We start from the raw sequence: 144,179 nt of genomic DNA, 5'->3' as shown, positions 1-144,179 counted from the left end.
TATAAACCTCTTAGAAGCAACCATAGGCAAAACATGTGACATACATCTCAGCAATGTTTTCCTAGAGCAGTCTACTCAAGCAATAGAAAAACAACCAAAAATATACAAGAGGGATCTAATTAAACTTACAAGCTTTTGCACAGCTATGGAAACAGTAAGCAAAACAAAAAGACAACCAACCTATGGAATGGGAGAAAATATTTACAATAAATGAAACTGCTAGGGGCTTAATTCCCAGAATATGTAAACAGTTTTTACACTTAATAAGAAAGAAAAACAAACAATTCAATTCAAAAATTGGCAGAAGTCCTAAAGAAACATTTCTCCAATGAAGACGTACAAATGGCCAGTAGCCACATGAAAAAATATTCAATATCATTATCAGAGAAATGCAAATCAAAACTGCAATCAAGTATCACCTCTCACCAGTCAGAATAGCCATCATTCAGAAGTTCACTGACAATAAATACTGGAAAGTCTGCGGAGAATTGGGAACACACCTACACTGTGGTGGGGATACAGTTTGGTGGAGCCATTGTGGAAAAGTGTATACATGTTCCTCTAAAGACATAAAATTGACCTCCCATATGAACCATCAATTCCACTCCTGGGCATATATCCAGAAGGAACCCTAATTGAAAAAGACACCTACACCCCAATGTACACAGCAGCACTATTTACAATATCAAGACATGGAAGCAACCGAAATGTCCACTGAGAGATGACTGGATAAAGAGGTTGTAGCATATTTGTCCAATAGACTACTATTCAGCCATAAAATAATAATAAAATAGTGACATTGGCAGCAACATCAATGGACCTGGAGAATGTCATTCTAAGTGAAGTAAGCCAGAAAGAGAAAGGAAAATACCATATGAGATTGCTCACATGTGGACTCTAAAAAAAATAATAGAAAGAAACAAAAAAATAAACTTATCTACACAACAGAAACAGACACAGACACATAGAAACCAAACTATGGTTACCAGTGGGGAGAAGGTGTGGGAAGGAATAAACTGGGAGTTCAAGATTTGCAGATACTGAGTATGTAAAGAATAAACAGCAAGTTTATACTGTATAGCACAGGAGAATATATTTAATATCTTATAGTAACTTATGTTTAAAAAGAGGATGAAAATGAATACAGGTAGGTTCCTATTTAGCTGAAGTGTTGTGCTGTACACAAGAAACTAACACAAAATTATAAACTAACAAGACTTCAATGAAAATATTTTTAAATAGACCAAAAACGAAAAAAAAAGGAAAAGGATATTATCAAGCAAAAAGAATAAAGTACTGATTCAGGCTACAATTATGGATGAACCTTGAAACTTTATGCTAAAATAAGCCAGACACAGAAAGCCAAATAGTGCCCTTTAAGGTGAACTGTATCTAAGCGTTTATTGTACTACTCCTGTAAATTTTCCGGAGGTTTGAAATCTATCAATATCAAAATAATATGTATTATGCATTAAAAACTTAAAACGCTTCCTCACAGGAGGGCTTTAATTATTAAATGCAGAAACGCATATAAAGCTCTTGGAAAAACAATTTGCACGTCCACACACAGTCACTGCTGTCACTGCCACTCAGAGGGTGGTGACAGCGCTGATGAGAGCTGCCTCCACTCGCTCCCCTGCAGAAAGGAGTGAAGGCCTGAGCTCTGCCATGCAGGGTGAGCGTGAACCTGAGTCATACACAGCCACGTTCCAGACTCTGCGTTACCCAACTTTCTTATACAAACTGCAACATGTAATGTAAACACGCTAGAGAGATGTATCTTAAACACAGGGAATACAGACAATGTTTTACAGTAACTATAAATGGAGCATCTATTGTACACCTGAAACTAATATCATATTTTAAATCAGCTATATTTTTATGAAAAATTAAAAAATATTTTTAAAGTGTTATCACTTTAATATTCAATTCGGTTTTTAAGTTACTACTAAACAGCTCAGAATGTATAAAAGCATTTAATTGTGCTGTTTGCTTACATATTTATTTACATTCAGCCTCTTGCTAAAAGAGAATTTAAACAATTCTGTTAAACACAGCTTAACAACCATAACAACAAAAATGCAAAACGGAGAGTGAAGAGAAAATGGAGATTCAATACTTAAATGAAACCAGGGGGAAGTAAACTCATAAAAATGGATTCCATGAAGTCAGGGCAAGTGTTAAGGCTGACTAGAAATTCAGCTGTAGGATTCTTGGCAGCGAAACCAAAAAGAAAAGATGATGGGGCGGGTGGTAGGGCGTGTGCTTAGCGTGCACGGGGTCCTGGGTTGAAGCCCCAGGGCTTCCACTAACAGGTAAATACATCTAATTAACTGCCCCCCTATAAGATCACCAAAGAAAAGAAAAAGAGAAATTTCTTTCCCAAAGAACCCTGATATTAAATTTGGATTAAATATTAAAAAAAAGAAAAAAAGAAAAATTCAAAAGATAAGTGACACTGAAGGAAAACCACAGCTGGCCTAACAAGCTAAGTCACAAATCAAAGTGTGATAAGTGTCGGTTTCCTGATCTAAGTTTTGCTGGGCTACCTGGTAAATCTGAAGTTTAGTGTCAGTTTACTGGGCTAATAAGCTAACCCGAAAATCCAAGGTCAACAGTTGTCAGTAACGTGATCTGTTCCAAATTGATAAGCTTCAGTGTACTGATTCCTTGCTTTTTGTTGTTTGAGCCTTATTGGGTATTAGCCCCATACTTGTAATTAACCCTATAAAACCTCATGTGCACGTCTTGGAGGTGCTCAGAGCTTTGGAAAAGAAACCCCTCTGAGCCCGCCAGCGTAATAAATCTCAGTACTCCAACCCTCTGTGTGATTCTTATTTCTTGGCTGGCCTTTTGTTTCCATAACAACACAAGCGATAATGCCCGTGAGATAAATCTGGGGAGGCTGCTGGTAAGTCGCCATGTCTCACGTGGGAAAATCTGAAACATCCTTCTCACCACTCAGAGTCATCATAAGCCCACACCACACCTCCTGCCATTAAATGCAGGAGCACGGTTAGGGCCCGGCCTTTGCTGTCTTTGTGTCATCACAGTGATACAGGATGGAAGGGGGAAGAGCACAGCCATTCAAGGAAGGCCGCAGCAATTGACATCAAAATGGTGAAGGATTCAACCCCCAATAGGCCTTGAGGCTCAGGATGAAGAGATTTAACTTCTAGCAGATCTTGAGATTCAGTAAACATCCATTGTAATAGTAACCTGGTGAATAACATGCCCCAGGCACCATGGCAGTCCCAATGATAGCCACAAAAGGTCAAAGGGTGGGAAATGGCCAACTCCCTGGGAATCCTAGCCCCTTGCCCTAAGGCTGGTCCTTCTACTTCTTAGCATATGAAACCACCAAGCCCAAGAAAACAAGCAACACAGCGCCACCTCGCGGTCACCACTCTCTGTCCCTCTTTGGAGAAGACAGACCTTCTGTCTGTGGGGTGTGTACCTACTTCTAATCTGTGCATGAAACCCCCACACCTCGTGACGTTTCTCTTGCATTTCAATGTATCTGTCTGAATATATATACCTTTACTCAACACTGGCTTGCTCTTGAATTCTTTACTGCATGAAGTCAAAGAACAAAATCTGGTGGGGCACATCCCAGGGGCTCAACGAAATCCTGGGACACAGCCCTTCTCATGCCCAACGTTTTTTATTCTTGTATCAACAGGACTGGGCTGTGAAGTGACGTCTGAGGCCCCAGCTAAGGGACAGAACCAGCTTCCAGGGTTCCAATTTGCGGGCAGCCTCTCCCCCAGCTTGGGCCTTGGGGTCTGCCCGGTTCTCTGTGTTTCTCTGTTGTGCTGACTCCCCAGCCATACAGCGTACTCCTAGGCCTGTCCCCACAAAACCCTTCTCTCCAAAATACAAGCACGTCATGTCACAATCCTCTTGTTCAACCAGGAAATGTTCAGCCCACTTTTTTCCTCCCCAATAAATTACCCAACTGTCCTCCCTCCCATCACATCACTTCTTTCTTTGTGAGAACTCTGCACTCGCCACACCCCATCATGAACACAGGTGTCTTGCTGGCTGTGACCGAGATGTTTCTTTCTCACACAGCAAGCGTCCTTTCACTTTCCCCTTGTTACCTTAAAAAAGCCTTTCCTGAGTCACCCACCCCTCTGATTATGAACTCACAATGTGCTGAAGTTGCAGTCACTATGTGCATACATCCCAGTTTTGGCTAGGTTTCCATCACAAGATCTTCATTAAGGAGCTGCATCAAGAAGTTATACAGGGTATTCTTACATCAGAGTGGAGGAACCTGCAAAAAATTTAAACGGCTTTGAAGAGAGTGTTAACCAGGGACAGAGATGTCGCGGGTTCTAGTCAAAAGTGTCATGAGGAAAAATGTTCTCCCAAGGCTCAGAGTGGCTTCTGAACACAGGATCCTCAGGGAGGAGGTGACAGGCAGTGATTAGGGTGGGTGATACAGGTGACGCTCCCCCAGCTGGGGAAGAATAGGTTTTTTTCTTGTTTTCCAAACAATTTCTTACTACCTTTTTCTCTTATTGCCACATACCATTTCCTACGAATTAAGCATATCAATGGCAGTCATTTGGGCCACTTGGGAGAAGCTACACGATGCCATTCACAGGGATGGGGCATGACAGCCACACCAGTCTAGGTTGAAAGACCAGTGGGGGTATTTACAAGGTAATCACGGGCATGCAGCAAACTCCCCAGCTTCAATGACCTCATCTCAAAGCTGGGGTCAATAAAACTACCAAGCAAATTGCGTGAAGATTATGGCCAATGTTTACTAGGTAAGTACCCGTGAAAGCTGCCGCTTAATGGGGAATGAGTACGATCAATGAGGCCCTGTCTACCTGCCCACACGCGCCCTGCCTTCCTGCCTTGCTGCAACAGCAGAACTTGTTTAGCTGAGATGAACACCCCCAGAGCAGCCCAGACGGGAAAGCTCCCAGCTCTGCACGGCGAGACGTGTTCCTTTCCTTCTCAGAGCTGATCACAGTTTGCTGTCGTATGTTTTTATGTTTATCCCTTTTGTAACTGTCTCTCCTTCGGAGTTTTTGCTCAAGCAGCACAGGGCCAGGTGTGTCTTGGGTCCTGCCGGATATTCTGGGCAGGGAAACAGCCAACTCCATATCTGGCTCTGGTGCTGAACGGAGAGAGCAGAAGGCCCAGGGGCCCATGCTGAACTGAGGCCCCTGCACTCAAAATTATGGTCTGACCTTGGGCAAATTACACAGTCTTCTTTACCCTGAGATACCTCTTCTGTCCATGAAAATAACTGCCCATGTCACACAGAGTTACAAGTACTAAAGGAAATCAACAAATTCACAACTTGGCCAAGGGGCTACAAGTGCATCCTCAACAGACAAATGCTGCCTTTACGGCTCTGACGCACGCTAAGCGGGGCGGCCCCACACAGTGAACACTGCTACGTGCCAGGGTGTTAAATGCTTCATGTGTGCTATAATACTCTTTAGATCTTACAACAATCCCAGGAAGAAATGAATATTATCATGCCCATTTCACAGATTCACCAACAGGTTGAGAGTATGCATTCTATTCCAAGGCCCTATGGTGAAGAAATGGCAATTTAAACCGGAATCTGTGCCCAGGCCTTGGCTCCATCTCTCTCCCATCCACCTGACCACTTGCCTATGAATTCCACCTGTCCAATATAAAAGTTTGCAGCCGGCCATCTCTTAAAAGCAATGTGTGCCACCGTTTGTCAATGTTGTTTAATTACCATAAACTGTTCTCAGAAACCACTACAGTAAAGAAAGGTGGACTTAAGGAATTCTGCATTGCGTTCTCCTGCAATGTGCAGGATCCCTTTCCTACACCTCCAAATCCAAGTGTATGCTTCCTCCATGTTTATGTTTGGACACGGCTTATTAAAGCAGAAGGTATCTGCAGTAATTCCATCTCGGTTGCTTTCCAAGTTTGCAGATTATCCATATTCGGTCTGTGAACGAAAATACTACAATGTGAATGAGAATACTGCAACCATATCAGTAAACAAAGAATACTGATACCAATTCATTAAAGGCTTCCGCCACTCCCCGGCGAGGACAGGCCTGCAGCCCAGCCACTGCAGCAACTCACAATGGTGCCCTCTGAGCAGACTCAGAATAAGAAAGGACGGGCTACTGGCCCGAGATAGCTAGGTGCTTGTCTAAAAAATGAATTCAGTGAGTCCTAATATTTGTTTCCTCCCATTCATACAAAATCACTAAATTCTTGAACTTGAGATACCTGGCTTTCTTTAGATAACAAGTAATCTTTTATTGTTCCAACAACCTGGTCTTTGTTGTAAATCTCCTATATATCCTAGCTCTTCCTCAACCTCTTGGGAGCAGTCCCTCAGAGAGTTCTGAGAGACGGTCATCCTGGCTCGAGTCCTCCCGCCAAATAAAACATAACTCTTAACTTTTAGGCTGCACGTTTATTTCAGTCAACAGTTTTGGACACCATGAAGCACCACAGCAGATTTCTCTCCACCTGAACTCTCCAAGTAACCAGAGCCTTGGTACCAGCAGTGGCCCTTTGTGCTCATCCGCCTCCTCGGGGGGTCCAGATGAATTTGGCTGAGTCTCTCCTGGTTCTCAGATCTCACATATTGGTTGATGATCCTAAGTTTTATCTGGCGGTGTATCCAGGTACGTGGCCCTCCAGTTGAAAGAAACTGAGGTGAATTACCCACCCAGTGGAGACATCCCGAGTGGGTCCAAGTTGAAAGACACTGGGTTCAGGACTGAGTGGTTAGGTAAGAGGCTGTTCTAATGTTTTCCTCAATTTGGTTACCTCCATTGAATTTTTCAGGATAAAAGTAAAACTCTTATGAGGAAACTTTCAACTCCAAATTTTGGACCATCCTCCTGGCTGGTAACAGCATTCTCGGGTGACAGGGAATCTTCCAGGAGTGGTAGACACAAAGACTTCATGCCACAGAGTTGTCCCTGTGGGAAATCTTACTAGCAAATTTATTCTGAGAACCCGACCTTACAATGGGGAATAGAACTTTCAAAAAAAAAAAAAATAAAGAACAGAAAAGAAAAGAAAAAGAAATGACAGATTGCCAGTCTCCAAGTAAAACCCCAGCCAGAATTATGTACATACAAAACTTACAACATTAATCGGGAATAAGAAAAAAAAAACAAACTCACTCTGGAAATAACCAGGCCTGATAAAAACATTTTTTGGCATTCTGAACTTATAAAAACAAAATCCCCTTTAGTGGGAACTTGGATTTCTCTTCCTGTGTCCTTGAAATGTAAACGTTTTATCTTTCTCTGGATGTTTTAAGTGTGTGCATGTAAGTATATATATGTTTAGTTTAGTTTTTAAAGGAAACCTTGGACTCTGCCATACAAAAGTTCAAGTATTGTGTACATACGGTGGCCACGCAAATAAATTGGGATTCTAAGCAATTCTTTGATTGTACCAATTTTCAGATATTTTGCCATCTTAAACTTTGTTGCATCAGCCTGGACCACGAAGGCTTTAAGCTTTTGGAGAGTAAACCTTTGAATTTTATTTAGGCAACACCCCGACTCTCATGTGGAAGGGCCTCTTCATCTTATTGGTTTAAAATCACTATATATATATATATATATTTATATATATATAAATTGATGGCCATATGATGGATTTTTTAATTTGGAAAAACTTTTTAATTGGTGAAAGTTTAAAGAGATCTCATTATAAACGGCTGTTTTATTGGTACCTATTAAAATAAAGTTTAAATGCAGAAAAATATATCTAATGTTTAACCTAAGAACTCAGATATAAAAATATAACTGGTTTGAAAAGCTACATTTTTGTTTTTCCTTTCTGATAAATGTTTCTAGAGATGCTAATAAAAACTTAGTATAATTAATGTTAATTAGGTTGAATAACTGGAAAAAGGATTGTAAAAATGTCAAAAAAACAGATAAGTGGCTTATCCCAAAAGGATAAATATTTTTATATGGTTATTTTGAATGAGATCAATAAAATGGACATTTTTGGAATTACATACAGGGTTTTGATACTACACTACGTAAAGTTAAAAAAAAAGGGCCAAAGAGTTCACCTACTCCCCCCCAACATTAAAGTTCAAACAAGTCCGTTTTATTTACCACAGTTTAAAATATATTTATATGTTGACTGAAATACTTGATCAAGGATTGGGACAACAGACCAATTAATGAAATTAAAAATCGAGAAGGGCCTAAGCTCTTTGGCTGAAACTTGGGCATCCTAGAGACTTCTATAAAATTATATACAATGTACACCCACAAAAAAAAGGTTTCTGTCACTCCTTCTAGAAATAAGAATTATTGATTAAACTTAATAAATATAAAAATTAAAGGTATAAGATTTAATAAAATTGAGATAAAAGTTTGTGAAATTGGTATATTTAGATGGTCTTTATATAAACCTTTTGCTTATGTTGTGGGATAGATATGTTTCAGTGGAAAAACGCTTCCCCTTCTTGGTATTATAAGGCTGGGCACATGTCTGTCCCTCTGAAAATATTAATTGAACAAATTAAAGGAAACCAATATAGTTACTTGAGACGTCCAATATAACGTAAATCTAAAAAGTAATTTGAGTAGCTAAAAAAAAAATACAGGTTTACCCTGGGTTTAACTTATAACTCAAGGAAAAGAGACCTTAATAAATGTCTTATGCAAGCTTTGGAAGACAAAATAAAGAAAACCTTAGTTTTAAAACATGGAATTCTTTGTTTACAGCTCTTCTCACTGATACAAAAATGCCAATTAAGGAGATAAAATTGGGTCTGGGTGACAGAGCAGTTATCTGGGGACCTGGAAGAGAGTGTCTTTGTCTTGCAGATCAGAAATATAAATACAACAAACAGTGACCTAGGACTGAGCCTAATTAGCTCAACGAAATAAAACTTGAGGCCATGAAATTTTTGGCATTTTAGAACTCAGAACTCTGACGGGTCCTTCAGACTTTGTGAGGAAATCTTAATTATCTGTTTCATAAATAGTAAGCCTTAGTGATTTGAGCAAGCAAATTCAGCTTACTCCAACTATTATTATAAATATAAGTAAGTTTTAAAGTGAAGCTATGAGATCTCTAGCTTTTGTCTGTTTATAAGCCTGCATACAGATTATAGAAGTGAGATATTTCTACTGCTAAAAAAAAAAAATTTCGAAGTCAAAGAGCTCTGCTTAATTGATGTAAAAATATAAGAGCTTAAAAATTAAGTATTTTTAAAATAAAAACTTAACAAATTGACTTTCAGTGTCATGTGAATTGGAAAATATTCAGTATTAAGGTAATATTTGATATTGTTTAGTTTAAGTATGTTCTAATATAGACATCTTTAAAATCATCCATCTTAACTATAATACCTTTACTGTACCTAGGTTTAATGAAAGTCAAATAAGATCCTGTTATATCTGTTGCAGATTTGTCAAAAAAAAAATAACAGTAATGTGCTGTGGTAAAATTTTAAGTAAATTAAATGCAAATGAGATGAGAGCTTTGGGTAAATATTTAAAATATATTTTTAAAATGTATGCTTAAAATAATCTCTAAATGTTTGATATCTTTAAATTCTAGAGTTGTGCTAAATTAAGTTAAATGACAAGATTTTATTAAATATCTATGCCATTTTCAGATAAAATAAGATTGAAATATGAATTACTTAACATTTAACTTCCTCTTACAGTGAAACTAAAGGTGTTTAGAAATATTAATAAATGGTTGGTATCACACAGAAATAGTCTCTATTAGTAAGGGAATGATCTCAGTATCCTAGGAAAGTAATATAAATGCGTAAAGGAAGATGTAAGAATGGAATAATACTTTGTTAATGAAAAATAGTGACTTTCTCCTGAAGCTGGTTACCTCTGAATGGAAGACAAAATAAGGGACACACTAATATAAGTATAGAAAGCTGTGGAAGGCTTGTGGAAAAGGAACCCTGAGGAAAGTTTTGTACGTGGTCAGAATTGGCTAAGTTTAGAAACAAATTGGGCAACGTAAATGAATCTTAGAAGTTAGCTGGAACAAGATTAGATTTGGTTTTCTCTCTGTTAAGAGGAAAAAATTTTCTTAAAATATTAATCCACCTTCAGTAACAGATTGTAAAACTTCTTATACCACTTAGCTGATCTGTTCTGCCTTTACATTTGACATATTTTCTTGTTAATGAATTAGTACTACATTACAGTGATCTATATGTTTATCTGATCAAGTGTTCTGAAATCTTTCAAAAAGCTCCCCAAATATAAAATTCTAATTAATTAAATAAAAATTAATTTAATTAATTAAAATTCTTTTAATCTCCAGTTAAGTTTGGGATGCTACAGAAGGCCCCTGAAACATCCCAAAGAGAGATTTTTAACTATAAAGTTTCATTTGGCATTTTAAATAACATGGAATTGTCAAATGAATCATAAAACTTCTAAGGTTATATTGAATGAGAAATATTATTAATATAGGTATTGTAGAAATTATATGGACTCCCTAAAATTCTGGTTTATCTGAAATGTTACCAGTGATAATTATGGGTATAGTGAACAGATTTCTTTATTGATTATAGTGTAATGGTGTTTAACCATGCTTTTAAATCTTTTGTCATTTATAGACAGTTAATTGTTTTCTTCTGATGGTTTTGCAAAATGCTTTCTCTTCAAGGAGATTTACTGATTTCTAATAAATTTCAAACTACAGCACTGAACTAAACTGGGTAAGACATTTTAAAGTTCTAATGAAAACTCTCATTAAAAGAATTAGTTACATGGGACTGATTAACCAGCTGAATATGGTTATAATTTTTGATATTGTTTGAAATACTACTGCCTTTTAACCTGTTTCCCAGACATAAAGAATCTCTTCTCCTTAAGCTAGTTATGGTTCACAGCAATTTGATAAATTATAACTATGTATACAGACTTGGAACAGTTATCTTTTCTCTCTACCTGATCCCTCAAAAGACTAAAAATACTTAGGTCCCCAGTGGCTCTATCAGACAAATTATGGAGAGCATCTCCTAAGAGATATAGGAGTATAAAGGTATTTTAAGGATTTTAAAGAGAAAAGAATTTACCTAATTCTGTAAGGCAAAAATCCATGAAAAGCCTTGACGTGGCTTTCTTGGCCTTAGAAAAGCTTATTAACATTCTACCCTGAGACTCCGTATTAAAACTTCCAACACAGTCAATTTAAAAAGCCTATATGATCAAATAATCAGATTTAATTTGTAAAGAAATTAATCTTGATTTGGCTATATTTGAGAAAACTGAGGGTAACTTTAGAGAGAAAAAAATTATATTTTAGTCGATATTAAATTCTAGTTTTGTTAATTGAGGTCCATATTTACTAAGACACTTCCCAGATCATTCCTTGCTGTTATGTCACACTGCTGTACAGTTTAATTGAATTATGAAAAGAATACTCTAGGTTTGATTCTGAAGCTCAGTAATCTATCCTTGGGTAAAATTCCAATGCCCCATGACCTGCAGCCAGGGGATTATACATACTGCAACAGGCATGACTTAAAGAACTGTCTCCAACCTGAATGGAAAGACCCTTTTTCAGATACTCTTAACTAGACCATACACACCAAAGCTGAAGGAAACGGAGTCTCGGATTCATTTCCTATCTGAAACAGCCCCTGCAGTGCACTGGCCTATAGAGCGCTGCTCACCTTAAAACAATGCCCAAATGGAGAAAAAGCTTCCATACCAGGATGAGAAGAAGACGACATCTGAGCTAGTCTGCTGACCCAAGACACCGGACCAGGACTGTATACCAATTACTTTGATAATTTCTCCAACCTTTGATTATGAACTACTCCAATTGTTAAGTTTATGATAAATTACCTATGTCTAGTACTTCTGTGTTACCTTGGTGGGTTTCCCTACTCCAAGGCTCTAACTAGATAGCCCTCAGAAACGTTATTCTACAAAGAATTTATAGTTCTGTTTAGGCCACTGTTGATCTTACAAGGTGGGAGATTTCAACTGGCCAATTAATACCTGCTCTGACCCTGACCATAAATATGAACTTTCTCATAGGATCAAACTCAGAAACACAAGCAAAATTTTAACCCAAAAATACAACTTCTCGACTATTAAATTCTTACTCGTGACTTTATTAACGTTACTAGCTGTATTACTTATATCCTGTCTATTTTATAAAATTGTTGTCTGTTACATTTCCCAATGTGTAACTAGGCCCACAAGATTGATGATGGCTAAACAACTTGAAGAAACAGATAAAATTTATAACCCTGAATAAAATAAATATAATAGTGTGATTCTAGGTATGGGAATGAGCAAAGAAGGTTAAACACTTCCTGGATCATAATAGAGTAGTAAGACAGGTGATCCAGAGAACTTTTAGTATCAACAGGTCCTGATAAAAAAAACTAACACCTTGAATGGCAACTCAGAAGATTCTTCACCTGAACTAGGAATGAGCCATCCTAGCAATGTGGGACAAAATTGGTCATGAAATTTCTCTCAAAATATTGGTCGAATTTAGGACCAAGGGGGAACACTGTGAATGAAAATACTACAATGTGCATGAAAATACTGCAACCATGACAGTAAACAAAGAATGCTGAATCCGAGTCATCAGCGGCTGCTGCCAAACCCCAGCGAGTACATGCCTACAGCCCGGCCTCTCAGCCACTCACAGTGGTGCCCTCTGAGCAGACTCAGAGTAAGAAAGGACAGGATACTGGCCCTAGATAGCCAGGGGCTTGCCAAAGGAATGAATTCAATGACCCAAATGTTTGCTTCCCACCATACATAGAAAAGCAGTAAATACTTGAACTTGAGATATCTGGTTTTCTTTAGATAACAAGCAATATTTTATTGTTCCAATTACCTGATCTTTGTTGTAAAGATTCTATTTATCCTAGCTCCTCCCCTACCTCTTGGGAGCAGTCCCTCAGAGTGATCTGAGAGGCTGTCATCCCGGCTCGAGTCCTCCAGCCAAATAAACCAAATCCCTTAACATTTAGGGTGAACGTTTATTTCAATGAAGTCCCAGAATAGACACAACTCATCAATTCTGTAATGGAACACACTGAATCAGGAACCAAAAGCGTGTTTTAGTCCAGAAAATCTCCAGGTTCCTATTTCTTCCTGTCATTATACAATCCCTCCAGAACTCATTACTTTGCTGTCTGCTCCTCTGGCAACCAAACTCAGAGAAGAGTCAACTCAGCAGAGCACCATGCTGGGGAGAACCCCCCGCAGAAGCACTGCAGGCTGCCTTCCCTCCCGCACGCTCTGCTGACCCTTGGTGTCCTCCGTGGAGACCAGGCCAACACAGCTCTTCCCAACAGCTGCAAAGTCGCTCACGTTAAATAAATCATTTTATTTTATATGATATTTTACGTATATACCCATCTCTGAAAACAGCTTTGCCAGAAGCCCAAATCTTCAACATTAATCTGCAAAGGCAAATCAGGTCCCCAAGGGAAAACAAGTCTTAAGACGACGCTAAGGCCTCCAAAGTCCTCTCCACGACCATGAACCAAACTGCCTGCAGGTCTGCAGCTGCAGGAGGCTACATGTCTGCTTTTAAAGCAACCCCTTTCTGCCCTCGGGTGCTACAATGCCCTTTTATGCCCTCCCATCACAGGGCAAGAGCAGCCGCTGCAGAACCTTGCAGGGCAGCACTGACAGGACTGGACAAAGGGGATCAGAGCTAAACAAAGCATTCTGATGACACGAGCTTGTCACTGTGTCTCTTTACAGATGTAGATATATATAGAGAGAAGTGGGGTGATATTGCTCAAAGTCACACAGCTAATAAGTGGCAAAGTATATAACTCTGCTCCTCCCTCCTGTGTGACGCCCAAGTGGGACAACCACAGGGTTCTCTCGTGGCTGCCTGAACAGTCTTTTCCTATCACTCATGACACACAATAGTGTCTGAACTTAGCCTGCATTTGCAGCATCTTTTCCCTCCAGTTTCTCAGGAACAAGGCTGTTCGGGCCTGTATGAATTCCGGCTTCCTGAAATCTCCGTGCTCAGGCTGGTCTTGCCTGTGCATCCGGCCCGCTGCTCAGAGGCTCTTCCTCCCCTGCAGGAGGGCGTTTCTAATCTTCACAGGGACACAACCTCAGGGGAGCTCTCCTCTCGCCCTCAGCATGGCAGGTGTCCCAGGCCTCATCCCGAGCAGCCCCGTTAGAACGGTGTCTGCCCAGCTCTGCTAGTCAGATCAGCAGCCTCAATGCCAGGGATTATACCCAGGTCACACTGCAAACCTACTGCCCGCCTCACAGCCCCCAGCCAGCAGGTCACCTGGAAGTCACAGCAAGTGCCCCACCCAATCCAGAAGTCTCTTCTTTTGCCAGCACCACTGATGAATGGTTTCCAACCTTCGGTCAGTTTCGCACAAAACAGCACCTTCAACTGTGAAACGGGTGGTTTTTCTTCTGCACCTCATCCTTACTGGAAACGTAAAGGGAAACCAAAAGGCCTTTTCTCAACCCTTTTCTGATGAAACCCTCCCACCCACAATACTCATATGCTCAAGAGCTTTGGATCCACATGATTTTCTTTCTCTTAGGCTAAGTGGCTCAAAAAACTAAGGGATTCTTTCTCCTTTGAGGGTATTAGCACTCAGTTTCTCGGCTTTAATCTGTTTTTGTCTCTCTCTTCAGTGACCCTAGCAGTTGCCACCTCTTACTCCCTTCAGCAGCCTCCCTCCCAACTTCAAGTCTAGGAAATCAGCTGTGATGAGGGGCACGGGGGCAGTCACAGAAGATGCAACTAAGGCACAGAGAGGCTACATAATTTGCCCAAGAAATCACCTTGAACCACCAACAGAGTTTGTCACGTCCCTCTGTTTAACTCTAATGCTAAGCAAGTTAACTTTTTGTAGATTATGTTTATAAACAGATGAGGTATGAAAATACATACAAGGACACACATCAACTCTAAGATATTCATTAACTCCACTATTTTGTTTCTATTTATTTTATTTCTATTAAAAAATTAAGAACCCCTGCAGTCAATATAGCAAAATGTTACTGGGTTTTAAATCCAGAATATACAGGGGTTGTGTCATTACTCATTCTTGTATGTATTTTCACAAGACAAAATGATTTGAAAGTCTCTCTCCCCGCCCCCTACTCACTACTGGCTCTCACCAGAGCTCCCAGACCACACATCTAACAGCCTTTCACTTTACCCACAGCTGAACTCATCAGTTTTCCCCCAGAACTCCCTCTGCTGCTTTCCCTCCTCAGAACACAGCAGGACCATTATTTAACTCATTAATCCACCCAGAAACCTGGGCCTTACTCCATCCTACCTTCACAGAAATCATTGATCCTTTCCTCTTTACCATCTAAACATGCCTTCAATCTGTTCGCTTTTACCCACTGACCGTCCCACCGCTCAAGTGGAAGCCAACAACACTGCCCACCTGGACTCATGAGTCTCCCAAGTGGCCCCACAGCCACTCTCCCCTACTTGAGACAAATGTGATTGTGTCTCTCCCACGCTTTTGGACTCATTTCAGACCCACTGTTCCTAGAAGAAACTTCAATTTCTTCACCTGGTGAAGGTCTTTGCCATGAAACTGTCAGCTCAGGAAGGGCAGGACACACCCTCGTCCCTCGGCTCCACCATCTGGCAGAGCATCAGCTTGGGAGGATTGAGTTCTTAGCAAACTACTTCACTTATCCATACAAATCCATGGTAGATTAGAAAGATTTTAGATGTTGAGCTTGACTATTAATTTGGGGATTTTGCACTGGCAACCTGCAAGTATATATTCTAATTATTGTGTCTTCTTAAAACCATACCCAGATTAAAGGAGTATTTGTGGAATGTCTTCGGAGTAAAAGGGACTGTACTTTTACAGATTTTATGTTTTAAAATATGAACAACCCGGACAGGGTCAAAAATAGAACCGCCTCACAAGTGACAGAAGACAGGTGAGACGCATATAGCAACAGGTCACAAAGATGGTAAGAGCAAAGTTGTTTCTCCAACCCCCGAAAAAATTCCTCCAAGAACTGAAAACTCAGAAATTTGAAAGTAAAATACTATCATATAAAGAAAGAAAATAAATAATCCTCTTCATCAGGGTTTCTAGATCTGACTGCAGAGTTATTAGCAGGCCATACTGAATCCTAGCACAGAAAAATCAGATGGACTAGTGGTGAGTAAGTTCCAGGAAAACGGCAGTAACTCCTCCACTTGAAAGAGGACACACACTCACTTGTTCAAGGTGATTGTAAACCACATTCTGCAGAAATTCAGAAGATTCAGGCACCGCTTCTAGATGGTGATGACACGGAAGGACGGCTTGGATGCATGCTTCTAACTGAGTCACCGGCATTCTTACACTGCAGGGGGAAATGGAGGCCCTCAGCCAAGAGCACAGTTGTTCCTGTCATGTATCCCAGGCCGTGCCTCGGGGACTCAGTGTACTGTAGCAGTCTGGCCCCAGGTGAGGACCCGCAGCGTAGCCCAAGCAAGCAGGAGGGGCACTGTGCTTGAGAAATCCCAACACCCATGGGGGCAAGAGGGGCTGGTGGGGTTGTGTGAACCTATAAATGCTCATAGAAATACACCTGCATACATTGAAGTGATAAAATTAAAAGTAGCAGGCTATTTAACAAAATTTCAATTGTCAGTGTTAATTTTACCATTCCATTCCGCTTGTCCCCTGCACTCTGAGACAGGCTTAGGCTCTCTCACACATGCAGCTCTGATGCAATAGTTGTGAAGTTATTTTACTTTGCTGCAAGTGTCTTCGCTCCCAGTGTCACTGTGACTGTCGTCTCTTGACACAGTCAGATATCTTCCTGGATCTCTCCCTGAGTTCCTTGCTCCTGCTTCTCAGATCCTGAGATAAAGAACAGGTGAAGGCACTTGACTGGAAAAGTCAATGTGGACTTGACCAAAGTCCTCAGTGACCCCCTAGGTGAGTGCTGCCCACCCCTTACCTTCGATTCTCAAGGTTCTGCCCAGGGTGACATCCAGCCAGGAGAGAGTCCTGGGCCCTATTAAAAGCTGTGTGGCTTGGGTGCAGGGAAAGCTGCAGGAGCTGGTTCCGTAGCCGGTCCCATCCACACCTCTGCTCCTCTCTCTCCCGAGGCAGCGCTGCCAAGCCCCCAGGCTCCCTGAGCTTCTGTCTTTCTCTTCTACTCTACTTCAAGCCCTTTTCCTCTTCCTTTATTCCCTGATTATCCCTAGCTGGAGTGATTTTTCTATCATAGAATCTGAAAAAATTTCCTGCAGCTGAAAAAGAGGTGCCAGAGGTCAACGCGCATATGGTGGTTCCTGAATAGAGCCCCTGGTTAGGGGGACCCTCACCAACACTCACGGGGCATCAGGCATGTTGCACCACCAACAAGAGTTTGTTGTGACACCAAGGCACGCACAGCATCCCTGCTCACTAAATTGTAGTTGTAGTCCTTTATTAAGAAGCAAAAATAAAAAAATTGCTCATGTTTCTTACTAAAATTTTTTATGAGGGAGAAAAAGAAATTGTAATAGAAAGAACAAATTTCACTCCATGTTAGATGTGTTCATTTGGCTTTAATCCTGTACCTTGTTTTCTAGGCTCAGACTTGCTATCTCTGCACCTTTTGTAAAAGAAAGTTGCCTTTAGCCTGAAATATCCAGGAGGGCCTATTCTCCGGGCTCTGATCTTTAAGGATATTTGCTCTTCTACACTTATGTATAGATGGCAAGTTGTAAAATAGTGAATAACCTTTCTTTTTTTTTGGAGGTTTTACAGGGGCACCATAATTTGACCCACATGGACAGCTGCAGGAACAAAGGATTTCAAGGACAAACAATTCATACAGCAAGAAGTTTGCAACAACCAGCCACATCCCCGCCGCTTTTTAGTATAAAAGGAGACTGAATTCTGCCCTGGGGAAGAGAGTTCTACTGGATAACAATATGCCATTTTCTGGGTCTGCCAGCTTTACAAATAAAGTCTCTTTTCCTTACTCCAACATCTCATCTCCCGATTAATCGGCCTGTCATGCAGCAAGCAGAACGAGTTTGGACTTGGTAACAAATTGACTGCCTTAGAGGTAGTATGTCTCCACTGTTTCCTCATTTCCAGTATTTCACCACCTATCAATTTTATATGCTTTTTAACAACATGAACAAAAAACCTATTACAAGGAATTGATTCCACAGAAATAAAATTATTTCTACTCCTTCAAAACTTTTTTCTTTTCTATTTTATTTTGTTTTGCTTATTGAAAAGAAAATAAATTCAAATCTTTTTATTTCACGTATTTTTATAACTAGATATTGTAAATACTACAAAGATATTTAAATTGCAATAAAAATTGTTCATATATTAGTATAAAGATATATACACAATCAATGCAGATTAGGAAAGGAGTAGATATTTACTAAAAATCCACTGCACATCCAGTCTTTTACAAGCATATCCTGGAATATAAGCTCTATTATCCAGGGTCCCCCACCCCGAATCTCACTGCGGAGTCCCTTAGTAATCAACTACCAAGGCACCAGCATAGAACCATGAGATCACTATTTTAGGTATAAATGAGAGTATTAGCTCATTCAATTCTAAAACAGAAACCTTAAAATAAATACTGAACTTACTTACAGATAAACAAATTTGGACACAAAAAAGTACAGTTTCTCCCCAAATTCACAAAGATAATAACTGGTAAAGGCAAGATTTGAACTCATCTGCCTTGAATATAAAGCTAAGTTGGAAATCCCCTTCAACTGTGGAGGACCAGCAGCACAGCCTGTCACCCTATCTTTGTTCAGATCTGGCTTTAGACAGCCTGAGACAGCACCCCTTCCTATGGAACTCGAGGGCAAACAATAACAATAAGGATTTTATACTCAGTAGTTTCCTAGGTCTCAATTATATAAAGTGTCAGCAGGTCAGCAGAAAACTCTGGGAAATATGAGTGGGTCCAGAGCTTTTTGCTGATAAGAAACTCAATCTATCAGGACAGAGTGACCTTCCCATGAGAGGCCTCATGGACATAAACTAAAGGCAACTGAGCAATGAAAACTAGCAAGAACATGGAACTCAAGCAAGAAGGATCCCTACCATCCCCTGCCCAGTTGCCTCTTCACCTTTGTGGACAAGACGGCAGAAGGTCCATGTTCTTGTCCAAGTTACAACATCATGGATTCTCACCCATATAATATTATGACTCTATGCTGTCTTAAGTCCTTTCCAACTAAAATATGATGACACCAATATCTCAGCAGAATGTCTATGTCTCCACTTTCTCTCTTCTATTAGGAGACTATATCTATGGCCACAAAGCCGAAATTCAATTAAAAACACCATGCACGAAGCCTGGTGAAAGTCTGTGTAAGAGACATTGTTCTCAAGCTCAGTGAGTGAAAACTCAGAAAAAGTGGTCCTTATCCCTCTGCAAGTGGAAGGTAGCCTGATTGTGTGTGTGTATGTGTGCACACGTGTGTGTGTAAATCAAATACAATGTATTGTGGGATGTGCACAGATTTTTTTTATGTTACTATCATTTCATGAGGATGAGCCAACCTTTAAAGTAATTTGAATCTACTATTCTGAGAGAGTCTCAGGATCTTTTGGTGGAGGATGGGAAAGGGGAAAGGAAAGGAGGAAAGAAGTAAATGAAGCAAAGCTGTAAGTATACTGCTAGGGAAAGGCAAGACATTAATTTTGTTCCTACTTGCATCACACACAAATTAGGGACTGGCTTTCCCACATGTCTTGTCAAGCACTGAGTTGCAGAAGAACAGGTGACAGCCCATTTCTCACTGAGCTTGTGACTGTACGTGGCATCTTATAGACACTAATTATTTAACCTGATCAAACAATCTAGCAGCAGGCTGTAATTCTCCTATTTTGAGAGATAAGAAAACAGATGTGAAAGAGGGTATACAGCTTGACCAAAGTCAGAGGACAAGTAAACTAAAGAAGATGAATTCAAACTCAGATCTGAATGCAGAGTCTGATCTTCCCACTCCGAGGGCTGGAAATTCCTTAACACACAGGGTCCCCAGCTCCTCTGCTTTGTTCCTGGCACCAAGCATTTCCCATGGCGATATTCTCCAGTTCTCAGACACAGCGCTCTGTGCAGCCAATAACCTCCATTCGACCTTGATCATCTACCTGTCACGCCCACCAGGCTTCACCAGGCAAGAAAGCTGGCTTTCAACTGCATACAAAGCCACCCGTTTTATCCTGGACTCTTCAGCGGCTTTTCCAGCGTAAACGCAGCCATGAAAGTGCTCACAGTTTGTACATGAGCCACACTACCTCTCTCCATCTCTGTCCCCACCTATACTACTTTGCTATGACCATTTTGAGAATCTTGGAAACAAATTTTTAAAAACAGAAAAGAAAGGATTCTGTAACAAGTGCTTAATACTTACAATTTTAAATGAGAAGTTACAAAGTGAGTATTTACAAACCGAATCTGCCTTCCTAGGTGTCAGTTTTAACAGTTAAAATATACAATAGCAAAAAATTCTGACTTAAATAATTAACAAAAACATCAACAATAATCTGGAATAAACTCAAAAGTAATGCCCATGTTGTACATGGTGGAAGTACAGGACTGTACTGTGGGGTAAAGTAAGAGGTGTGAAAGTAGAGACATCAACATTTTGTATGGAGGAAAGCAGTTTTGTAAAAATGTACGTTCTCCTAAAGATAATTCAAAAGTACTAAAAAATCCCACGACAGCACTTCTTTTTTTTTTTTAACTTGAAAAATTATATTAGAATTCTTCAGGAATAATAAAGTCATAATACTAACCAAGAAAATTTGGGATCGAAAAGAGAATCAAAAAATCGCACTGTCAGATATTAAATAAATGTTTACAATATGTAAGATATAGTGCTAGTGTAAGAAAGTAAGATTGATAAAAATAAACCATGAGCTCAAAAAGAGACTCTAGTGTACATAAGTATTCTTTACAGGTGGGATTTCAAGTTAAAAAGCAAAGTAGGAATTCAATAATTGTCTTGGGACAATCAGAGAATCCCCTGGAAAAAACAAATTCTATTCCAGTCATAATGACCACAAGAAAAATTACAGAATGTGATGTGAATATTAGAAAGTACTAATAACAGCGAATATAATTCTTTGCTCATATTAATTCAACTTCTCTTCACTATAACAAGTACCATCATCATCTCCATCTTAGAGATTAAAAAAACCTACAGAAGAAATTTATACCATTATAAGAAAGTATTTCTAAGAATAATATCAGGAATAAAACCCAAAAAGAAGACATTTACAATCTTAAGATTATTTTGGGCCACAACAAAAATGAACCTACTGAACAAAATGAAAGGCAAAAAATGACAAGGAAAAGCTCTCTGATACATGTTGATGAAGACAAGGGGTTAATGTTCATAATATACATAGAGCTGTCACAAAGCAACAAGAAGCTGCCTCACTTAAATGTGTGCAAAGGACAAAAGAGATCATTCACTTTTTAAAAGTCAGATGGCTAATGAGTGAAAAATGCTCAATACCTCACTGGTCATCAAGTGCAAATTAAAACAATGAAAAAGTACTTTTGCTCATCATATTGGCACATATTTTTAAAAGATATTCTAGCTAGTGTCCATCTTTGAGAGAACAAACTGTGAGCGATCTTTTGGAGGATGACATGTCAATGGATATGTAAACTCTGAAAAACGTGTGTACACACAGGCTGAACTCCACATTTTGGAATCGTTTCATTTAGAAAAATTCAGTTCAAAAAGATGTACTTATCAGAGCATTTACACAGCACTGTTTACAATGGTGAGAAGAAAAGCTGAAGTGAAATCATATCCAGCGATAGAGAATTGGTTACATAAGTTATTCTACATCTTTTCATGCCCCACAGGAGAAGGAATTTCTTGATTCACTTGAAAGGAGCCTGTGATTTATGTAGTTGTCACATCCAAGGACTAAATTTCCAGAAAACTTAACGAAAATAATACTCATACAAGATCACAGGAATGTTTGTATAAGAAGTATGCCAGTCAAACACCCTTTCTGACAGTGGAAAATGGAGAAAACTTAAGTGTCCACCATCAAGACAATGATGTGGTAAATCACGGTGAGCTGTGGGCACTAAAGTTCCGGTGTTTCGGCGTGGTCCAAGGCCTTGTCCACAGTACGCTCCCACGAAAGGTGTCCTTACACAAGAGACCAAACCTGCATATCAGGAAAACCCTCTACTCTATCTGAAAGGACCGGGTGAGTCTGGAGAGAGAGGACGTCTGTGATATATACCTGAGTGAATAAACCGAGCTGCAGAAAACATATAGTATGGCCTTATTTTTCAATAAAGCATATATACACACACATAGACATAGATTTCTCATATACGTGTATGTATGTGTTTATTTATATGACATAGGCATAAAGGTCATGAAATATATACTCCACATTGTCAGCAGTTTTTACTCTCAGGAAAAAAGGGGAAGGGATGTAGGGGACTTTCGGTACCACAACAGATCTCTTTTCAGAATTTCAGTTAAGTATACTTGGAATTTAAAAGTTTATTTAAGTCCAAAGTAAAATGGACGAGGACTCCACAAGACAGAATGCTATACTAGTCATTAAAAATCATGCCAGGGGAGATAGAATATTGTAGAAAAATGTGTAATAAGCCGAATGGAAAATGGAGGTCTCCACACAGTATACAGGCACACATTGCTCGCTGGTTTTTATGACAGAGGTAATACACACTGATGAAAAGAACAGAAAATAGATGTTAATGTGTTAATTATTATCTCTGAGTACTGGCACCAGGATAGATCCATTTGACCCTTTTTTCATACATTTATATTAAATACACACTATTTTTCATCTGAAAAATGCATTTTTAGATGTCTAGTACCACACATTGGAAAATTACACGAGTACTTACAGAAACAAATAACTAGGAGACACCGCAGCAGCGTCACAAAGTGTAGAAAGGGCGATCCTGAATAACACCGCGCAGTTACATAAGGACCCACAAAGTGAGAGCACCTGCTGTAACAGGGCGCGGCCCCCTTCCATTTGTCAGATGTGTCTTCAGGGCTGAGGCAGTTCTGAGCACGGCCAGTGTCAGTGCTGGTGTCTGGATGGATGCCACTGGAGGTGAGGGCACCTGCAAGCCGAGAGGAAGAACAGAAATCATCCTCTGCTTTTTCTGTCTTGTTTCTTTGTTACTTTTAAAGAGAGGCGGAAATAAGATAAACTGGATCTTTCCTACTGAAATTTCAGTAATGAAACCATTTTTAAAGTGATCACAACTTATATTCTGCCTATGACTGTCTTTTCAACAAAGCATCATATTTATAAAATGTTAATTAACTCAGTTAATTAACTCCCTGTTGAAACATTCTAGTAAAGAGCATGAACTGCAGTATGTAAAAGAACCACACCTGCAGTGACTAGCTCAGCTGTCTTGACGGCAGTGCAGTCAGCCCCCACCATCCCGTGGCCCTGAGCTCCTGATGCTGGTAAGAGAGCGCGCTGCTGCCTCAGATGGAAAGAAAAGGTGAAAGCATTTTCTGAAATCTACAGCACTGACAAAACATAACTGATAAATCCCAGGCTCCTTTGAGGCTGTCATTTTCCGTTTCTGGCCAACACCCGTCAATGAGCAGAACCACCCCATTCCCGAGTCATGGGACTCACGTGGGCAGAAGTTTTGGAGAAATTTCCAGGTATAGAATGTAAATCAACTATACATAAAACTCTGAAAAAGAAAAGATGCAATAATCTGATTTTGGAAGACACTAAAATATTCTCCTAAGCCTTAGTACTTGGAAAGGCTGGGCTTCTACTAAGCCACTTATTTATTTCACAGCCAATGAGCATCTCCCACAAACCCTGTTTCCCTGTGTCTGCTGGGAGCTTCAGGCACATTGATGTTGTCTATCTTATAAGTCACAAGGCAGAGGCGTGTGTCTCACGCTGGCAACTCTCACACAGGCTCAACTCCTAGCCTCACTGTATGAACTTGGCCCCATTTTCTCACCTGTTTATTTGGTACCTGTTCTTCTGTAAGCTGCCTGAAATGCTTATTGAAACAAGTCAGAAGAATGAGTGGGTAGAGAAATGGACAGATGGACAGGTGAGAGATGGGCAGAAAAACAGAGAGTCTCCAAGAGAAGGGGAGCAATCAAAATTACCTATGCAAAACCCTCTTCTAGTCAGGGAAGGAAACCACCACGGAGAAGTGTGAAGAGGCAGGTTGCTTAGGACTGTTTCCTGGATTCCATGAAAAGTCACACCAAGAGATGAGAGGGTAGAACTATAAATAATAAAAGAAAAAATCATGCATGTTTGAAAAATATATCTACATTATGTACTTTCTAAAGAATAGAGTCAAATTAGCAAGGCCCAATAACACAATCCTTGGGTATATACAGAAGTGAGAATCCCATCTCCAATCTGCAAGGCATCCCTTTGGAGCACTGAGAGTCTACACGGTGCAGTCATAAAGCCATCACCGCAAAAGCGATGCTATCCTGCACTTACGAGGAAAGAGCAGCTGTGCTCGGTCTGCCTACACGTGTCTTTTACACCCCTCAGCACCTCTACGGGGGAGGGACGCCTAGCGAGCCCCATCTCTGCAGGACAGAAAACAAGTCCAAGAGAGGCTAAGCCGACCTACCAATTCTCCATCTCACAGGACTTGTCACTCCAGACCAGGACTTGAACTCGGACCCACGTTTGTAACCACAGTACTACCGTATTTTATGTGCTTTTTGTGTGTATAATACATTTGTTTCTGGCATGAAAGGGTATTTAATAAATGATCGGTTGTCTTGTCTATCTCATTAGTTCACAATCTTTATATTTTTGAATTGTACTCTTCCCCTGGAGAAAGGAACGGAAAGAGCGGGGGTCAGAATGAGGTGGGGCTCCATTCTTTATCTGTTGCCTCATCTCATCCAAGTCCCCAAACAGGGAGAAAGAGCAAATGTTCTCTTCATCATTTAAAGAGAGGGCTCCAGTGACGGTGACTTACTCAACCCCAAAACCAAGTCTGGGGGAAGGGCACATGCAGCAACGAGAGCAGTATCACCTGTAGGAAGGCAAAAAGAGCTCAGGGGATGGCTCAATGGGTCAGCCTGATTTCATTTCAATCGATAATACAATAGCACACTCTAAAAAAACTAGAATGCAATGGATTTCCTCTTTCTTGACATCTAGCAAGTTTCCACATCTCACATGTAGCATTATCACGAACTAGTGAAAGGAAGAGTCCACAGACAAGGAAAATCAATGCCACAGGCAGGCTGAAACACAGGCTGGAGGAAAGGAAGGGAAAGGGCATAGTAAAGAAGAGGGGAAATTCTGGGAAAAAGACATCATCACAAGGACTCTCAAGCATCATCCAGCAATCATATAATCATTCTTTCAAGAGAGAGTTACTTAGGTCCTATTTTGTGCAACATTGTACAGTGGGCGAAGCAAGAGCACAGCGTCCATGGTGGCAGCAAGCTGCGGAGCTCCAATACACTTCTGATCCCGGTACCTTGCACACTTGTCCTCAGTATAAAGGCAAAATATATAGTAAAATAATCCAATGTAAACTCTATGCAATGCTGAAAAAAATTAAAGAATACCTAAATACCTGGACAGACACACCACGCACATTCCTGAATCAAATGACAGCATTCTTGGGATGGCAGTGCTCCCCAGAGCGATCCATATATTCAACGTGGACTCGATCACAATCCCAGTGGGTTCCTCTGCAGAAACTGACTATCTGCTGCTACAATTCATATGGGAATTCGAGGATCTCAGTAACCAAACCGTACTTGAAATAGAAGAACAGTTTGAGAGGACTTGTAATTCTCAATTTCAAACCTTACAACTGTATCTCCAGGTGAGATTAGAGGCCATTTTTAAGTTATAATTGTGTTTATCCTTATTTTCTAAATTCTGTACAACGAATATACCTGTTAGAATAAGAAATTTAAAAAGTAAGGTATCTTTTAAAACATGCAAACCTATTCATTCATTGGGAAAAAAATATTTTGACTATAAAGAAGTAAACAAATATCTAGTGAAAAAGGACTATTTAAAAACAAGAGTGCATTTACATTTTTTGTAAATTGGAAACTGAAAAGCACAAACACATCAAGTTTCTAGGGAGAGTGTTGCAACAAATTAATTGTTATTTCCAAAATTCTAATTGAACAATGAAAACTCAAGAAAGAGAAAATCTTGATTGACAGCCAACTGCAAACACATGGAGAGCAAAGGCCTAGAAATCACAGTTCCTTTAACTCTGCTACTAACCCAATAGGAGAGGAAATTCCTCAGTGAGGGGACAGTGGAATCCCATGCATAAGACAGGATACACAGTACAAACTGCACTAGAATTGGGGGTGATTTCCATAGAAGAATTCTAAAGTTACAACATTGATGAAAAACTATAAAAACACTGACAGACAGATTAAAACACACAGTCATATATATTATATAAAAACATATGAAGTCTGCCCCCATGTTGCATAGAAATACAAACATATTTGTTCATTTATGGGCACTGATTACTTTATCCCAGGTAGAATATTTCAACTAAAATAGATAATCAATAATACACTCCTCTTGTCAAAACTAGTTGATAAGTTACTCTGCTATGTATGCATAATGTGTCTAAGATAGATTTAAAATTAGTGAAAAAGATTTTTGTATGGTTTCTTGAACCCTTCTCAAAACACCAAGCTTAATTTTAAAATAAATCTGAGCAGTATTTCTATATGATCTTTTCCCTTGTGAAATGAACAACACAGTCTGTTGTCAAAATTCTTTCCTTACAATGATTCACGAGCACCGTATACTCACAGAACTGCTGGACAGCAAGGCACTATCCAGACACTGTGACAAATCAAATGAAACACAAGGAAGACAGTGACCCTATTCTGCAGGACTTATAATCTGTTCCAACACCGGGTTTTTATTTGATTTGTTTGATTGGTTAGAAAAATAAAATCACTCAAGTACGTTCTTCTTTGAGCATTATGTAAATCATGACTCTCTTTTTAGTGTCATGAGCAGGAAAGACTTGAGTATGAATTGATTAGATCAACTAGGCACAATCATCGCTGGAGCCTGTGTAATAAATAAGTACATGAGATCTAAAATAAACCTACACAGATCTCTGCAAGGAAAATGAAGAGGTGAGTTCCCCAATGAGAAAACAAACAATCAAGAAATCAAAAAAGGAAAACTTTTTCATTAATGATTCCAGGCAGTAGTGGAGCATGGTGGTGAAGATCACAAATGCTGGGGACAAACATGAGGGTCTGAAATCCCACAGCACTGGGTAGCTGTGACACTGATATTTCAGTGAAATTTTCTGCACCTCAGTCTCCTATCCATAGACTGGGGACAGCCACAGCACCCATCTCCTAGAACAGTCTTAAGAATTAAGTTATTTTTTATATAAAAGTTTAAATAAAATACCTCAGATTTTAAATATTACCCCAAAAGCTCAAGGAACAAAGAAAACAGTGATAAATTGGAGTTCATCAAATGTTAAAAATTTGCTTCAAAGGACACCATCCAGAAGGTGAAAAAACATCAGAGAGGAGAAAATTTTTTCAAATTATTTATCTGATTAAGTATTTGTATCTTCAAATAAAAGAAAAAACTCCTACAACTCAACAAGAAAAAGAGAACTCAATTAAAATGTGTATAAAGTATCTGAAAATGTATTTTTCAAAGAAAATATACAAATGGCCAATAAGCACAATCAAACGATGTTCAATATCATTAGCTGTAAAAGAAATCAAGTCAAAACCACTAGGAGAAACCGCTTCACACTTACTACAATAGGTTATAATAAAAAAAATGTGTAACAAGCACTAATGAAGACACAGAGGAAGCGGAGCGCGCAGCCCTTGCTTTTGAGGATGTAACACAGGGTGGCCACTTTAGAAAACAGCCTGGCAGGTCCTCAGAGAGTTGAACATTTGGTTTATGAATGACCCAGCATTTCTGCTCTCTGGTCACACAAGTAAGAGAACTGAAAACAAATGTCCACATAAAAATTCCTACAGGAGTATTCACGGCGCCATTACTCTTCACAAACAAAAAGCAGACACAACACAAACGACTATCACCTGATGAATGGGTAAACAGTAGGGCCCAGATATACAGTAGAATATAATTCAGCAATAGCAAAGCATAGAGTACTGACCCAGGCCACAACCTGGAAATACATTGAAAAAGTTACTCAGTGTGAAAGAAGTCAGTCACAATAGACAGTTCCATTTACATGAAATAACTTGTTTTACATGAAATGTCCAGCACAGGCACATCCATAGAGAGAGAACAATGGCTGCCTGGGGCTGGGGGAGGATGAGGAAGATGGGAATGACTGCTTGTGCATACAGGGCTTCCTGTTGGGGGATGAAAATATTCTAAGATTGACTGCGATGCACAATTCTGGGCTTTGAGTAAAAACCGCTGCACATTTTAATGGGTGAATTGTATTAAAACTGTTAAGGACAAAAGCACCTAGGGCCAGAACCTTCAAATAGTAAATGCAAATTGCTAACTTTTATTACAGGAAGAAGAAACTGCCCTCAGCATGAAAGCAGGAGATCGGCAAATATGGGTTAACAGAATTGGACAAGAGCATTTCACTTGAAAGAGTTGCTGAGTGTACACGAAATATTCAGAAATAGGAAAATCAGCTTGACATCACGAAGAAGCATTCTGCTTCAAATGCAGATCAAGGATTCGGCAAGCCCAGCTGCTACAAATAACCAGAGAAGAAACCTGGTTCTTACAACAAGCACCAGAGCCAACAAGGAAATGGTGGTGAGGAAAGCAGGCAGCCAAAAATCTGGAACAGTTTGCTACAAATAATTTCTCCACTGAAAATTCAAAAATAAAATGAAAGTGATGCAATGCTGAGCTGGCCTCACGTTAAAGGGCTTCCTCTGCTGCTCGACAGTTCTGTAACCCCGAATGAGAGACTCAGGAGAATCAGCATGGCTCCTGGCAGTCCCCAAGTGACTGCCCTCCAGCACGTTTACCACCATCACATCTGCCAGGGTTGTATTGCAGAGAAGAGACCAACTTCTAAAAGGCACAGGAAATGTTTACCAGGGAAGAAAAGGCTGCTGTCAGTCCTGGGACAGAGGCAGTGTGAGCAGAGGCCAGAAGGCTGCAGGTGAACTGGAGCAGACCTGGGGCAGGAAGGGACCACGGAAGAGCAGATCTCAATTTTCTACTCTCTCTCCCTCGGGTAGGAGAGATAAAGCCTGCATCCTTCTCACCTGGAACTGTGGGTTCTGGCTGGCAGAAGTCTTACGTACAGGGAATGAATACTCAAGACTCTGTGGAAAAAGTCACGAAAGAGAGAGGGCGTAGGGACCCAACTCCACGAGCCTCTCAAATGATCCCATATTTATTGTGTATAATCAAAGGAAAACGTCATTAACAGTTGTGTGATAGTAAGCAGGAACTTGGGGAAAGAAGGATGAGACAGAGATTGTAGAATCCACCATGAGTACAAAGGCTTAGTGTATCTTTAGGTAAGTCATGGGGTGAGGGGAATAAGATACATTCTTTAGACATGTGAATTACAAAGCAGACCACCAGACCAGCTAGGTCCTTGCTTGGGGGATAATAGAGTATCTAACTGCACACAAGCCCAGCCTTTATAGCTGTGGGCCTGGGTCATTGCTTTGCGATGAGCAGAGTGCTATCTAAAACATCATCTACGCAAGCAAAGCATTATCTCTGCTTTTTAAGGCAAGGAGACAGGAGTGAGGATGCACAGGCACTTGCTTGCAAAGCAGTTACTAAGCATACGTTTTCTTCTTAAATTTGACAGGCGGCTGGGGTCTGTTACAATTTGTTAACCCAATCATGGGCTCCCACATGGAACCATTATGGAGGACACCCTAAGGTGACAAATCCTGGCTCTGGGTCTTTTCCTGCCAGCTTCAGCCACTCTAGCAGAGTCTAGGCACATTCCTGAATAATGATCATACAGAACCACCCACACTGTTAACTCCTGGTGCTTGAAACTTAATTTTAGCTCTACACAACTTAACGTAGAAAAGTTTCAGAAATAAAAGATATTATATTTACTTTATATCTCATCATAGGACTGATTTTTCTGATTGCTCTAAGCTGCTTCTTCTTGGTAAAGCACCTAATTCTGCAGGTGAATTCAGTACTTTCTTTGGGCATAACTAGCCAGTTTGGGCTCGCTAACTTCTATTGGTCAAATACCGATACACTTAATTGATTTCATTGTTCATCAATTTCAGCTGGGAGCAGAGGGAGTGTCACTCTGTTCCTCAGCCCACCCTCAACCCTTATCATCAGCAACTCAGGCCTCCGGAAACCAAAAAAAGCTTTTGTTTCCCTTCTACAGTTTCAACAAACCCAACAGGATACATAAGCCTGGAGAAAGAATTCAACACAAATGTTAAAACAAAAATCAATAAACCTGAAGCAACTCCATCTCCGAATCATGATACACAATGACATGAGATTAAGTGTGTCAGGCCCAAAGCATGGGTGAGCCTGACCACCTGATTTCTATTCTTCAAAGGAAGGAAAGTTTTCCTATTTTTTATTATCACTCTGTCATTCTTTCTGATTAAGCCAAAAACTAGTTTATGAAATAATTAAGCATTGAAATAACAGATTTTTGTTGTATCCATTACAGAAGGCATTCAGAGGTGTTAGGAAAAACCACCTCTGTAAAAAATGCAAAATTTCTTCCACTGTGAAGAACACGTATACAAAATGCAACAGAGAATTCAAGCTCTTGTGGAGAGGAGCAAAAGCCACAGAATCAAAGCAAAGTCATTACTATGAGTCAACTCAAAATTCACTGGACAATCATGTTCAATGCATTCAATGAAATTTAAAGGCATACTGCAAACCATACACTTAATGATCTGCAGGCTAGAGGAAGAATTTCTCTCTTTAACAGACAAGAGTAATCAATAGGGTGCCCCACCAAACAAGGACCAAAGAACAATCAGGTTTTTAACAGTTCTGATATATCAGCATTTTCTAAAGATCAAAATCCAGAAATTTTAAACATTGATTCACACCACAATGAAACAAGCACTTAAAAAAAAAGAAAAGAAAATAAGCACATAGAACATGTACATAGATCAATGAGAATTTCTTGAGACGCTGGAAGAAACAGGCTATAGTCTTTTACTTGAGAAATAAAACTACTTTTAAAGATAAATGCTAAAACACATTTCATCATTCATGTTGCCTTGAAAAATCTGAGGCACTTGTATCTGATTAGAAAAGCAATTCTGAGTAATAGTGTGTTACAATTCAGAGCCAGTTTGCTTTAGAAGAAAAGAGAAAAGAAAAGCTACCGTTTCTCATATACTGCACAAAGTGTGAAGTGTCTCCCTGCCTCTTTCTCCTCCCGTTTTCTAAGCTCATGCTTCCCAACCCTTCTGAAACAAGTATGAGAACCTCTTATTCCCGCCAATATGCCAAATGACAAAAGAAAATCAATTTATTTGTGTAAGTATATGCTTAAACCTTGAACTGGAAGAGAAAGATATCAGAAGTCTATATGGAACTTATTTCTACATTCCTGAAATCACACACACAAACGTTCACACAGACACAGACACAGACACATACCCCCTGGATTACTGGGAAATTCACAAGCTTAGGATTTCCATCTTCTAGAAGATAACTTTGTAGTTAGTTTAAAATACAAAACTGTCAGCTTTGGAAAGCCTTGATCACCTGCTAAACCATCCAAATATCAAAGAGACCCAATTAGCCTTCTCGGTAGAATGTAATTTCCCATGATGGCAAAACATACCCTAAAAAGTCCTGGATCTAAGTCTCGTGTTTATCACTAGCTATGATCGTTTTTAAGCACATTAACAGATTCAGAAACGTATGTCTCAACAGCATTTATTCTTATCGAAATAGTATACGTGTTCATTTGCCTATACAGAGACCAGGTCCCATGATGGAGTTTAAGAGCTATTTTGTGTATTGCAATATTTATTTTTAAGTGCAGAAAAGGAGGGTGGGTATTACTCAGTTGTAGAGCACCTGCATAGCATGCACAATGTCCTGGCTTCAGTCCCCAGTACCTCAAAAAAAAAATAAATAAAATAAGGGCATATTTAAAAATGAGTAAAGTTATAAAAAAATGCAGACTAAAAACCACTGCAATCTAGGAGACACAATTACAATAAAAAAAAACAAGAGTTTCTATCAATTATTGGCTATTTGCCAATCGCAGAGACAACCAGAAATCACACCTGATAACCATCACGTGTGATTCTCAGCAACCCTACTAAGTAGACACGGATGGGAAACCAGGCTCTGCAGATGAGGAGACGGAGCTCAGAGGAGCCGGGGACGCTGACCGTCCTGCTTCCCGTGACACCACATCAGCCCAGGGCAAGCGCTGACGGAGCTGCAATGAGGGGACACCCAGCTGCATGGAACCTTGGGGCACTGGGGAGTCCCAGAAAACACTAAAAACTGTTCAGTGAAAAACCAGCTCAAATATAATACACTGTGCCACATTCTTTAAACAGGGAACATGAGTGAGACCTTTTTGATGCCTCCGTGTCCTTTCTGCCATCGTCAGCTACTTGCCCTCACAGCGTGACCAGTGATGAACTGGACCCCATATGAAGCGCACTCAGATGGCAGAGCATTTGAAGCTGTTTTATGAAGTTTGTAAGACTCTGTCTGTGCCTCACACAGGCGGTCATCCATCACTTCTCACCGGTGTGGATGTACCACCTGAAATCACTCCTTTCTGCTTTTTAAAATCCCTTCATCTACTCCAGACTTTTCAATAGCAAAGAAGCAGCTAAACCACAGACAGTGGACAGCTTTTCACCAAATTTCTTGAACAGCCCATCGGACTACCTGGAAGCCCTTTACTTTTATTAAACCCACTTCCAGGTACTTCATCATTTTCGGATTGGTGGACTTGGCCTCTGACTGAGCTACTCAGAGAGCTCCCAGCCTCACATCCGTGAGAGGACCCTGCTGTTGGGAGAAATCAGTGAGAAAGGCGTACATCCCCCAGTCATGTCTGCATGGCTAGAAGTGCCACAACGTGCTAAAAATTTATACCATCATAACCCCTGGGCTCCCATGGACTGGTTTCACATTAACCAAACTCATGAGACACTGATGCAAGAAAACCAGAAATTTAACTTATTAATGTAACAGAAGATGTGAAACTATGAACCAGACTGCAATATCAGAGTTCAACCATGAGTATATGTTCTCCTCCACGGCCCAAACACGGGCAGGCAGTCACATGGCAAGTGTGGACAGAAGCAGAGCAGGAAGGATTTCTAGATGAATTCAATGGACTAAATTTCTGTTATACCAACAGATCTGCTGCCTGGAAAACAATTAATTCTAATCACGGTGCACTCTTCGTGGACAGTTGCCGAGACACGACTGTGAGCACCTGTGTAACTCTCCTTTCCCTGTCCTTTCTGGGCTAATTGATGCACAGACGTACAGAAATCGAGGGATGCAGATACATCTAAACACCCAAAGCCCATTCTGGGAGCCACAATACCATACAGCCAGGGTTAAAATACTTGCTCTGCCACTTACTAGTTCTGTGACCTTGGTCAACTTACCCTCTGTGTGCCTCAATTTCCACACTGTGAAACTGGGATAACAATCAAACCTTCCTTACTCGCTTGTTGAGAAGATTGAAGGATTCATTTCTGTAAAACGCTCAGAAAAGAATGTAGCACATTTTGGGTGCTCAACAAATGTCAAATTAATATTACAGTGGTTTACAAGTCTCCTTCCTAATCATCTTCTGTGTTTCCTGGCTAGACTAATACCCAAAGGAAATTCTTATTTCTCCTTTTATAAACTCATGGGATGAACCCTTCTGTTCCATCCCACCACCTGTTTAAACTGATGGAAGGGATACCTCCTCCCCACTCCTCTGGGCCATGCAGAGTGCTACTCCCTTCACAGCCCTGACCCCTGGCCCACAGCTAGCCCTCCTCACATTAACAGATTGAGTTGTGATTCCGGGGAGACAAGCAGGGCATGTGAAACCCTTCCTTTCCCTCCAGTGTTGACTACCCTAGGGAAGCACCCTGGATGCTCAGCTCCATTGCAGAACAGCCCTGTGCATGATGGGGCTCATTCTCTCAAGGGAAGGCTTGCTGTGGCCCAGAGATACCTGGGACAGGGTGAGTCTCTACTTCTGGGACACAGTATCATGACACTCATTTATCCACAGCCCTGAAGTTCATGGAGAACGTGGCTTCATCAGTAACAAAGAAGACATTTATCGCCTGCCTACTCTTTTGTGTCATCTCTCAGTTGGCTGCTGGAGACAACATGTGTATAAGTATTGGTTCCCCTTAGGCCCCAACATATATGAAGTAACAAAAATTTCTGTGGCTTAACGTTGGTCCAGGGCGACTGTGTAACAGTTCTGACTCTGCTGATGCTAAATTATGGGTGTAGGAATTATGGAACGTCCTCAAATATCTTTCATCATAAAATCAGCTTTTCTTATTTTCTTGTTTCTTTGTAATTACCAAAGACTATAAAATGATGGCTGCACACAAAACAGCAGCTAAAGTTTATGAGCTCTCTTGACATACCCACTGTGGTAAACATGTTACATAATTACTAATTCTCACAATTCTACAAAGCAGATATGAGTGTCCCCTTCTCACAGACGAGGGGAAAACTCAGAACGAGCTGACTCAGGATCACATGGTTCAGTGTCAGCACGTGCAGGCAAACCCAAGTCAAGAAACTACACCCCATCATATATGTACCAAATCAACTCCCACCAATTAACACACAGCGGCGGGGTCAATACTCAGGGAACTCAACACACCTTTCAGCTTTATGGTGCTCCAGAGGCAGCTTCTAGCTGTTTTATAATATCCCGGCTCACTGGTTTCTAACACTAGAAGAAAAGCCCGATTTTGCCATTGTTTGCACAGCAAGTCTGAAATGTTCACAGCGAGATAAAAGAATAAAACTATGATATAAGCAGAAAAAATTTTCCAGGTAGAAAGACATAATGGACGTTGTGCTATTCTGAAGCATTAAGCAAAGGAATCAAAATAAAATCACATTGTTTAAGCCTTATTTTACAAACAGAAAAATTAAGACTGTAAAAAGTTGCAACAGCGCCACCTATGGCTAAAAAGACCTTCCAGGTTGCCGGGAAACATGCAACACAAAAATTGACTGTAAGATGAGAAACGAGAATCAGATAACTAGAAGCTTATGTAGCATATACTGCACTTTGCTTCGGGGGGATGGAGGGGTATTCAGTATTTAATCTGATATTGCTAATACTCCTAAATATAAACAAAAGACATAGGCTCATGGAAGCTCATCTTAGAAGAGGAAAGAATCCAGTCCAGCCACTTCATTTTACACGAGGGGAGACTGAGACCTGAGATCTGTCCTCCTGGCAATCAGCAGCAAAGCTCTCCTAGGTCTCATGTCTTGCACTGTAGTAAAAACCAACAGAACTGTACTACGCCTATATTCATAAAAGTCACGTCTGTATTTTTCCAACAGTAGGTAATCTAAGTATCTTGCAAAATACTTCTCAAAGAGCCAGGAAATCATAGAAGGGTATTGAAATACAAAAACATTTATTTACATATTAAAACAGCATGAGCTTTATTCTCTCTATTAAAAAAGTGACATGTCAAATCAAAATTTTGAAATTTTAAAACCTGAAAAGAGTGCAGAAAAAAATCAAAATTTTCTTTAGTCACAAAAGAGAGAAGCTTATTCCCTGATAATAATCAATGTGGATTTTTCTAAACTTAATGGTTCTGGTCAGAATCCCGAGAAATTAAATGTCTGATGGATGGTTACACGGCAACATGAATTCTGAGCTTACATTCTGTGTAAATAATCTTCAAGGTCGTCTGCTTAAGGCAATTTAAGTAGTCCCTGTCTCACTAGAATGACACAGATTTCATTAAAGCTTCATACTGCACTTAAAAAAAACAATCCTAGTTACTTTAAGCCATATTAATGTATATCATATATACACATATTGAATATGCATCAGAAATAAGCTACCCTTTTTAGTATTCAGAGTTGATACTTCTAAACTATCAGTCACTGTGAAAGCACATTTTTATTAAGCACCTCTACGGTGCTTTGTATACAAGGCGTCCAGCTCTCACAGTCAGACAAGGTAAACCATATTACTCAAATTTCACAAATGACGAAATATACTTAAGCCATGTAAACAACTAAGATATTCATCATCAGGAAAGAAAAGAGTAAGGATTTTACTTACAATACTCACTGACAAAGTTTTCTTTCATACTAAGACTACATAAAACAAATTCAGTGTTTGGAAATTTTTCAGTAAATAAGCACCACTAGAAAAAACAAGTAACATCATTAGCAACAGTTGGACTTTCAAAGACCACTTCTCTCTTGCACAATAGTTATTTTAAATGTTTTGTTTTTAGTTCTCACAAAGCACTAAATTAAAAAACTATTTCCTTTACAGTCATTACCTGAGAATAAAACATTTGTGAAAATGTACAATTTTAATTTATGCCACTCTGCCTCTCATTCTCACTGGTGTCTCTCCTTTGAAGACCTCATCAGGCTGAGATAGCTAAAATTGGTCATTTATGGGCTCACAGGAGTTCGGGAAAACACTCAACGGGAAGCTGATTAGAGGAGCAATTGAGAATTCATCCTGTGCAGCCTGGATTCCAGCATCGAGCTAGCCACCGCCAGCTGCGTGTCATTTGGGGCAAGCTGACCCATCTCTCAATCCCTCAGCTACAAAAAAGGAGACACTGATACCTACAATCAAACACTTGCTATGAAGTAAAATATGAGCAAAGCATTTTAGCCTCAGTTAGGCGTCCACTCACAGCGAGTTTGGTCATTATGATGATGAGGATGGCTGTTAACAAATTAAGCTCGACCAAACAGGAGAAATCACCTTAAAGGAGAAACATTTTAAGTCCATGAGTATTTCCTTTTGGGTGGACTGTAGAATATTCTATAGATTTTTTTTTAATAAACCAAATTTTGTCCATTAATTGTAGATTTACAGGTTCATGGACAAGTCTCCAGAAAAATAATTAGAGGCCTCTAACCTCTGAAAATTAAGATGTAAATTTAAAAAAAAAATCAGGGAAGAGATTATACCTCATTTGGGAGAGTATGTGCTTAGCATGCATGAGGCCCTCAATTCAGTCCCCAGTAACTCCATCTAAAAACTTTGTTTTTTAAGAAATAGAGAATTAAAGCAAAAGGATGGAGGAATACGGAAATTTTTAGAGACTCATCTCAGATTTAAGATAGGGAAGAAACCATCCAATTCTCAGAAGAAATCTTGAGGACTATGTAAACTGGATCTGAGATGTCTAGTCTTTTAACATTATTCATGAAATCATATTACCAAGTCTTAAAACTACCTGATAACCCACAGTGGTGATACTGATCATAAAACCTGCCAATGCGGATCGAACTCCGGCTAGGACTGCTCTGTTCTGACATCTCTGCCCCTGAGGCCTCACCAGGCTGAGAGCACTAAATTCGGTCATTTATGAGCATCTCGTGTAAGTCCTCCATTTGTGCTTCTCACTCTCCCCTCACCAGCTCCTCTGAGGGAAGCACTGTTATCATCTTCCCCACCCGCAGATAAGGCCACTGAGGCACAGACACTAAACCCGTTCCAGGCCACATTGGAATTAAAGGACGTCTGTATTTCTGCTGTTTTGCTTTTGACAAAGGAATCTGAGATATCAATTCAAAGCAGACTGTTAAATAATCAAGTCTGTCAGGTCTTCACCTCAAAGAGCAGATACTATAAATTCCTGATGTAGGATGAGGCTGCCGTCACAAACTGACTCAGCTTGAAATTAATATCCAAGATGAAGCAGCGGATACACGTAAATATTCACGATTGTCAAGTCTGCCCACGGGTCTGGGCCCTTCACTGCCTGAAAGGGGGTGAAATCCCCACCCGTGTCTGGGAGGGAAGCGCGGCTCTTCCCGGGCTCACCCAGGCTTCATAGGCTATTTACCCCCACAGACTAGCCTCAACGGTTAAAAGCTCTCAAGATTTTTACACCAGGCAAAACTGAAAGACATTTCTGTAGATGGAGCACTTTCTCAGGCTTAAAGTTTTTTGCCTACACTCAGCCAGAGGGAGAAAAGAAACAGGGCTCTACAAAGTCCTGACCCTCACCACTCACAGGAGTAGAATGACCACAGCAGAAGATGGCCCTTCACATTGCAGGATGTGAACAAAATAAAGATGCCCCAACAACAGGCACTCCCAGACACAGCGCTCAGCAGTCTTCTGCACAATCACAGTTGTGCAGCCCTCAACACCTTCTATTTCCAGAACACTTCATCAGCCCAAAAGAATCCCCCTATCACTAGCATTCACTCCGTAATTCCCCTCCACCCAGCCCCTTCCAACCATCACCTGCTCTCTGCCTCTGCATGTGCCTTTTCTGGGCTTTTCAGATCACTGAAATCAACAATATCTGGCCGTTTGTGTCTGCTTCCTTTCAATTAACATGCTGTTAGCAAGGCTTGTATATTTTGAAGTGGCATCAGCATCTCTTTATTTTTTATTTTTTTTGGAAACGTTAAAGATTATTAGAAGGTGGTAAGTACTATCAAAAAGAGTAGAGTGGAGCATAAGTGATTGTGTTTCAAAGGGAAAAGTGTGGGTTGAACAGTCAGGGTGGACTTCCCAAAACAGGTGGCATTTTTCATTTTCCTCTTTTTTTTTTCTTTTTTATTCACTCTTACGTGTGAATAATGTTCCACTACATGGAGATACTACATTCTGTTCATCCATTCAGCAGCTATGTATGGACGAGGTCCAGAAGAATGAGTGTAAGGGGTGACTAGCATGGATGGCATTTAAGCAAAGGGCAAAATGTGTTTTCAAAAAAAAGCCAACAAACAGAGGCGCAAGGAAATTCAGTGCGTTTCTGAGCAAAGTGCTTGCTTGCTTCGGCAGGACTACCGTGCAGGGCTGGGGCGGATATTGGCAGGAATCACGGTGAGGGAGTCACCTGAGAAGACATCCCACTGCAAGCAGCTCAGCCAATCCTCCTCCCTCATCCTGTATTGTTAGAGCAATGTTTCTAGGTTACTCTTATTTCAATTAATAGCATTTAACTGCACGTCTGATCATCACCATCAGACCACATTACCTCCAAGTCACAGAAAATCATTCACTGACCGGAGCAGCACCAGGACATAATGGTGATGGATTAGGGAGTCCTGCAGCATTCCAGCCTGCAGGCACAAACCCCACATGTGCCCTGGTGATGTCCAGAAAATAAAATGCATGGAAATATCTCACTGCTGGAACACGACATCTGCCCTCAAATTGCCAGATGCTGGCAAAGCACTACTCAACCTTCGCAGTACAAAAAAAAAAAAAGCTAAGAAGGCAAATTTAGGCTCTTCCATTGAAAACCAGCAGCCACCACTGCCAGTATTTGAGCTGGAATGCTCCTGACTTTGAAAACCACTGCGCAGTTACATTTCAAACGTGAAACTCATATATATATACCACGTAGATGATATTGCAGTAGGATTTTTCTTTTCAAAATTTCCAGTTGCAAAATTAGCACAAGAAAGTTTATGTTTAGGCTTTAAAAAACATCAATTATCCTCCATTTTCTTAATTTTGAACTTATTATTATTTTATAAATGGAGCTATGGTGCGTAATTAAAACCTTTTGATTTCTGAAAACAAGACGTTTATGACCTCACTATTTCAGAGCAAACTTTAACGATTCTTTGAGAGGTGGGGCCTGGGGTGCTCACTAACAGCTCTTTAAATACTGACAAGGATGTGCTATTAAGTAATACAAAGGCTCTAAGTCCACATTAGCTCAGAAAGCAAAGAAACCACACCAAAGACTTCCTTAAATATTTTATATATTCCTATTCTTTTGAATATTAAAGCTCTTAAAACATATGATTTTTTTTGAAAAAGACAACAGCTGTAATAATTTTCCTCTCACCAAGAAAGCAATCTTTATCAGGAATAAAAACCCCTATGGAAATCGAAATGACAGGACGTTTCTAGCTAAGTGAACATCCAGATCTGAACACAAACCTAAATCCTATCAGATCTCACTCGAAGGAGCTCTACAAAGGCCTGGGCAACCCTGGAGATTAGCTCTTTTGTTCCAAATGTTGGCTGAGCTAAGATAATCACACTAGGCATGGAAAGAGAGAAGAGGAATGTCCACCTGGCAGCCTCCATCAGTTTTCTTCCAGCCACAAGGTGCCTCTAGGGCAGCCCCGCTAACAAGTCCCCCATAAGAAAAGCCGGCATCCACACTGCCCCTGCCGTCCCCAAGTAGCCCCGAAGCCCATATCCCAGCCTGTGAATGGTCTTCAAATGATCCCCCAGTTGGTGGCACCCTCCACCTCTTCCCCGCTACACACACACACAAAGCCACGACAGCCTTCCCAAAGCACAAATTTGATTACATCAACCCCACTTCAAACAGTTCAGAGGCTCCCTGGTAGAGTTCTAGCCCCACCCCAGACCCTGCTCGCCCAGCCTCATCTCAGTACATAGGTCCCCAGTGACCTCAGGAGCCCCCTGACCTGCTCCTACTTCCCACTTGCCTCCAGGTTCATTTTGACTGTTTCCCAAGGAAGCCTTCCCTCCCTCCAACCTCCACAATTTGTTCCTCTCTTCCTAGAACATTCTAGGCTAACTGACAACGCTAAGCTCTCAAGAAGCAAATACATTTTGCTTATTTATGTGGCTACACTCTCTCTCCCCTAGACTCACTGAAGTGCACGTGTTATGAATAAATGAATGACGGGTTGGATCTCAAAGGGACAGACATACCTGCTCTCGCCCGTCCCGACCCTTTTGTCTGTAGTATATCAGAAGCAAAACCAGAAGTACCTTTCCTGAGGGTCACTTCTGTTGACACCCTTCACTGCCTACTGTGTCAGTTCTAGTAAAACTCAACTTCTTCCAAAGCCCTACACCCCGGACTCTCTCCAGTGTCCTCCCCAGCAGGGGCTCCCTCCACCCTGGACCGCACAGGGCACTCTCCCCGGGTCCCCACGCCAAAAGCCTCCAGGCCTCTGCCCGGGCTGCCCCTGCGATCTGAGACACATTCTTGACTCCTTCTCCTGGCTGACTCTTACTCTGTCCTCACAACTGAATGTACAGCCCATTTCTTCCAGGAAGTCCTCTCTGATAATGTCCTTTAGGTCTTGTCTGGGCTCTATCTATAGCAGCAGTACATGGTGACCAACTGTGTGTTTGCCCGCTCCTTTGAGACCACGAACACTTGGGAACCACGTGGGAAGGAGTGAGAGATTACAAGACAGGTGGGGGAAGCAAAAAGCAGAAATCACAGCCCAAGTCCCAAATTCAAGGATACTTTCTCAGAAAAAGGTATAAACTATTTCACACGTGTGCAATTTGGCTACTATTTTTGTGGCTTGTGGACAGCAAGAACTTGGTGTTCTAGCCCAAAACCCAGGTTACATGCAAAGAAATGTATATATTCTTATCCAAAGGAAACCAGAGCTGCTCAACAACAGTTTTCAGTTAGAACTGAAAGGAAATTTGATAAAGGCAATCTCTCTCTCTCTCTTCTTTCTTTTCTGGAATCATATAATTTTAGAAGTATTTGCGTGACTAACAGACGTCTACAGCCCGTGATTCTGCACTGAAGTGTTTGGGGCTGAGGAAGCCCAGATTACATTCACTCTGTAAATGCAATCACACCAACACACTGATAGGTGCCGTGAGTGGTGGAGCTGATGTTCCAAAGCAGGCAACATTATTCTGTAAGAGAACTCTAAATACAAAGTAAGAAATGCAATGTCCTGTACTCAATTTCATTTGCTATATGGGCCATTAACTGATAGTATATTTTGACTAATGAAACCCAAAAATAAATTGTCAACGTCGATTTTCTTCATCTGACCGTTTTATGCTAACATCGGATATTAAACTCTCACTCCATATGGAAAGCTCAGGCCTATGCTGCAGCACAGATACATCCCGAGGAAGAAAGCCGACCAAGGGAGAACTGGAGAGTTTCCCTTCAGAAGCTGCAAAGTCTGGTTTTGCACCTGTACACCATTTGCAACCACGTCATCATCAAAGGAGTTAGACGTTACCTCTCTGGGGCGAAAATCACTGCGTGCTTCAGAACCATCAAAGAATGCTGAGCTTTGTGAAACAGTCCAGAGGCGCTTAAATCATACTTTTTCTGAAAGGCTCCAAAACTGACCCACTTCACCATTCCAGGTATAACAGGGTAGTACTGGAAACAGTAGAGAGAACATGCCCTTGAATTCTGACAAGGCCCTGCTTGAATCCTGCTACAGCATTTACTAGTCACTAAATGGACCAATTCTTTAACCCCTCTGAGAAGGCTTCCCAATCCCCAAAAGGGGGCTGTCAGCGCCCACCTGGGAGGCATGGATGTGAATGCAACACGCAAGTAGGGCGGCCGACTGGTACCTGACACGGGGCCTGGCTAGTTTCCCTCCGCTGCCCTTTTCCCCCTTTAAACTTGCACTGTTCCCCCGGTAACGATCAAGCCCCCGGAACAGACTGCCCGTATCTTCTGTGTATCCCTGGATACATGCCTTACCCTTAGGAGGCCAGAAAAACAACTGCCTCCTCCCAAGTCACTAACAATGTTCTTAAGAGTCTGGGTATTTTTAACTCTATTTTTCAGGGAGACTATTCCAGAATTTTGCAAGCACCATTCTCCAGGTTGGCTCCCCTCCCAGTGCCCATCCCTTCTCACCTCAGATCCTCTGTCTGACTGCCTTCTGTTCATGGGAAAGCGAGTCCGGTAAGGTGGGGCTCCCTAGACCTCCCTCTCTCCCTCACAGGTGATTGTGACTAACTTCTCCCCACTCCTCACTGCAACTCTAGCATCTGAGGAGTCTACCCTCCCGTACCCTGCAGACTCTACACCTTCCCAAGACGCACACGTGGCCACGACCCTCCCTTCAGATTTCTTCCTGGCTGGCCCTGCCCAGCCCCTGGCCCCTTAAGGATAACTGGCATTGCTTTGAAAATGGCAAACGCCACTGACTGACACACCAAAGCTGTATGGTCTGGGCTTTCCTCCAACCAAGACACAGCCCTGCCCCCCCTCAGCCTCAGTCTGCAGCTCTCGAGATGATCTAATTCACATGCAAGGCTGTGAACACCAGCTAAGAATGACGACTCCCAACGTGTATCTCTAGTCCGGCTCCTTCACCTGAGCCCCAGGCTCATCGACCCGAGTGCCTCTTTGAAGTCCTAATTTGGATGACAAATGGCATCTTAAAAATGCCTCATGTCCACCATTTACTCTAGAATTCCATTCCTGGCAGGTATCTCCCAGACTCCCCATTTTAGTAACAGCCCCAGCACCCACCGAGGTGTCTGAGGTCACATTCAATTTCCACTGTTCCCTCCCCCAGGCCCTGCCCTGGAATCAGTCCTTTTATTTCCATCAATAAGCCCATCTCAACTGTAGTTCTGTAGGGACCATGGCCGGAAACACACAAGCTCACAGCATGGTGCACTAACAGTCCTCCGTAGGGTGCTCCCTGGAGGGGGAGGCATCTCCTGCTGCTGTTCACCTCAGAAGGCAGTGGATTCTCACACAGGATGTCCAGGAGAAGGGACTCAAGGTTCTCCCATGGTCTGAGCTTTGAAGGGCCCGAGGTCTGGGGGAGCTCCTAATTAGCAGACACACTTGCCAATGAGCAGATGAGGATGGGGGAATCCATGCAAGGCTGTTATCACTTCAACTCATGGGCTCTCAGGAGCCACGGGAAAGGCCTGTGTCCAGTGTACAGCCCAGCCATCACAGATCCCAGCCTGCATTTGCCAACCCGGACAGCCTAGACTCCATCTACTTGCGACACTTACTTCTGTTCTGTTCCCCACCCAGAATGTGATGGACTCATTCAGATATTCTGGCCTGTCTCAAGAGAGACAAATTCAGTGAAAAATGAAGTGTCCACATTTGGACCAGAGCATGAAAGGAGAAACAAGGCCTCATGGTCAGCATGATGGTGGTGGCCAAACCCTTCCACCGGGTGAGATGAACCATGGTGAGGGTGAGAATCCAGGGTCCTAGGTCGGCCAAATCATCTTCCTTCACGGTTGTCTGGGGTGTTGGAGACTGACTACCACAAACTAACGACACGGCTGTCAGTGGTGGATGTCAGCTGCAACAGAAACGGATTCAACTCTTTACTGCCAACATGGGTTAAAAGTAAAGGCCGGGGCAGGGAGGTCTGCACGGCTGCTGAGGCAAACCACAGACCCAGCTCTGAATGCCCACTGGCTGGAGTAGAGAGGAAGCTACGGCCCTTTTAGCTGTCCCTGTGTCCAACAGATCCAGGTGAGCCAGCTACTTAGGAGAAGGTAATGTTGTCCTGATACCCAGAAAAACCAGCCTCGTAAAGGGAACAAATAGTGTCATGGATTTTAGACCCAATTCTGCCCCTTTATGAAGGCAAAGTAAAGTAAATGGCACGGGGAAGTTGAATGCAAAAAAAAAAAATTAAAGAACCAAACGGTGACCGCTTCCTCCAACAGCGTCCCCTGCAGCTGTCACCTCCGTGGCGGCCACTTCATCATGACGGCCAGGAAGCGCCGTCATGCACGTCACACAGCGACAGCCAGGAACCGCGTGCTGAGCACGTTTGTGTAAAAGCAGGAATCGAGCAAAATGCTGCAGAGTTTGACCTTACAAGTTTAAATACTCCATGAAAAGAATCCCTGAGCACCCGACAAAATCAATTCGCATCTTACTTCTTCAAAACAATCAAACAAATTTAATAAGGGCGCATTTGTCACCAAATAAAAGGAGGACCAAACATGTTCCTCAAAAGCAAGGATTTCAACAGGTATCAAACACCAGTGGGTGATGAGCTAACAAAGCAAATATTCCAAAAAATTAGAAAATAAAAAATGACTAAGATAATAGATGGATCAAAACAGCTGTTAAGTTGTTGCTTTTTAAAGTGATGGAGACTGTACGGAGGGCAATCTGGCTATTTCCAATGCAGGGTGTGCACAGCCCACATTTTCAGAAGCAACAACATGCTCACTGGGCAGTACAAGTGAAAAAGGAGTAAAGAAAAAGGAAAAGAGGAACAAGAGAAAATTAGAATCACACAAGAACAAAAATGATTTTGACTGCATGTACAAGAATTTATGTGAGTGTGTGAGGCCAGGGACACGGGGATGGTGAGGCCCAACCTCACCTCCTGCTCAAGGGAAAGCAGGGGCCTGAGGGGAGCGGCGCTGCCGGGGGACCACAACGTGTTCAGCTCCCCTAACCAAAATTCGACCTACAAGCGTCTAGGCAGCTTTTGAGCTACAAATTGTTGTCGCATTTCAGTCTGGACCGTTTTACTCACTTCCACCAAGAGTAGCAGGAGAGAATGAGGCTCTGCTCCTGCACCAAAGCATTGTTTAAAAAATTAATGACTGTGGAATAGTAAAAGAAACAATGGAGTAAAAGTGACTGGAGGAGAATGTGCTTGACCCGAGCTCACTGGCCGCGTTATCTCAATGACGTTCAGATGCTGGCTGAGCCCTTATGGTACCACAATAGACAGACCCACAAGGAGGCAGGTTTAATGCGCTGAACCACTGTGGGCTAAGTACACATCCGGCTACTCCGCCAAGTCCCAAGGGCAGAGTTCAAAGGCAAAAACAAGCTGGCATTCTCTGGTGGGTCTGCAGACTCAGAGACAAGCATTTGTTGAGCAAAAATGTCACCAGTGCCTCCTATGACAAAAGAAGTGGCACTGGCGTGGGGGCTGGGGCAGGGCTCCAGGCTTCCACTGCTCACTCACCACTCTGCCCAGGGGGAGAAGGTGGTCCCTGCTTAGGTTTCGCTGATGCACCTACCTTGACTAATGTCTGGGGCCTCAGCAGGAGTTGACAGGTGAGGTGAACAGAGCCAGACTCTGTGTAGCACGGTGCTGGGAGCTATGCCCTCAGCAGTGCCCAGGCTCCTAAACATGTCAACTCATCTCCAAGAAGCAGATGGGGAGTGCGAGCATATAGATCACAGGGCCCTGTGAGGACAAGTACAGATCATGGCCACGACATGCCTCTCCTCTTCCTTAAGCCATAGAGGTATTTCTGGGGAGGAACAGAAAATTCATCCAGAGCCTGCTAGGTGGGCTCTCGCAGGTGGGACTAGTGTCCCCTGTGCTTCTCACTCACAGGGCTGGTCTAGACATTCTTTTTATCAATTCTCTAGCATCTTCTCCTCCAACTTACCAGCAACCAGAAAGTAGGATCTGATCTTAGGTAAGTTCAAGAATCACAGAGCACCACCTCCAAAGCGGGCCCGGTAGCACATGCCAGGTCTTCTGACCGCCACCTGTGGGACCACCATGAGCCCTCTCCAGACTCAAGGACCGAGGCCGTAGGCCGGGGGGACACAGCTTCCCTCACTCACCCCAGCAAAGGGGGACCACGTCTCGGCAAAGGCATCTCACCCTCTTCAGCCCGAGGGACAACACGATAGATATATGGGGAAACAGAGCAGAAGGTGGGGGGTAGGCAGCCCAGAAGAGCTCATCTGTACTTCCGAGGCAAAGTGGGGCCATTGACTTAATCACAGGGACAAAGTGGGAATGAACATTTCCCTGCTCTGTCCCATACACCGTGATACGCCTTTCCCTGCATAAGGAGTTCATTAGGAAGTCCCTGGCGGTGTTTCTGATGTCCTAACTTGGCATGGTGGCTGTCGGGCAGGAAGAGACGGCCTGAGCTGAAAAGGTGCTGGGCCTGGGAGGCAGGTGACAGCGGCTCCAGCCGCAGCTCAACCAGCGCCTCGTTCTGCCTCTCGGGGCTCAGCATCTCATCTATAAGCAAAGGGATGAGCATGTACCAGGACAGGCTGCCCAACAGAAATGAAATGAGAGCCATGTAAAGAAAGTTTCCCAGTTGCCACGTTTAAAATTTGAAACAAAGAAACAAACCAACAAACAAAAAACAAATACTAGAATGTGATTTTAAGAACAGATCTTACTTAATCTACTGTATGTAAAATACTATTATTTTGACATGTAATCAATATAGGAAGTAAAGAGATAGTTTATGTACTTTTACTAGACAAGCCTCAGCGTCTGATGTGCATTTGACCTACAGCACATCTCAGCTGAGTCCAGCCTCCTCCCCAGTGCTCCTAGCATCAGTGGCTTTGGCTACTTTATTGGACAGCAACTCCAGGGGTCCCACCATGTTCCTGGCTGTAAAGCGGGAGTAAGTGTCCACACTAACCCTAAAAGGATCTCTCTGAAATAAAGGCGGATTCACTTTGAAATGTCTGGAAACCGGCGGGCTGCACCTCCCTCCCCCCTTCGCTACAAGATTGACTTCTTCCTTGCTGATCCCTTTCTGGATGTAGGGAAGCAATCCAGCACACAGCCAAGGTGGACTGGCTTCCAGGTAAACTTACCTGCTGTCTGTGTCCAGTCCCATGAAGTCCTCCTTCTCAAACGGGATGTAGGGGAGGGGGATCTTGTCCCCAGAATTCTTGGGGCCACCATCCAGCCACTTGGACTTGAGCAAGATGAAGAGTGACTCAGTGAAGTCCTCGATCCTCTTCTCCACCACCCTGCAGTACTCTTAGATTGAAGGCAACGTCGGTGCGCGTCTGCTCGGCTACCTCCCCATGCTGCACAAAGACAAAAAGCTGAGAGTCATTAAGCGATGTGCCATACAGCTCCTCTGCATGTGGAGCTTCTCGAAGGCCTTGGCAGAGAGACATTCGGTAATGGTGACAAGGCCCACGACCTTGGGGTGTTTCTGGAAGATGCTCCACCGATTCTCGGGCACATAGCGGTGCCTGTAGTGGATACAGAGTGTCCACTGGGAGCCACAAGGGCTGATATGGCTAACCGAGGTGAGTAGCTGATAGATGCAAAAGAAATTCTCCTCTGAGATGATCTCTATGGATTGGACCACAACGGGACGAGTCTGGTGGTCCTCAGCACACTGCACGTAGTCAGGGATGCTCATGTTGCAGGCCCTGCCGAGAGGGGGAGGAGATCGAGGTACATTCTCTGCTGTGTGCTACGGGCCCATCTGGGTTGCGGTGACCTGGTGTGTACCAGCCAGAAGACAAGGGATGCCAAAGCAAATCCAAGGGTACAGTTTGTCCTCAGAGTCTGCATATGGCTACTGTAGCTCGGATCACATTACCCAGCTTTTGGTCTAGGCTTCCTGCCTCTGCAGAGAAAGGTCATTTCTTATTTTCTATTTCCAAGCACCTAGCAAGGCCCTGATGCAAAGTCACTGCTCAAAAATGCTGAATAAAGAAATGAACAAAGGAAATGCTTCCCCAACCCCCTTCAGCAGAATATAAAGAAAAGGACCACAGTAGGATCAAAAGATCTGGATTCCTATTCAATTTATTTGAACTCCTAAGCTTCATAATAATGGATAAGAAAACTTGCCTTGGGGTAGAGGGTATTGTTCATTGTACATGCTTAGCATGTACGAGGTCCTGGGTTCAAACCCCAGTACCTCATTTTAAAAATGAAACAAGTAAATACACCTAATTACCCAGCTGAAAAAGTATTTTTTAATTCAAAAGTCAAAAAACACCTTGCAATTGACACAACATTGTAAACTTGACTATACTTCAATTAAAAAAAAAAGCCTTGCCTTACAAGAATATATCTGGATTACGGATGTTTGAAAATGTAAAATGCATAGGGTACCACCTGCATAAAAGGAGGTGACTGTACACATGTTCTATCCCTCCTTTATGAGTTATACTTCCTTTGGGGGGGTTATAACCTCTCAGAGCTAATTTTCTCAGATTAAAAAATATAAACATTACCTGATTCTCAGTACTGCTGAAGAATCAGATAACTCTATGAAAGCATCTGACCCACAGAGTTTACTCAATAAATGTTTGTTGAATGAATGAATAAACAAGCAAAGTGAATGCTGCTCCCTGCCACAAACCATCATAATGGTACTGCCTGGAAATCCCAAGCCCACGTTCACCCGACTCTGCATTAACAATGTGGGTGACCTGGACAGGCCTGCATGCTTCTCGAAGCCCCAGTTTAATCGTGAATAGAAATAAGGGCAATAACACAAACCTCAAATTGTTAGTGAGTCAGTAATGAATTGTACCCCAACACTGCAAGATGGAACCATTAAGAAAACTGGGCAAAGGGTCCATAGGCCCTCTCCATATAATCTCTTACTACCACATGGGAATCTACATTACATCTCAAAATTAAAAGTCTAATATTTTAAAGAGGTTATCGAGGTTAGGTGAGCTCACTGTCTCAAATAAGGGACACACAGTACAAATAGGACAATGCCCAGCCCATGAGATACACTCAGTTAACATTCCCACTGAGCCCAATAGTCCCTCCAACTTCAGAGCAAGAGGATGGGTCCTCGTGGCAACAGGCCACAGCACCTGAAGCTAACAAAGCTAATGGTGTCCACTTAAAAGAGCCCCTGTCACCACCCTTGTTCTAATTTTCTATTTGTAATTTTTTTCTTTTCATTAAATTGGAACTCCAAATTGCATAGAATTCTTACCAGATATCATGATGGCAGCCCTTCAAAACCTGACCACAGAGATCATGATGGCAGCCCTTCTTGGTGAAACAATAAAATGAAAAGCCATTTCCACAAGACCTCTGTGTAAATCTACTAGGGAACTTCATCCTGGACTGAGGAAGAGGACTGGGGAGAAGGGGGTAAACTGGGACACGGAGAAATATGGGCCACCTGTCCCACAATGGACTTTAGACTCACCCTCACCCTCCAGGAACGTCTAAATACACACAGACAGAGTGCTATGGACAAGAATTTTTTTTTAAACAAATCCCTGAATCCCTAGCAGATCTTGTTTCTACCGAGACACAAATGTCTTATTTGTATAATGTTTCACAGAAGCCTTAAAATATTATCACCCCAACTTGACACATCAAGAAACTGAGGTAGAGAAGTTTATCACATTCTACAAGATTAGAGAGAGGCCACGTCAGACACCGTATTTAAATCCAAGTCCCTGCTCCGTTGCTCACACTAGAAAGTGTCACATACTGCCTCTTTCCTGCCCTCTCCCTGCAATAAACCTCTGAAGAGTCTTTTCTGTGTCACCTGCAATCAAAATCACATCAATTTTTCACAAAGAGCTATGTCACTCCTTGGAGGACATACCAAAATCTAAAGGGTTGGGTTGAGAGGAGATATTTGCATTTTCTGTTTCTCAAAGGAAACATGGCTTTAAAAGAATCTGAAAAGTATTTATCTAGTCTAAGCGCTCATTGTGCACAGAAAGAAACGGAGGCTCAGAGGAGAAGAGGAAAGGGCGTTATTAACAAATATTGCCTCAGCGCAGCACTAAGCCAGCCCTGGGCACTTCTGGGGGAGGATCTGGAAGGCCCAGGAAAATGAGTGTTAGAAAATAGAAAGAGAAGAAGAATATAAGGTCCCGTCTCTACACCACCATACCATGAATTTCCACCAAATTACCCAGTATGGGTGCAGCCAATAGTAAGGTTGTCTAAACAGGTTATTGAAACCTGGAATTCTCAACCATAGTGGAAATTCCAGCATTTACTGTGCTTTTTTCCCAGTTCAATCATCAATTCAGTGGGCATTCTGTACCAGGGACTACACGAGACCTGGAGTTCTCCCAAATAAAGATCTCTATTACCACGTGTGCAAACCACATAAAGGCAACCAGAAGAAAAGCGCCCACAGATAAGATGGAATTACTGAAACTGAAAGCAGCCAAAGAGCATATATTACTAGGAAAAATGGTGCTCCTATAAATGGACTCATGGACATAGAAAGCAAACTGTATTTAGCAGGCAGGAAAGGAGGGATTAACAGATACAAATTAGTAAATATAAAATAAATGACAAGGACCTGCTATATAACACAGGGAACTATATTCAATTTCTTGTAATGAGTTATACTAAAAACAATCTAAAACATATATATATACATATGCATATGTTTATAACTGAATCTCTGCTGTACACCTGAAACTAACATTGTAAATTGACTACACTTAAATAAAAAATAATTTAAAAAATAAGTAAAAATAAAAGCAATGCCATTAAGAAAAAATAAAAGAACACTCTAATCCCCTTAGCTGTAGGTGGTGGAGAATTCTGGTTGCAAACACCAAGTCCACTGGATCACTCCAGCAATGGCTGTCACTCTTTCTGACCATCAGAGAGTCACTTGTTTCACTGAGGTTTCTTTTCTCTTCTGTGAAAGGCTACAGCTGCAACTAACGATGTATAGAATCTCATCATTCACAAGCCCAACAAGTAGTGAGGACTTCCCATGGGCCAGGCTCTGGACAGAGGAAAATATAGGGTCCGAAATATATTCATGGGTAGAAGAAGTTTGTGCCATAAAGACGTTAATTCTTCCTGTTTTGATAGACAGATTCATTGCAATTCTGATTAGAATTCCTACCAGATTTTTCTTGGAATGTAACAAGTGAATTTATGGTCAAGATTAGCCAAGAAATTTCTTTAGAACCACCACTGGGGAGGGGTGGATAGGTCATTAATTTCCACTGCTCTTTCTGAAGTGATAAAAACGTTCTGGAATAATAATGGTTGCACAACTGTGAATATGCTAAAAGCTGCTGAATTTTACCATTTAAATGGATGGAATTCATGGTGTGTGAACTATATCACAATAACGCTGTTATATGGAAAAATATTTCTTGACAAATATTTTTCTTTTTATACCACTAGTCTGTCCCACAATTTAAGAAAAACAAAAAACCAATACAAACAAAACTGTGCCAGGAGTTCTTTAGGACTGCAATATCCCTGGGTCTCCAAGGCCTCTGGTGATGCTGTTCCTGTTAACACACACTAGCTGGGCTGGGCTAGTTAGGGACTGTAACTGTCTTTTTAAAATCGACGGTCACACGTTTCACCCTTGGAGAGGGAAGGAAGGAGGATATCACAGCTTCATGCCTTCAGCTCATTTTTAACAGAACCAAGCCCTGCTTTCACCACTGTTAATCCCTCTCACTATAAAAACACGTGACATCAACAAGCACCGCCATCATAACACCTGAAAGTGTTCAAGGTACTTACCTGCGGCAGAAACACTGAGGGAGGAGACAGAAGCTTGCTCAGCACTGATGCTCCCTTTTCCCGACTCCACCAGGTGAAGCTGGGCGCTACAGCCAGAGGCCCTCAGCCCCGGGAGCAGCACACACGCCACTGAGCTGGTCCTGAGGGAGGGTGAAAGGGAAAGGAGGGCAGCCCTAGGGGGGAGGGAAAGGGGGGGTGCGGGCTGCAGCCCCGCTCGGAGGCCAGCCCCAGCACCAGCATAAGCCGCCCGCTCCCGTCCGGGTCCGCAGACCACGCCCGCCCGGGAAACAGCCCGCCCATTGGTGGGGACGGGCAGGCGGCCGAGGAGAGGAAGCCCGGGAGGAGAGGACTCGCGGGCGGGAGAGGGGAAGGGGACGCCAGCCGTGGACTGAGGGGATCCCGGCTGCGTGAGAGGTGGCAGGCGCACACCTGGACCTGGACAGCTGTGGCCGGGGCGCCGGGGCAGGTGGTGCTGTCAGAAGGGTCTGGCCAGAGAAATTCAGCTGAACACGGGCTGACTGGCGCCCTTGGGGGCTGTGAAAGGCGGATCACCCTCCCGAAGCCGCCTGAACCCTTTCCCGGGAGCCCCCCACCTTGCACTTCCACAGCCAGAAGCCCCGGCCCCAGGCAGGAACCAAAGGCCTAACGGGCGACAGAGTTGAGAAGCATTTGGGGCCAATCCCCGGCTTGGACATGGAGCTTCGAACCAGGGGACCACCAGGCACCGACAGCGCATGCGCAGGAGGGACATGGCTCCTCTGGATTCTGCGAGAGAAGGTGGGACAGCGAGGGAGGGAGAAGATGGGAGCGGGTGGAGAAGAGGGGAAAAGTGGAGGGATACAGATGGACAGGAAGAGCAGAGAAGGGATGGGTCTGGATAGGGGAGTGTCGTAGCGGAGTTGGAGAGAAAAAGCTTTACCTCTAGGGCACCCTGAGATGGCAGACCTACCTCTGTACCCTTCTGTAACCGTTCAAGTCTCGCAGCTCATGTTTTACCTCCCTGATCCAGCCCTCCATCAGATGCTTCTGCAGAAACACTACGGGGATCACACCCGTTGCCCCCATGCGGAGCTGGGTTTTCTGTTGCTCTGAGAACCAAGCACCCGCAGGTGTTGTCGCTCAGAACTTCCTTGGGAAGAGCACATATTCCCCTTTTACACGCTGGGAAACAGGCAGGAAGGATCACTGCCTTAGCTCCACTGTCCCAGGTGTTGGGCTGGGGGGAGTGGTGTGGTACAAGATCAGAGCCCCAGACAGAGCAGACTGCCTGAGTGTTGGTGCATAGTCCCCATCCCTCCTGGGTAAACCATACCCCACCCTAGTGGAAACATCAAGGGCTCACAGTGGTTTCCTGGGGGTGGGAGAGCTGTCCTCATGTGAAGGAAAAGTCCAGCTGGGCTAACAAGCTAAGTCACAAATCTAAGTGTGATAAGTGTCGGTTTACTGATCTAAGTTCTGCTGGGCTATCTCGTAAATCTGAAGTTTAGTGTCAGTTTATTGGCCTAACAACCTAACTCGTAATTCCAAGCTCAACAAGTGTCAGTAACGTGATCTTTTACAAATTGATAAGCTCCAGTGTACTGATTCCTTGCTTTTTGTTCTTTAAGTCTTATTGGCTAATATCCCCTTACTTGTATTGAAGTATTTAAAACCTCATGTGCACGTCTTGGAGGTGCTCAGAACTTCGGAGCAGAAGCCCCTCTGAGCCCGCCGGCATAATAATTCTGAGTACTCCAGCACTCCGATTGGTGCTTGTTTCTTGGCTGGCCTGTTTCCATAACACTCAGCTCCAGTGCCCAGCTTTCTAGGTAGATAGGAGTGTTACCAAGTCCAAATTCATTCTCCTCAGTGCAGGACACGCCAATAAGTTTGGAAACCAGATGTTGGGGCTTGGAATAGCAAGTTTCTGTAGACCTAGTTGGCAAACTAATGTTCTGGAAAACCATCTCCCCAAGTCACAATTCAGGCTCCTTTCCTACGCACTTGGTTGTTGCAAACTTCTTAGTGTAGGAATTCCTTCTTGTTAGAATCATTTGTTCTTACAGCTATCTGCATGGGTCAGATCCCTGTAAATCTCCAACAAAACAAACGTTATTTTCTATTCTGCAATTTGCTATCTTTTAATGAATGAAAAAGTGTTAAATATCCTTAAAGGTCAGAGCTTCAGAATAAGCTCTCCTGTGTATTTCAGGCTCTAGGCAACAATTTTTTACAAGCAAGATGAAGCCTAGGAGACAGAGCATAGGGTTAAATTCAAAGGAACAGATCTAATATGGAGTCAGATTTGTTCTGTTCTATTACCCGGGCAGAAGCCACTTGAGGATTTAAATCTCTTTAAGTTAAAAATAACTAAAATTTTAAAGGAATTTACATACATAGGTGGGAATGTGCAAAGCATATCTGGAAAAGCACCCAAAAGATAGTAAACAGTGGCATCTCCAGACAGGGCTGAAAGAACAGAGGATGAGGGAAAACTTTCACTTGTGTATTTTTGTGCTCTGTCTGAGTTTTTTTTTTTAACCTTTTGCTTGCATTTCTTTTTCAGTTAAAATAATGTGTAATGGAGCAAAGGAGTAACTAGCTTAGCAAATACAGCAGCCATGGAATCACTAAGTCATCACTTTTGATTTAAGCCAGAAAGCATTTATTGACTCTCTCCAGTGTGCTCAGTCCTGTTTTAAGACTTCTTTTATATTATTATTATTATTATAATACTATTATTATTTCTAGTACTATTACTATTACTATTATTACTATTATTTTATGAAATAATAACATGGTATACCTCACCCCTGCCCATGGCTGGTGGAAAACCAACTGAGTTTTTCTTGAGCTGTTTTCCAAGGAGTAGAGATGAGTTTATAAACAGAACACATCTTCAGGGCAAAACAGGCAGTGTGCATTACCAGCAGGCCAGACAGCAATGAAGGGTTTTCAATAGAGGCGCCCAGAAGCTGAGAGAGAAAGCCTCCAGGACATACAAAAAGCTGCCCAAACTGCCATCTCCATGGTACTACTGAAATAGGAAAGAACAAATCTGACTCCATATTTGATCTGTTTCTTTGACTTTAACAAAGTCAAGTTAATATGCTCCGGTCTTTTCATGGGTTATGATGTCACAGAGGAAACGGACAGGTCAACAAGGAACCACTCTGCCGTGATCACGGAGCCGGGGAAAGGGACGGGCTGCAAGATGTATGAAGCAGCCGCAACTGTGCCCGTGCTTCTAGGCAGGTATCCAAAATCGCCTCGACAAGGTGTCAAACATTTGTGCCCATGTCCTCATCAACAGACATGTATTAAAGACAAATGGAAACATATAAAAGGCCAATACCCTTGCTGGGTACACCGTCCAAAGAACAAAGTCTCAGTTTGACAACTGGCCATCTCGGTTCCATGGGATTCATTCTTGGAGAACCTTAAAAACCACTCTTCTGTCCTCAAGAATTGCTGCATATTTGTCCTATCTTTGGCTCAGGGATGCAGCACGTTCAAGTGAACTTTAATGTCTGCACAGATTTGACTGTCTTTCTCCAGGTTCATTTGTCCATTCCAATGAGGCCTGAGCTAAGTCCATCCTCTGTAAGATCTAGTCCCTCCAGTGACAGCTCATTGAGCCTGCAATTAAAAGCCAAGTGAACAAGACTGTCCTCAGCTAAAAATTTCACCCACCCTTCACTGTTTTCTTAATCTCCTCTCCTGGCTAAGTGCAACAGACTAACACCTCCCTCCACCAAGATTACCAACTATGTCATTTTGTCTCCCCAAAGAGAAAGTAAGGTCCATAATAGAGGAGACAACTACATAGTCACCTCTGAATTCGTAGCATATAGAAATGTTAATAAATAGAACTATGATCATGGCTTCTTTCCTTTAAAACCTTTCTGGTTATTTGAATGAGACCTTGGAAGGGAGGTGTTTGCTGTCCAGTATCTTGATCCACAAGACTCTGGAGGCCTTTTTCAGAATGGCTGTTCACTGATTCATTCAAAACACAACTTATCAATCAAGGAGTAGCTGTGCTTTTCTGCCAGGTGTTTGTGGTCACTCTCATGCCAGAACAACTTTAAACTATATCCTTACTTTGGATTTGTTATTTTTCCCCTCTTCCAACAAAATTGACTTTCCTTATTTTCTTGCCTTGAGGAATTTTTTTTTTCCTATTTCACCCTTTAGTAAACCAAGATCCTCAGGATGGGCTTGGCCCATAATATGATCCCCCATCCAACTCCTAGTGTCAGAGGCCTGGGGCTCACATCCTGCCCTCCTGTCAAGGCAACTGAAAATCAGTTCAGGATCGAACCAGCACCCCAGGGATTCTAAGGCTCACATATCTCCCAGAAACCCTGCTTTCTCATTTGTCTTGGCTTCTGAGAATTTCCCCTCACTTTCTTGACAATTTGTTGTGCAGCTTGAAAGATGAGGAAGGAAGGTTTTATTTCTTAATCAGCATTTTAAGGAACTTGTGTAATGAAAGTTTTCACGAGTTTCTAGAACCCTCCATTGCCGAGATAGAAAACACACTAGACATTTTCTAAATTTAGCTCCCATGTGCATTTTTCTTTATTTTTGTTTTCTTAACTGTTAACAGACATTTTTTAATTAAAAAAAAATAAGGCCCCAAAAAGGATAGAACACTGAAGGGGCAATCAAAATTAAAGGGCAAAGACAGAAAAATGATAACTACTCTACAAAGTTAATATAATACATACACTATGTATCAGATCAGCAATTCTCAGTAACAGCTAATTGAAAAATGACCATGAGGTAAAATTTCTCTCCTGTCAGGACATGGCCAACAGAAAATACAATTAAACCAACAAACTAATATCCTAAGTCTGGCGAGGTACAGAAGGCTACAAGCTAAATGTGTCTTCTTCTGGAAAAGAGGAAGACACACCAGCTCTTTTCTGTGGAGCCTGAGCCCACGGGAGGACGGTGAAGTGAGCTCTGTAAGTACCCAATTAGCAAACTGAGTGATGAATAAATAGACGTGAGCTTTGATGACAGAGGTGATACTACTATTCATTTGTCCTATAAAGTATGACTTCCGTTCAGTGATCAATACTTCGGTGTCCTCAGGAGTTGACATTATTCGAAAATGCACAGCCTTGGCCCAGACCTCCTCTTTCAGTTCGTGACACTGCACTTAGATGTCACAAGGGCACCTCCAACTCCACCTGCAAAGAGCTGACTTCACGGTGCTCCTCCAATAGCCGTCCTGCCCAGGGCCTCTGGTCCGGGGCTAAGTTCTCCGTGCCTCTCCCAACTCAGACCCATCACTCACAGATGTGAATGGACCCCTCCTTCAGGGCCCAGATATCCTCAGACACCGAGTCCCACCACCCACACCTGACCTACCAGATACTCACTGTCACTCACTCAGCACTGACTCTGTGCTGGGACCATGCTGCACACTGCAAACGTTATCTCACTGGATCTCCACAACAGTCCTGGGAATTGGGTACATCACTGCTTCAATTGATTAGATAAATTGTTTCACTTCCTTGAGTGCGTCATTCAAACTGACACGTCTACTGAGCCACAAGCCTGGGCCTGAAAACAACTTGAAAATTGAACACTGCTACACCTCGCAGCCACCCTACTCTGACTCATCACATCACCTCCTGCCAAGCCTTCTAAATGTTTCCAAGCATTCTACAAGACAAAAGTGAACTACGAGAGCACCCCACTCTCCAACATAAAATCTGTCAATGATGGTCCACTGCCCTTAGGAGAAAGCCCCACCGGGCCTGAGCACAGCCCAACGGCCCAGCATCCGCGTTCCCTGCGCGGCCGCGCCGCCTCACCCAGTACGCAGCTCTACACGTGCCTTCTCTAGGACAGGGATGCTGACTCCGCACAACCCAGGGCTTGTCTCACTTGAACAATGATCACCTTCTTCAGTGTTCATCTTCTTCTTTGCTGACCCTCAGAAAAATGTTTTCTCATGATGAATCAATATCTTTTTCCTTATAACTTCCCATCATTGATAATGAGCTCCCCCAAAAGAGAGAAGACCTAATTGTCTGTCTCCTTATCTGTAAAGTGAGATTAACAAGGAAATATGTGAGGTTTTATGAGAAATAATATTCATGTGAGGCTGAGGGACAATTCCATCATACAATAAGCACTCAATATGTGCTTAATTAATATTAATAAGATTATATTGCATTCCAGCAACCTTCAATCAATTTTTAATGACTTTGTCCAACAGACTACTGACAAACTGTTGGACGAACCACTTTGAGCAGATCAACACAAGCGTACTGGGATAGGTAAGCGCTGACTCCAGTTGCAGCTGCAGGCACCCAGCACTATGGGGTAGGGGCAGTTTGCTCAAGCTCTTACATGTTGCTTGAGCATTTAGTTGTCGTTATTGATTAAAGACAGGTGTTCTTTAGTCAAAGCCCCTGAAACATAAATCTTCAAAGATTGATGCAAATTAGGTTTCAAGAACAACACTCTCATTAGAAATTATTTGAAAATCATAGTCTTAGCTACTCCGCACATCAAAAGGGCATGTTGTTAATGTATCTGACTAAATACACCGAAAGGGTTGTTTAAAAGAAATTACGATGAAGCCATCCTGAATAAGATCCAGTATCATCTGCACAAAGCCCCACCCAAGGGTCTCATTTCACATTTCCACATAGGTGTTCAGGTAGCTTAACTTGGGTCTTGGTTTCTTATAACACGGGGTGGGAAATTGTTGTGGATAGATTTAAGTAGCAAATATATAACTAGGGTAATTGCTGTTAAGGAATTCTAGAAATAAGAAGATTGATATATAGTCCCACCCATAAGAAACTCAGCATTTCCAATTACAGCAGCATTAAAAATAAAATGAGAGATACATTTAACAAAAATTTACAAGATTTGTACATTGAACTTTTTGAAGTATCACCAAAATAAATTTTAAAAGATCTACATATATGGAAGACATCCCATTTCCATGGAATGATAGACAGTATTATTAAAAATATTAAGAATCCTCAAAATGATCTACATATACAGTGGAATCCCTATCAAAATTCCAGCTGACTTCTTTGCAAAAATTGAAAAACTGATCCCAAAATTAATATGGACGTGCAAGGGGCCCAGGATAGCCAAAACAACCTTGCAAAAGAAGAGTAAAGTTGGAGGACTCACTTTAAAAGGTACTAAAATGCTATAGTAATAAGTCAGTATGTTGCTGGCATAAGTTTGGATAAATAAATCTATGAGACACAATAAAAACCCACGGGGAAAAACTTACATTTACAGACAGTTTTCCACTAGGGGGCCAAAAACACCCCATTGAAAGAATAGTCTATTCAACAAATTGTGCAGGGACAGCTGGGTGTCTGCAGGCAAAAGAATCAATCTGGAATCTGAACACCCATATTTTATATAACAAATAAAAATTAAAACAAAGTAGATCACAGACAGAAATGTAAAAATTAAACCTATAAACTTTCTAAAAGAAGACACAGTATAAATCTTTGTGGTCCTAGGATAGGCTTTGGTTTCCTGGATACAATACAAAGAGCACAAGTGATAGAAGAAAAAAGCAGATAAACTGGACTTCATCAAAATTAAAACCCTTTTCTTACAAAGGACATCATCAAGAAAGTGAAATGACAGGGGAAATGGGTATCTCAAGTCAGAGAGTGCTTGCTTAGCAAGAAAAATAAAATAAATCAGTACATCTAACTACCTCCCTTGTAAAGAAATTGTTTTAATGTTTAAAAAATTATAGTGAAAGACAATGTGCAGAATAGAAGAACAATTTTGCAAAACATGTATCTAATAAGAGAGTAGCATCCAGGATATATAACGAATTCTTACAACTGAACAATACAATAAAACAGACCCAATTTTTAAATTTACCACGAATTTAGATACATATACAAATGGCCAATAAGCATATGAAAAGATGCTCAACATCACTAGACAAATCAAAATCAAAATGAGATCTCATATTACACCCACTAGGATGGTTATTACCAAATCACGGACAATAACAAATGTCGTTCAGGAGGCAGAGAAACCTCATATGCGGCCAGGGGAAAGGGACAATTGTGCAACTTCTTTGGAGAAGCCTGGTATTTCCTCAAAAGCTTAGAGTTATATGGCTCAGCAATTCCACTCCTATATGTAGAGTCATCCCTCAATACCCTTGGGGGGTTGGTTTCAGGAACCCCACACCCTGGATACCATAATCCAAGGATGTTCGAGTCCCTTTACAATCAGCCATCTGGATCCATGTAGTGGAAACTACAGATATGGAGGGCCAACTGTACAGCCAACAGAATGAAAACATATTCTCATAAAAATTTCACATCAATATTCATAGCAGTATCATTCAGAGTAGCCAAAAGTTACTAACAATATCCATCCATCAATGAACGGATAAACACATTTACCAAGAATAGGCCCACAAACTTTTGGTCATTGAAACTTTGACAAAGGAGGTGAGAACATACAATGGAGTAAAGACAGCCTCTTCAGCAAATGGTGCAGGGAAAACTGCACAGCTGCATGTAAATCAATGAAGTTAGACTACTCCCTCACAGCATACACAAAAATGAATTCAAAATGTGTTAAAGAATTAAACATATAGACAAGACACTATAAACCTCTTAGAAGCAACCATAGGCAAAACATGTGACATACATCTCAGCAATGTTTTCCTAGAGCAGTCTACTCAAGCAATAGAAAAACAACCAAAAATATACAAGAGGGATCTAATTAAACTTACAAACTTTTGCACAGCTAAGGAAACAGTAAGCAAAACAAAAAGACAACCAACCTATGGAATGGGAGAAAATATTTGCAATAAATGAAACTGCTAGGGGCTTAATTCCCAGAATATGTAAACAGCTTTTACACTTAATAAGAAAGAAAAACAAACAATTCAATTCAAAAAATGGCAGAAGTCCTAAAGAAACATTTCTCCAATGAAGACGCATAAATGGCCAGTAGGCACATGAAAAAATGTTCAATATCATTATCAGAGAAATGCAAATCAAAACTGCAATCAAATATCACCTCTCACCAGTCAGAATAGCCATCATTCAGAAGTTCACAGACAATAAATACTGGAGAGGCTGCGGAGAATTGGGAACCCTCCTACACTGTGGTGGGAATGCAGTTTGGTGGAGCCATTGTGGAAAAATGTATAGAGGTTCATCAAAAGACAAAACCTTGACCTCCCAGATGACCCAGCAATCCCACTCCTGGGCATATATCCAGAAGGAACCCTAATTAAAAAAGACACCTACACCCCAATGTTCACAGCAGCACTATTTACAATAGCAAGACATGGAAACAACCGAAATGTCCACTGACAGATGGCTGGATAAAGAGGTTGTAGCATATTTGTCCAATAGACTACTATTCAGCCATAAAATAATAATAAAATAATGCCATTTGCAGCAACATCAATGGACATGGAGAATGTCATTCTAAGTGAAGTAAGCCAGAAAGAGAAAGGAAAATACCACATGAGATTGCTGACATGTGGAATCTAAAAAAAAAAAAAGAAAGGAACAAAAAAATAAACTTATCTACAGAACAGAAACAGACACAGAGTCACAGAAAACAAACTGTGGTTACCAGAGGGGGGAGGGTGGGGGAAGGAATAAATTGGGAGTTCAAGATTTGCAGTTACTGAGTATGTAAAGAATAAACAGGAAGTTTATACTGTATAGCACAGGAGAATATATTTAATATCTTATAGTAACTTATGTTTAAAAACAGTATGAAAATGAATGCAGGTATGTTCCTTTTTAACTGAAGTCTTGTGCTGTAGACAAGAAACTGACACAACATTATAAACTGACTAGACTTCAATGAAAATATTTTTAAATAAACTAAAACCAAAAAAAATGGAAAAGGATATTATCAAACAAAAAGAATAAAGTACTGATTCAGGCTACAATATGGAAGAACCTTGAAATTTTATGCTAAAATAAGCCAGACACAGAAAGCCAAATAGTGCCCTATAAGGTGAACTGTATCTAAGCGTTTATTGTACTACTGTAAATTTTCCAGAGGTTTGAAATCTATCAATATCAAAATAAAATGTATTATGCATTAAAAACGCTTCCTCACAGGAGGGCTTTAATTATTAAATGCAGAAACGCATATAAAGCTCTTGGAAAAACAATTTGCACGTCCACACACAGTCACTGCTGTCACTGCCACTCAGAGGGTGGTGCCAGCGCTGATGAGAGCTGCCTCCACTCGCTCCCCTGCAGAAAGGAGTGAAGGCCTGAGCTCTGACAGGCAGGGTGAGCGTGAACCTGAGTCATACACAGCCACGTTCCAGACTCTGCGTTACCCAACTTTCTTATACAAACTGCAACATGTAATGTAAACACGCTAGAGGGATGTATCTTACAACACAGGGAATACAGACAATGTTTTACAGTAACTATAAATGGAGCATCTATTGTACACCTGAAACTAATATCATATTTTAAATCAGCTATATTTTTATGAAAAATTAAAACATATTTTTAAAATGCTATCACTTTAATATTCAATTCGGTTTTTAAGTTACTACTAAACAGCTCAGAATGTATAAAAGCATTTAATTGTGCTGTTTGCTTACATATTTATTTACATTCAGCCTCTTGCTAAAAGAGAATTTAAACAATTCTGTTAAACACAGCTTAACAACCATAACAACAAAAATGCAAAACGGAGAGTGAAGAGAAAATGGAGATTCAATACTTAAATGAAACCAGGGGGAGATAAACTCATAAAAATGGATTCCATGAAGTCAGGGCAAGTGTTAAAGGCCGACTACAAATTCAGCTGTAAGATTCTTGGCAGCTAAAGCAAAAAGAAAATGATGAAGGGGCGGGTGGTAGAGCATGTGCTTAGCGTGCACGGGGTCCTGGGTTCAAGCCCCAGGGCCTCCACTAACAGATAAATACATCTAATTACCTCCCCCCCAAAAGAACCCCAAAGAAAAGATAAAGAGAAATTTCTTTCCCAAAGAACCCTGATATTAAATTTGGGTTAAATACTTAAAAAAAGATAAAAAGAAAAATAAAAAATATAAGTGACACTGTGAAGGAACACCCCAGCTGGGCTAACAAGCTAAGTCACAAATCTAAGTGTGATAAGTGTCGGTTTACTGATCTAAGTTTTGCTGAGCTACCTGGTAAACCTGAAGTTTAGTGTCAGTTTAATGGGCTAATAAGCTAACACGTAAATCCAAGGACAACAATTGTCAGTAACGGGATCTGTTCCAAATTGATAAGCTTCAGTGTACTGATTCCTTGCTTTTTGTTGTTTGAGCCTTTTTGGCTAATAGCCCCATACTTGTAATTAACCCTATAAAACCTCATGTGCACGTCTTGGAGGTGCTCAGAGCTTTGGAAATGAAGCCCCTCTGAGCGTGCCAGCATAATAAATCTCAGTACTACAACCTTGTGAGTTATACTTGTTTCTTGGCTTGCCTGTTGTTTCTATAACAACACAAGCGATAATGCCCGTGAGATAAATCTGCGGAGGTTGCTGTCAGGTACCCATGTCTCACGTAGGAAAATCTGAAACATTTTTCTTACCATTCAGGGTCATCATAAGCCCACCTCACACCTCCCACCTTTAAATGCAGGAGCACAGGTAGGGCCCGACCTTTGCTGTCTCTGTGTCATCACAGTGAGACAGGATGGAAGGGGGAAGAGCACAGCCATTCAAGGAAGGCCACAGCAATTAACATCAAAATGTTAAAGGATTCAAACCCCAATAGGCCTTGAGGCTCAGGATGAAGAGATTTAACTTCTAGCAGATCTTGAGCTTCAGTAAACATCCATTGTAATAGTAACCTGGTGAATAACATGCCCCAGGCAACATGGCAGTCCCAATGCTAGCCACAAAAGGTCAAAGGGTGGGAAATGGCCAACTCCCTGGGAATCCTAGCCCCTTGCCCTAAGGCTGGTCCTTCTACTTATTAGCATATGAAACCACCAAGCCCAAGAAAACAAGCAACACAGCGCCACCTCGCGGTCACCACTCTCTCTCCCTCTTTGGGGAAGGCCCACAATGTGTGGAGTGTGTACCTACTTCTAATATGAGCATCAAACCCCCACACCTCGTGAAGTTTCTCTTGCCTATCAATGTATCTCTCTGAATAAATCTACCTTTACTCAACACTGGCTTGCTCTTGAATTCTTTACTGCATGAAGTTAAGGAACAAAATCTGGTGGGGCACATCCCAGGGTCTCAATGAAAGCCTGGGACACAGCCCTTCTCATGCCCAACGTTTTTTATTGTTGTATCAACAGGACTGGGCTGTGAAGGGAGGTCTGAGGCCACAGCTAAGGGACAGAAGCAGCCTCCAGGGCTCCAATTGGTGGGCAGTCTCTCCCCCAGCATGGGTCTTGGGGTCTGCCCGGTTCTCTGTGTTTCTCTGTTGTGCTGACTCCCCAGACATACAGCGTACTCCTAGGCTTGTCCCCACAAAACCCTTCTCTCCAAAATACAAGCACATCATGTCACAATCCTCTTGTTCAACAAGGAAATGTTCAGCCCACTTTTTTTCCTCCCCAATAAAGTACCCAACTGTCCTCGCTCCCATCACACCACTATTTTCTTTGTGAGAACTCTGCACTCGCCACACCCCATCATGAACACAGGTGTCTTGCTGGCTGTGACCGAGATGTTTCTTTCTCACACAGCAAGCGTCCTTTCACTTTCCCCTTGTTACCTTAAAAAAGCATTTCCTGAGTCACTCACCCCTCTGATTCTGAACTAACAAAGTGCTGAGTTTGCAGTCACTATATGCATACATCCCAGTTTTGGCTAGGTTTCCATCACAAGATCTTCATTAAGGAGCTGCATCAAGAAGTTTAAAGAGGCTATTCTTACATCTGAGTGGAGGAGCCTGCAAAAAAGTTGAATGGCTTTGAAGAGAGAGTTAACCAGGGACAAAGAAGTTGCAGGTCCTAGTCAAAAGTGTCATGAGGCAAAATGTTCTCCCAAGACTCAGTGTGGCTTATGAACACGGAGTCGGCGGGGAGGAGGTGACAGGCAGTGAGTAGGATGAGTGATACAGGTTACGCTCCCCCAGCTGGGGAAGAAAAGGTTTTTTCCAGTTTTCCAAACAATTTCTTACTACCTTTTTCTATTATTGTCACATACTATTTCCAACGAATTAAGCATATCAATGTCAGTCATTTGGGCCACTTGGGAGAAGCTACACGATGCCATTCACAGGGCTGGGACATGACAGCCACACCAGTCTAGATTGAAAGAACAGTTGGGGTATTTGCAATGTAATCACGGGCATGCAGCAAACTCCCCAGCTTCAATGACCTCATCTCAATGCTGGGGCCAATAAAACTACCAAGCAAAGTGCGTGATGATTATGGCCAACATCTGTTTATTAGTTAAGTGCCCGAGACAACTGTCGCTTAATGGGGAATGAGTAAGATCAACGAGGCCCTGTCTACCTGGCCACACGCGCCCTGCCTTCCTGCCTTGGTGCAGCAGCAGAACTTGTTTAGCTGAGATGAACACCCCCAGAGCAGCCCAGACGGGAAAGCTCCCAGCTCTGCACGGCGAGACATGTTCCTTTCCTTCTCAGAGCTGATCACAATTTGCTGTCGTCTGTTTTTATGTTTATCCCTTTTGTAACTGTCTCTCCTTCGGAGTTTTTGCTCAAGCAGCACAGGGCCAGATGTGTCTTGCGGCCTGCTGGATATTCTGGGCAGGGAAACAGCCGAGTCCATATCTGGCTCTGGTGCTGAACAGAGAGGGCAGAAGGCCCAGGGGCCCATGCTGAACCGAGGCCTCTGCACCCAAAATTATGGTCTGATTTTGGGCAAATTATACAGTCTTTTTACCATGAGATTCCTCATCTGTCCATGAAAATAACTGTCCATGGCACATAGAATTACAAGGATTATAGGAAATCACCAAATTCATAACCTAGCCAAGGGGCTGCAAGTGCATCCTCAACAGACAAATGCTTCCTTTACGGCTCTGACACATGCTAAGCGGGGCGGCCCCACACAGTGAACACTGCTAAGTGCCAGTGGGTTAAGTGCTTCATGTGTGCTATAATACTCTTTAGATCTTACAACAATCCCAGGGTGAAACGAATATTATGCTCATTTCACAGATTCACCAACAGGTTAAGAGATTTTGAATTCTATTCCAAGGCCCTATGGTGAAGAAATGGCAATTTAAACCGGAATCTGGGCCCAGGCCTTGGCTCCATCTCTCTCCAATCCACCTGACCACTTGCCTTTGAATTCCACCTCTCCAATACACAAGTTTCAGCCGGCCAGCTCTTAAATGCAATTTGTGCAGTTTGTCAATGTTGGTTAATTACCATAAACTGTTCTCAGAAACCACTACAGTAAAGAAAGGTGGACTTAAGGAATTCTGCATTGCGTTCTCCTGCAATGTGCAGGATCCCTTTCCTACACCTCCAAATCCAAGTGTATGCTTCCTCCCTGTTTATGTTTGCACACGGCTTATTAAAGCAGAAGGTATCTGCAGTAATTCCATCTCGGTTGCTTTCCAAGGTTGCAGATTATCCATAATCAGTCTGTGAACGAAAATACTACAATGTGAATGAGAATACTGCAACCATGACAGTAAACAAAGAATACTGAAACCAAGTCATTAAAGGCTGCCGCCACCCCCCAGCTAGGACAGGCCTGCAGCTCAGCTGCTACAGCAACTCACAATGGTGTCATCTGAGCAGACTCAGAATAAGAAAGGACAGGCTACTGGCCCGAGATAGCTAGGTGCTTGTCTAAAAAATGAATTCAGTGAGTCCAAATATTTGCTTCCTCTCACACATACAAAAGTACTAAATTCTTGAACTTGAGATACCTGGCTTTCTTTAGATAACAAGCAATCTTTTATTGTTCCAACAACCTGGTCTTTGTTGTAAATCTCCTATATATCCTAGCTCTGCCTCAACCTCTTGGGAGCAGTCCCTCAGAGAGTTCTGACAGGCTGTCATCCCGGCTCGAGTCCTCCCGCCAAATGAAACATAACTCTTAACTTTTAGGCTGCACATGTATTTCAGTCAACAGTTTTGGACACCATGAAGCACCACAGCAGATTTCTCTCCACCTGAACTCTCCAAGTAACCGGAGCCTTGGTACCAGCAGTGGCCCTTTGTGCCCATCCACCTCCTCGGGGAGTCCAGATGAATTTGGGTGAGTCTCTCTAGGTTCTCGGATCTCACATATTGGTTGATGATCCTAAGTTTTATCTGGCGGTGTATCCAGGTACGTGGCCCTCCAGTTGAAAGAAACTGAGGTCAATTACCCACCCAGTGGAGACATATTGAGTGGGGCCTGGTTGAAAGATAACAGGAAATATCCACCTTGAGGATATGTCCAAAGTGGGGCTGGTGGAAACATATGAGGAAAATACTCACCCAGTGGAGACATCCTGAGTGAGTCCAAGTTGAAAGACACTGGGTTCAGGACTGAGTGGTTAGGTAAGAGTCTGGTCTAATATTTTCCTCAATTTGGTTACCTCCATTGAATTTTTCAGGATAAAAGTAAAACTCTTATGAGGAAACTTTCAACTCCAAAATTCGGACCATCCTCCTGGCTGGTAACAGCTTTCTCGGGTGACAGAGAATCTTCCAGGAGTGGTAGACACAAAGACTTCATGACACAGAGTTGTCCCTGTGGGAAATCTTACTAGCAAATTTATTCTGAGAACCCAACCTTACAATGGGGAATAGAACTTTCAAAAAAAAAAATAAAGAACAGAACAGAAAAGAAAAAGAAATGACAGATTGCCAGTCTCCAACTATTACCCCAGCCAGGTTTATGTACATACAAAATTTACAACATTAATTGGGAATAAGAAAAAAAAAAACTCACTCTGAAAATAACTAACCAGGCCTGATAAAAACATTTTTTGGAATTCTGAACTTATAAAAACAAAATCCCCTTTAGGGGTAACTTGGATTTCTCTTCCTGTGTCCTTGAAATGTAAATGTTTTATCTTTCTCTGGGTGTTTTAAGTGTGTGTATGTATGTATATGTATGTTTAGTTTATTTTTTAAAGGAAACCTTGGACTCCACCATACAAAAGTTTCAAGTATTGTGTACATATGGTGGCCACGCAAATAAATTGGGATTCTAAGCAATTCTTTGATTGTACCAATTTTCAGATATTTTGCCATCTTAAACTTTGCTGCATCAGCCTGGACCACAAAGGCTTTTAGCTTTTGGAGAGTAAACCTTTGAATTTTATTTAGGCAACACCCCGACTCTCATGTGGAAGGGCCTCTTCATCTTATTGGTTTAAAATCACTATATATATATTATATTTGTATATAAATTGACGGCCATATGATGGATTTTTTAATTTGGAAAAACTTTTTAATTGGTGAAAGTTTAAAGAGATCTCATTATAAACAGTTGTTTTATGGTTTCTATTAAAATCAAGTTTAAATGTAGAAAAATATATCTAATGGTTAACCTAAGAACTTAGTTAAAAATATAAAACTGGTTTGAAAAGCTACGTTTGTGTTTTCCTTTCTGATAAATGTTTCTAGATATGCTAATAAAAACTTAGAATAATTAATGTTAATTAGGTTGAATAACTGGAAAAATGATTGTAAAAATGTCGAAAAAAAAAATAAGTGGCTTATCCCAAAAGGATAAATATTTTTATATGGTTATTTTGAATCAAATAAATAAAATGGACATTTTTGGATTTACATACAGGGTTTTGATACTACACAACGTAAAGTTAAAAAAAAAAGGGCCAAAGAGTTCACCTACTCCCCCCCAAGATTAAAGTTCAAACAAGCCCATTTTACTTACCACAGTTTGAAATATATGTATATATAGACTGAAATACTTGATCAATAATTGGGATAACAGACCAATTAATGAAATTAAAAACTGAGAAGTGCCTAAGCTCTTTGGCTGAATCTTGGGCATCCTAGAGACTTCTATAAAATTATATACAATGCACACACACACAAAAAAAGGTTTCTGGCACTCCTTCTAGAAATAAGAATTATTGATTAAACTTAATAAATATAAAAATTAAAGGTATAAGATTTAATAAAATTGAGATAAAAGTTTGTGAAATTGGTATATTTAAGTGGTCTTTATACAAAACTTTTGCTTGTGTTGTGGGATACATATGTTTAAGAGGAAAAACACTTCCCCTTCTTGGTATTATAAGGCTAGGCACATATCTGTCCCTCTGAAAATATTAATTGAACAAATTAAAATAAACCAATATAGTTACATAAGCCGTCCAATATAATGTAAAACTAAAAACTAATTTGAGTGGCTAATAAAAAAAATACAGGTTTACCCTGGGTTTAACTTATAACACAAGGAAAAGAGATCTTACTAAATGCCTTATGCAAGTTTTGGAAGACATATTTAAGTAAGCCTTAAAGTTTTAAAACATGGAATTCTTTGTTTACAGCTCTTCTCACTGATACAAAAATGCCATTTAAGGAGATAAAATACGGCCTGGGTGAGAGAGCAGTTCTCTGGGGACCTGGAAGACAGTGTCTTTGTCTTGCACATCAGAAATATAAATACAACAAACAGTGACCTAGGACTGAGTCTAATTAGCTCAACGAAATAAACCTTAAGGCCAAGAAATTTTTGGCATATTAGAACTCAGAACTCTGAAGGGTCCTTCAGACATTGTGAAGAAATTTTAACTGTCTGTTTCATAAATAGTAAGCCTTAATGATTTGAGCAAGCAAATTCAGCTTACTCCAACTATTATTATACCTATCTTATAAGTAAGTTTTAAAGTGAAGCTATGAGATCTCTAGCTTTTTTCTGATTATAAGCCTGTGTACACATTATAGAAGTGAGATATTTCTACTGCTAAAGAAAAAAAATTCAAAGTCATAGAGCTCTGCTTAATTGACGTAAAAATATAAGAGCTTAAACATTAAGTATTTTTAAAATAACAACTGAACAAATTGACTTTCAGCGTCATGTGAAATGGAAAATATTCAATATTAAGATAATATTTGATATTGTTTAGTTTAAGTATGTTCTAATTAATATAGACATCTTTAAAGTCATCAATATTATGTATAATACCTTTACTGTACCTAGGTTTAATGAAAGTCAAATAAGATCCTGTTATATCTGTTGCAGATTTGTCAAAAAAAAAATAAAAGTAATGTGCTGTGGTAAAATTTTAATTAAATTAAATGCAAATGAGATGAGAGCTTTGGGTAAATATTTAAAATATATTTTTAAAATGTATGTTTAAGATAATCTCTAAGTGTTTGGTATCTTTAAATTCTAGTGTTGTGCTAAATTAAGTTAAATGACAAGATTTTATTAAATAGCTATGCCATTTTCAGATAAAATAACATTGAAATACGAATTACTTAACATTTAACTTCCTCTTACAGTGAAACTAAAGGTATATAGAAATATTAATAAATGGTTGGTGCCACACTGAAATAGTCTCTATTAGTAAGGGAATGATCTCAGTATCCTAGGAAAGTAATATAAATGCGTAAAGGAAGATATAAGAATGGAATTATATTTTGTTAATGAAAAATAGTGACTTTCTCCTGAACCTGGTTACTTCTGAATAGAAGAAAAATAAGGGACACACTAATATAAGTATAGAAAGCTGTGGAAGGCTTGTGGAAAAGGAACCCTGAGGGAAGAGTTTTGTACATGGTCAGAATTGGCTAAGTTTAGAAACAAATTGGGCAACGTAAATGAATCTTAGAAGTAAGCTGGTACAAGATTAGAATTGTTTTTCTCTCTGTTAAGAGGAAAAAATTTTCTTAAAATGTTAATCCTCCTTCAGTAACAGATTGTAAAACTTCTTATACCACTTAGCTGATCTGTTCTGCCTTTACTTTTGACGTATTTTCTTGTTAATGAATTAGTACTACTTTACAGTGATCTATATGTTTATCTGATCAAGTGTTCTGAAATCTTTCAAAAAGCTCCCCAAATATAAAATTCTAATTAATTAAATAAAAATTAATTTAATTAATTAAAATTCTTTTAATCTCCAGTTAAGTTTGGGATGCTACAGAAGGCCCCTGAAACATCCCAAAGAGAGATTTTTAACTATAAAGTTTCATTTGGTATTTTAAATAACATGGAATTGTCAAATGAATCATAAATCTTCTAAGGTTATATTGAATGAGACAATATTATTAATATAGATATTGTAGAAATTATATGGACTCCCTAAAATTCTGGTATATCTGAAATGTTACCAGTGATAATTATGGGTATAGTGAACAGATTTCTTTATTGATTATAGTGTAACGGTGTTTAACCATGCTTTTAAATTTTTGTCATTTATAGACAGTTAATTGTTTTCTTCTGATGGTTTTGCAAAATGCTTTCTCTTCAAGGAGATTTACTGATTCCTAATAAATTTCACACTATAGCACTGAACTAAACTGGGTAAGACATTTTAAAGTTCTAATGAAAACTCTCATTAAAAGAATTAGTTACAAGGGACTGATTAACCTGCTGAATATGGTTATAATTTTTGATATTGTTTGAAATACTACTGGCTTTTAACCTGTTTCCCAGACGTAAAGAATCTCTTCTCCTTAAGCTAGTTATGGTTCACAGCAATTTGATAAATTATACCTATGTAATCACACTTGGAACACTTATCTTTTCTCTCTATCTGATCCCTTAAGAGACTAAAAACACTTAGGTTCCCAGTGGCTCTATCAAACAAATTAGGGAGATCATCTCCTAACAGATATAGGAGTATAAAGATATTTTAAGGATTTTAAAGAGAAAAGAATTTACCTAAATCTGTAAGGCAGAAACCCATGAAAAGCCTTGATGTGTCTTTCTTGGCCTTAGCAAACCTTAACATTCTACCCTGAGACTCCGTATTAAAACTTCCAACACAGCCAATTTAAAAAAGCCTATATGATCAAATAATCAGACTTAACTTGTAAAAAATTAATCTTGATTTGGCTATATTTGAGAAAACTGAGGGTAACTTAAGAGAGAAAATAAATTATATTTTAGTGGATATTAAATTCTAGTTTTGTTAATTGAGGTCCATATTTACTAAGACACTTCCCAGATTATTCCTTGCTGTTATGTCACATTACTGTACGGTTTAATTGAATTATGAAAAGGATACTCTAGGTTTGTTTCTGAAGCTCAGAAATCTATCCTTGGGTAAAGTTCCAATGCCCCATGACCTGCAGCCAGGGGATTATACATACTGCAACAGGCATGACTTAAAGAACTGTCTCCAACCTGAATGGAAGGACCCTTTTTCAGGTACTCTTTACCAGACCATACACACCAAAGCTGAAGGAAACGGAGTCTCGGATTCATTTCCTATCTGAAACATCCCCTGCAGTGCACTGGCCTATCGAGTGCTGCTCACCTTAAAACAATGCCCAAATGGAGAAAAAGCTACCAGACCAGGATGAGAAGAAGACGACATCTGAGCTAGACAGCTGACCCAAGACACCGGACCAGGACTGTATACCAATTACTTTGATAATTTCTCCAACCTTTGATTATGATCTACTCCACTTGTTAAGTTTATGATAAATTACCTATGTCTAGTACTTCTGTGTTACCTTGGTGGGTTTCCCTACTCCAAGGCTCTAATTAGATAGCCCTCAGAAACGTTATTCTAAAAAGAATTTATAGTTCTGTTTAGGCCACTGTTGATCTTACAAGGTGGGAGATTTCAACTGGCCAATTAATACCTGCTCTGACCCTGACCATAAATATGAACTTTCTCATAGGATCAAACTCAGAAACACAAGCAAAATTTTAACCCAAATATATAACTTCTCGACTATTAAATTCTTACTCGTGACTTTATTAACGTTACTAGCTGTATTACTTATATCCTGTCTATTTTATAAAATTGTTGTCTGTTACATTTCCCAATGTGTAACTAGGCCCACAAGATTGATGATGGCTAAACATCTTGAAGAAACAGATAAAATTTATAACCCTGAATAAAATAAATATAATAGTGTGATTCTATTTATGGGAATGAGCAAAGATGGGTAAACACTTTCTGTATCATAATAGACTAGTAAGACAGGTGATCCAGAGAACTTTTAGTATCAACAGGGCCTGACAAAAAAAAACTTACACCTTGAATGGCAACTCAGAAGATTCTTCACCTGAACTAGGAATGAGCCATCCTAGCACCGTGGGACAAAATTGGTCATGAAATTTCTCTCTAAATATTGGTCAAATTTAGGACCAAGTGGGAGCACTGTGAATGAAAATACTACAATGTGCATGAAAATACTGCAACCATGACAGTAAACAAAGAATGCTGAATCCGAGTCATCAGCGGCTGCTGCCAACCCCCAGCGAGTACATGCCTACAGCCCGGCCTCTCAGCCACTCACAGTGGTGCCCTCTGAGCAGACTCAGAGTAAGAAAGGACAGGATACTGGCCCTAGATAGCCAGGGGCTTGCCAAAGGAATGAATTCAATGACTCAAATGTTTGCTTCTCACCATACATAGAAAAGCAGTAAATACTTGAACTTGAGATATCTGGTTTTCTTTAGATAACAAGCAATATTTTATTGTTCCAATTACCTGGTCTTTGTTGTAAGCTTCTATATATCCTAGCTCCTCCCCTACCTCTTGGAAGCAGTCCCTCAGAGTGATCTGAGAGGCTGTCATCCCGGCTCGAGTCCTCCAGCCAAATAAAACAAAGCCCTTAACATATAGGCTGAACGTTTATTTCAATGACGTTCCAGAATAGACACAACTCATCAATTCTGTAATGAAACACACTGAATCAGGAACCAAAGCGTGTTTTAGTCCAGAAAATCTCCGGGTTCCTATTTCTTCCTGTCATTATACAATCCCTCTAGAACTCATTAATTTGCTGTCTGCTCCTCTGGCAACAAAACTCGTAGAAGACTCAACTCAGCAGAGCTCCCTGCTGGGGAGAACACCCCGCAGAAGCACTGCAGGCTGCCTGCCCTCCTGCACGCTCTGCTGACCCTTGGTGTCCTCCGTGGAGACCAGGCCAACAGAGCTGTTCCTAACAGCTACAAATTCGCACACGTTAAATAAATCATTTTATTTTATATGATATTTTACGTATATACATATCTCTGAAAACAACTTTGCAGAAGCTCAAATCTTCAACATCAATCCCCAAAGGCAAATCCGGTCCCCAAGGGGAAACAAGACTTAAGACGACGCTAAGGCCTCCAAAGTCCTCTCAAGGACCGTCAACCAAACTGCCTGCAGGTCTGCAGCTGCAGGCTGTTACATGTCTGCTTTTAAAGCAACCCCTTCCTTCCCTCGGGTATTACAGTGTCCCTCTATGCCCTCCCGTCTCAGGGTAAAAGCAGCCGTTGCAGAACCTTGCAGGGAAGCACTGACAGGAGTCGACAAAGAGGATCAGAGCTAAGCTAATACTTCTGATGACACGACCTTGTCACTGTGTCACTTTACAGATGAAGATATATATAGAGAGAGGTGGGGTGATATTGCTTAAAGTCACACAGCTAATAAGTGGCAAAGTCTATAACTCTGCTCTTCCCTTCGGCGTGATGCCCCAGCTGGGACGCCCACAGGGTTGTCTCATGCCTGCCTGAACAATCCTCTCCTGTCACTCATAGCCCACCACAGGGTCTGACCCTAGCCTGCCTTTTCAGCATCTATTTCCTCCAGTCTCTGAGGAACAAGGCCGTTTGGGCCACTGTATGACTTCCGGCTCCCGGAAACATCAGTGCTCATGCTGGTCTTGCCTGTGCATCCGGCCCGCTGCTCAGAGGCTCTTCCTCCCCTGCAGGAGGACGTTTCCAGTCTCTGCAGGAACACCTCCTCAGGGGAGCCCTCTTCTCGCTCTCAGCACGGCAGGGCCACATCCCGAGCTGCCCCATTAGGACAGTGTGCGCCCAGGTCTGTTAATCAGACCAGCAGCATCAGAGCCAGGGATTATGCCCGGGCTACCCTGCAAAACTACTGCCCGCCACACAGTACCCAGCCAGCAGGTCACCTGGAAGTCACAGCAAGTGCCCCACCCAATCCAGAAGCCTCTTCATTTGCCAGCATCGCTGATGACTGGTTTCCAAACTTTGGTCAGTTTCGCACAAAACAGCACCTTCAACTGTGAAGCAGAGGGTTTCGCTTCTGCTCCCCATCCTTACTGGTAATGTCAAGGAAAACAAAGAGGCCTTTTCTCAACACTTTTATAATGACACCCTCCCACCCACAATACTCATATGCTCAAGAGCTTTGGATCCAAGTGATTTTCTTTCCCTTATGATAAGTGGCTCAAAACACTGCGGGATTCCTTCTATTTAGAGGGTATTTGTACTCAGTTTATTGGCTTTAATCTGTTTTTGTCTCTCTTCAATATCCCTAGCAGTTGCCACCTCTTACTCCCTTCAGCAGCCTCCCTCCCAACATCTACTCTAGGAAATCAGCTGTGATGAGGGGCCCTGGGGCAGTCACAGACGATGCAACTAAGGCAAAGAGAGGGTCCATAATTTGCCCGAGAAGATCAGCTTCAACCCCCAACAATGTGTGTCACGTCCCTGTGTTTAACTCTTATGCTAAGCAAGATAACTTTTTGTAGATTATGGTTATAAACAGATGAGGTATAAAAATACATACAAGGACACACATCTACTCTAAGATGCTCACTAACTCCACTATTTTGTTTCTACTTATTTCTATTAAAAAATATTAAGAACCTCTGCAGTCAGTATAGCAAAATGTTACTGGGCTTTAAATCCAGAATATAGAGGTGTTAAATGTGTCATTACTCATACTTATTTGTATGTTCACAATACAAAATTATTTGAAAGTCCCTCTCACCTCCCCCTACTCACTACTGGCTCTCACCTGAGCTCCCAGACCACACATCTAACAACCTTTCACTTTACCCACAGTTGAACTCATCAGTTTTCCGCAGAACTCCCTCTGCAGCTTTCCCTCCTCAGAGCACAGAAGGACCATCATTTACCTCATTAATCCACCCAGAAACCTGGGCCTTACTCCATCCTGCATTCACAGCCAGCCTTCATCCTTTCCTTTTTACCATCTAAACATGCCTTCAATATGTTCGCTTTTAAACACTGACCGTCCCACCGCTCAAGTGGAAGCCACCAACACTGCCCACCTGGACTCACGAGTCTCCTAAGTGGCCCCACAGCCGCTCTCCCCTACTTGAGACAAATGGGACTGAGCCACTCCCGCGCTTTTTGGACTCTTTTAAGACCCACTCTTCTTAGAAGAAACTCCAAGTTCTTCACCAGGTGAAAGTCTTTGCCATGAAATTGTCACCTCAGGGAGGGCAGGACCCGCCCTCTCCCCTCGGCCCCGCCCTCTGGCAGAGCATCAGCTTGGGAGGACCTGCTGAGCTACACCAACCTGTATTCTAAACCTGGTCTGAGTTCTTAGCAAACTGCTTCACTTATCCATACAATTCCAAGGTAAATTAGAAAGATTTTAGATGTTGAGCTAGACTATTGATTTTGGGATTTTGCACTAGCAACCTGCAAGGACATGTTCTAAAGATTCTGTCTTCTTAAAACCACACCCAGGTTAAAGGAGTATTTGTGGAATGTCTTCGGAGGAAAAGGGACTGTACTTTTACAGGCTTTATGTTTTATAACATGAACAACCCGGACAGGGTCACAAATGGAACCGCCTCACAAGTGACAGAAGACAGGTGAGAGGCACAAAGCAACAGGTTGCAAAGATGGTAAGAGTAAACATGATTCTCCAACCCCCCCAAAAAATTTTTGAAACAACCAAAAATTCTGAATTTTAAAAGTAAAAGAGTATCATATAGAGAAATGAAATAAATAATGCTCTTCATCAGGGTTTCAAGATCTCACTCCAGAGTTTTTAGCAGGCCATACTGAATCCTAGCACAGAAAAATCAAATGGACTTGTAGTGAGAAAGTTCCAGGAAAACTGCAGTAATTCCTCCACTTGTGTAAGGACATACACTCACCTGCTGAAGGTGAATGTAAACCGCATTCTGGATAAATTTGAAAGCTTCCAGGCTCCGCTTCTGGATGCCAAGGACATGGACAGCTTGGAAGCATGCTTCTAACTCAGTCATCGGCATTTTTACACTGCAGGGGAAATGGAGGCACCCAGTCAAGAGCAGAGATGTTCCTGTCGTGTCTCACAGGCCGTGCCTCGGGGATTCAGTGCCCTGCAGCAGCCCGGCCCCAGGCAAGGACCAGCAGCGTTTTCCACCCAAGCAGGAGGGGCACTGTGCTTGAGAAAGCCCATCTCCGATGGGGGCAAGAGGGGCTGGTGGGGTTCAGTGAACCTATAAATGCTCATAGAAATACACCTGCATACATTGAAGTGATAAAATTAAAAGTAGCAGGCTATTTAACAAAATTTCAATTGTCAGTGGAAATTTTGCCATTCCTTTCCGCTTGTCCCCTGCACTCTGAGACAGGCTTAGGCTCTCTTACACCTGCAGCTCTGTGCAATAGTTGTGAAGTCATTTTACTTTACAGATACCACGGTTCTGCCCAGGGTGATATCCAGCCCAGAGAGGTGGCCCAGGCCAATTTAAAGCTATGTGGCTTGCGTGCAGGGACAATTACAGGAGCTGGTTCCGGAGCCAGGCCCCTCCCCACCTCTGCTCCCCTCTCTCCCGAGGCCCCGTTGCCAAGCACTCAGGCTCCGTGATCTTAAGTCCTACTCTTCTACTCTACTCCAAACCCTTTTCCTTTTCTTTTTTTTCCCTAATTATTCCCAGCTGGAGTGATTTTTCAATCTCAATATCTGAAAAAATTCCTGCAGCTGAAAAAGAGGTCTCCAGAGGTCAATGCCCATATGCTGGTTCCTGAAGAGAGCCCCTGGCTACGGGGACCCTCACCAACACTCATGGGGCATCAGAGATGTTGCAGGGTCGGCCACCCCCTACAAGAGTTTGCTGTCACCCCAATGCCTGCACAGCATCCCTGCTCACAAAATATAGTTGGTACACTTATCGGTTATTAAGAAGCAAAAATACAAAATTGCTCGTATTTCTTACTAATATTATCTATGAAGCTGGAAACGGAATTGTAATAAAATGTAACAGTTTTTACCCTATGTTAAATCTGTTCCTTTGAGTTTAAACCTGTGCCCTGTTTCCTAGGCTCAGACTTGGTAGCTCTGAACCATTTGAAAAAGAAAGTTGCCTTTAGCCTGAAATCTGCAGGAAAGCCTATTCTCCTGGCCCTGATCTTTAAAAATGTTAGCTCATCTGCACTTCTGTAGAGATGGCAAGTTGCATAATAGAGAATAGCCTTTGTTTTTTTGGAGGTTTTACAGGGGTACCATGATTTGATCCACATGGACAGCTGCAAGAACAGCGGATTCAAAGGACAAACAATTCATAAAGCAAGAAGTATGCAACAACCAACCACAACCCCCCCTTTTTAGTATAAAAGGAGACTGAATTCTTACTTGGGGAAGATAGTTCTCCAGGACATCAGTCTGCCGTCTTCTGGGTCTGCCAGCATTGCAAGTGAAGTCACTATTCCTTGCTCCAACACCTCATCTCCCAGTTTATTGGCCTGTCATGCGGCGAGCAGAACGAGTTTGGACTCGGTAACAAAATGACTGCATTGGAGGTAGTATGTCTCCAATGTTTCCTCGTTTCCAATATGTAACATGCACATCATTTATGATCTAGTGCAAATAATTCATCAAAGACAACCCCAAAAAGAAACTATACTCACCTAGCTATCAACACTGAAGTCACAACCTGTCAATTTTATATGATTTTGAACAACACAATGGAAAAACCTAACATAGGGAGTTGATTCCACGGAAATAAAATTATTTCTACTCCTTCAATACTTTTTCTTTTCTTTTCTATTTTATTTTGTTTTGCTTATTGAAAGGAAAATAAAAGTCAAGTCATTTTATTTCACGTATTTTTGTTATAGTTACATTCTTTAAATACTACAAAGAGATTTAAACTGCAAAAAAAATTGTTCATATATTAGTATAAAGATATATACACAATCAATGGGGATTAGGAAAGGAATGGACATTTACTAAAAATCCACTGCAATCTTGTCTTTTACAAGCATATCCTGGAATATAAGCTGTATGATCCAGGGGGCCCCATCCCCATTCTCACTGTTGAGTCCCTTAGCAATCAACTACTAAGGCACCAGCATAGAACCATGTGATCAGAATTTTAGGAATAAATTAGGGAATTAGCACATTCAATTATAAAACAAAAACCCTAAAATAAATACTGAACTTATTTACAGATAAAGAAAATTGGAACCAAAAAAGTAGTTATTTCCCCAAGGTCACAAAGCTAATAACTGGTAAAGACAAGATTTGAACTCATCTGCCTGATTCTAAAAACTAAGGTGGAAATCCCATTCGACTGGGGAGGGTCCAGCAGCGGAGCCTATCACCCTATCTTTGTTCAGATCTAGCCTTAGACAGCCTGAGACAGCACCCCATTCCTATGGAACTTGAGGGCAAATGATAACAATAAGGATTTTATATCCAGTAGTTTGTTAGGTCTCATTTATATAAAGTGTCAGCAGGTCAGCAGAAAAACTCTGGAAAATATGAGTGGGTCCAGAGCTTTCTGCTGATTAGTAACTCAGTCTCTCAGGACATAGTGACCTTCCCATGAGAGGCCTCATGGACATAAACTAAAGGCAGCTGAGCAATGAAAACTAACAAGAACCTGGAACTCAAGCAAGAAGGTTCCCTGCCATCCCCCACCCAGTTGCCTCTTCACCCGCATGGACACGATGGCAGGAGACCCAGATTCTTGTCCAAGTTACATCATCATCAAGGATTCTCATCCATAATAATGTATGACTCTATGCCGCCTTATGTCCATTAAAACTCAAATATGATAACACCAATATCTCAGCAGAATATCTATGTCTCCACTTCCTGTCTTCTAATAGGAGAATATTTTTATGGACAAAAAGCAGAAATCCAATTTAAAAAACCATGCACGAAGCCAGGTGAAATTCTGCTTAAGAGACTGCTCTCACGCTGAGTAAATGAAAACTCAGAAAAAGTGGCCCTTCTCCCTCAGTAAATGGGAGGTAGCCTGATGTGTGTGTGTGTGTGTGCACGTGTGTGTGTGTGTAAATCAAATACAATGAATTCTGGGATGTGTACAGTTTTTTTAAGTCACTGTCATTTCATGGGAATGAGCCAACATTTAAATAATTTGAATCTAGTGTTCTGAGAGAGTCTCGGGCTCTTGGTGGAGGAGGTGAAAGGGGAGAGTGAAGGAGGAAAGAGGTACATGAAGCAAAGAAGTAAGAATACTGCCAGGGAAAGGCAAGACGTTAGTTTTGTTCTTCCTTGTACCACATACAAATTAGGGACTCGCTTTCTGCTGATGACTTATCGAGCACTGAGTTGCAGGAGAAGAGGGGACAGCTCATTGCTCACTGAGCTTGTGACTGTACGTGGCATCTTATAGACACAAATCATTTACCCTGATCAAACACTCTAGCAGCAGGCTATAATTCTTCTGTTTTGAGAGACAACAAAGCAGGAGTTCAAACAGGATGCATAACTTGACAAAAGTCAGAGGTCCAGTAAACTAAAGAGGATTAATTCAAACTCAGATCTGAATGCAGAGTCTTATCTTCCCACTCCCAGGACTGGAAAATCCTTAACACAGGCTCCCCAGCTCCCCTGCATTGTTCCTGGCACCAAACATTTGCCATGGCAATGGTCACCATTTCTCACAGACACAGCGCTCTGTGCAGCAAATGACCTTGATCAGACCTTGATCATCTACCTGCCACGCCCACCAGGCTTCACCATACAGGCAGGAAAGCTGGCTTTCAAGTGCATACAAAGCCATTCCTTGTCTAACCTGGGCTCTTCTGTGGTTTCTCCAGCCTAAAGGCAGCCATGAAACTGCTCACAGTTTGTACATGAGCCACACTACCTCTCTCCATCTGTGTCCCCACCTATACTACTTAGCTATGAACATTTTGAGAATCTTCGACACAAATTTTTAAAAACAAAAAAGAAAGGATTCTGGAACAACTACTTAATACTTACAATTTTAAATGACAAAATACAAAGTGAGTACTTACAAACCGAATCTTCCTTTCTAAATTTCAGTTTTAAGCGTTTAAAAATATAATAGCAAAAAATTTTCACTTACAAAATTGACAAAAACATAAACAATAATCTGGAATAAGTTAAAAAATAATGCCCATGTTCTAAATGGAGAAACTTCAGGGCTGTACTGAGGGGTAAAGTAAGAGGTGAGAATGTAGAGACATCAACAAATTGCATGGAGGAAAGCAGTTTTGTAAAGATGTAAGTTCTCATCAGAATAATTCAAAACTTACTGAAAACTCCCATGACAACTCCAATCTGATTTTTTTTTAACTTGAACAAAATATTTTGGAATTCTTCAGGAATAATAAAATCATAATACTAGACAAGAAAATTTGGGATGGAAGAAAAGAATGAAAAAAAATTCAGACTGCCAATTATTAAATAAATTTTTACAATATGTAAGTTATGGTGCTGGAGTAAGAAAGGCAGATTGACAGAAGGGAACCATGAGCTCAAAAAGAGACTCTAGTGTACATAAGTATTTTGTAAAGGTGGGATTTCAAATCAAAGAGAAAAGTATGACTTCAGTAATTGTCCTGAGGCAATCAGACAATCACCTAGAAAGAATAAATACTATTCCTCTCATAAGGACCACAAGATAATTTACAGACAGTGATGTAAATATAAAAAAGTACTAATAACAGCAAATACAACACTTTGTTCTTATTAACTCAACTTACCCTTACATTAACAAGTACTATTATCATCTCCATCTTAGAGATTAAAAAAAACCTACAGAGGAGATTTATTCCAGTATAAGAAATTATTTTTAAGAATAATTTCAAAGATAAAACACATAAGGAATACATTTATTATCATAAGAATATTTTGAGACACTACCAAAATTAAAATCCTCCTAAACAAAATGAAAGGCAAGAAATGACAAGAAAAAGCTCTGTGATACATGTTGTTGAAGACAAGAAGTTAATGTTCATAACATACAAAGAGCTGTCACAAACCAACAAGAAGCTCCCCCACTTAAATGTGTGCAAAGGATAAAAGGAATCATTCATTTTAAAAAAGTCAAATGGCTAATGAGTGAAAAATGCTCAATACCTCACTGGTCATCAAATGCAAACTAAAACAATGAAAAAGCAGTTTTGCTCATCATATTGGCAAATATTTTTAAAAGATATTCTATCTAGTGTCCATCTGTGGGAGAAGAAACCATGAGCGACATTTTCAGAGGACGACATGTCAATGGATATGTAAACTCTGAAAAACGTACGTACACACTGACTCAACACCACTTCTACGAATCGTTTCCTCTAGGAAAAAACAAATTTAGTCCAAAAAGATGTACCCATCAGGGCATTTACACAGCACTGTTTACAATGGTGGGAAGAAAAACTGAAGTGAAATCATATCCAGCAATAGAGAATTGGTTACATAAGTAATTGTGCATCTTTTCATTCCCCTATGGAAGGAATTTCTAGAGTTACTTGAATGGAGTCTGTGATGAATGTAAATGTCACATCCAGGGACTAAATTTCCAGAAGCCTTAACTAAAGGAATACTCATAAAAGATCACAGGAATGTCTGTACAAGAAGGATGCCAGTCAAATATCCTTTCTGACAGTGGAAAATGGAGAAAACTTAACTGTCCACCATCAAGACAATGATGCGTTAAATCACGACGAGCTGCGAGCAATGAGGGAGCCGGCATTTCGCCGTGGTCCAGGGCCTTGTCCACAGCATTCTCTCACCAAAGGTGTGCGTGGGAAAGAGACCACACCCGCAAATCAGGAGACCCCTCCACTCTATCTGAAAGGACCGTGTGAGTCTGGAGTGGGAGGACGTCTATGATATACACCTGAGTGATTAAAGCGAGCTGCAGAAAAACATATAGTATGGTCTCATTTTTAAATAAAGCATATATACACACACGTATACATGGAATTCTCATATGTGTGTATATATGTATGTCATAGGCATAAAGGTCATGAAACATATATATCAAATTTTCAACAGTTTTTACTCTTCGGAAATAAGGGGAAGGGAGGTAGGGCCTTCCTCTACCACCACAGTTCTCTTTTCAGTATTTCAGTTAAGTATACTTGGAATTTAAAAATTTATTTAAGTCCGAAGTAAAATGGACAATGCCTCCACAAGACAGAATGCTATACTGGTCATCAAAAATCATGCCAGAGGAGATAGAATATTGTAGAAAAACATATAAAAAGCCGAATGGAAAATGGAGGTGTCCACACAGTAAACAGTCACAGAGTGCTCTCTGGTTTTTTATGACAGAGGTGATCCACACTGATGAAAATATACGTTAACGTGTTAATTATTATCTTTGAATAGCGGGACAAGGATAGCATTTTTTGCCCCCTTTTTCAGAGTTATTATTTTAAATGCACATTCTTTTTCATCTGAAAAAAAGCATTTTTAGGTGTGTAGTACTATGCATTGGAGAATAATACAAGAATACTTAGAGAAACAAGTAACTAGGAGATAAAGCAGCAGCATCACACAATGTAGGACGGGCGATCCTGATTAACACCACGCAGTTACATAAGGACCCACAAAGTGAGAGCACCTGCTGTAACAGGGCGTGGCCCCCTTCTATTTGTCAGCAGTGTCTTCAGGGCTGAGGCAGTTCTGAGCACGGCCAGTGTCAGTGCTGGTGTCTTGATTGATGCTACTGGGGGTGAGGGCACCTGCAAGCCGAGAGGAAGAACAGAAATCATCCTCTGCCTTTTCTGTCTTGTTTCTTTGTTACTTTAAAAGAGAGCCATATATAAGATAAACCGTGTATCTCCCCAAATGAAATTTCAGTAATGAAACCGTTTTTAAAGACTTCACAGCTTATATTCTGCCTATAACTGTCTTTTCAACAAAGATCATATTTATTAAATGTTAATTAACTCAGTTAATTAACTCCCTGTTGAAACATTCTAGTAAAGAACATGAAATGCAGTATGTAAAAGAACCACACCTGCAGTGACTAGCTCAGCTGTCTTGACGGCAGTGCAGTCAGCCCCCACCATCCCGTGGCCCTGAGCTCCTGATGCTGGTAAGAGATTACGCTGCCGCCTCAGATGGAGAGAAACGGTGAAAGCATTTCTTGAACCCTACAGCACTGACAAAACATAACTGACAAATCCCAGGCCCCTTTGAGGCTCTCATTTTCTGTTTCTGGCCAACCCCCATCAATGAGCAGAACCACCCAATCCCCGAGCCATGGGACTCACGTGGGAAGCAGTTTTGGAGAAATTTCCAGGTATAGAATGTAACCAACTATACATAGAACTCTGAAAAAAGAAAAGATGCCATACTCTGATTTTGGAAGACACTCAAAATATTCTCCTAAGCCTTAGTAGCTGGAAAGGCTGGGCTTCTCCTAAGTCACTTATTTATTTCACAGCCAGTAAGCATCTCCCTCAAATCCTGCTTCCCTGTGTCTGCTGGGAGCTTGAAATACACTGCTGCTGTCGATCTTATAAGTCACATGGCAGAGGCATGTGTCTCACGCCTGCAACCCTCACACAGGCTCGCCTCCTAGCCTCACTGTCTGAACTGGGCCCCATTTTCTCACCTGTTTATTTGGTATCTGTTCTTCTGTAAGCTACCTGAAATGCGTTTTGGAACATGTCAGAAGAAGCAGTGGGTTGAGAAATGGACAGATTGAGAGGTGAGAGATGGGCAGACAGAGAGAGAGACTCCAAGAAAAGGGGAACAAATAAAAATTCCTATGCAAAACCCTCTTCTAATCAGGGAAGGAAACCACCACGGAAAAGTGTGAAGAGGCAGGTAGCTTAGGACTGTTTCCTGGATTCCATGAAAAGTAACACCAAGAGATGAGAGGGTAGAACTTTAATAGTAAAAGAAAAAAAGCACGCATGCTTGAAAAATATATCTACAATATGTACTTTCTAAAGAATAGACTGAAATCAGCAGGACCCAATAACACTATACTTGGGTATTTACAGAAGTGAGAATCCCATCTCCAAACCACAAGGCATCCCTTCAGAGCACTGACAGTCTACATGGGGCGGTCATAAAGCCATCACCGCAAAAGCTATGCTACCCTGCACTTACGAGGAATGAGCAGCTGTGCTCAGGCTGCCCACGCGCGTCATTTACACCCCACAGCACCTCTACGGGGGGGACACCTAGCGAGCCCCGTCTCTGCAGGACAGAATACCAGTTCTGGAGAGGCTAAGCCGACTTACCAGTTCTCCATCTCACAGGACTGGTCTCTCCAGAGCAGGACACGAACTCGGACCCACGATTGTAACCATGGTACTACAGTGCTTTGTGTGCTGTTTGTGTGTATAATACATTTGTTTCTATCATGAAAGGTTATTTAATAAATGATCGGTTGTCTTGTCTATCTCATTAGCTCACAATCAATCTTTATACTGTTGAATTGTACTCTTTTCCCCTGAAGAAAGGAACGGAAACAGCGGGGGTCAGAAAGAGGTGGGGCTCCATTCTTTATCTGGGATCTCATCTCATTGAAGTCCCCAAACAGGGAAAAGGAGCAAATGTTCTCTTTATCTTTTAAAGAGAGGGCTCCAGTGATGGTGACTTATTCAATTACAAAATCAAGGCTGGGGAAAGGGCACATGCAGCAACTAGAGCAGTATCAGCTGTAGGAAGGTCAAAAGTGCTCATGGGAGGGCTCAGGGGGCAGCCTCATTTAATTTCAATCAATAAAACAATAACAAACTCTAAAAATACTGGCCTACAATGGATTAGCTCTTTCTTGACATCTAGCAAGTTTCCACAGCCCACATGTAACATTATCGGGAACCAGTGAAAGGAAGAGTCCACAGACAAGGAAAATCAATGCCACAGGCAGGCTGAAACCCAGGCTGGAGTTTAGGAAGAGAAAGGGCATAGTTAAGAACTGGGGAAAGGCTGGGGAAAAAAATCATCACAAGGACTCTCAAGCATCATCCAACAATCATATAATCATTCATTCAAGAGAGAGTTACTGAGGTCGTATTCTGTGCAAGATTGTACAGCGGGTGAAGCAAGAGCGCAGCGTCCATGGTGGCAGCAAGTTGCGGGGCTCAAATACACTTCTGATCCCAGTACCTTGCACACTTGTCCTCAATATAAAGGCAAAGATAATTAAAGTAAAATAATACTCTGTAAACTCAAAGCATTGTTGAAAAAAAAAGTTAAAGAAGACCTAAATACCAGGACAGACACTCCACACACATTCCCCTATCAAAAGAAAGTGCTCTTGGAATGGCAGTGCTCCCCAGAGCGATCCGTATATTCAACGTGGTCTCGATCACAATCCCAGCGGGCTCCTCTGCAGAAACTGACTATCTGCTGCTACAATTCATATGGGAATTCGAGGATCTCAGTAACCTATACGTACTTGAAAAAGAAAAATTTGAGAGGACTTATAATTCTCAATTTCAAACCTTACAACTGTATCTGCAGGTGAGATTAGAGGCCATTGTGAAGTTATTACTGTGTTAATCCTTATTTACTAAATTCTCTACAATGAATATTACTGTTAAAATAAGAAAAATAAAAAGTAAGTTATCCTTTAAAACATGCACACCGATTCATTCATTGGGAAAAAATTATTCTATCAATTAAGAGATAAATATCTATTGAAAAAGGACAACTTAAAAACAAGAGTGCATTTGCATTTTTCATAAATTGAAAACTGAAAAGCACAAAGACGTCAAGTTTCTAGGGAGACCAATGCAACATATTAATAGTTATTTTCAGAAATTCTAATTTAACAATGAAAACTCTGGAAAGGGAAAATCGTGACTGAGAGCCAACTGCAAACACATGGAGAGCAAAGGCCTAGAAATCACAGTTCCTTTAACTCTGCTCTTAACACAATAGGAGAGGAAATTCCTCACTGAGGGGACAGTGGAATCCCATGCATTAGACAGGATACACAGTACAAACTGCACTAGAATTGGGGGTGAATTTTTTAGAAGAATTCTAAAGTTACAAAATTGCTGAAAAACTATTAAAACATTGACAGAAAGATTAAAACACACAGTCATATATATTATATAGAAACATATGTAGTCTGCTCCCATGTTGCATTTAAATACAAATATATTTGTTCATTTATGGGCACTTATGACTTTATCCCTGGTAGAATATTTCAACTAAAACAAATAATCAATATAACACTCCTTTGTCAAATCTACTTGATAAGTTACTCTGCTATGTAAACATAATGTGTCTAAGATAGATCTAAAATTAGTGAAAAAGAGCTTTGTATGGCTTCTTGAAATATTCTCAAAATTCAAAGCTTAATTTTAAAACAGATCTGAACAGTAATTCTATATTACCTTTCCCGTCGTGAAATGAACAACACAGTCTGTTGTCAAAATTCTGTCCTTACAATGATTCACGAGCACCGTATCCTCATAAAACTGCTGGACAGCAAGGCACTATCCAGACACTGTGACCCAACAAATGAAACACAATGAAGACAGTGACCCTATTTTGGAGGGCTTATAGTCTGTGTCAACACCAGGGTTTTATTTGATTGGTTTGATTGGTTGGCAAAATAAAATCAATCAAGTACTTTCTTCTTTGAGCATTCTATAAGTCATGACTCTGCTGTTAGTGTCATGAGCAGGAAAGACTTAAGCATGACTTGATTAGATCAACTAGCAACAATCATCACTGGAGAGTGAGTAATAAAGAAGTTAACTGATAGTAATGCTTCTCCCTACATGAGACCTAAAATAAATCGACACTGATATCCGAAAAGAAAATGAGAATTTGAGGTCCCCAATAAGAAAAAAATCTAACAAGAAATCAAAAAAGTAAAGATTTTTTCATTAACGTTTCCTGGAAAGATTGGAGCATGGTGGTGTTGAGCTCAGATGCTAGGGAAAAACATGAGGGTCTGAATTCCCACAGCACTGGGTAGCTTTGACACTAATATGTCAGTCAAATTCTCTGCACCTCAGTCTCCGATGCATAGACTGGGGACAACAACCGCACCCATCTCCTAGAACGGTCCTAAGAATTAAGTTATTTTATATATACAAGTTTTAATAAAATACATCAGATATTAAATATTACCCCAAAAGCACAAGGAAAAATGAAAACAGAGATAAATTGGAGTTCATTAAACTTTAAAACTTTGCTTCAAAAAACACCATCCAGAAAGTGAAAAAACAACACTCAGGAGAAAATTTTTTCAAATCATTTATCTGATAAGGAATTTGTGTATCAAAAAAAAAAATTCCACAGCTCAACAATAAAAAGGCAACTCAATTAAAAAATGAAAAAAGAATCTGAAAAGATATTTTTCAAGGAAAATATACAAATGGCCAATAAGCACAATGAAACGGTGTTCAATAACATTAGCTCTAAAGGAAATCAAGTCAAAACAACTAGGAGAAACCACTTCACATTCACTACAATAGGTTAAAATCAAAAAAAGATTAACAAGCACTAATGAGGACACAGAGGAAGCAGAGCCCGCAGCCATTGCTGGTGAGGATGTAACACAGCGTGACCACTTTGGAAAACATCCTGGCACGTCCTCAGAGAGTTGAACATTTGGCTTCTGAATGATCCAGCAATTCTGCTTCCTGGGCACACAAGTAAGAGAACTGAAAACAAATGTTAACATAAAAACTCCTACAGGAATATTCACCATTACTTTTCGCCATTAATTTTCAGAGCCAAAAAACAGAAACAACCCAAATGTCTATCACGTGATGAATGGGTAAATAAAGGGGCCCAGCCATACAGTGAAATATTATTCAGCAATAGCAAAGCATAGAGTACTGACTCAGGCCACAACATGGACAAACATTGAAAACGTTACTCAGTGTGAAAGAAGTCAGTCAAAATAGACGGTTCCACTTACATGAAGTGACTCGATTTGCATGAAATGTTCAGCACAGGCAAATCCACAGAGACAGAAGAGCGGCTCCCTGGGGCTTGGGGAGGATGGGGAAGTTGATAATGTCTGCTTATGCGTACTGGGTTTCCTGTTGGGGGGAAGAAAATATTCTAAGATTGACTGGGATGCACATTTCTGGGCATAGAGTAAAATCCGCTGTACATTTTAATGGGTGATTTGTATTAAAACTGTTAAGAACAAAAGCACCTCGGATTAGTACCTTCCATAGTAAATGCAAATTGCTAACATTTATTACAGGAAGAAGAAACTGCCCTCAGCATGAAAGCAGGAGATCAGCAAATATTAGTTAACCGAAATTGGACAAGAGCATTTCACTTGAAACTGTTGCTGAGTGTACAAGAAATATTCAGACATGACAAGGAAAATCAGTTTGACATCACGAAGAAGCATTCTGCTTCAAATGCAAATCAAGGATTCGGCAAGCCCAGCTGCTACAAATGACCAGAGAAGAAACCTGGTTCTTAAAACAAGCACCAGAGCCAACAAGGAAATGGTGGTGAGGAAAGCAGGCGGCCTAAAATCTGGAACAGTGTGCTACAAATAATTTCTCCACTGAAAATTCAAAAATAAAATGAAAGTGATGTAATGCTGTGTTGAACTCACGTGAATGGGCTTCCTGCAGTGCTTGACAGTTCTGTAACCCCGAATGACTCAGGAGAATCAGCATGGCTCCTGGGAGTCCCCAAGTAACTGCCCATCAGCACGCTGACCACCATCACATCTGCCAGGGTTGAATTGCAGAGAAGAGAGCAACCTCTGAAAGGCACAGGGAATGTTGACAAGGGAATAAAAGGCTGCGGTCAATCCTGGGACAGAGGCCCTGTGAGCAGAGGCCAGAAGGCTGCAGGTGAACTGGAGTGGCCCTGGGGCAGGAAGGGACCACAGGGGAGCATATCTCAATTATCTCCTCTCTCTCCCTCGGGTAGGAGGGATAAAGCCTGCATCCTTCTCACCTGGAACTGTGGGTTCTGGCTGGCGGAAGTCTTACCGACACGGAATGAATTTCTCAAGACTGCGGAAAAAGGAAAGAAAGCGAGAGGGATTAGGGAGCCAAATCCACGAGTCTCTCAAATGCTCCCATATTTATTGTGTATAATCAAAGTAAAAAGTCAATAACAGTTGTGAGATAGTAGGCAGGAACTTGGGGAAAGAAGGGATGAGACAGAGATTGTAGACTCCACCATGAGTACTAAGGCTTAGTTTACCTTTAGGGAAGTCATGGGCTGAGGGGAACAAGATACATTTTTTAGACATGTTCATTACAAAGCAGACCACCAGACCAGCCTGCTCCCTGTTTTGGGGATAATAGACTATCTAACACCACGCAGGCCTGGCGTTTATAGCTGAGGGCCTGGGTCATTGCTCTGCAATAAGCAGTGTGCTATCTATAACCTCAAATATGCAAGCAAGGCATTGTCTCTGCTTTTTATGGCAAGGAGACAGGAGTGAGGATGCACAGGTGTTTGCTTTAAAGCAGTTAATAAGCACATTTTTTTTCTTAAAGTTGACAGGCGGCTGGGATGTGTTACAACTTGTTAACTCAATCATGGGCTCCCACATGGAACCATTATGGAGGACATCCTAGGATGACAAATCCTGACTCTGGATATTTTCCTGCCAGCTTCGGCCACTCCAGCAGGGTCTAGACACATCCCTGAATAACGATCCCACAGAACCACCTAAACTCTTAACTCCTGGTGCTTGAAACTTAATTTTAGCTCTACACAACTTAATGTAGAAAAGTTTCAGAAATAAAAGATATTATATTCTTTTTACATATCTCATCACTGATTTTTCTGATTGCTCTAAGCTGCTTCTACATGGTAAAGCACCTAATTCTGCAGGTGAATTCAGTACTTTCCTTTGGGCATAACTAGACAGTCTGGGCTGTCTGACTTCTATTAGTCAAATACCAATACACTTAATTGATTTCTTTGTTCATCAATTTCAGCCTGGAGGTGAGGGTCTATCACTATTTTCCTCAGCCCACCCTCTACTCTTTTCTCATCAGCATCTCAGGCCTCCTGAAAACAAAACAAAGCATTTGTTTCCCTTCATCTACACTTTCCACAAAGGCAACAGGAATCATCATGCCTAGAGAATGAATTCAACACAAATGTTAAAACAAAAATCTATAAACCTGAAACAACTCCATCTCCGACTCATGATACACAATGACATGAGAGTAAGTGTGTCAGGTACAAAGCATGCGTGAGCCTGACCACCTCATTTCTATTCTTCAAAGGAAGGAAGGTTTTCGTATTTTTTATTATCATTCTTTGTCATTGTTTCTGATTAAGCCAAAAAAATTTTTATGAAATAATTAAGCACTGCAATAACAGATTTTCGCTGTATCAATTACAGAAGGAATTCAGAGGGGATAGGAAAACCCACCTCTGTAAAAAATGCAAAATTCCTTCCCCTGTTAAGAACACGAATACAAAATGCAACAGAGAATTCAAATTCTTGTGGAGAGGACAAAAGCCACAGAATCAAAGCAAAGTCATTATTATGACTCAATCCAAAATTCACTGGACAAACATGCTCAATGCATTCAAATAATTTTTAAGGCACACTGCAAACCATTCACTTAATTATCTACAGGCTAGAGGAAGAATTTCCCTCTATAACAGACAACATAAATCAATAGGTTGCCCCACCAAACAAGGAACAAACATCAGGTTTTTTGCAGTTCTGATAAATCAGCAAGTTTTAAAGATCAAAATCCAGAAATTTTAAACATTCATTCACACCAGAATGAATCAAGCACTTAAAAAAAATAAATAACCCAAAGAAACTAAACACATTGATCACGTACCTGGATCAATGAGAAATTCTTGTACAGCTGGGAAAAAAAGAACAGTCTATAGACTTATACTTGAAAAATAAAACTACTTTTAAAGATAACTGCTAAAACACATTTCATCATTCATGTTGCCTTGAAAAATCTGAGGCACTTGTCTCTGATCAGAAAAGCAATTCTGAGTATTAGTATGTTACAATTCAGTGCCAGTTTGCTTTAGAAGAAAAAAGAAAAGCTACTGTTTCTCATCTTGCACAAAGTTTAAAGAACCTCCCTGCCTCTATCTCCTCCCATTTTCTAAGCTCATGCTCCCCAACCCTTCTGAAACAATTATGAGAACCTCTTATTCCCACCAATATGCCAAATCACAAAAGAGTATCAATTTATTTGTGTAAATATATACCTACACCTTGAACTGGAGGAGAAAGATTTCAGAAGGCTATATGGAACTTATTGCTATATTCCTGAAATCACACACATACACGTTCACAGAGACACAGACATATACAAACTGAATTACTGGGCACTTCACAAGCTAAGGACTTACAACTTCTAGAAGATAACTTTGTAGTTAGTTTAAAATACAAAACGGTCAGCTTTTGAAAGCCTTGAACATTGCAAAATCATCCAAATATCAAAGAGATCCAATAAGCCTTCTCTGTAGAATGTAATTCCCCATGATGGCAAAGCAGACCCTAAGAAGTAGTGGATCCAAGACTCGTGTTTTTCACTAGCTATGATCGTTTTAAAACACGTAAACAGATTTAGAAAGGTATGTCCCTATGACATTTATTCTTATTGAGATGGCATATGTATTCAATTCTCTATGCAGAAAATAGGACCCATGATGGTGTTTAAGAAATATTTTGTGTATTGAAATATTTATTTTTAAGTGCAGACAAGGAGGGTGGGTATTACTCCTTTGTAGAGCACCTTTTGTGCACGCACATGTTCCTGGCTTCAATCCCCTGTACCTTCATGAAAATAAATAAATACAAGTGCTTACTTAAAAATAAGAATAAATTTATATAAAAAAATAAATGCAGACTAAAAACCACTGCAATCTAGGAGCCACAATTATAATAAAAAACAAGTGTTTCTATCAAATATTGACTATACGCCAATCACAGAGACAACCAAAAGTCACACCTGACAACCATCACGTGTGATTCTCAGCAATCCTACTAAGTAGACACGGATGAGAAACCCGGCTCTGCGGATGAGGAGACGGAGCTCGGAGGAGCCGGGGACACTGACCGTCCTGCTCCCCGTGACACCGCGTCAGCCCAGGGCAAGCGCTGACAGAGCTGCACTGAGGGGACACCCAGCTTCATGGAACCATGGGGGATTGGGGAGTCCTAGAAAATACTCAAAAGTGTTCAATGAAAAACCAGCTCAAATATATTACTCTGTGCCCCATCCTCTAAACACAGAACATGTCTGGGACCTTTTTGATGCCTCCGTGTCCTTTCTGCCATCATCAGTTACGTGCCCTCTCAGCGCGACCAGTCATGAACTGGACCCCATACGAAGTGCACTCAGATGGAAGAGCTTTAAAAGCTGTTTTATGAAGTTTGTAAGACTCTGTCTATTCCTCACACAGGCGGTCATCCAGCACTACTCACCGGTGCGGATGTACCACCTGAAATCACACCTTTCTGCTTTTTAAAATCCCTTCATGTAATACAGACTTTTAAACAGCAAAGAAGCAGCTCAACCACAGACAGTGGACATCTTTTCACCAAACGGACTCAAACAGCCCATCGGAATACCTGGAAGCCCTTTTCTTCTATTAAACCCACTTCCAGGTACTTCATCTGATTGGTGGACTCGGCCTCTGAATGGCCTACTCAGAGAGATCCCATCCTCACATCCGGGGGTGGGAGAGGACCCTGCTGCTGGGAGAAATCAGTGAGGAAGGTGGACATCCTCCAGCCATTTCTGCACGGGTAGAAATGCCACATGCTCAGAAATTATACCGTCAGCACCCCTCGGCTCCCATGGACTGGTTTCACATTAAGCAAACTTATGACACACTGATGCAAGAAAACCAGAAATTCAATTTATTAATGTAACAGGAGATGTGAAACTACAAACCAGATTGAAATATCAGAGTTCAACCATGAGTACAGATTCTCCTCCACGGCCCAATCTCGGGCAGGCAGTCACATGGCAAGCGTGGACAGAAGCAGAGCAGGAAGGGTTTCTAGATTAACTCAATGGACTAAATTTCTGTTATAAGAACAGATCTACTGCCTGGAAAACAATTAATGCCAATCACGGGGCACACTCCATGGACAGTGGCTGAAACACGACTGTGAGTACCTGTATAACTCCACTTTCCCTGTCCTTTCTGGTCTAACTGATGCAGAGGTACAGAGATCCAGGGATGCAGATACCTGTAAACACCCAAAGCCCATCCCTGGGAGCCTGGAAACCAGATAGCCAGGATTTAAATCCCAGCTCTGCCACTTACTAGCTCTGTTACCTTGGCCAAATTACTTACCCTCTGTGTGCCTCAATTTCCACACTGTAAACCTGGGATAACAATCAAATCTTTCTTACTCACTTGTTGTGAAAATTGGAGGATTCATTTCTGTAAAACTCTCAGAAAAGAATGTAGCACATTTTTGGTGCCCAACAAATTTCAATTTAATAAGAAAGTGATTTACAAGTCTCCCATCTAATCATCTTCTGTGTTTCATGACTATTCTGAGTCCCAAAGGAAATCCTTATTTCCCCTCTTATAAACTCTTGAGGAGCACCCTTCTGTTTCAAGCCACCACCTGTTTAATCTGAGGGGGGATTCCCTCCTCCCCACTCCTCTGGTCCATGGGAGACTGCTTCTCCCTTCACACCCCTGACCACTGGCCCACGGCTAGCCCTCCTCACACTAACAGATTGAGGTGTGAGTCCGGGGAGACAAGCAGGGCATATGAAAGCTTTCCTTCCCCTCCAGTGTTGGCCACCCTTAGGAAGCAGCCGGGATGCTCAGTTCCATGGCAAGACAGTCCTGTGCATTATGGGTCAGAATCTCTCAAGGGAATGCTCGCTGTGGACCAGAGTTACCTGGGACTGCGTAAGTCTCTAATTCTGGGACAAAGTGTCATGACACTCACTCTCCCACAGCCCTGAATTTCATGGAGAACGTGGCTTCATCAGTAATAAAGGAGACATTTATCGCCTGCCTGTTCTTCTTTGTCATCTCTCAGTTGGCTGCTGGACACAACATGTGTATAAGTATTGGGTCCCCTTAAGCCCCAACATATATGAAGTAACAAAAATTCTGTGGCTTAACATTGGTTCAGGGCGACTGTGTAACTGTCCTGACTCTGCTGATGCTAAATTATGTGTATAGGAACTATGGAACCTCCTCAAATATCTTTCATCATAAAACCAGCTTTTCTTATTTTCCTGTTTCTCAGTAATTGCCAAAGACTATCAAATGATGGCTTCACACCAAACAGCAGTTAAGATTATGAGCCCTCTTGTCATACACACTGTGCTAAACACTTTACATAATTTCTAATTCTCACAATTCTACAAAGCAGAAATGAGTGTCCCCATCTCACAGACGAGGGAAAAACTCAGAAAGAACTGACTCAGGATCACGTAGCTCAGTGGCAGCGCGTGCACGCAAACCCAAGTCAAAACACCACACCCCTTTGTATATGTACCAAATCTCCTACCACCCATTGACACACAGCGGTGGGGATAATACTTAGGGAACTCAGTACACTTTTCAGCTTTAAGGTGCTCCAGAGGCCGCTTCTAGCTCTTTTATAAAATCCCGGCTCACTGGTTTCTAACACTGCAAGAAAAGTCCGATGTTGCAACTGTTTGCACAGGAAGTCTGAAATGTTCACAGCGAGATGATAGAATAAAACTAAGACATAAGCAGAATAATAGTTCCAGGTAGTCAGACATAATGGACATTGTGCTACCCTGAAGCACTAAGCAAAGGAATCAAAAAAAAAAAACAAAAAAACGTTGTTTAAGACTTCCTTTACAAACAGGAAAGTTAAGACTGTAAGAAGGTGTAACAGCGCCACCTATGGCTTAAAAGGCCTTCCTGGTTGCCTGGAAAGGTGCAACACAAAAATTGCCTGTGGATCAGAAACAAGAATCAGATAACTAAAAGCTTATGTAGCACATACTGCTCTCCTAGTCCTCATGTCTTGCACTGTAGCAAAAACCAACAGACCTGTACTAGGCCTATATTCATAAAAGTCATGTCTGTATTTTTCCAACAGGAGGTAATCTAAGTATCTTGCAAAATACTTCTCAAAGAGCCAGGAAATCATAGAAGTGTATTGAAATACAAAAACATTTATTTACATATTAAAACAGCATGAGCTTTTTTCTATTAAAAAAGCTGACATGTCAAATCAATGTTTTGATATTTTAAAACCTATTAAGAGTGCAGAAAAATAAATCAAAATTTTCTTTAATCACAAAAGAGAGAAGCTTATTCCCTGAAAATGATCAATGTGGATTTTTCTAAACTTAATGCTTCTGGTCAGAGTCCTACGAATTTAAATGTCTCAGTGTATAGTTACACGGCAGCATGAACACTGAGTTGTAACAATACACATTCTGTGTAAATAATCTTCAAGGTCGTCTGCTTAAGTCAATTTAACTAGTCCCTGTCTCAATAGAATGATACAGATTTCATTAAAACTTCATACTGCACGCACACACACACACAAAACCCTGAATCCTTGTTACTTTAAGCCATATTCATATATATCCATATTGAATATGCATCAGAAACAAGCCACCCTCTTTAGTATTCACAGTTGATCCTTCTAAACTATCTGTCATTGTGACAGCACATTTTTACTAAGCAGCTCTTGGATGCTTTGTATACAAGGCGTCTACCTCTCACAGTCAGACATGGTAAACGGCATCACTCAAATTTCACAAATGAGGAAATATACTTAAGCCATGGAAACAACGTACATATTTATCATCAGGAAAGAAAAGAGTAAAGATTTTACTTTCAATATGCACTGACAAACTTTTCCTCCATACTAAGACTACATACATAAAACAAATTCAGTCATTGTAAATTATTCTGTCAATAAGCACCACTAGAGAAAAACAAGCAACATCATTAGCAATGATTGGACTTTCAAAGCCCACTCCTATTTTGCACTATAATCATTTTTAATGTTTTGTTTTTAGTGCTTACATAGCACTAATATAAAGAAAACATAAACTATTTAAGTCATTACCTGAGAATGCAACATTTGTGAAAATGTACAATTTTAATTTATGCCGCTCTGTCTCACATTCTCACTGGTGTCTCTCCTTTGAAGGCCTCATCAGGCTGAGATCGCCAAAATCGGTCATTTATGGACTCACAGGAGTTCGGGAAACCACTCAACGGGAGGCTGATCAGAGGAGAAATTGAGAATGCATCCTGTGCAGCCTGGGTTCCAGCACCGAGCTAGGCACCGCCAGCTGCGTTTGATTTGGGACAAGCTGCCCACCTCTCAATCCCTCAGCTGCAAAAAGGAGACATTGATACCTACCGTCAAACACCTGCTTTGAAGTAAAACATGAGAAAAACAGTTTAGCCTTTGGTAGGTGTCCACTCACAGCAAGCTTGGTCATTATGATGATGAGGATTACTTTTAATAAGTTAAGCTAGACCAAAAATTAGAAATCACCATAAAGGAGAAACATTTTAACTCAATAAGCATTTCCTTTTGAATGGATTGATAAAAGTTCTAATGATTTTTTTAATAAACCAAATTTTGTCCATTAATTTTAGATTTACCGGTTTATGGACAAGTCTCCAAAAAAAGAATTAGAGGCCTCTAACCTCTGAATACTAAGAAAGTAAAGTTTAAAAAAATTATGGGGGAGAGTATACCTCAGTTGAGAGAGTATGTGCTCAGCACACATGAGGCCCTCAGTTCAGTCCCCAGTAACTCCATTTAAAAACTTTTATTTAAAAAAAAGGAGAATTAAAGGAAAAAGATGGAGGACTACAGAATTTTTTTAGAGAATCCACTCAGATTTAAGATGGGGAAGAAATATCCATTTCTCACAGGAAATCTTGAGAACTATGTAAACCGGATCTGAGTTGTCTAGTCTTTAACATTATTCATGAATTCATATTACCAAGTCTTAAAACTACCTGATAACCCACAGTGGTGATAGTGATCATAAAACCTGCCAATGCGGATCGAACTCCGGCTAGGACTGCTCTGTTCTGACATCTCTGCCCCTGAGGCCTCACCAGGCTGAGAGCACTAAATTTTGTCATTCATGAGCATCTCGTGTAAGTCTTCCACTTGTGCTTCTCAGTCTCCTCTCACCAGCCCCTCTGAGGGAAGCACTGTTATCATCTTCCCCACACGCAGATAAGGTCACTGAGGTACAGAAACTAAACCTGCTCCAGGTCACATCGGCATTAAAGGACGTCTGTATTTCTGCTGTTTTGCGGTTGACAAAGGAATCTGAGATATCAATACAAGATAGACTGTTAAATAATCAAGTCTGTCAGCTCTTCACCTCAAAGAGCAGATACTATAAATTCCTGATGTAGGATGAGGCTGCTGCCACAAAATGACTCAGCTAGAAATTAATATCCAAGATGAAGCAGCGGATACACATAAATATTCATGACTGTCAACTCCTCCCACGGGTCTTGGCCCTTCACTGCCTGAATGGGGGTGACATCCCCACCCGTGTCTGGGAGGGTAGCGCGGCTCTTCCAAGTCTCACCCAGGCTTCACAGGCTGTTTCCCCCTACAGACTGTCCTAAATGATTAAAAAGCTCACAAGATTTTTACACCAACCAAAACTGAAAGACATTTCTGCATATGGAGCACTTTCTCAGGCTTAAACCATTTTTGCCTACACTCAGCAAGGGGGAAAAAAGAAACATGACTCTGCAAAGTCTCTTAGCCTTACCACTCACAGGAGTTGAATGGTCTCAGCACAAGATGACCCTTCACATTACAGGATGAGAACAAAATAAAGCCGCCCCAACAACAAGCACTCCCAGAGACAGCGCTCAGCAGTCTTCTGCACACTCACGGTTGTGCAGCCCTCACCACCATCTATTTCCAGAACACTTCATCACCCCAATAGAACACCCCTGTCACTAGCAGTCACTCCACAACCCCCCTCCACCCAGCCCCTTGCAACCATCATCTGCTCTCTGCCACTGCATGAGCCAATTCTGGGCATTTCTAAGATCACTGAAATCAACAATATGTGGCTGTTTGTGTCTGGTTCCTTTCAGTTAACGTGCTGTTATCAAGGCTTTCCCATGTTGAAGTGGTATCAGCATGTCTCTTTTTTTTTGAAAATGTTAAACTTTATTAGAAGGTGGTAAATACTATCAAAAATAGTAGAGTGGGGTATAAGGGGTGGGGTTTCAAAGGGAAAAGGCCGGGTTGAGCAATCAGGGTGGACTACCCAGAGCAGATGGCTTTTTTCATATTCCCCTTTATTTATTTTTTCTTTTTTATTCACTCTTATGTCTGAATAATATTCCACTAAATGGAGATACTACATTTTGTTCTTTCATTCAGCAGCTATATATGGACGAGGTCCAGAAGAATGAGTGTAAGTGGTGGCTAGCAGGGATGGCATTTAAGCAAAGGGCAAGATGTGCTTTCAAAAAAAAAAGTGAACAATCAGAGGCACAAGGAAATTCAGCACGTTTCTGAGAAAGTGCATGGTTGCTTCAGTAGGACTGCCATGCAGGGCTGTGGGGGATAGTGACAGGAGACACAGTGAGGGAGTCACCTGAGAATATTCCCCACTGCAAGCAGCTCAGCCAATTCTCCTCCCTCATCCTGTATTTTAGAGACATTTTTGCTAGCTTTTCTCTTATTTCAAGTAACAGTACTTTAGTTACACATCTGATCATCTGCATCAGACCACATTAGCTCCAAGCCACAGAAAATCATTCACTGACCGGAGTAGCTCCAAGACATAACATTGATGGACCAGGGAGTCCTGCAGCATCCCATCCTGCAGGCACAAACCACACATGTTCCCTGGTGATGTCCGGAAAGTAAAATGCATGGAAATATCTCACTGCTGCTGCACGACATCTGCCCACAAATTGCCCCCAAATCATGCTGGCACAGCACTACTCAACCCTCGCACTACCCCCCCCAAAAAAAAAAAAGAGAGAGAGAAAGAAAAGAAAAGAGAAGAAAAGAAAAGAAAAGAAAAGAAAAGAAAAGAAAAGAAAAGAAAAGAAAAGAAAAGAATAAAGCTAAGAAAGCAAATTTAGGCTCTTCCATTGAAAACCAGCAACCATCACTGCCAGTATCTGAGCTGGAATGATCCTGACTTCAAAAACCACTGTGCAGTTACTATTCAAATGTGACAGACATATATGTATTTCACTTAGATGATATTACAATAGGATTTTTCTTTTCAAAATTTCCAGTTGCAACAATAGCACAAGAAAGTTTATGTTTCATTTTTTAAAAAAAATCAATTATTTTCCACTTTGTTAATTTTGAATCTATTATTATTTTATAAAGGGAGCTATGCTGCAGATTATAAACCAAATATCTGGCTTCTGCAAACAAGACCTATATGACTTCACTATTTCAGAGCAAGCTTTAATGATGCTTTCAAATTGGGGGCGCTCACTAACAGCTCTTTAAATACTGTCAAAGATGTGCTATTATGTAATGCAAAGGGTCTACCTACACATCAACTCAGAAACCAAAGAAACTACACGAAAGCCTTAGTTTATCATTTTAAAATATTCCTATTATTTTGAATATTAAATTTCTTAAAAGATAAGATATTTTTTGAGAAAGACATCAGTTGTATTAAATTTCCTCTCACCAAGAAAGCAATCTTTATCAAGAATTACTACCCCTATGAAAATCCAAAAGACAGGACGTTTCTAGCTAAGTTAACTTACAGATCTCAACACAAGCCTAAATCCTATCTGCTCTCACTTGAACGAGCCCAGCAAAGTCCTGGGCTACTCTGGAACTTAGCTCTTCTGTTCCATATGTTGGCAGAGCTAAGATCATCACACAAGGCAGGGAAGGAGAGAAGAGGTAAGTCCACCTGGCGGCCTCCATCTGTTTACTTCCAGCCACAAGGTGTCGCTAGAGCGACCCCGCTAACAAGCCCTCCACACAAGGAAACCCGGCATCCACTCTGCCCCTGCGGTCCCCAAGCAGTCCCGACGCCCCTCTCCCACTGGTGGCCTCCGAGCCTGTGAATGGTCTTCTAATGACCCTCCCAGTTGGTGACACCCTCCCCCTCTTCCCCGCTACACACACACACACACACACACACACAGCCAAGGCAGCCTTCCCAAAGCACAAATTTGATTACATCTCCCCCACTTCAAACCCATCAGAGGCTCCCTGGTAGAGTTCTAGCCCCACCCCCGACCCTGCTTGTCCATCCTCACCTCAGTACCAGGTCCCCAGTGACCTCAGGGGCCCCGTGACCTGCTGCTACTTCCCACTAGCCTCCAGGCTCATTTTAACTGTTTGTCAAGGAAGTCTTCCTTCCCTCCAACCTCCGCACTTTGGATTAGGTGCCCTGCTGTGTTAATAAAACATTTTAATCTAAGTCAACTTCTGACACTGCTAAGCTCTCAAGAAGCAAGTACATATTGCTTACTACTGTGGGTCCACCCCCTCTCCCCTAGACACTCAGAATTGCGTGTTTTGTGAATAAACGAATGAAGGGGTGGGACTCAAAAGGACAGGCAGAGCTGCTCTCCTAAGGGTCACTTCCTGCTGACACCCTTCACTGCCTCTTCTGTGTCAGTTCTAGTAAAAACCAAGCTCCTCCAAAGCCCTCCACCCCTAGGCCCTCTCCAGTGTCCTTCAAAGCAGGGTCACCCACCACCCTGGACCACACAGGGCAGTCTCCCCGAGTCCCCACCCCACAAGCCTCCAGGCCTCTACCCGGGCTGCTCCTGCCACCTGAGTCACCCTCTTGATTCCTTCCCCTGGCTGACTCTTACTCTGTCCCCAGAACTGAATGTAGAGCCAATTTCTTCCAGGAAGTCCTCCCTGATGATGTCCTTTAGCTCTTGGCTGGGCTCCATCTACAGCAGCACTGCTTGGCGACCAACTGGTATTTGTCCACCTGCTCTTATGAGACCATGACCTCTTGGAGGCCATGTGGGAAAAAGGAGTGAGGTGACAAGAGGGGTGGGAAGAGCAAACAGGAAAGTCGCAGCTCAAGTCCCAAATTCAAGGATTCTGTCTCAGATAAAAAGAATAAACTGTTTCATACGTGTGTCATTTGGCTATGATTTTTGTGGCTCATGGAAAACAAGAGCTTGGTGTTCAAGCCTGAAATCCAAGTTACATGCAAAGAAATGTATATATTCATATCCAAAGGAAACCAGAGCTGCTCAACAACACTTTGCAGTTAAAATCCAAAGGAACTTTGATAAAGGCAATCTCCCTCTCTCTCTTTATTTTTATTTATTTATTTTTTTTGGTATCATATAGTTTTAGAAGTATTTGTATAACTAAGTGATGGCTACAGCCTATGATTCTGCACTGGAGTGTTTGGGGCTAAGGAAGCCCAGATTACATGCACTGTGTAAATGCAATCACACCAACACAATGACAGGCGCCCTAGTGGCTGAGCTGAAGTTCCAAAGCAGAGAACCTTATGTTGGAAGACAGCTCTCAGTAGAAAGTAAGAAATGAAATGTTCTGTACTCAATCTCATTAGCTTTATGAGCCATTAACAGATAGTATGTCTTGTCTAATGAAACCCCAAAATATATTGTCATCTTCGATTTTCTCCATCTGACTGTTTTATGCTAAATTTGGATATCAAACCCTCACTCCATACGGAAAGCTCAGGCCTTAGCTGCAGCACAGTTACATCCCGTGGAAGAAAGCCGATCAAGGGAGAACAGGAGAGTTTCCCTTCAGAAGCTGCTAAGTGTGGTTTTGCACCTGTATGTCATTTACAACCACGCCATCGTCAAAGGAGTAAGACCTTACATCTGTGGGGCAAAAAGCACTGCGGTGGTTCCGAACCATGAAAGAACACTGAGCTTTGTGCAACAGTCCTGAGGCACTTAAAGAGTACTTTCTCTGAAAGGCTCCGAAACTGACTCACTTCACCATTTCAGGTACAACCGGAATTAGTAGAGAGAACATGCCCTTGAAGTCTGACAAGGCCCTGCTGGAATCCTGCTACAGCATTTACTAGCTGCTAAATGAACCAATTCCTTAAACCTCTGAGGAGGCTTCCCAATCTTCAAAACGGGGCTGCCACCGCCCACTTGGGAGGCATGGATGTGAATGCAACACGCAAGTAGGGCGGCCGACTGGTACGTGACACGGGGCCTGGCTAGTTTCCCTCCGCTGCCCTTCTCCCCCTTTAAACTTGCACTGTTCACCCTGGTAAGGGTGAAGCCCCAGGAACAGACTGCCCGATTCTTCTGTATATCCCCGGATACATACCTTACCCTTAGGAGGTCAGAAAAACAACTGCCTCCTCCCCAGTCACTATCAATATTCTTAAGAGTCTGGGTTTTTTTAACTCTATGTTTCAGGGAGACTATTCAAGAATTGTTCAACCACCGTTCTCCAGGTTGGCTCCTCTCCCAACGCCCATCCCTTCTTACTTCAAATCTTCTGTCTGATTGCCTTTTGTTCGTGGGAAAGAGAGTCCGCTAGGGTGCGGACTCCCTAGGCCTCCCTCCCTTCATCACAGGAGAGTGTGACTACATTCTCCCAACTCCCCACTCCGACTCCAGCTTCTGAGGAGTTTCCCCTTCTGGACCCTGCAGCTTCTGGATTGTCCCAAGACGCGCACACGTGGCCAAAACCCTCTCTTCAGATTTCTTCCTGTGTGGCCCTGCCCACCCCCCAGAACCTTAAGGATAAATGCCATTGCTCTGAAAATCACAAACGCCGCTGACTGACACACCAAAGCTGCATGGTCCGGGCTTTCCTCCAAACCAGGCACAGCCCTGCCCCCCCTCAGACACAGTCTGCACCTCTTGAGATGAGCTGATCCACTTGCACGGCTGTGAACACCAGCTAAGAATGACGAATCCCAATGTGTATCTCTAGTCCGGCTCCTTCACCTGAGCCCCAGGCTCATAGACACGAGTGCCCCTTGGAAGTCCTAACTTGGATGACAAATGGCATCTTTAAAATGCCATATGTCAAAAAAAATGGCCTTATGTCCACCATTTACTCTAGACTTCGATTCCTGGCAGGTACCTCCCAGGCTCCCCATTTTAGTAACAGCCCCAGCACCCACCTAGGTGTTTGAGGTCACATTCAATTTCCACTGTTCCCTCCACCTGGCCCTGCCCTGGAATCAGTCTTGTTATTTCTGTCGCTAAGCCAGTCTCAAGTCTGGTTCTGCAGGGAGCACGATGGAAACCCACAAGCTCACAGCAAGGTGCACTGAGTCACAGTCCTCCGAAGGGAGTTCCCTGGAGGGGGAGGCATCTCCTGCTGCCAGTCACCTCAGAAGGCACTGGATTCTCACAAAGAAGGACCAGAAAAAGGACTCAAGGATCTCCCGTGATCTGAGGTTTGAAGGGCCCGAGGTCTGGGGGAGCTCCTAGTTAGCTGACACTCCTGTCAGTGAGCAGATGAGGATGGTAGGAACCCAGGCAAGTCTGTTCTCGCTCCGACCCCTTTTCTCTCGGGAGCCACGGGAAAGGCCAGTTTCCAGGGCACAGACTGGCCATCACAGATCCCAGCCTGCATTTGCCAACCCAGACAGCCTAGACTCCTACTTGCGACTCTTACTTCTGTTCTGTTCCCCCCCAGAATGTGATGGACTCTTTCAGAAAGTCTGGACTGTCTCAAGCGAGACCAAGTCAGTGAAGGATGAAGTGTCCACATTTGGACCAGAGCATGAAAGGAGAAACAAGGCCTCATGTCCAGCATGACGGTGGTGGCCAAGCCCTTTCCCTGGGTGAGATGAACCAGGGTCGGGGTGAGAATGCAAGGTCCCTTCACGGCTGACAGGGGTGTTGGAGACTCACTACCACAAAATAACCACACGGCCGTCAGTGGTGGACATCAGCTGCAACAGACACAGAGTCAGCTATTTACTGCCAAAAAGGGGTAAAAGTAAAGGCCGGTGCAGGGAGGCCTGCACGGCTGCTGAGGCAAACCACAGACCTGGCTCTGAATGCCCACTGGCTGAAGCAGAGAGGAAGCTACGGTCCCCTTTAGCGGTCCCTGTGTCCACCAGATCCAAGTGAACCAGTTACTTAGGACAAGGCAATGTTTTCCTGATACTTAGAAAAACCAGCCTCATAAAGGGAACAAAAGAGTGGCATGGTTTTAGGCCCGCTCCTGCCCCTCTATGAATGCAAAGTACAGTAAATGGCACTGGGAAGGTGAATGCAAAAAAAAAACCAGAAAACAAAAAACCGGTGACTGCTTCCTCCAACAGCGTCCCCTGCAGCTGCTCACCCCCGAGCCGGCCACTTCCTCACCAGTGACCGCCGGCCAGGAAGCGCCGTCACGCACGTCACACAGCGACAGCCAGGAACCTCGTGCCGAGCACGTTTGTGTAAAAGCCAGAATCAAGCAAGGTGCTGCAGAATTTGACTTTCCAAGTTTAAATACTCCATGAAAAAAATCCCTCAGCAGCCGCCTAAATCAATTCGCATCTCACTTCTTCAAAACAAATAAACAAAATTAGTAAGAGAGCATTTGTTACCAAATATAAGGACGAACTAACAGGTTCCTCAAAGCAAGGACTTTAACAGATATCAAACTCCAGTGGGTGATGTGCTAACATAGCAAAAATTCCAAAAAAGTAGAAAATAAGATGACTAGGATAATATACGAATCATGGCAACTGTTAAGTTTTTGCTTTTTATAGCGATGGAGACGGCACAGAGGGCGATCTGGCTATTCCAATGCAGGGTGTGCACAGCCCACATTTTCAGACCCAACAACATGCTCACGGGGTGGTATAAGGGAAAAAGGAAAATAGAAAAAGGAATAGAGGAACAGCCAAAATTAGAAACACACGAGAACAAAAATGACTTTGACAGCATTTACAAGAAATTACGTGAGTGTGATGAGGATAGGGACGCAGGGACGGTGAGACCCACCCTCACCTCCTGATCCAGGGAAGGCAGGGGCCTGAGGGGAGCGATGCTGCCGGGGAACCCCAACGTGGTCAGCGCCCCAAACCAAAACTTCACCTAGATGCGTGTAGACAGCTTTTGAGCTAGAAAATGTGGTCGTATTTCAAGCTGGACAACTTTACTCACTCCCACCAAGAGGAACAGGGGAGAATTAGGTTCTGCTCCTGAACCAAAGCGTTGTTTAAAAAATTAATGACTGTGTAATAGTAAAAGCAACAATGGAGTAAAAGTCACTGGCGGAGAACGTGCTTGACCCGAGCTCATTGGCCACGTTATCTCACTGACGTTCAGATGCTGGCTGAGCCCTTATGGTACCAGAACAGACAGACCCACCAGGAGGGAGGTTTAATGCGCTGCTGTATTTTGATGCTGGCAGCCATGCCTGGTACACGAGGTTCTGGGTAAACAATGGTGACAGTGTCAACCACTATGGGCTAAGCACACATCCAGCTACTCCGCCAAATCCCAAGGGCAGACTTCAAAAGGCAAAAACAAGCTGGCATTCTCTGTTGGCTCTGCAGAATCAGAGCCAAGCAGTTGCTGAGGAAAAATGTCACCAGTGCCTCCTATGACAAAATAGGAGGCACTGGCGTGGGGCTGGGGCAGGGCTCCAGGCTTCCACTGATCACCCACCAGTCTGTCCAGGGGGTGAAGGAGGTCCCTGCTTTCATTGCACCGATGCACCTACCTTGAATGACGCCTTAGGACTCAACAGGAGGTGACAGGTGAGGTGAACGGAGCCAGCCTTGGTGTAGCACGGTTCTGGCAGCTATGCCCTCAGCAGTGCCCAGTTTCCTAAACCTGACACCTCATCTCCAAGGAGCAGAAGTGTAGTGTGGGCATGTAGATCACAGGGCCCTGTGAGGACAAGTACAGATCATGGCCACGACATGCCTCTCCCCTTCCTTAAGCCATAGAGGAATGTCCGGGGAGGAAGTGAAAATTATTCCAGAGCCTGCCAGGCACCACACGCAGGTGGGACACGGATCCCCTGTGTCTGTCATTCACAGGACTGGTGTGGATTTTCTTTTTATCAATTCTCTGGCATCTTCTCCTCCATCTTACCAACAACAAGAAAGTAGAATCTGACCTTAGAATCACAGAGAATCACAGAGCCCCTCCTGCACAGCGGGCCCGGCAGCACGTACCATGTCCTCCGACCGTCACCTGTGGGACCGCCATGAGCGCTCTCCAGACTCAAGGCCCGAGGCCGTAGGCCGGGGGGACACAGCTCACCTCACTCTCCCCAGTAAAGGGGGACCACCTCTCGGCAAAGACGTCTCACCCTCTTCTGCCCGAGGGACAGCTTGAAAGATACACAGGGAAACATAGTAGAGGGTGAGGGGTTAGGCAGCCCAGAAGTGATCGTCTGCACTTCCAAGGCAGAGTGGGGCCTTTGACCTAATCACAGGGACAAAGTGAAGACGAATTTTTCCCTGCTGTGTCCCATACACCGTGACACGCCTTTCCCTGCGTTAGGAGCTAATTCGGAAGCCCCTGGCAGTGTTTCTGATGTCCTAACTTGGCATGGTGGCTGTCAGGCAGGGGAGAGGGCCTGAGCCGTGCTGGTGCTGGGCCTGGGAGGCAGGAGACATCGGCTCCACCCTGAGCTCAACCAGCACCTCATTCTGCGTCTCGGGATTCAGAGTCTCATTTATAAGCAAAGGGATGAAACTGTCCCAGGACAGGCTGTCCAACAGGAATGAAATGAGAGTCATGTAAATAACGTTTCCCAGTTGCCACGTTTAAAATGTAACAAAAAAAAAACCAAGCAACTGATTTTAAGAACAGACCTTACTTATTCTACTGTATGTAAAATACTATCATTTTGACGTGTAATCAATATAGAAAGTAACAAGATAGTTTATATTCTTTTTACTAGACAAGTTTCAGCGTCTGATGTGCATTTAACTTACAGCACATCTCAGCTCAGACCGGCCTCCTCCCCAGCACTACTAACATCAGTAGCTGTGGCTACTCTATTGGACAGCAACTCCAGGGGTCCCCCCAAGTGTCCTGGCTGAAAAGGGGGAGTAAGTGTCCACACTAACCCTAAAAGGATCTCTCTGAAACAAAGGCGGATTTAGTTTTAAACGTCTGAAAACCGGCGGGCTACACCTCCTTCCCGCCTTGGCTACAAGAAAGCCCTCCTCCTTGATGATCCCATTCTGGATGTAAGGAAGCAATCTGTCACACAGCCAGGGTGGCCCGGCCTTCAGGTTGACTTGCCTGCTGTCTGTGTCCAGTCCCACGAAGTCCTCCTTCTCAAATAGGATGTAGAGGAGGGGGGTCTTCTCCCCAGAATTTTCGGGGTCCCCATCCAGCCACTTGGACTTGGGCAAGATGAAGAGTGACTCAGTGAAGTCTTCGATCCTCTTCTCCACCACCCACAGTCCTCGTAGATTGAAGGCCACGTCGGTGTGCGGCTGCTCGGCCACCTCCCCATACAGCATAAAGACAAAGAGCTGAGAGTCGTAGAGCGTGGTGCCATACAGCTCCTCTGTGCGTGGAGCTTCTAGAAGGTCTTGGCCAAGAGGCAGTCAGTAATGGTGACAAGGCCCATGACATTGCGGTGGGTCTGGAAGTCACTCCATCCATTCTCGGGCGCATAGAGATACCTATAGTAGATACAGAGTGCCCACTGGGAGCCGCACGGTCTGATCTGGCTCACCAAGGAGATTCCATTATAGATGCAAAAGAAATTCTCTAAGATGATCCCCACAGGTTGGACCACAATCGGGAGAGTCTGGTGGTCCTCAGCGCACTGCACGTAGTCAGGGGTGTTCATGTTGCAGGCCCTGCCGAGAAGGGAGGGTAAATCGATGTACATACTGTGCTGTGGGCTGCGGGCCTCACTGGGATGCGGCGACCTGGTGTGCACCAGCCAGAAGGCAAGGGAAGTCCAAGAAAATCGGGGATAATTTTGTCCTCAGCATCTGCACATGGCTACTGAAGCTCAGATCACATTACCCAGCTTTTGGTCTAGGCTTCCATCCCCTGCAGAAAAGGATCATTTCTTGTTTTCTGTTTCCAAGCACCTAGGCAGGCCCTGATGCAAAGTCGGTGCTCAAAACTGCTGAATAAATGAATGAATAAAGGAACTGCTTCCCCACCCCTCAGCAGGATATAATGCAAAGAACCATAGTAGGATCAAAATATCTGGATTTCAACGCCAATTTATTTGAACTCCTAAGGTGTAGAATAATGGGTAAGAAAACTTGCTTTGGGGAGGAGGGTACAGTTCAGTGGTAGAGCACGTGCTTAGCATGTTCAAGGACCTAGGCTCAATCCTCAGTACCTCATTTTAGAAAAATGAAACAAATAAATAAACTTAATTAACCCCCTCAAAAAATATTTTCTCCATTCAAAATTCAAAAAAAACCACCTTGCAATTGACACAACATTGTAAACTTGACTATACTTCAATTAAAAAAAAACTTCTTGCCTTACAAGAATATATCTGGATTATGGAAGTTTGCAAATGTAAAATGCCTAGGGTACCACCTGCATAAGAAGAAGGAACTGTACAAATGTACTATCCCTCATTTATGAGCTATTTTTCCCTTGGGGAGATTATAACCTCTCAGAGATATTTTTCTCATATTAAAAAAAAAAAGAAAAAGAAAACATTACCTGATTCTCCATACTGCTGAAGAATCAGATAACCCTATGAAAGCATCTGACCCACAGAGTTTATTCAATAAATGTTTGTTGAATGAATGAATAAACAAGCAAAGTGAATGCTGCTCCCTGCCACAGACCATCATAATGGTACTGCTTGGAAATGCCAAGACCACGTTCCACCCAAATCTTCACTAACCACGTGGGTGACCTGGGCAGACCTGTGTGCTTCTCTCAACACCAGTTTATTCATAAATAGAAATGAGGGCAATAACACAAACCTAAAAGGGTTAGTGAGTCACGAATGAATAGTACCCCAACTTTGCAAGATGGAACTATTAAAGAAAATTGGGCAAAGAATCCATAGGCCCTCTCCATATTATCTCTTACAACTACATGGGAATCTACATTACATCTAAAAATAAAAAGTCTATTATTTTAAAGAGGCTATTGAGTTTAAATCAGCTCACCATCTCAAATAAGGAACACACAGTACAAATAAGAGAATGTGCAGCCCATGAGATGCACTCAGTAAATATTCCCACTGAACCCACTGGTCCCTCCAAATTCAGAGCATGAGGATGTGTCCTCGTGGCCAGAGGCCACTGCACCTGAAGCTAAAAAAGCTAATGGTCCCCACTTTCAAAAGCCCCTGATACCAACCTAGGTCTAATTTTGTATTTGTAAGTTTTTTTCTTTTTATAAAATAGAAATCCCCAATTGCATAGCCTTCAGGTCACCAAAACCTGACCACAGAGATCATGATGGCAACCCTCCTTGGTGAAACAATAAAATGAAAAGCCATTTCCACAAGACCTGTGTGTAAATCTACTAGGGAACTTCAAACTGGACTGAGAGGAAGAGGACTGGGGAGGAGGGGGCAATCTGAGGCACACAGAACCATGGGCCACCTGTCCCACGATGGACATTACACTCAACCCTCACCCTCCAGGAACTTCAAAATACACACAGACAGAGTGATGTGGACAATATATATGTATTTTTAAAGAAATTCCGACTCTCTAGCAGGTCTTGTATCTACCGAGACACAAATGGCTTATGTGTATAATGTTTCACAAAAGCCTTAAAACATTACCACCCCAACTTGACACATTAAGAAACTAGGGATAGAGGTTTATCACATTGTGCAAGATTAGAGAGATGCCACATCAGACACTGTATTTAAACCCAAGCCTTTGCTCCAGTGCTCACACAAGAAAGTGTGACATACTGCCCCTTTCCTGCCCTCTCCCTGCAATAAATCTCTGAAGAGTCTTTTCTGTGCCACGTGGAATCACAATCACGTCAATTTACCACAAAGAGCTATGTGACTCCTTGGAGGACGTGTCAAAATCTAAAGGGTTGTGATGGGAGGAGAGATTTGAATTTTCTGTTTCTCAAAGGAAACATGGCTTTAAAAGAAACTGAAAAGCACTTATCTAGTCTAAGCCCTCATTGTGTAGAGAAGGAAATGGAGGCTCAGAAGAGATGAGGAAAGGGACTTATTAACAAATATTGCCTCAGTGCAACACCAAGCCAGCCCTGGGCCCTTCTGGGGGAGTACCTGGAAGGCCCAGGAAAATGATTGTTAGAAAAAGGAAAGAGAAGAAGCATACAAGGCCCTGTCTCTACACCATCATACCATGAAGTTCCACCAAATTATCCAGTATTGGGTGCAGCCAAAATTTAGGTGGGCTAAAGAGGTTATAGAAACCTGGAAGTCTCAACCATAGTGGAAATTCCAACATTTACTGTTTTTTTCCAAGTTCAAGCATCAGTTCAGTGGGCGCTCCATACGAGGGACTACACGAGGCCTGGAGTTCTCCCAAATACAGATCTCTATTATCACGTGTGCAAACCACACACAGGCCCACCAGAAGAAAAACGCCCACACATAAGATGGAACTACTGAAACAGAAAAGAGCCAACCAGCATATATTGCTAGCAAAAACGGTGCTGCTAGAAATAGACTCATGGACATAGAAAGCAAACTGTTGTTAGCAGGCAGGAAAGGGAGGATTAACAGATACACATTAATAAATATAAAATAAATGACAAGGACCTACTATATAGCACAGGGTACTATTTTCAATTTCTTGTAATGAGTTGTACTAAAAACAATCTGAAAAACATTTATATACATATGCATAAGCTTATAACTGAATCTCTGCTGTACATCTGAAGCTAACATGGTAAATTTACAACACTTCAATAAAAAATAATTTTATATAATAAGTAAAAATAAAAGCAACGCCATAAAAAAAAAAAGTAAAAGAACACGGTAATCCCCTTAGCTGTAGGTGGTGGAGAACTCTGCAAGCACCAAGTCCACTCGAATACTCCAGCACTGGCGGTCACTCATTCTAACCATCAGAGAATCACTTGGCTTCTACGAGGTTACTTTTCTCTTCAGTGAAAGGCTACAGTTGCATCTAATGATGTATTGAATCTCATCATTCACAAACCCAAGATTTCCCATAGGCCTGGCTCTGGACAGATGAAAAGATAGGGTCCCAGATATATTCATGTGTAGAAGAAGTTTATGCCATAAAGACATTAATTCTTCCTGCTTTGATAGACAGATTCATTGCAATTCTGATTAGAATTCCTCCCAGATATTTCATGGAATGTAACAAGTTAATTTATGGTCAGGAACAGCCAAGAAACTTCTTTAGAACCACCACTGGGAAGGGGTGGATAGGTCATGCATTTCAACTGGTCTTTCTGATGTGATGAAAACGTTCTGGAATAATAATGGTTGCACAAATGTGAATATGCTAAAAGCTGCTGAATTGTAACATTCAAGTGGGTGGACTTCATGGTGTGTGAACAATATCACAATAAAGCTGTTATATGAAAAAATCCTTCTTGCCAATTATTTTTCCCTCTATACTACTAGTCTGTCCCACAATTTAATTAAAACAAACAAACAAAAAAAAAACAAAACAAACCAGATTTTGCCAGGAGCTCTTTAGGAGTGCAATGTCCCTGGGTCTCCAACGCCTCAGGTTGTGCTGTTCCTGTTAACACACAGTAGCTGGGCTGGACTAGTTACGGACTATAAGTATCTTTTTAAGATCGACGGTCTCACGTTTCACCCTGGGAGAGTGAATGATGGAGGATGAGACAGCCTCATGCCTTCAGCTCATTTTTAACTGAACCAAGCCCTGCTTTCACCACTGTAATCCCTCTCAGTATAAAAACATGTGACATCAACAAGCACCGCCATCATAACACCTGAAAGTGTTCAAGGTACTTACCTGGGGCAGAAATCCTGATCAAGGAGACAGAAGCTCCCTCAGCACTGCCGCCCCCTTTTCCCGACTCCACCAGGAGAAGCTGGGAGTTACAGCCGCGGGCTCTCAGCCTGGGGAGCAGCGCCCACGCCGCTAATCTGGACCTCAGGGATCGGGAAAGGGAGAGGAAGGCAGCCCCGGGGTCGCGGGGCAGGGAGAGCGGGGTGGGGGACGCGGGCTGCAGCCCCGCTCGGAGGCCAGCCCCAGCCCCAGCCCAAGCCGCCCGCCCCGTCCGGGTGTGCAGACCCCGCCCGCCCGGGACACAGCCCGCCCAGTGGTGGGGACGGGTCGGCGGCCAAGGAGAGGAAGACCGGGAGGGGAGGACTCGCCGGCGGGAGAGGGGAAGCGGATGCCAGCCGCGGACTGAGGGGAGCCCGGCTGGGTCAAGAGGCGGCAGGGGCACACCTGGCCCTGGGCAGCTTTGGCCGGTGCGCCGGGGCAGGTGGCGCGGGCAGAGGGGTCTGGCCCGAGCAATCCAGCTGAACACACGCTGACTGGCGCCCTGGGGGGCTGTGACACGCCGACCGCCCTCCCGCAGCCGCCTCACCCCTTTCCCGATATCCCCTCACCTTGCACTTCCACAGCCAGAGGCCCCGGCCCCAGGCAGTAGCCAAAGGCCTACAGGGCGACAGAGCTGAGAAGCCATTGGGGCCGATCCCCGGCTCGGAGCTGGAGCTTCCAACCCGCGGTCCAGCTGGCAGCAACTGCGCATGCGCAGGAGGGCCAGCGATCCGCTCTGGGTCCTGAGAGAGAAGGGGAACCGAGGGAGGGAGAATAGGGGAGCAGGAGGGGAGGCGGGGAAAAGTGGAGGGAGACACATGGACAGGAGGAGCAGAGGGAAGGCAGTTATCTGGAATTGGGAGGGGAGTAACAGAGATGGGGAGAAAGCGTTTTACCTCTTGTGGCACCCCGAAGGAGGCAGCAGTCCTGCCTATACACCCTTCTCTTACCCGTCATTGCCCACAGCTCATCTTTTACGTCCCTGGCCCAGCCCTCCAGCTAAGGTCTCTGCAGAAACCCTACGGGTATCATACCCGTTGCCCCCACAAGGAGCTAGGTTTACTGTTGCTCAGGGAACCAAGCACCCGCAGGTGTTGTTTCTCAGAACTACCTTGGGAAGAGTACATATTCCCCTTTTACACGCTGGGAAACAGGCAGGCACGATCTCTGCCTTAGCTCCACTGTCCCAAATGTTGGGCTGGCAGGGAGCGGGAGGTAAAATGTCAGAGCCCCAGAAGGAGCAGACTGCCTGAGTGTTGGTGTAGAGTCCCCATCCCTCCTGGGTAAACCACACCCCAACCTCGGGGAATAATCAAGGGCTCACCGTAGGCCCCTGTGTGTGGGAGAGCTGCCCTCAGTCCCAGTGTCCAACTTGCTAGGTAGGTAGAAGTGTTATTGAGTCCAAATTCATTCTCCTCAGTGCAGGACAGGCCAGTAAGTTGGGAGACCAAGTGTTGGGGCATGGAATAGCAAGTTTCTGTAGACCTAGATGGCAAACTAATGTCCTGGAAAACCATCTCCCAAGTCAGAATTCAGGCTGCTTTCCTATGTGCTTGGTTTTTGCAAACTTCTTGGTGTAGGAATTCCTTCTTGTTAGAATCCTTTGTTCTTGCAGCTATCTCCCTGGGTCAGATCCCTGTAAACCTCCAACAAAACAAACGTTATTTTCTATTCTGCAACGTGTTATCTTTATATGATTGGAAAAGTGTTAAATACCCTTAAAGGTCAGAGCCTTCAGAATAGGCTCTCCTGTATATTTTAGGCTCTAGGCAACATTGTTTTACAAGCAAGAAGAAGCCTAGGAGACAGAGCACAGGGTTAAAGTCAAAGGAACAGATCTAATATGGAGTCAGATTTCTTCTTTTCTATTACTGTGGCAGAAGCCACTTGAGGATTTAAATCCCTTAAAGTTAAAAATAAGTAAAACTTTAAAGGAATTTGCATACATTGGTGGGAACTTGCATAGCATATCTGGAAAAGCACACAAAGGATTGTAAACATTGGCATCTCCAGGGAGGCATGTAAGAACAGAGGATGAGGGAAAACTTCTTTCACTTGAGTATTTTTTGCTCTGTTTGAATTTTTTTAACCATATGCATATATTTCTTTTTCAGTTAAAATAAATGTGTAATGGAGCAAAGGAGTAACTAGCTCAGCAAATACAGCAGCCATAGACTCACTGAGTCATCATTTTCGATTTAAGCCAGGAAGCATTGATTGTCTCTCTCCTATGTGCCCAGTGCTGTTTTAAAACTCTTTTATATATTTTTTTAATAAAATAATAACATGCTATCCCTCACCCCTGCTCAGGGCTGGTGGGAAACCAACTGAGTTTTTATTGAGTTGTTTTCCAAGGAGTAGAGATGAGTTATAAACAGAACACAACTTCAGGGCAAAACAGGCGGACTGGTTTTCCAGCAGGCCAGATAGCGATGACGGGTTTTCAATAGAGGCGCACAGAGGCTGAGAGAGAAAGCCTCCAGGACCCTACAGAAAGCTGCCCACAGTGCCTTCTCCATGGCACTACTGAAATAGGAAAGAACAAATCTGACTCCATATTAGATCTGTTCCTTTGACTTTAAACCTGTGCCCTGTTTCCTAGGCTTAGTCTTGCTGTTTCTGCACCTTTTGTGAAACAATGTTGCCTAGATCCTGAAATATACAGGAGACCCTATTCTCAAGGCTCTGACTTTGAAGGATATTATCACTTTTCCATTCGTATAAAGATAACAAGATACAGAATAGAAAATAACATTTGCTTGTTGGAGGTTTACACGGATCTGACCCAGGTGAAGAGCTGCAAGAACAAAGGATTCTAACAACAAAGAATTCATACACCAAGTTTGCAACAACCAAGCATTCCCGCTTCCCCTTTTTAATATAAGAAGAGCCTGAATTCTGACTTGGGATGATGGTTCTCCAGGACATTGGTCTACCATCTTCTCCGCTGGCTTTACAAATTAAAGCCGCTATTTCTTGCCCCAAATCCTTGTCTCCTGATGTGTTGGCCTATAATGCACGAGTAGAACAAGCGTGGACTCGGAAACACAAACATACATTGAAAGTACGCATTTGGTATATTAAATGACCTGCTTCCACTCGTATTCCTGAGGTTTTCTTCTCTTGACCACTCCTACTATATTTATGAAAAACCTGTCATGTGGACACATTTCCTTCTCTAGCCACTACCCTTCCATGTAAAAACTGATGCCAAGAAGGCAATGGAAGTTGCTAGAAGGTATTACCTGGCCAAAAAAGAGCAGAAGTGGGTTCTGGCTGATGTTCAGGAGCAGGCCGGGGCACCTGACAAGATGTCATAAGTACGGATAGACAGCTGGGCACCAAAGGAGAAGCTTCTAAACTTCCATGAGGGAATTGTTGGATAGGAAGGAACAGTCCCAGACTATAGCTCTGATCCCACCACGAGCTTCCTGGGCAAGGCTGGGCAAGTCATTTAAATTCTCTAGACCCGTGCTGTCCAACACGGGAGCCACCAGCCACATGCAGGATTATGATGTTATTCTGTAGCCAGACAGAATTATAAATAAACACTTTATTGCAAAGGGTCAGCAGGTATAATATTTAAAAACATTATTGGTTATCTTGCCCTAACAAGTTATTTTTGTATGTCTAGCTTTCTGTGGGTTGTAATGCCTGCAACTAATGTTTCCCTTACAGTGAGGTATTTTGAAATTATAAGTTACTGGACACAGTACACTCATATCACAGTTGAAAAAAAACTGATCTAAATAAGCAAGGTGATCTGACTTAGTAGTTATGAGCAGGGGCTCTGGGGCCAGCCTGCATAAGTATTAATTCTCACTCTCCCTCCAGGGAGTTCTGTGTGAATCTTGGACAAATTATTGTTGCTGTTGTTGTTGTTGTTGTCATTGTCATTGTTATTATTTGTGCCTCTTTTTCCTTACCTTTTAAATAGCGAGGAAAATGTAGACTCTATCCCCTACAGTGTTGGCAGGATTAAATGAGTAAACGTCTGTGCTGCCCACTTCCCTGGGTTTCAGCATTCTCCAGGCAATCAGTGCCAAACGCAGTGGCATTCTCCACTGTCTTCGTCAGTCTGGGATTCTGTAACAAATTACCGTGTGTCGGGTGGCTTAAACAACCAGCATATTCCTTATGGTTTGGAGGCTGAGGCTTTCAAGGTCAATGTATCTGGGAGAGGATTGCCAGCTCGAAGATGGCTGTCTTCCCACTATCTTCATGGCCCAGAGAGGAGAGAGAAGCAAGCACTTTGGGGCCCTGTATAAGAACACTAATACCATTCATGAGGGCAATACTCTCATGACCTCATTTTATCCTACTAATCACCTCCCAAAGGCCCCGCATCCTTATATCATCAACCTGGGAGATGAGGTTTCGACATATGGATTTTGAGGGGATGCATTCAGTCCACACATCGGCTAACTCTCCCAAACATGCAGTCATCAAACCTGTAGCTAATTTCAAAATAATGTTTATATCTCTCTGCCCATTTCCATTCCTACATCTACTAACACTGAAGCCCTGCTACATTTTATTTCTTATTTTCCTTGTAGAGGTTTAATTGATTCCTCTAACTCCAAGGATTCGCTCACTCCAGTCTGCTTGACAGCCCTGCCAGGTAGGACTTCCTTAAAACACCTTCCCACTTCACCTGGTTGTTTTTTAGGTGTAAATGTCAGAATTCTCTCCACACCCCATCCTAGACCTTTAATCCCTTACACTACCGCTCACTATGTTATTTTCCTATTACCACTGTAACAAATTCCCATAAGCTTAATAGCTTAAACCAGCACAGACTTATCAGCTTATGGCTGTGGATGTCAGAGATCCAACACAGTTCTCATTGGGATAAATTCAAGATACCAGCAGGGTTCCTTCCTTCTAGAGGGTCTAGAAGAGAATGTTTCCTTTTTTTTTTTCCAGTTTACAGAGGTCACCCACCTTCCTTAGCTTGTGCCCCTCAACTTCCTCCATTTTCATGGTCAGCAGCCTTTCTGAACATTGCTCCATCGCTACACCTCCCTCTGATTTTAAACTCAGCTGGGAAATATCCTCCATTTTAAGGACCCCTGTGATTACATTCAGCCCACCTGGACAATCCAGACTACTCACCCTATTGTCTCATCTCAGGATCCCCTTGTCCCATCCCACTCAGGCAGTATGTATGTGGCTGTGACATTCACCTTGTGTAACATTTCCTCATGAGCAATTTATGGTTCAAGGCACTTATAAGTGACTTTTTGTTTTTCTTCCTTATCCTTTCTACATTCAGTTTGTCTGGTGAGATTATATGAATCCTTTTTATTTGTGCCCCTGCACTAATCTATAATAATGTATCATGGGTTTAAAGGCTAACTAATAGACAATTTAGGAGACAGAAATCCTCTAAGATTTTTAATCCTAAAATATCTGTCATCCCTTTTGCCATGTACAGTAACATGTCACAGGTGGCTACCCTGTGGCCGGGGAGGGACATGATTCTGCCATCACACTCCCCTCATTCTCACCAATGTGCTGATCAACTAACCAAGGATCTATGCTCTCCAATTCACTCACTTCCTCCTCCTTTCCATTGACTATCCTGTTCCCACCGCTTCCTTCATTCACCACATCAGGATTTCATGACCACATTCTCCCCTAAATGAAATGGGTATCTTGCATCTAATGTCTGACAGCTGTTCTTATTGTATATGCACACACTGACCTACACATAATCCCGTCCATCTCTTTATTTTCCTAGAATCTTCCAGAAGAATCAGTTCCATGATGATGATGATGATACTGACAATGATGACAGGGGCCTCTCAAGGATTCTGATAAAGAGGGAATCGATAAAGGGAGGGAATCATTGCAAAATTGCCCCAGAAACAGGCTTAAAGGTAAATAACTCTTATAGTGTTTAATGAAATTGACTAATATTTAACTATTTTTAAGACTTTATATCACTGAATTTAAAATTTTAACGGGAATTTTCATTCACCACTAACCAAGATTCAACTCTGGGACCAAAATCTAAGGATTTCTGTCTTCTAAAAAATTGTCCACTAGCCTTTTAAACACGTGATCCTTTTAAAAAGTTTAGTGCTGGGCTGAAAATAAGCAGGATTCATATAATCTCACGAGACACAGTGAATGTGGAAAGACTAAGAAATAAAAATAAAAAGCCATTCATAACGTCTTGAACTTTACGTTGCTCACAGGGGAAAATGTTTGCCAATGTGTGTGTCACATCAACATGACGACTGAGTGGGATGGGGAAGCTGATCTTCCTCATCAGTCATTTATGCTGATTTGTTAGATGCCAAAACAGTTTCCTCATTGAAATTGCTTCTAACAAGTATGGAAGAATTTAGGTTCTACCAAAAGCAGGCTGAACATTTTCCCCTGCTTTCAGGTCTCTGGACTGAATGTCCCCACAAGAAGGACATGATTATGTTTCATAGGGAAGTCTTCCTGAGAAGCAACAGGCTTTTCTAGGGCAGAACTGCAGGGCCCCCCATGGAGGGCTGGAGGAGGTCTAGAGGGGACACTGGAAAAATAGCAGGAGTGAATTCAGATACTGCTGCTCAGGTCGCCAAAGACAGCATTGCTATCTCTAAGGATATGACATTCTCCCAAATTTTCCATGAGTGAAGGAGCCTGTGAACACTAAGCAGGTTGTTAAGACACAGCAGCACATAATTCGCGTGACAACACAATTAGAGTATGATTTGATATTTGCAAAATAACTAGCCCATTGTTCTTTGAAACTGCAGCAGTAGCAATAGAAATAAAAAAGACTGAGCCGTCTTGGAGACAACAACCAATAAACAATTCTAAATCTGCAGAATTCCTTGACAATATTCAAGCAATGAGCTAGATGTGTGCTGCAGATACCTCTTACTGCAGGGCTCACTCCTGCAAAGCATAGAACTAGTTTCTCAGCACACAGAGGGAACCAAGTCAAGATTCCTAATCTTTTGAGATTTACTAAATGGCTGGAAAGATCAGACAAGTACATACAGGCAAATATGATTAAATGGAATCAAATAATATCAAATGTGATTTGAGCACAGACGAAAGAGAAATTACTTTCACCTGGGATCTAGAGAGACTTCTTCAGAAAATGTGGCTCTGGAGACGGCCAAAGACATGGGTGGAATTTTGGCAGAACAGGATGTAAGGAATTTAAAAACTTATTCTATAATTCATATAAAAATTCAAAGGATCCCAAAAATCCAAAACAACTTTGAACAAGAAAAACAATGTTGGAAGACTTGCACTATCTGATTTTCAAACTTTTTTTTTATAAAGCTACAGTAATCAGAAATTATGGTGTTGGTGTAAAACAGGAAAATAGAATAATGGAACACAATAGAATGTTCAGAACTAAACCAAGACTTATACAGACAATTGATTCTCAAAAAGGATGCTGTGGAGAAAGGATCTTTTCAGCATGTAGTGCTGGAATAATTAGATAGTGATACGCAAAAAAAAAAATGAACTTTGATTCACACCTCACAAAATATACAAAATTTACCTCAAAATGGATCATAGATCTTAATAGGAAATCTAAAACTATAAAACAGCTAGGAGAACAAGCATAGGCTTAAGCTTTATGGCCTTGGGTTTGGCAAATTTTTCTTTGCTATGACACCAAAAGTATCATCTATTTTAAAAAGAAACTGATAGAGTGAACTTTATGAACATGAAGACTCTTCAATGCTCTTCTAAACACTGCTAAGCAAATGAAAAGACAAGCCATAGACAGAAGCTATTTGCAGATCATATATCTGATAATGGTCTCTCTTTGTATCTGATCCAGAATAAAGAGGTCTCAAAATTCAATAATAATTCAAACACCTGAATGAATGAGGCCAGAAAACACACTTCAGTAAAGATATCCAGATGGATAATAAGCATATGAAAAGATGCTGATTAAAGGTGTCATTAATGATTAGAGAAATACTTTTAAAAACCACAGTGAGATACTAGTTCACATACATACTAGAATGAATACAGTTAGAAAGACTGACCTTACAAGGTGCTGGCAAGGAAGTAGAGCAACCAGAACTGATACACACCACGAGGAATTTACAATAGTACAACCATTTTGGAAAAGTCTTTAACAGATTCTTTTAAAAAGGTAAACACTTATGTACCATATAATCCAGACATTCCTCATCTGGTGCTTTAGAAAGGAAAAGCATATGTCCATACAAAGACTTATAACCAAATATTCACTGCTATTTTATTTATAATAGCACAAGTTGTAAATAACCCATGCATCCATCAAGAAGTAAATGCAGAAAGAAATGATGGTCTATACAAACACTGCTCACAATAAACTCTTCAGTAAAAACTCAGCACTAAACAATACTCTACTATAAGACAAACAAGCTATTAATACAGCAACACAGGTGATTCTCAAAATAATTACACTGAATGAAAGAAGTCAGACAACATAGAGTAGATACTGCATGAATCCATTCATATAAGGATCTTGAAAATGCAAACCAATATGTTGTGATAGAAAGCAGATCAATGGTTCCCAGGGGAAGAGACGGGGAGGGAGGGAGGGACAACAAAAGTCAGGAGAGAAGCTTTGTGGGTGATGGGTATGTTCACTGTCTTGAGTGTGGTCATGGTTCCTTGGGGATATTCTTACGTCAAAACATATTAAGCTGTACACTTTAAACGTGTGAAAATTATTTTGCCAAGTATACCTCAAAGCTGTTTTAAGAAAAAAGGCACTTTAGTCCTGATCCACCTCAGCGCCTGATTGGAGTGACATGATCAGTCCCTCACACTGTCTGCCTAACGGGAAGGTAGAAAAGCTCTCACAGAAGATAACATGGATTTTTCATTTGCAATGTCTGCCATGTAATAAAGAATTTCTAGACATGCAACATGTCCAGACTATATGACAGATAACATGAGAATAAGGAGCATTAGACAAAGGATGCAAACCCCAGGTGATGTAGGCATCAGAGTTACCAATAAAGGCTATAAAATACTTTTAATATATTCAAGAAAATAAGGAAATGTTGGGAGAATAGATAACAAGGTAGAGACTTTCACCAGAGAAATATACTGGAATGTATTTTTAGGAAAAGTCAAACTGATACTCTAGAACTGAAGCTTTCAGCTCTGGAAACAGGTAAACAGAGCTAATTAGGATCCCTTTTAAGTAAAACTTTCAGTAATTCTGGGTAAAATATAACAACAAAGTAACACAGAGCTAACTATGGAAAGAGAAGTTCCCTGATGACAATAAAAAGAGGACACTTAAAGCCCAGAGTGGTCATCTTGTGAGCTGATGCCACCGCACCCTGGAGGGAAGGGGTTTTCATCTGCACATAAATAAGGATACAATGTCCATGTAGGAAAAAGGGTCCACACCAGATGTAGAAGACTCTTCCTCTATATCTATATAGTCAGAGACAGAGATGTAAAGTGGCAGCAGAGGTCACAGTGACACAGGGCCCTGGGCCAAGGAGTGTGAGCACCTCTGCAAGCTGGGAAAGGTAGGATGATGAATCCCTCCCAAGAGCCTAGGTGTGGAACTTAGCCTTGGCCACTCCTTGGTTTTAGCCCACTGACATTGACTTTGCACTACTGCACCCTAGAACAGTGAGAAGATGAATGTGTATTGCTTTAAGCCACTGAGTCTGTGGTCCTTTGTTACAACAGCAATAGGAAAGGAACTCAGGAACCAATATGAACTTGAACCACAGGCTGCCTTCTGTGCTGGCAGGGAGTCCTTTGTCTCTGATCCTGGGGGAGTGTCCTGTCCTCTGGCAGCATCCACAAACTACCTCATGCTAACTTGGCAGTTTGCAGAGGGTTAAATCTTATCCCTGCACAGTTCTTGATATTTAGTTAATAAAAATGATGGTGTCATCATGGGTATTTTTCCATCTTTTAAATACCCTTCAGTCTTCTAATAAAGCTACTTCTAATTAAGAGACCGTGTAAATAGTTTTCAATCTTCATAATAAATAACTGTGGTTTTATCTGGTTACTTAAATTATGAATAATAATGTTCACATTTGTAAAAGTTATTAAAATCAACATTGTTTAATGAAAATATCATTTCTTTTCGCATGAACATGTATTAACTACAAGAAATGTTCCATGCTTTCTTCTACGATTTACTGTTAGAGCCTTAAAGAATAATATTTTCCTCAAAAGATATTACGGCAAAGGGATTTCTTTTGGTGGAACTGTTCCGGCATCAAATCTGGTGCATGTCTCAGGCCACTGGCAACATAGAGATGATAGAAATTAGGAGGCATTATAAACACAGAATCATTTTTAAAGGAATTAAAAAAACTGGATGTGTGTAAACAAAGAATCAGAGAATATTCTGGTGAAATAAATGTATTTTTCAGCTTAAGCAAGACATGGGGTGAATAAATCTGAAATGAAAAAACCACCCAGAGATTAGCAGCGAGTCATGCATGCAGTGTGAATGATCAAAACCAAGTTGTTTCCAAACCAGTGTGCAGGCTTGATGCCTTCATGAATCAAATCTGTGTGGCACCAGGCCACCTCGAATACATGTTGATGAGGTATTTATAAGCCCTTCACCATCCCAAATCAAAGCCCACGCACGAGCCACAAGACCATCACCTACACATTTGGAAAACACACAACATGGTGAATAGCACTTTTCTTGTTCAGTAGCCGGTGGCAGCGAACTGTCAGCAGACAGAGATACAGGGACACAGAGGCACCTCCCCTCACTCAGCTGATAAACTTCCGTGCATCCCTGGGGACAGGATTGTCATAAAATGCACCATGGATTGATCCTCCTCCTAGGAAAGGAACCGTAGTGCTGTCATTAGGTTTGAGCAGGGGTGGGTGGAGGATCTCAGAAGAGTTGTTTCAGCACACCAATAGAATTCTTGGCCACCGTGACCACGAAAGACAAGTCCCCTGCCATCCCGGTAGGCACTTGGGCTCCTGACAAAAGCTGGGCTCAGTAAAGGGTTGAGTAGAAGGCACAGACCTGAGGGATGCCCCAGCAATAGGCAGGAGGTAGGGCCTGGTTTATACTGCTCTGGGTGTATCCCAGACTCATCCGAATACGAAATCAGAAATTTGCAAAACAGCAGAGCTGGGGTGGATCATCTACTCCAGACTCCTCACCTTACAGTTAAAAGGGTGGCAACCCTGACAGGCAAAGCAACGTGCTAAAGGCAGAGCGTGGAAGTGGCAGTGCCAGATGAAACGCAGCGTGCAACCCCCGTTCAAGGCCGCTGACTCTGACGACGGGGCCAAGGTTTCCAATGAGGAGAATAAGACAGTGTAAATACTTTGTTCCCCCTAAAACCCCAAATGTTTTTTAAAGGCACAAAAACTCACCTTAACTAGATCTCTTCTGAGGGGGCTCTCTTCTGCTTCTTCGTCTTTCTGTCTCCATTTCCCTCTCTCAGACACAAACACATTCAGTTTTGTGAAAGGGGACTTCCTTCCATACAAAGACAGACTTCACATCTTCAGAAAGATACCTGAGAAAGCACGTTTCTCAATTCAAGTCTTTGTGTGAGTTCTGGGCAACTGGCTTATTTTCTAGAACAATCGGTAGTTACAAAATCAGGAAATCATCTTCCACAAAGGCAGAGTTCTGGTCCGTGTTGATAAAGTTGGGGATGTCACATTTCATGAGTCTGTTCGGCTCCTCCTCTGGACACCTGCTGCATCTGATGGCTTCCTGGAGCCGAATAACACTGTAAAGGGCTATGGTAGGGATACCAGCTTTGGCCTTGTCCAAGTGGTCCACTTCATTGATGTAGCAGTGAAAGAGGGACCTAGATTCGTCATTGCACTGCCAGAGAACACCTTGGGCAGCAGCGGTCTTCCAAAGTCTGACACAAAGCTGTTGAGTCTAAATCTCTTCTCGGGAGACTCTGCATTGCTACAAAGAAAACCAAAATAAAATATCGTTCACAGTGTAGCTCGGTGACCTGAAGAATCATAGTTTTTGCCATCTACTGAGAGTAAATCCCTGCACAGAGCATGCTGACATGCACTGGAATTGAAAGACATCACTTCTGAACACATACAATTAAACTCAAGGCAAAAGTCTAAAGTGAGGGCCCATGGACCATCCTAAAAAGACATCGTTCCCTGAGAATCCTCAATATTGGTGCCTCGCACACCAGTGTTTCTCCGTGGGACACTCAGATCTCTTCATCAGGATTCGTTAAATTGCTTCCTAAAATGCAGAATCCTGGGGTGCACACCCTCAGAGTCTCCAGAGGTAGCGACTGGTAGTCTGTATTTTCATAGCCACCAGGATAACTAAACATGCTCAGGTTTAGCACCGCAGTCTACATCGGGTCACCTGAGCATCGACAATTCTGTCTCACGGGATGGGTGGTGCCATGTGTGACAGGGTGCTGTCCTACCCATGTGTCTCCCTTGATTCTCAGAACTGACAGTGCTGCCCCATTGGGCACGAAATACCACCGTTTCACAATGCATACGCAGGGCGCCCGACTGAAAAACAATCAGTGATAGGAGAGGGGACAAAACTCAGCTTCCTGTTACCTTGTTTCACTTACTGTGGGACGAGTGATCAATTCAAGGGTAATAAATCAGTGAATGAGTGAATAACATGACTCGCGTTAGTCCCACGAGTGCCTGGAAGAGCAAGCCTGGGCACATTGAGAACCATAACAGCCCATCTACTTAAATGTCATCCTACACAGATCTATGTAAAGGTTACTTCCACCCAGGCAGTGACTCCAGAAGGGCAAGAATCATGTATGAACACACTCTCAAATCCAGAACAGAACCTGACAACAATTAGGCTCTGGAGTCTGTGTTTAGCGAGTGTGGAATCTCAGTGATTCCAGCTCTTACACCTTGCCTTCCCATCCCACCACACACGATATGGCCCTTATGTCCAGTTCTCCCGGGGCTGGGGCCACGGAACCCATTTATAGGACTGGAAGAATCTGATCATTTAAACCATCCCCCAGATTATCATCAAGAGTCACCTGCATTTCAGGGATCAGTAATCCCAGAAGCTTTGCAGTTCAGGCAGCTGAGGGATTTTTATATCAGCTCTGTCTTCTACTGTGACTGCCTGGGTGACATCAGACAAGGAATTCTGAAAAGCCTGAACTTTTCCTTTCAGGAATAATCTAATTAACAAATCTCGTTGACCACTCAACAAATGTGATGTGAAGATCAATGATTTTACACAGGAGTACAACATTCACTAGGTCGTGGATTTAGAATCAGAGGAAAATCATTTTAGAAAGATTGACAGAATGTAGCTTTAATGCGAATTTAAGTATTCTTACCTTTCAGTAAATCATCTTCCCCTACTTATCACTTCACCCAAGTTTAAAAGATGTCTGAGAACAGGGATGAGTGTGCCAGCAATCTGAGACCCAATAACCTAAAATGTCACCTAGGAAAAAGAGGGGAGTAACACATTTTTAAAAAGCATGGCGAGGATGGCGGGGCCATCCCCAACCCCAGACTAAGAAGCTCTGAGTAATAGCTTTCCTGCCTGCCTGGGGCATCAGCTGATGTGAAAATCCACCCAGAAACCTCACTGTCCAGCAGCTCTTCCATAACACAGGCTACACTTTCTCAGAATTAAGAATTGCGTCCAGTAACCACTTCGCTGAAGAATAAAGACAAAGGAGAACAAGAGAGTTCTGCCCCTCCCAAGGGAGAGCCCAGACCTCGGGCTGCATGCACTGCGCCCACCTCCCTGGAGAAGAATAAACTGGAGAAGGGCGTTCTGCGAAACTGGGGCAGCAAAGGTTGAGATGGGAACAAATTGACCAGCTGGCCAGGGACAGCCCCCTCCGTCGCTGCCTTGGCGGCTGCCTCAGCCCTCTCAGCCCATCCTGCCCACCTCTGGTGGCTAAGCTGTCAGGGAAATTGCTTTGCGATCTGGAGCAACAGAGGCTGCCCACAGGCCAATCTGCGGAAAAGATGGGCGCTAAACCCCCAGCTCCCGAGTGACAGGCTCCATACCCCCGCCAACACCCCGACGCCCCCGCACCCTACCGCAACCCCGGGGAAATATGACCCGAAGAAGTGTGACCTGGGAACGAGGGGCAGCAGAGGCCGCCCCCACGTCAGGCCTGCAGAGAGATTGGAGCTTATCCTCCAGCTCTCCAGGGGCAGCCCCTGTCCTCTCCACCTCCTGATCTCACCGCGCCCACCTTCCAGGAGTAATCAGACCAGGTGTGGGGTGTCAGGCGAATCTTGCGCCAGAGAGGACGTCCCCAGGCCAGGTCAGGGGAGAGGAGAAGAAGTGGCCCCATTAGGCGGGGCAGCCAGCCGTCGCAACTCCCTCTGCCCCTTGACCGCATCGGGCCCGTCTCCCAGGAGCAAGCTGACCTGGAGACGGGCATCCGGCTTCTTGGGCAGCAGAGGACGCCCCCAGGATTGTTCGCGGGGAAAAGGAGAGCAAATTGACAGGCTCCGCGCTGCAGGTCTTCTACCCCCGCCATCGCCACCCCCGCACCTTAAAGGCACCGCCCAGGGCGCCCCTCCCCCAGCAGGCTGAGTAGGACACGTGAGTCTGGTGACCTGGGGCAGGAGAGGCCACTCCCACACCAGGCCATTGGGGAGAAGGGAGCCAATCCACCAGCTCCCCAAGGCAGCCCCTACCCCCGCAGCAGCCACCACTCTTGCCCATGACCTCACAGTGGCCTTCTCTAGGGAGCAGGCTGACCTGGAGATGGACGTCCGACGAACTTGGGACAACAGGGACCGCCCCCAGGGCAAACCATGGGGGGAAGTGGGAGCAAATGGACAAGTTCCATGGGAAAACCTGCCGCTGCTGCCACCACCCCCAAAGTACCAAGTCCAACTCCCGGGGTCAGGCCGACTAGGATACACGCGTCTCATAACACAGGGCAACAGCGACCGCCCCCAGGACAAGACGCGGGGAAGATGGGAGCAAATGGTCCGCTCCCCCGCTGCAGGCCCCCGACCACCGCCACCCCTGCACCCTGACTACCCTGCCTCCCGCCCCCAGCAGGCAAAGTGGGACAGGGGTGTCCCGGGACCTGGAGCAGCAGAGGCCGCCTTCAGGCCACGCGGTGCAGACATGGAGCTAATCCACAGTCTCCTCCGGGGCAGCCTCCCTATGCCTGCAGCCACCACCTTACCAGCCCCCTGACCGCACCGCACCCATCTCCCAGGAGCAAGCTCACCTGGAGTCGGACCTCAGGCAAATCTCCGGCGGCAGACGTCGCCCCCAAGCCAGGCCGTGGGGGAGAGAAGAAATGGAGCAACTCCCTGGAACACATCCCCTGCCCCTGCCGCCTCCGCCGCCGCCTCCCAGGAGCAAGCTCATCTGGAGACCCGCGTCCCGCCTCTAGGGCAGCAGAAGCCGCCCCTGGCTCCGCCTCTGGGGAGAGCGGAGCGAATTGATCGGCTCCCCCGCGGCAGCCTCCCTCCCCCCGTGGGTCCCGCACCTTAACGGCCCCGCCCCTACTCCGCACTCAGCAAGCTGAGTGGGACAGGAGTGTCCGGCGACCTGGGGAAGAAGAGGCCGCTCCCAGGCCCAGCAGCCGGGACAAGGCAGCTATTCCACCCGTTCGCCAGGGGTAGGCCCGCTCCGCCCCTCTGCCGCTGCCACCGCCCTCTGACCTAACCGCCCCACCTCCCAGGAGCAAGCTTACCTGGAGTGCAACATCTGGCGAATCTCCGGCGGCCAAGCCCCACCCCAGGCCAGGCTGCAGGGAAGAGAAGAAATCGATCGGCTTGCCAGGGCAGCCTCCCAACCGCCACCGCCGCCGCCGCAGCCCAAAAGCATTGCAATAGCCCACCGGGGTCAGGCTGACTGCAAGGATGTGCACTTGCCTTCTTATCCTGGCCAGGTCCCTGAGCACCTCCCTGCATCCCTACACTCCCTGCACCTCTGCACCCCTGCTACTCTCTGCAATTCTGCATCCCTCCACCCCCACATCCCCTGAAATGCCTGCGCCCTCCACAGCCCCTGCACCCCTGTCACCAGTTACACTTTTGCGCTGCTTACACTCCTGCACCCCTGCATGTCCCACACACCACCTCTTGGGCCTTTGGCAGAGTCTCTGCTGTTAGACCAATGCACAGTGACTCACTCTTTGCCAGTATATGATGCATCAGTGGACGTCAGGGGTTGCCTGCAGGAAGGTACATGTTCCTGGTCACTAGCCTGGGCCACTAGGGTGATCTCTGTGAGGTCACCCAGGACGGGTTCAGAGATGCTGTTCTCTGGGAAGAGAGGAGTTGAAACCGGTCTTGAGGGCAGAGCTGTGCTCACCAGGCCGTCCACGCTTCATGTTTTACACAGGGCTTCGGAGAAGTGAAATGGATCCGGCCAAGTAATACCGGCCTGCTGTGAGCCCACCTCAGTCCTGGGCTCTGAGTCAGACCGACTGGCTCCCTCAATCAGGGCCCAGTTTGGGCACCTGAATGGTCCCTTTGAGGCATCCCAACAGTTCTCAGGATGAAGTCTGGCTGCTTCCACCCCATGGCCCTCCCTCCTACTGTGCTGGCCTCAGGAAGGTTCCTTATATGGGGAAGAAGGCAGCCCACACCCTACCCAACCCCTCACCTTTCTCTAACCCAGGCTGGTGCTCTCTCTGCCCCTCAGAGTCTGGGAAGCCATCCCTCTTCAGTTATGTCCCTTCTGAGATGGACTTGCTTCCACTCAATTCTAGGCGAGGATGCACCATGGAATGCACTGGGTAAGAGAACCAAAATAAATAATTTCTTCTGTGAGGTTGTCTGTTTATCTACTGGGGCTGGGCTGTGTGTAGTTTGCTACAGCTATTGGTGTGAGAGGCTAAAACAGCCTGTGTGTCCTTGTTTTCATCTCCCCGCTGTCTTTGGGTTTTCCCTAGACACTCCTGAGACATTTACTTCTGTTAGTATTATTCCTGTTATTACACACGGGCCCTACTGACATGGAGGTAAGGTGTTGGGGGAGCGGGACAGAGCAGGGCATCTGCAGTCCTGTGATTAGTTCTCATTGAGCCTATGCCCTGAGCTGTGACCTCCACAAGTGTGTCTCTTTCCCCCCACCCCAATTTGGGTGACACAGAAGGGGTTTCCCTTCTCCCAGGTTGGTTAGGCTCTGGTAAAATAATTTCTCATTAAAAAAACAAACAAAAAACAACTTCCCCCAATGAAACAGAATGTTCTGGGTGTATTTCAATACAGTTATTTTCTCCTCTCCAGGCAGGAAGCATGAGGAGTTATCCTCTGACCTTCATTCTGAGAACAGGACACGGTCCTGGATGTAAAATACATGAAAAAGAGCATGGGGCCCCTCTGACTGGCCCCCTGGAGTTGCCACACTCTGATTTCCCCACACTGAGCCTCCTGCTGGCCTCAGGGACCTGTTAAATCTGCCTGCCCCCGGGGTTCTTACAAAAGCAGGTTCTGCCTTGGGAGCTGTGACTCTCCAAGCCTGCCCGCTGTTCCCTTTGCAACCTCTCTGGGTTGGAAGCAGCTTTCCCCCTCAGTCTTCTGGGATCTAAGAAGAGCAGTGGGTTTGCAGCTCCCTCAGATTTGGTGTTATTTTCAGGACAGGAGGAAGAACTTCTGAGCTCCACACGAGCTGGACCAGAGGCTGGAATCCTCCCTTCCTCTGCCACCGTGCAATCAGTGGCTGTGGTTCTAGCCGAGTTTCTGAAGATGTGGACTTAAACACACATATCCCAGCCCCCACAGGAGCACACAGTCCCATAAATCCCCCTAGTTTCCACTGGTAACTATGGAGCAGATGGGGACACGGGTTTCGGGACCACAGAGGCCTGACTGCACGACTTGCTCCGTGGCCTATTTACGTGGTTGCTCCGGGCCTTGTCTGAAGTGGCTTGCTTACCACACCTGGTACGTGGGAAACACAAAATAAGTACTAGAACCTTCACTTTTTCTCCCTCCAGGGCCTTCAAACGTAGAAAGTAATAAGTGAACTCAGACAGCCTAGTCACCACAATGAGGTCCGTCCAGCCTGGCTCTCCTGAGTGATGGGCACTGACTTGCACCTTAACTCGGAACAGTAGGGGAACTGCCTTCCTCTAACTGGGCCTCTCCCCACACCAGGCACGCCCGCAGCTCAGACGGGGCCAGCTCCCCAACTGAGGTGTGTGCTGGTGGCTTCAGTGTGACCTGGCCCTGCCGGGACATGAACCTGCAGTGAGTGAGGTGGAGGGTCGGGTGGAGGGGGGTCCCTTCTGGGGTGGCAGGGGGCCCGGTAGCACCCCTCCCAGCCTGGTGCCTGGGGCTCCCTAACACCTCCTACAGCTCCTGGGTTGGCTCCGGTCCTGGCCACTCCACACACCCTCCCAGTATCTTTTCATTATGTCCCTTTTCTGCTTTTATCAGCGAGAAGTGGCTTCTGTTGCTTGTTCAGTGAAACAGTACATCGGGAAACCAGACTACTTCTAACATCAGTAAAATACCAACCTCGGTCAGCTCGCCGGGCAGACCGTGCAGCACAAAGGCCTGAACAGGGCTGTGCGAACGGCTTACGTGAAGGGTCCTCAGCATCTGTCTTCAGAGATACAGAAGCTGATGGTTCAGGTAAAACCTCAGGGTGGGATTGAGGAATCCAAAGCTGGTTGGTTTCAAAGGCTAACTGGTCAGACCAGACCCCTGAGCTGTGGTCAGAAGCCTGGCTCAACGTCACGCAGACTCAGCGCCCTAAGTGCCGGGTGGGGCTGGTGCTGTTCCCTTTGCAGGCTCTCGTTGGGGATTCACTGTAGCCCCTTAAATACAGCAGAAATTCCAGCCCCATTAGCCCCCACCCTGAGTGTTCCATGACACAAATCCCGGGAGTGTTTAATTTTCATCTTTGTTTAGGAGGATGAAGGTGGTTCAAGAGAAGACATAAATTCACACTTAGTGACACAAGGTCACAGCCAGTACTTCCTCCACGGAGAGCTATGTGCTCCCACAGTGGTGGCTGGGGGCTGGGCAGAGACCCTCTGCTGGTCCCAGAGGGACTCGCTCATCTGGCCACAACTCATGGGTTGGACAGAAGATCCAGAGGGTGACAGAGCATCTTTCCTGGGAATTTGGAACTGACACATAGAAATCAAGTTCACTCATCTGGAGTTTGGCGGAGGGGAGGGGCGGTGGTTGGAAATCAAATGAAACCAGAGCATGAGAGAAACTTAGAAGTGAAAGAGCGAGAGACAGAGAGACTGAGCTTGTGAGAGCAAATAGTCAGAAAGAAGGCAAACAATCAGGGGACAGAAGAATTCCAGCTCCTGACTGTGTAGTCTGTCCCAGCCCATCAATGACCCCGCGAGATGTTTAATAACATTCCAGTTTTGCAGATTAGGAAACAGGCTGAAAGAGGTGGGGGCTGGGTTTGGGTGCACAGTTAATTCAATTGCCACTGGACCCCACACTTCCCATTGCCTGAAGGCACCCTAATCCTCACTGGGACCCCTGTGGTCCCCTGACAGCCCAGCACCCTGATCAAAGGGACCCTGCGGGAGTGGGAACCCCTCTTGAGTGTGGAGAGTTCCCTGCCCCGAGATGCCATGCATCAGCAAGCTCCCGCTCACCCCAGGTTAACATCAGCCCAGCTGTACAGTCTCCCAACCCGCTTCCCTCCCTGCCAGGCACCCCCATCCTTACCACCGAGTGTACTGCAGGAATTCAGGCACAGGGATGCCCAAATCAACACGAGCCCATCGGCTATAGAAAAAGCAGACTCCCAGGCCCACCTGGGTTGCGAGGGGACAGAAGGTGTCCTCAACTTTCATGTGTCTAAGACAATCTTCTTCAGCTGGAGGTTCTAGAGAAAAATAAAAGGTCCAAAACATAGTTCGGTGAGGAATTCCTCCAAGGACCTGACTCCAGTGTCTACAACCATGTGTACCTACCCCCGGAATTGGGGTGAAGGTGGATTATTGATCAGCACAACCCCTGGTGGCCCAGCTCCTTGTCTTGGCTGCCCAGAGGGGGCTGGGGGAATGGGTAAGGCCAGGGCACTCAGGAAAAGCACAGAGGACCTGAGCTCTCCCTTCTGCACTCGTAAACCCTTCCCCAAATCTCAAGGCATTGGACAGAGATCCGCCACAATAATGAGATGCTCCCATCTCTTCACTCACTCCTGTCGGTTCACTTACATGCTGAGCATCCACTGGGTCCCAGGACAAGACACATAGGATGGCTGATGGGACAGGCTTGGTCCTTCCCCCTGGAACCTGTTCAATCTGATCAAAGAATGATCACTTATAAAGAGTTTCTCAAAATTATACAGAGACCAAAGACCAACTGCAGAGTGAACCAAATTTAAAAATATATATGAAGATCCCCCAGTCTCCCCGCCTAAGGTTAACAGCATAAAGCAAAAAGTTCTTGCCTTTAATCAGCAGGGAAGTTGTCACCCCCTCTCAGGTGGAAAGGAGAGTTATTCTTTGAGCACGTCACAGAAGTGCTCCATCGGATTGGACCAGGGCATCTACATTCATTCAGCAAATGTGTATAAGCTCCTACTACATACGGGAATCTCCTAACTAGACCGTTCCCAAGGCTCTCGGGCTTTATCAGTCAACAAAATAGACATGACTCCCCATCACTGGGGGCTCAGAATTTTAGCAGAGGAAACAGGCAGCATGTTGGGGTAGCAAGAGTTTGGAAAAATTTTTAAAAAAGAGTGATATGAGCAAACTCGGGTGATGGCGGTGGGGTGGGAGGCAGGCAGGAGAGAATAAGGCAATCCTGGCAGATCTCACGGAGTAATGAACTTGAAGCAGAATAGATCCGGAGGAAGAAGGAAGAGCCGGAGCCAGAGGCCCCCAGAGTGAGGGGGAGAGTGTGGGCAGAGAGGCAGAGCACGCCGGGTCCTGAGGCCTTTGTGACGACTTTGGCTCCTAATGACATGGTGACCCGTTTAGTGAGTTTTGAGGGGAGGGGTGATGTAGTCCAAATTATGCTTTTGTGTTTGTGTTTTTTGGGGGGAAGTAATTTATTTATTTTAATGAATGTGCTGGTGATTGAACCCAGGATCTCAAGCATGCTAAGCATGCGCCCTACCACTGAGCAACACCCACCACCCCCAATGTATGTTTTTACAGGCTCCCTCTGACTCTGTATGGATGAGAGATTGTAGGAAAGCAAAGATGGAAACAGAAGGCTATTGGTATCCAGGAAAGGCTGAAGGTGGCTCTTAGGAGGGCGGGGAGCAGAGAGCAGGTATTTAATTAAGACAGAATATCCAGAATTTTCTAACAAGCTGGATTTGCTGTCTGTGAGTGTAAAAGAAAGAGAGAGAAAGGACATGGTTCCAACATCTGGGCCTGGACAATGGGAGGGATGTCCTCTCCGGATGGGAAAGGGGATGGGAAAAGGTGGGGCTGAGCAGGTGGAAAGGGGCTGGTATCAGCTCAGTTCTTCAATGTCATGGTTAAGGGGTGTGTTACATATTGCCACAGAAGTGCCTAATAGGTAGAGGAATCTGTTTTCTTTTTCTTTTTAACATTTAAAAAATATAATTAAACATATTAATTGTATTATGTGAATGATTTGGGAATTTTGTTTCATGCCAAGTTATATGTTATATATAGCCAAATGGAGCATATATCAAAAAGGGGAGAAATGAGGGCTTTCACATAAACTGACTGTCCGTAACGTAGGTAAAATTTCAATAAAACCAGTCTTCAGGGCAAAAACCTCATCTCGGTGTTACATAAAAATAAATGAAAAACGACTATGTTGATGTACCATTATTTCATGTTACATAATAGCCCCAAACTAACAGTGTTTAACTATGAGGCTTGTAGAAATACTATTCGCTTTATTCACATAAATACAGAAGTGCAGAAATGTTCTAAGGTAGAATTAGCATCTTAGTGGAAATAATACATATTTGAGCATTTTACATGATATATATGTACTGATTCAAAATTTGGAAAAGTAATTTCATAGTAGAACATATGTATGAATGTGAAAGCAAGATGAATGAAAGGAAAAGAATGTGATGTGAGTCTCAGGGATAAAGGCTCAGATGGAAAGGGGAAATCAGGGAATTTTGGAGAAATCGAGAAATTGATGGCATGCCAATTTCCAAGGCTGGGTTGCTTCCACCAAAGGAATAGCAGAGAGAGAGAGGAGAGGCCCAGGAACCCACCCTGGGGAACACCCACAGTATATGTTTGGAAAAAACAGGAGACATTGGCAAAGGACCAGCCAGCAGGCCAAAAGCAGAAACAGACAGAGAGATGGGCTGGGGGTTGAGTGAAGCAGGAACACGGGGTAGGAGGGATGGAAGAGCTGGGTCAAATGCTGCCGAGGGGCCAAGCATGATGAGGAGTCAAAATTGACCACTATATTTAGCAACATGGGGTCACTGATGGCCTTGACAGGGCAGTTTCCATAGAGCGAGGGATCAGGCGAAAAGCCAGAATGGGTGTAAAAGGGGATGGCTCAAGAGAAGATGCAGACAGTGAGTTTAAACAACTCCTTAAAGATTTGCTGCAAAGACACAGGGTGGCAATTGGTGGGGGTGAATTAGGGTCAAGGAGTGCTGTTGGTTTAAGAGGATGGACGTTTATATACTGATGGTGCCAACTAGCAGGAGAACAAAATAGATGAGGCAGTGAAAGAGAGGATGGTTTTGGGAGTGACAACCCAGAGAAGATGGGAGGGATGGGGCCTCGGGGACTTTTGGAGGAACTGGCTTTCGATGCCACTTTTAATAAGCGGTGGGGCACCGAGAGTGAGGTCACAGACATCAGAAGGCGAGCGGATGTGCTGGGAGTTGCTTGTGAAATTTCTCTTCTGTTGGCTTGTTTGCTTGTTCAAAGTAGAAAACTAACCTTACCAGCTGAGGAACAAGGAGGAAGAAAGAGTTACTGGAGCCATGAGCAGAAGATAAGAAAGAGCCTTCCAGGGAGAATGGGACAGTAAAAAGGGCAGGGGGAGGCGGGGGAGTGCGCTCCCAGAAAGTTACATTTTCTCTTTGACGTCCCCAAATGTGTGACGTGTTATTACCCTTCCTGCTGTCTACAAAATAAAAATTAATTATGGTTCAGAGGAAATGCTATTTCATTCTAAGAGGCTGCCTGTTTCTCAGGAATGGTCATCTTAAACTGCAAATATTACAAACAATGTTGAAAAGATGAACCTGTGTACCTAAAATCCCCTATTTTCTATTAATCTGTTTACTACTTAGTTCCCCTATCAATAACACATAACAAATACTGCCATGATGGAGGTACATCGATGCTTAAAAGGAAATGAGATCTGTATCCTTTTGCTAAATTCCATGGCTTCCTTAATATGCAGTTCCACTTGGAATTTAGGAATGTCTGGTATAAGAAGTGAGAAACAGTTTGAGAAAATCCCGGCTCAGAATTATACATCACAACCACATCTCACAAGTATATACAGCCGTAAAAAAGTTTAAAAGCAAAACTCCGTAACTACTCTTAAAGACCTTTGCAAACCTGGGCCTGCCAAGATGTTTCCAAACTGGAAAGGAACTCCAATCTCTTGCCTGGTACCGGACCAGAGGCTGGCCAGCCTTTTCTGTAAAAGCGAGAGAGTAAATATTTTCAGTTTTGCAGATCATTTTGTTGTAACCATGCAGGTAGGCAATAAGAAAGCTAAGAGCACTGGGAGATAGGAAACAAACGGGCATGCCCACACTCTCCCTTCCACTCAGGGCAGCTTCTCTGTGGTGGGGAGCTTTGCCACAATCACTTGCTTCTTTTTTCCATTGGTTTCTTTGTTTCCACCTTACTGCTCGAGCTCAGAACTTCAGGTGGGCCTGGTCCTTCAGCATCCATGCAGAGAAGGCTGAGCGGGGTTGGGAACCCCACCTGATGGAGAAGAGAGATTACTGGGAGGGACATTGTGGAGGCCACCATGACACGAGACAATCACACCTTCCGGGGTGAAAGGGAACGAAGACAAGGGAAGGACACAGTAGTGGGACCCCTAGGTCGCCTGCCAGGCTTGTTCTCCCTCCACGGAAACCATGGGGGCCTGGGGGGTGTTGGGCTTCAGCTACGGTGATTAGGATGAAGGGACTCAATATAAAGGATCCTCCAACTCCTCACTAAGTTCCAAACGCAGCCCCTCTAACTCCACCCTCTGAGTTTCTGGAACTCTGCTGGAAGAATACATGAGCAGGCCAGAACCAGAGCCCAAGCCAAACATGACAGGGGCTCGTGGGGCTGTAACCCCATGCTCAGTGGTCGGGGACTCCTTGCAAATCTGCAGAAATCCCTGTTCCACCTCATTCCTGGGAGAAACCCCAGATCTCCTCCTGCTCTGTCTGTTCTTCTCTTGAGGCTATTGTCCTGGAGGGATGCTGAGTCCTTGAACCTGGTCCTCCAAACGTACATAAGCAGCCTGTTCAATAAAACAAATTATGCACTTTTTCACATTTGCCAGTTTTTTGATTCCAGAAAGGCTGTGGGACTCATTCTCACAGTCTCCTGTGCCCCCACCACATGGTGGCCCTCTGCTCATGTAAACACGATTTCCCACAACTGCACCCTGCCTCCCAGCTTGTCAGAGGGGAGTGTCCCACAAAGACACAGGTGTTTGTGAGGATCCTGTCCCCCAGCAGAAAACCTGCTCCTGGAGCCACGGACAGGGATCTGGCCTCCTAAGCCGCTCAGCTCTAATTCAAAGCCTAAAGTGGGGGCCCCGAACATTGCTGAATGACTTTCTGAATCACCTGGACTGGAGGGGACTGATTTTCTTTCCAGGAATGGAGGTAGCGCAGCCTCCATTTTCAGGGCTGACCTTGACGATGGATCTAGTTCCCCCGACTGCAACACAGGAAGGAGTGGCCCTTCCATCCCACAGGTTGGAGACCCAACCCAAGGGAGTACTGAAGCAGTGCATTGCTGCCAGGTCCAGCATCCCTGCAGAGTGGCCTCTGCCCTTGAATGACCCCCTTCCCAGGGCCTTTCTTGCCCGGACACCACCACACCCCAGGCTGTGCCAGAGCTCTGGGGCTCTGCGTGTCCAGGGCACACAGGTGGCACCTGAGCCAGGTGTCCCCTGGGCCTCAAGGGAGAGAGGTCTGCTTCTGCATCAGGGGAAGGTGACCCCACAAGGCTGGCAGGACACTCTCAATATGGACCTCCAGGAGCCCTGGGAGCAGTTTCCCTGCAGGTGTTAAGAGCCATCATCAGGAGGGCAGGCCCCTCTTTGTGCAGACCATCCAGCAGTGCTGGGCCCACGTGCTGACCTCAGAAATCTACATGCCCCCACGATTCCCCAGGCAACCTCACAACTTCGTCACTTGGTGACCTGGGTACCACGAGCTCCTTGGCCATCCCATGAGGGTGGTCCTTGCAGGCATGGTCTCCAGGTTCTCCTGTTGAGAAATCCCCCTGGGTTTCTGTGGTCACAGAGCAGACACCAGAAGATTCTAGTCCTGCAGTGACCCCCACAGCAGTCAGCTCCCCTGTGCATGTCCAGGGACAAATGACAGCAATTTATTGCCAGGAACCGTGATTCCATACTAAGTTCAGGATCCTGGTAACTCACTCTGCACCCCAAAAAGCTTCCATGAGAAATGTGTGTATTGGGATGTCTGTGCCCCTAGAAGAGCTGTTCCTGAGGGTTCCTGGGACCCTCCAGCCCCTCTCAAGGTTCTCAGATCCTGGGTCTAAATTTCTATCTGCCTCTTTTGGTGTACGGCCACCTGTGTCTCGTGGTCACGGGTCACTTTATTGCATGACTTGGCATGTTCTTAGTGCTCGTCCTCCACCCCTGCACTAGACTCCCAAGATGTTCCCACTGACCCTTGGCTCCCTGGGTGGCTCAGGGGGCCCTAAGTCTGCACCCTTCACTCTCCTCCTCTACCCCCACCTCTGGGGCCACCCCTAGGTGGACTTGGAGGTGTTTGTAAGTGAGTCTTACACAAGGACATATCTGGACAAAGCAGGACCCCACCCCCGGAAAACTCACCTGCTCCCTTCTCAGAAGAGGACCCCACAGCCCCACATTGCCTCCCAGGGGTCTACTCAGGACACAGTCCCCCAGTTCTGGGCAAGGTGTCTCCCTGGAATCCTTGCTTCCAGGAAGAGTCTCTCTGTCCTTCTTCAGAGTTTAGAGGTGTTCCCATGTCCCTGACCACCAAGATGCCCAGCACAGTCCCTTCAGTGACCTGGAGAGACAAGGAACTTATGTGGCCACAGGTCTCACAGGACACACCTGCTGGGACCCCAGGCTAAAGGGCTGTCCTTCTGCCTTCTCAGGTGTGGCTCCCGTGGTATCTTTTTGCAGGGGGCCCAAACGGGGAGTGTGGCCCAAAGCAGTTCATGGGGCTCTCTGGGCAGGGAAGACTTGGGCCAGGTGGCCTTGCCTGGTTTCCCTGCTGGGCCACTCTGGAAACCCCCGTTCCTCTGGCTGTGGCTGGAGGCCCCTCAAACCTCAGGGCGGGGCTCTTTCTCTCAGCCTCCACTGACTCCAAAGCCACGCTGGTGCTGGCGAGGGGAAAGAGCTTTCTTGCCTTCTTTTGGCCAAGTTGCCACAGGTGGATGCTGCGGGGAGCTGGAGAGAGAGGTAGCACTTGCTCAGATGTGAGTGGTTAAGCAATTTGACACCCTGTCAACTAGCCTTAAACATTGGAATGAGGTCTTTCCCGGTAAAGCTGGAAGTTACTTTCAGTAACTTGTCTAAAGATTTCTTTTTTTTTTTCCACTTAAAGACTCATAAAACCTCTCCCAGGTCATTCCTGGTATGGACCATTATCCAGGGATCAATCAGGAAATGCAGGAGGAGAGGGGTGGGGGTGGGGGAGAGGGGAGGTTAGATCAGAGCCCACGGAGAGGAGATGCCCCTCCTAGGAGCCTCACACTGGGCAGTGGCTTCTGGCATCCAGCTCTCCTGTTCTCAGGCCCATTCCATCTGCGGGGTTTTCCAAAAACATAATGGTGGAAGGGCCATGGAGGACACCTAGAACTTCCAGAATAGACAGGGGGAGCAGAGTTACCATGCTGGCCCTGGGTTTGGAGACAGACCTGCAGTGGAGACCACAGGCTTCTGAGAAGCCAGTTTCGAAATAAAGGCAGTATGCACTGGAATACCCGGCTCGAGAGAGTGCTTCATCATAGACATGTAATTTACATAGTTCTCACCACTAAATTCTGTGTTCCCAACACGCTACATGAATGACGGCTTCAACACACATTCATTTCTGAGATGTGAAAAAGTGTAGAGCCGCTCTTTCATCCTGCATAATGGGCATGGCTACACTTAAGAACACTTACCAAGATTTCTCAGCAAGAGCCAATTTCGAAATAAAGGCAGTTTGTGCAGGAAAACCCTGTTGGAGTGAGGGCTTTCCCATACACATGTAAGTTATAGAGTTCCCCTCACCATGAAACGCTGTTCCCAACATGCTACATGCATGAAGGCTTCGACACACATTCAGTTCTAAGCTGTTAGCATGTGGAGAGCCGCTCTTTCATTCAGCACAAAAGGCATGGTTACACCCAGGAAGATTTACCCAGGTTTCTCAGCTGCTTCCTTCAGCCAGATTCAAAATAAAGGCAGTTTGTGCTGGGAAAGCCTGTTGGAGCGTGTTCAGAGCTGTTTCGGGCTCTGTCCCAGCTGGAGGGTGCAAAGCCCAACCTCCAGAAAGAGGGACCAGGACCCCACCCGCCAGGTGGTGTTGCCTTTGTAGGGGAACAGTGATCTTTGGGTAAGATATATTGCGGCTCTCTCTAAAAACTGCTTTGACTTAAGTTTGCATCCTAGTCACCAGTTCCAGGACAACAGAAAAGGCATACCCTACATCCCTTTGCACTCAACTCTTCCCAAAAGAGCAAATATTTGTCCATGAAAATACCAGCTGCTCTTCTAAGGCCCACTAAATACCCAGCAGTGTGGGCGGTGCACTCTTGATCAGGGACAGGTGGAGAGGGAACAGCGGTCCTCCAGCAGGCTTGGCCTGGTGTGGCAGCTGCGCTGTGGGTGCGTGGTGGGGAGGGAATGCAGGGAATCCTGTTTGAGGGGCCTCTGTGCACGCCTGCATTATAGTCTGAGGTTTCATACAAAGGCTCCAGGCATCCTAACTGGTCAGATACAGCCCCCACCCTTGGGCTGGAACCACCAGGAGATAAGTACCTGTAACAGGGACGGTGCCTGGTGTGGGGAGAGGTCATGGGACCCTCCGGGGGCAGGGGCGGTGGTGCTGGGGAAGGCAGGGGATGCAGTGAAGGGTGGAGGGAGCAGGGTCCTTTGCTTGGGGGTGCGAGTTCTTTGGGAGACCACAGGGAATGGCACACATCATCCCCACCCTATACCCCAAATTCCTAGCCCCGCCAACACAGGGGCTGCTCTGCACCCTCTCAACGTGGCTCTCCTGTAAGACCGCACCCAACCAGGCATCTGGCACCCTGCCCTACCTCCCCTCTTGGGACAGATCCCGTCTTCTTGGAAACTGCCTAGCAGCGCGTATTCAAGGCCGGCAGCCGGCCTGGCGGATCTGCACTTCAGGTGCCCTACCTGGCCAGCCGTGCCTGCCTGGGCTCAGTCCTCTATCTTGCCCACAGGTAGCCTGGGTCCACTTCGGGTGCAAGCAGAGGCCGCGGAGCCCAGGCTGAGCCCCGAACACAGACAGGTGAGGGTGCCCCCGCCCCGCTGCCCCGCCGCCGCGCCCACTGTTGGCAGCATTGGCCCAGCCTCCGGCCGGTGCCACCTGCAGCTGAGGACCTCCGCGCGGCCCCGCCCGCCCCGGCCCCGCCCAGCTGCCCCATAAGCCTCCCCCCACCCCCGTCCTGGCCGCGCCCTTGCTCCCATTGGCTCCGAAAGTTCTGCCCTTGCCCGTCTAGCCTCGGGAGGACGCAGACGCAAGCGCTAGGGGAGGGCCCCGCGGCGTTGCCATGGATAAAGACGCCGCGCTCCTCGCGGGCTGGCGTGCGCTTCTGGGGCAGGCAGCGGGCTCCGGAAGTGTGCAGCTGCCCGGGGCCATGGCGGTGTTTGCTGCTGGGGATGGCGGCTTGCTTGGCCGGGCCACTAGTTCTGGCCGCGTCAGTCGGCGGCCGACATCCTTTCTGGGGCGGCGTCTCACAGACGGTAAACGTTCGGCAGCGCCGTTGGCGGGGCCAGTGGACATGGACCGGGGTGGGATCCGGGTTGGTGTGGCGGCCGGGGAGGGCTGAGGTCATGATGGCAGCCCTTCTTGGTGAAACAATAAAATGAATAGCCATTTTCACAAGACCTCTGAGTAAATCTACTAGGGAACTTCATCCTGGACTGAGGAAGAGGACTGGGGAGGAGGGGGCATTCAGGGGCACAGAGAACCATGGGCCACCTGTCCCACGATGGACTTTAGACTCACCCTCACCCTTCAGGAACTACTAAATACACACAGACAGAGTGCTATGGACAAGATTTTTTTTTTTAAACAAATCCCTGAATCCCTAGCAGGTCTTGTTTCTACCCATACACAAATGGCTTATGTGCATAATGTTTCACAAAAGCCTTAAAATATTATCACCCCAACTTGACACATCAAGAAACTGAGGTAGAGAAGTTTATCACATTCTACAAGATTAGAGAGAGGCCACGTCAGACACCGTATTTAAATCCAAGCCCCTGCTCCAGTGCTCACACTAGAAAGTGTGACATACTGCCCCTTTCCTGCCCTCTCCCTGCAATCAATCTCTGAAGAGTCTTTTCTGTGTCACCTGGAATCACAATCACATTCATTTTCCACAAAGAGCTATGTCACTCCTTGGAGGACTTTTCAAAATCTAAAGGGTTGGTTTGAGAGGAGAGATTTGCATTTTCTGTTTCTCAAAGGAAACATGGCTTTAAAAGAAACTGAAAAGTAGTTATCTAGTCTAAGCCCTCATTGTGCAGAGAAAAAACCGGAGGCTCAGAAGAGATGAGGAAAGGGCCTTATTAACAAATATTGCCTCAGTGCAGCACCAAGCCAGACCTGGCACTTCTAGGGGAGGATCTGGAAGGCCCAGGAGAATGAGTGTTAGAAAACAGAAAGAGAAGAAGCATACAAGGCCCCGTCTCTTCACCACCATAACATGAATTTCCACCAAATTACCCAGAATGGGTGCAGCCAATATTAAGTTTGTCAAAAGAGGTTATAGAATTCTCAACCATAGTGGAAATTCCAACATTTACTGTGCTTTTTTCCCAGTTCAAGCATCAATTCAGTGGGCACTCTGTACCAGGGACTACACGAGGCCTGGGGTTCTCCCAAATACAGATCTCTATTACCACGTGTGCAAACCACATTAAGGCCACCAGAAGAAAAGCGCCCACAGATAAGATGGAATTACTGAAACTGAAAGCAGCAAAAGAGCATATATTACTAGGAAAAACGGTGCTCCTAGTAATGGACACATGGACATAGAATGCAAACTGTGTTTAGCAGGCAGGAAAGGGGGGATTAACAGATACAAATTAGTAAATATAAAATAAATGACAAGGACCTGCTATATAACACAGGGAACTATATTCAATTTCTTGTAGTGATTTATACTAAAAACAATCTAAAACATATATATATATATATGCATATGTTTATAACTGAATCTCTGCTGCACACTTGAAAATAACACTGTAAATTGAATACACTTAAATAAAAAATAATTTTAAAAAATAAGTAAAAATAAATGCAACGCCATTAAGAAAAAATAAAAGAACTCTCTAATCCCCTTAACTGTAGGTGGTCGAGAAATCTAGCTGCAAACACCAAGTCCACTGGATCACTCCAGCACTGGCTGTCACTCTTTCTGACCATCAGAGAGTCACTTGCTTCACTGAGGTTACTTTTCTCTTCTGTGAAAGGCTACAGTTGCAACTAACGATGTATAGAATCTCATCATTCACAAGCCCAAAAAGTAGTGAGAACTTCACATGGGCCAGGCTCTGGTCAGATGAAAAGATAGGGTCCCAGATATATTCATGGGTAGAAGAAGTTTATGCCATAAAGTTATAAATTCTTCCTGTTTTGATAGACAGATTCATTTCAATTCTGGTTAGAATTCCTACCAGATTTTTCTTGGAATATAACAAGTTAATTTATGGTCAGGAATAGCCAAGAAATTTCTTTAGAACCACCACTTGGGAGGGGTGGATAGGTCATTCATTTCCACTGCTCTTTCTGAAGTGATGAAAACGTTCTGGAATAATAATGGATGCACCACTGTGAATATGCAAAAAGCTGCTGAATTGTACCATTTAAATGGATGGAATTCATGGTGTGTGAACTATATCACAATAAAACTGTCCTATGAAAATTATTTCTTGACAATTATTTTTCAGTTTATACACTAGTCTGTCCCACAATTTAAGAAAAACAA

General features: G+C 43.3%; 2 protein-coding genes and 1 long non-coding RNA gene across 4 annotated transcripts in view; all 3 read right to left on the bottom strand.

The window, feature by feature from the left end:
- Nucleotides 1-52,800, bottom strand: part of LOC140687548 (uncharacterized) — a 57,987-nt gene extending 5,187 nt beyond the window's left edge. The window contains exons 1-8 of the long non-coding RNA XR_012061929.1: nucleotides 52,696-52,800; nucleotides 52,103-52,275; nucleotides 47,452-47,670; nucleotides 24,124-24,245; nucleotides 22,869-23,093; nucleotides 16,635-16,834; nucleotides 16,205-16,331; nucleotides 4,153-4,279 (exon numbers count right to left, since the gene is read on the bottom strand). This is a non-coding gene — a long non-coding RNA (uncharacterized lncRNA). The remainder of the gene's footprint in view (nucleotides 1-4,152; nucleotides 4,280-16,204; nucleotides 16,332-16,634; nucleotides 16,835-22,868; nucleotides 23,094-24,123; nucleotides 24,246-47,451; nucleotides 47,671-52,102; nucleotides 52,276-52,695) is intronic.
- Nucleotides 52,801-82,737: 29,937 nt separating this feature from the next.
- Nucleotides 82,738-124,532, bottom strand: LOC140687541 (uncharacterized). Of its 2 annotated transcripts, XM_072944659.1 has the most exons (12): nucleotides 124,258-124,532; nucleotides 116,832-116,991; nucleotides 116,151-116,427; nucleotides 113,475-113,755; nucleotides 112,870-112,948; nucleotides 91,885-91,911; nucleotides 90,020-90,078; nucleotides 89,670-89,787; nucleotides 89,010-89,133; nucleotides 84,379-84,438; nucleotides 84,123-84,280; nucleotides 83,724-83,844 (listed from the first exon to the last, which is right to left on the bottom strand). In XM_072944659.1, the coding sequence occupies exons 3-8, from the start codon at nucleotides 116,221-116,223 to the stop codon at nucleotides 89,782-89,784; spliced, it is 525 nt and encodes a 174-aa protein (XP_072800760.1). In that variant the 5' UTR covers nucleotides 116,224-116,427; nucleotides 116,832-116,991; nucleotides 124,258-124,532; the 3' UTR covers nucleotides 83,724-83,844; nucleotides 84,123-84,280; nucleotides 84,379-84,438; nucleotides 89,010-89,133; nucleotides 89,670-89,781. The 2 variants fall into 2 exon arrangements, 1 of the variants encoding a protein (XP_072800760.1); XR_012061916.1 differs by lacking the exons at nucleotides 89,010-89,133; nucleotides 89,670-89,787; nucleotides 90,020-90,078; ... (4 more) ...; nucleotides 116,832-116,991; nucleotides 124,258-124,532 and adding an exon at nucleotides 82,738-83,012 and having other exon boundaries at nucleotides 84,123-84,220; nucleotides 84,379-84,610.
- A 3-nt stretch (nucleotides 124,533-124,535) lies between these two features.
- On the bottom strand, nucleotides 124,536-136,801 carry LOC140687535 (uncharacterized). The gene is made up of 10 exons (XM_072944651.1): nucleotides 136,529-136,801; nucleotides 136,319-136,410; nucleotides 133,008-133,094; nucleotides 132,603-132,673; nucleotides 131,332-131,419; nucleotides 128,997-129,129; nucleotides 128,556-128,609; nucleotides 128,085-128,281; nucleotides 126,207-126,316; nucleotides 124,536-124,810 (listed from the first exon to the last, which is right to left on the bottom strand). The coding sequence occupies exons 4-8, from the start codon at nucleotides 132,639-132,641 to the stop codon at nucleotides 128,224-128,226; spliced, it is 372 nt and encodes a 123-aa protein (XP_072800752.1). The 5' UTR covers nucleotides 132,642-132,673; nucleotides 133,008-133,094; nucleotides 136,319-136,410; nucleotides 136,529-136,801; the 3' UTR covers nucleotides 124,536-124,810; nucleotides 126,207-126,316; nucleotides 128,085-128,223.
- Between the last annotated feature and the right edge of the window lie 7,378 nt (nucleotides 136,802-144,179).

The sequence above is a fragment of the Vicugna pacos genome, chromosome 20, assembly GCF_048564905.1.
Source record: "Vicugna pacos chromosome 20, VicPac4, whole genome shotgun sequence".
In the NCBI taxonomy this organism is placed as follows: Eukaryota; Metazoa; Chordata; class Mammalia; order Artiodactyla; family Camelidae; genus Vicugna; species Vicugna pacos.
Note: the sequence above shows the minus strand (reverse complement) of the source record. Positions and strands in the feature narration are given on the sequence as shown.

Excerpts from the sequence above, each read along its gene's own strand:
- LOC140687535 (XM_072944651.1), bottom strand. The coding sequence starts at position 132,641 with ATGAAAGTTGAGGACACCTTCTGTCCCCTCGCAACCCAG. Across the intron at positions 129,130-131,331 it reads TGCCCGGCGAGCTGACCGAG|AGAACAGCATCTCTGAACCC; the intron begins GTTGGTATTTTA and ends CTCTCTTCCCAG. Across the intron at positions 128,610-128,996 it reads GCATCATATACTGGCAAAGA|CCTGGCCTGGGGTGGGGCTT; the intron begins GTGAGTCACTGT and ends TCTTCCCTGCAG.
- LOC140687541 (XM_072944659.1), bottom strand. The coding sequence starts at position 116,223 with ATGACATCTTGTCAGGTGCCCCGGCCTGCTCCTGAACATCAGCCAGAA. Across the intron at positions 91,912-112,869 it reads GATCAGGATTTCTGCCCCAG|CTGTACAAGAATTTCTCATT; the intron begins GTAAGTACCTTG and ends TTTTTTTCCCAG. Across the intron at positions 90,079-91,884 it reads AGAATTTCTCATTGATCCAG|TCTTGAGAAATTCATTCCGT; the intron begins GTACGTGATCAA and ends CTTTTTCCGCAG.